Below are 144179 nucleotides of genomic sequence, written 5' to 3'. Positions count from 1 at the left end.
AGAGGAAGCATTGAGTGTATTTAGAAATTTGTGTAACTACTTTTGATCAGCTCAGAATCAGAGCTGCACAGGGCTGTAGGCAGAACCACCATTCAGCTTCCAAATGCCTGGAAGAACCTGACAAGAAAGGAGGACAAAGACCTGCAAAAAGCAGCAGAGGCAATGGTGGAAGGAAATGAAAAGAGGAGGCAAGGAATTTAGTGTGGTAGCTTTACTTTAAAGCTAAAATTACTTTCCACTGCACTCAAACTCTTTTTACCACACATAATGATCACTTGGCCACATCTCTAGATATTTCTATTCTGTTTCATAGACATTTCCTGCAGATGGGGATTAGGCCATTTCAATCATGACCTGTTCACATAACAATTACTCAGGCAAAAGAGCTATTAAAATCAATGGGAGAGTTTGGCCCATTTAGAGAATGCAGAATAAACTCTATTACTGCTGGCATTTACCTAAATCTATGTTGTTACGGGTACTGAAAGGCGTCTTTTACTGTGCAGGGTTTCATAGAGGATAATTTCATCTTTAAAAGACTGCTATGTTAGGAACAGATCAAAATTACTTTGGCAAAAGCAATGCCTAGAGCTCTCAGGGTGAGAGCATGGAGCTTGGTTTGGCTCCAGACTTTTTCAGATATCCTTGTGCCACCACTAACCTCTCTGCACCTGGATCCCCACCTGCCCTATACTGGGTTTGCTTACTTATTGGTCCTTCTTCAGAGAGGAAATGGTGTTCGTCTACACTACAAGCAGGTATGAGTTTGAAGCATGCATAGAAGTACCCAAGCTAACACCTACAGGAAAAACAGACCTAGTGGTAACAACAGTAGAAAAAAAGCCACAGACAAATGCAACAGCTAGAAATTAGTAAATCAGTTACTTCAGACTAGAACTAAGCCATATATTTTTAAATAGATAAGCTAATTAAGTCATTAGAAGACATTACCAGAGGAATGTTTTAGTTTCTCAGTCAGTTAAGTCTTTGAACTCTCTACATTTGAATATGTTTCCAGTACATTTCCCCATGTACAAATCTTTTCAGATGCAGTATCACTCAAACTGAAGTGGTAATCTTCATGCCAAAATTGCTAGTTTGGGTGCTCTGACCTACATCAGCACAATGCCAGGTACACATTAAAGAAGGTCTCCTCTTACTTCAGAAACTGGGAATTTCCTAATTAATTCCTGAGTGAAGTTCCAGAGACCAAGTAGGAAAACACGCTATCAAAAAAATTCCGGTCAGCTTTGTAGATTGACACTGCATCATATTTTGTATAACTGTCTGAATTCAGGGTGTTTACGCTAAACACCACCTTAGTAAACCTCCTTACCAGTCACTTACATCCATACAAGGAAATACCTCATTTAACTTTGCAAATAGATATATGCGAGACTGAAAAATCACATTAGAATTGATAGCAACAGGCCAAACAGAGAGATAGAGGGGGAGAGAGAACACAAGAATTGTCGCTCATTTGAGATAGGGCAAAAATGTCATCCTTTGCTGTAATAAATACTGCCTGTGTCAAAGCAATGCAATTATATACCTTGAGCAGAAATGTGAGTTATTACGAATCTGCCCCAGGCCAGTACGCTATGAACAGTGCATTGTCAGTGTGTGAGTGTAGTAGGAGCCGGTAATCTTCAGAGATTACAGGTGAGGGGGCAGGCCTGCCATCTTAAACTAACAAAATGCATGTTGTCTTTAGCTTACAGTTCCTCACAAACACTACCCTACATTCATTTTCAAGCCATTGTAAATTGGACCCTCAAAATCAGGTTTTCTTTGAGGTCTAGAAGTTGAGTTATTGACACTCCTTGGGGGAACAGGCTACTAAACTTTTGCATCAGAGTAATCTGGAATGTTTTGCGTGCTGTTTTCCGATCAGCTAGTTTGTCTAATGAATGAGATGTGAAATGAGTTCCTAGGGCTCAGGAGAAAGCTGAAGAAGGATTTCTCCATCTCTCTGAAACGCATAGCATTAACCCTGCATACGCTATTGCATGTCACTGTGTAACAAACACCTAGAGAAACCAATCCATCACCAAACCTTCTGCAAAGCATTAGCAGCCAAAAGCAATGGAAAGGGCAGGATGACCGAATTCCAAGAACTTTTAAAGAAAATAAAGTTTGACACACTAAGTTTTTGCCAGCATAACAGTGTCTGCTGGTGTTCTAAGGCTTTGTGCTGAAAAAAAAGTCCCATACAAACACAATGCAAGATATCCCTAGGGCTATAGGTTGTTTTCATCCCAGAACCATACACAAGATACTGGCGAATGCACTTTTTTGCTGGTATAAAGAGTCCACACTAGGTCTGTTTGCCTGTGCAGGCATGTCAGTATTGCTAAAAAACACTGAAGGTGCTTGAAACCACAGTCTGAACCTCTTCCACAGCTAAGTCATTGCAGGAACTGAATAAGGACTCAGATTAAAGAAAAGAAAAAAAAAAAAAAAAGTTTCTCAGTTGTAAACTGCAAATGCTTTGTCACGTATTTGCATACATAAATGTAGAGCAGAGCATGTGGGTGCCACCCTAATATAAATGTTTCTTATAAGCTATAATAACATCATATTTCCATATATAATGTCCCATATATAAGCACTGAAGGGTTTCTCCCCAAATTCCCAGGCCTGCCCCTACCAGCCAAGCTAGGCTCTTTCCTTCTCATGCAAATGTTGTATAAAAAGGGTGTGAGCAGAGCAGGGAGCCGTAGTAGAAAGATTCCCCAGGCCAAACTGGAACTTCACTAACATCCGTGACAACCCTTGGCGTTATGCCTGTAAAGCCAACCTCTCTGCTATGCAGCTGAAGGTGCATACTGAGTAAGAGAATGCAGGACCTGCTACTGGTTCTCTTCCTAGAGCCAATAAAATTGACAAGGGTGAAGAGTTTAGAGAATTCACGGACAACTCAAATGAGGGAAGCCATCAGATGTGGGAAAAGGCTTATTTTTCTAATTGAACAGGATGAAAGAAGGCTTCCAAAATGGCATAAGCTTTCGGAGAAAAGGGAGGAAGCCAAAGCTGGCATTACTGTTGCCTCAGGTATCGTCCTTCTCTCCAATTACCAAAGATACTGTTATCATCAAATGCCATCAGTCATATTTATGCACTGATATTTCTAGATGAGTAAGATGCCCCCCTTTCTGGGCTGTATAAAAATCAGATTATATCTGCACAACAGTATAAGCATCTAAAATGTTTCCCAAACAGCAGAGGGATGACTACTAAAATGTATCAAAATCATTTATTGAAACAAATCTCCATCAGAAGCATAGCATTCAGAGCCAACAGTGATCAGCACTTTAAACAAGTGTAAGCAACAATAACTGTAGCTGCTCAGTAGGTTCCCAGTATCTCAGCTTCACTCAAAGTTCGTATTAAGGATTCTCCTGTGGCTCACACAGTCTTAGTATTTAGCGAGCTGCATTCTGATACAGAGCTTAAGAAGAAACAAATCCCACCACTTTGTGAGCAACTCTGAAACCAAATCCTTCGAGTATTATCCACTGTTTGAACTCTCTCACCACATAGTTCTTCAGCAAATAGCCTTTGTTACTAAAGTCACAGTTAAACAGTGTTCCTGTTTGTCATTTACACTCCATAGATATAAAGAAGTATAGATAAAAATCTGTTAGTACTGTATGGCACCCAACCACCATTCACTGGCAGTAATTAAATCCTGCTGTAAAACTGCTACAAATATTTCTCAAAAGCAGGAACAGATGTTTTTTTGCAACCAAGCAATGACGAAAATCTGACAAGCTCCATAAACCAAAGATGTGGGCACTTCAGAGAAAACTTCCTCTATGATTTTGTTACCATGCTGTCTCAATTTGCCAGCAATATTACAGAGATAAAACACGACCATTTTCTGGTATTATTATTCTTGTCTTTAGTAACACAATAAGTGTCAGGGGAACTGTGGAGGAAAAAAATAATAATCACAATAATGAGGCACAAGGCTTACAAATTTACATTTCTGTTTCCAAACCATAATAAATTAGCACAATCACTCAGACATAGTTATGATTCACAAATCATAATCTCATATGGCTTTTATAAACTATGATTGTCTAATTAATATCGGTACTTACAAACATCTCCTGGCTACTCAGTGCTACATTTTTGGGGGGAGGTACTGAAATTCAATTACAGCACATGAGATGTTCTGAGCTGTGCCCAAGCTGTGAGACAGTTAAATGTATTTGAGATGCGGTGGGGCAGTACATACTGCATTTTACTGGTTTAGGTTTGCTGCAGAGAGAACCTTAGTCTTTCCTTCAAAACATGTCACTAAGCCACCCTGAAGAATTGCTTTACAATAAAGCAAACCTCCCCTCCAGTTCCAGAGTGTGTATGTTCACCATGGCGTTGTCATGATAGCTTGTCAGTAGGGTGAGATGAAGAGATCTATTTGATCTGCAGGGATGTAAATTAATAGCAGATACACCATGTTCAATCAAGAGTCACAGTAGTGACTGAAAAGCAAGATTCTCAACCAAGCTGGCTTTAATCCAGTGAAATGCAGTTTAAACAAAGAAGAGGAAGACACAGATCAGCTTTTCAAGAATGCTTAGCACCCGCAACTGAGGTAATATTTTTAAAGAAACAGCTCAGATGCAAGATAGGCACCTGCAAAAACAAATGCTTCTGCTCGGTGTCAAGAATTTATGAAAACTGGGTCATTTGGACTAAATGTCTTAACAGCAGCTGAGCCACTTAGAAAATCTGACATGTAAATTACGAGGAAAATATAGTGCCTGTATAGGCTCTTTACTGAAAAGCATGATGACACCAGCTATCATTTATTTAAACTAGTGCATTTCATTATGTCAGTGCGATTGCTACCCTGGTACATATCTTATTAGTGCTTATTTATTATCAATGTTAAGGAGGTTAACTGCACTGTTATTTCCTCTACTACTGGGTTTTATTACATGTCTGAGGCACAGAGTTTTGACTAAGCTCAGGCAGCAAAGGAAGTAACACAGGCTGTGGCTTAATAAAAAATATCCTCTAAAGGAATATAGCAATCAGGTAGGGAAAAACAAAGCAAATTTCTTTTGAGGAATATCAACAGAGGAAACCTAAAGCATCCGGTCTGATGAGAGCTAGATGAATAACCCATAAAGGTCATTTATCCAAGAAACTGAGTAATTTTTTTCTGTTGTGAAATATCTGTAGAGAATGTGATCTTTGTTTGCTTGGCAAATTCCCAGTGTTCTTTGATTTAACATTATGGGTTGATTCCTATCAGTTGCCGTGGAAAGTAGTTTCTCATTGTACAAGTAACATTAATTAGTTGCTGCCTGGTCAGAAAAGTTACCTTGTACTACTGCTGATCTATCATTGCATGACCTCAAAAGCACTTCCACTACTGATGCTCATAGTCAATTGGAACATACACATGTTTAAAAGCTTTCCCATCAGACCTTCAAACACTTGCCAATGTGATTTCAAAGGAAAATTATATCAATAGGAGTCCATCTCTCAGAAGAAAATCATGGAGGGGGAAAAAAGAAAAAAAAAGTGTTGCATTAGTAGTAGCATTTTTGTGTTATTCATCCACTAAACAGGAGCTCTGGTACAAGAAAACAGTATAACAGTTAAGCTGCCAGCACACAAGTAAAGATACATTAAATAGACCACAAAAATTTGAAAAAATTAAGGAGAATAGCTACAATGGTAATCAAGCTGTAAACCAACAGCTGCAATTTTCTGTGCCTTTCCTAACAGTTGATGGTGAGTGCTACATTTTAAATTCCTTTACATATTGTTAAAATTAGATTAACTCACATAGATTTTTGAAAAAAAAAAATATAGTCTTCTTAAACAGACAGGAAAGCATGGACTCATTTCACAAAATAAACCGCTTGTTTCTGACACAAAATTATGCTTATCCTCTTGTAATCTCAATTTACATGAGCAGGCTCATCTGTACACACAACAAAAACAGTCACTGGAGTTCCTGCAATATGCAAGCCAGGAGTTGGACCTGATGTTTCTTAAGGGAGAAAAATAAATCCTGGTTCTCAACAGGAAAAAAGGTTTGCTGCATGTTATGAGAGACATCTTGCAGCTTTCTGTGTTTGCTGAGACAGCAGCTAACATGTGACACACAGACGGGGAATCAGAGTAGCCACCTCAGCTGCTGCATGAGGCTTCTGGCTAAACAGACATTTTCCTTTACAATGATACTGGGAACACTGAAGCCTGGAGCGCATCTCAACCAGCGGTTGATACAATGGCTACTTCAGCTGTTGATTTTTACGTAACGTAACACTTGGGAATACATTTGTTGGACTTACTGTTGCACACTCAGAAAACACCTTTTATCTTCACTCCTCTCAGCTTGACTCCTTCAAATACGTGCATACCTATATCCATGGATACATTTTGTATGTATGTCTGTAAAATAGCTCTTACCTTTCAACATCGCTTTCATCAAGTCCTAGGAGGAATATAATCAGGATCAGCCCCCCCCCCCCCGGCCCCAGCCTGAGGAGAGGCACCGGCTGCTGGGAAAAACCCAGCACCCTGGCAGAGGCAGGCAGGCAGCCCCAGAGGGGCATGGGGGTCCAGTGCACCAACCCAGCAAAAATAGCTGAAACAGGGGAAAGAAATTATCCCCTTTGCCTTCAGTTAGTACCCAAGCACGTCGCTGAACACCATTTGCTCCTGAGTGCTGTGGTTCGTTTTGCTGTAGGACTGCTGTGTGATTTCCATGAGCTGGGTCAGTTCTGTGGCATTAATACAGCCTCACAAGCAGCTATTACTTTCAAAAAAATCATTACTAGGCTTAGGAAAAATGCCTTGTGCAGATGAACTCACTGCTTACCTTTCCTTTGTGTTTCACACCCTGCCGGCAGCGTGGATGGACCCTTCCAAAGGGCAGGCAGCGGGTTTTGGAGGGAAGCACCCTCCTGCCCCCCAACAGCTTTTTAACAAAAGCACTCACTGTGCTTGTTAACCCCAAACCAAATAAAATCACCCACTGGCAGTTAAAATACAGGTCACAAAAGACCACAGCACTGCAGGAGGCAGTGGGTCCCCTCACCCCTGAGCTGGGCCCGCAATGCTGTGGTGCCTCAGCGTGGGTCAGCAGCCACGGCCAGCCCTGTGCAGGGCACCCACTGCCACCTTTTGGGCTAGAAACTTTGTTCTCCTGGAGGATAAAAAAAATTCTCTCAATTGCCCCAAATTCTGCTTTTTCCTGTTAAATCAGCCTTTCCATCACCAGCCAGCCAGCGCTGCCCTGGCAGGGTGAGGTTCCTGTGAGGCCACTGGGCTCACGGGCGAGTGGCTGCCAGGCTTGGGCGAGCACCTCGGCCCCCCAGGATGGGACACCCCGGAGAGCCTGACCCCACCACCGCAGCCCTGCGGAAACTTTCTTGGCAATGCATTCCCAGGGAGAAAGCTTGACTACGAATAAAAAAGGGTCTCAGATCTGTGGTTTGCTCCTGCTGGAAGGGGTGGGCTGAGCAGGGAGCGGGCAGGGCCGGCAGCCATGGGGTGTGCGAGGGAGGGCTGGCGGCGGGGCTCAGTCCCCCACACCCGCTCCCAGGGGCTGCCAGGCAGCATCAGGCGCACACATTTTACTCCCAAGCAGGTTTCTGTCACTTTTCCTCTCGTTGCTCCTTCCCTTGTAAAAATTTCTGCTCCATTTTGCTCCTTTTGTCCTTGACGTACTGCTTAAGAGGGTGTTACGTTGTACCTTCTGCTCTTCTCCCCTCCACATGGCTCATTTCTTTGCCCTTTTCCATTTGGTGCCTGCAGGGCTGCCTGGCTCCATGTTTCACCAGTTGGAGACATGGCTACTGCTTTTGCTCCTTCGTCTGCAATAAGGCAGAGGTGTTAGAGACAAAAAATATTGCACAGGCCATTTGGGCAGTCCCTCCAGGAGAGATAAAAATGCTGCCTATTGCAGGTTTATTGGTTCTTTAATTAACACCTACAGGATCAATTTTCAAGAATCCCCCAAAACCTCACTTGGGATGTCATCTGAAAGGCTTAAAGGCACTCCAGAATATTTTCCCTAATATTCAAATTAGTTTTTCCTTTTTATGTTCATTCTACAGCTCCTAATTATATCATAACTTCTATGGTGTGACTGAATCCTTGTTTTTCTTCTACATACATCAATTACATTATTTTGCATTAGTTTGCTCCTTAGCTGGCATCCTGCTAAGCATGTAATATTTATCAGAACATTTTACATTTACCTCTATACAGCAGTCCTTCCAGTACACTTTATTTCTCTGTTATCAGTATTTTTCAGGTCACTGATATCTTTATAAGATATCCCAAACACAAGTATGTGAGGATGCATGCAAAGATGTCAAGGCCTCAAGATACCACTTTGAAAAACTGAGGGCATCTAATCTAGGGGAAAACAGATTGCCATTAAAAACTCAAGGAGTTAAAGCCAGACGCAATCTATGGTTTGTTTGCTCCAGGACACATTCCAACAAATGTAACCTCAAACTGTGCTAGCCTTTCTTCCTGTTATATCACATCACAGATCAAAGCTAATTTTATGAAAACAATCGATCCCAAGTCTTTTCTTGCTTTACTTAGTAAAGAAAAAAATCATTTCTTGCAATATACTTCCTAATTTGGAGCATGCCGTAGACAGGTTTTGTACTCCTCTATATAAGTTTGCATTTTTCCACTGTATATTTCATTTTATTTTCAGCTCAAGAGTCAAATCTACCTGTGGAATTAATAGTTTTCACTAGATAAATCAGTTTTTGTCTATAGGCAAAAGCAAAGGGGGGGGGGGGGGTGATGGAAAAAACAGAGAAATAAATCTCGTAAGAATATTCATTCAAATTTAAACACAAAGATGTTCCAGGTATATTAGCATCTATGATATCTTTGCTTTCTACCAATACCATTGAAACTGAGTTTTATGAATGCACGGGAAAGCAAATCTTAACTTTCTATACATGACCACTCACACAGGAATCTGATTAGGAGGGTTATGTTCATCTAGTTAAGTAAAAATAATACCATAGACTTTATGTCAATCAGTCCAATAGATTCACACAGAGCAGTGTGACAGTCAATTCCTTTCACTGCAGGACTGAATCCAAAATGAATAAACAGCCTGATAAGGACTGCTAAGTATGGAAATAGTTAACTACAGTGCAAGCAAAATCCATGAAACATTTAATCAAATCATTGTAAAATATGAATGAGCTTTAAAAGTAGTCAGAGACTGTACCCAAACACCATGAAAAGAAGAAAAAAGGAAAAAAAAAAAAAAAGACAACATTGGAAAGATACTATTCACAGAGATTTACGTACTTTCTTCCTTAGGAGGTTAAGTTGGGCTACACAGTGTTAGACAACAATCAGGTGAGAAGACTTGTGAGGTAAAAAAGAACAAGACTGGGGGATAATAATTTGATCTACTCAATTTTGATGAGAAGCATGAAAAGAAATAGATGGGAGGAAAATCCTACTGGAAATCTGGATAAGCAGGCCCACAGGGAGCTTTCTAACCCCAGGAGATGCCCAGCCAAGCGTCATCATACCAAGGAGCACAGAGATGCTCAGAGCAGCCAGTTTGACCTCGCTGGCATTGCAGGGATCCTGCAACTCCCTTCCTTTGACCTTGTTTACTGCCTGGGACACAGGACTAGGGGTGAACCCTGCTGTGGATGAAGGCAGCTCAAATTTATTTCTAGATGCAGAGCCCAGATTTCCAAATTTCTTCTCTTCAGGATGCCTGTGCTCTGCTTACCTCAGCAAGCTGGTGGACTTCACAGCTTGCTTGCTGCAGACAGCTGCTATGCAGCAGTTGAAATCCTGTTTTAAAGCAACAATTCTTTCTGGAATAATGCAATAGAAAAACAAATTTGGAAGCAAATTATTCTGTTGGATTCAAGTGTTTCTTTCAACAGAAGCAGCCCAGCTGTATTGTGAGTCCTACCATATGGATGGCGTGATCACATTACCATTGTTCTCCTTCCCTGATTAAAATGGACACTGGATATGGAGAATGTATCTCTCAAGCCATTATGGATACTATATGCTGTAACAGAGCCCTGTTCCTATAACATCTCAAAGGGGACATGAGAGATCACTTTCTTGCCATTCTTAGGTGACCATTGTTAAATAATCTATAGGCAAACAGGTGGTTTGTCATACAAGAGGGGGGGAAATATCTTTTTCTATGACTTCCAGTGTTACCTCAGTGAAACACTCAGAGACTTTATTTATTTAGATGCTTTTAGAAAGTGCCTGAGCCACCCAGGTGAGAAAAGAATGAACAAGTGTCCTCTGGAAAAGGAGATCCTGAACTAGGGTAATACTGGCCTTAACAGAGTTGTGCCTACGTTCAAGATGTGTCCCGCAATTTTCAGTCTTCCCAGCCTAGCAAAATGCTATGCATTGCCATACAGGTGATTCCAGGTTTGATTTTCATTTCCACTTCCCCTTTGTCTGATGAAGGTGCCAAATCTGCTTCAAGATAGTAATCGAAACCACATTCTCACTCCCAACCATGTTCTCAGCTCATTCAGTCTTCAAAGACAGAGTGTACCCCACTGTGAGGTCAAATTGGCAGGGGCTCTAGGAAAAGGCCTGGCAGGATGAGAAACACCCTGCTTTTAACAATCCAGAATTTGCCAGTTACCGTAGCAAAAAGAAAAGCCCAGGAAAAGCAAAGCACTTCTCAAGCCTTTTCAGGACCTGCCTTGCTCCATGCAGTGCAGAGCTGAGGAAATTCTTGCTTGGAAGCCCAGTTGATAGCACATAGATTAATCACATTGGTGTGCAAGAAAATAAGTAGGTGCATAAATTCCTTAGCTATGCTGTGCATTTCCCAATGCAGACTTCCTTCACTTTAATGCTGACAAGCTGTTGATTTTTTTATTTTAATTATGAACTGAAATTCCTTTTGCTGTCAGCTATAAATATAACAAACAGTCTGCTGTTTAACTTCAAATTCCATATCACTCATGCAAGTTGTAAGTTTAGTCAGCTTAGTATCTCTGAAATAAAATATTTGCCGGCAGGAAAATGAAAGGTTATCTCATATTAAATTAATACATAGTGATATGACTTGGTAGTGAAAATTCCAGCCGGATGACTACTGTTAATCTTGTAATACCATTAAACAAATCCACAGTCATAAAGGGTTTCTCAGCCCATTTCAAACAGTAAAAATGAAGGTGGAAAGATATTCTTGTGATTAAAGAACAGGTTTGTGAGCCTAACCATCTGACTTCTGTTCCTTGCCTTGTCACATACTGTCTGGGTAACATTTAATAAAATAACAACCTCTCAGTGTGCCTCAGTTCCTACTTTGTAAACTGGGGATAACCAAACATTCCCTTTTTTATGAATAGAAAAGAGTATCTTTGGTAGAGAAACTAACTGACGTCTTTAAATAACACAAGGGGAGCCTCAAAGACAGGGACCTTCTGACGTCTTAATAGAACTAACCTATAAAAATAGTAAGAAAATTACCACTGTTCTCATCTGGGGCAGAGGGGCTACTGACTGTGGAAATTAAGCTGCTAAATGACTTTATTATTATTATTATTATTTGATACATTCCCAAATGTCAGTGTCTCAGGCAGACTGATCCATTCTGCAGCTGCGGTGTTCGCTTCTGCCCTGCTCTGTGAACGAGCTCTCCTCCTCCTTTCCCTGCCCTCCCCTCAGGTCCTTTACCTCTGTCTCCTTCCTATGTCTCCTTCACTCTATTTTCAAGACTGTCAGGGCTACAAGAGGTTCATGTTCAGAGCCTCTGACGCACTCAGAAGTCATAAAAAGAGGATGTCTGCCTTCTGCAGAGAAGCAGATAATCCTTCATTTTTCTTAGGACAGCAGGTTTATAAGAACTTGCTTTAACACACCTTGTCAGCTACTGGGATCAACAAATCTGTGAGAAGGAAATGCTGTTACCAAAAATATCTTTGAAAATCTGACTGGCATCTTTTTTTTTTTTTTAATTTTATTTTATTTAAGAGGAGGAACAGAAAACCTAGCCAAACCCTTTGCTTACTTGACAGACATGCTATAGGGAAGAAAAAACGTCTCAAAAAATGAAGCTCTGTTGAAAGGCGGTACAACGCCTCACAACTCCAGTGAGTGGCAATAGGCAGCGTGGAAGAAAACAAGCTTGTCTTGAATTCATGAATCAACAAACTGGTTTCTTATAATAATTATGAATCATTATAAACTTTAAACTTCTAACTCATTATATATTATTAGCTGCTAATTCAGCCCTTCTCTTTCTTGTCTTTTGTCTCTTGGGAGAAATGGGAAGGTGTTTCAGAGCTGCCTTGGAACCTATCCCTCATGGTTGATTGCTTCAGTGCTATCCCCAGGACCATCTAGTTACCATCTCAAACATGGTTATTACTGTAATTTAGAATGGTATTAACAATTCTGTTAATCCATCTATGCTGGAAAAAAAAATGCGTCCAGATATAACCGCGCACACTGAGAAGGAAGTTTTTATAGCAAAACTATACTTTCATATCTATTATTCTGTTCTGAGCTTTTGAGGGTGGGATAAAACCCTGGCTTTGTTGTAGTCTTGCAATAGAAAATAAAGTGTTTACTAAGCAGAGGTAAGCCTTCCTGGGAATACACATTGCTAATCATCAGTCTTCACCCTTACTCCAGAGAATCAATGTCACAGACCGGGTGAAGCTCTTTCAGTGAAAGCAAGTTATTTTCAGGGTCATGAGGCCTCCTGTAGCCTCAGCAACGTCTACAGTCTGTAACGTCATTTAAGTAAAATGTACAAACACAAGTAAACAAAACCTATTATTTTTACTACAAGTGAATGTATTTCCTTTAGAGAATAACTACTTATAAGCTCAAGGTAGAGTCTGTAATTTTTGCATTTTAAAAAACCTGTCACAACAGGTACGCTTACAAAAGACCATTTCCTGCTGGTGAAGTCAAGCAAGTAAAGAATATTTTCCAGTAATTTCAGAGAAGGCAAGCAAGACCTAAGACCCAGCCCTTGTGTGAATTTAAGCATCTAACCCCAAAAAGTTTGAAATTCAAGTGAGGTTCCTAACAAACATAGATGCACCCAACCTGAAGTGTCATAGATCTAAAAAAAGCATGTTTCTGATGAGAGAAACCATCTAGATTCTCTCACTACCCATATTGCTTCATAATGCTTTGATAGCATTAATTGTCCTTGGTGCAGACCTGGTTGGAGATCACTCAAAGGAGCTGAAAAGAGCCTCATGTATTTGGTTTCTTTGGATCTTGAGTGAAAGAATACAAGTCTTGCAAACAGCCTATTTAGAAAAAGTTGTTAAACTTAATTACAAGCACTTATCCTGTCTTTTTAAAATGAGTGGCTGCATAAAGTACTCAGCCCCCGCAACCAAAAAAACAGAATCAAAAACACCACAGAACCTCTTTAGTTCCCAAAGGTCATTTTGCAAAGTAACACATGAAAATGCAAAGAATTATTTGGAGTAGGGTATATAAACTTTTAAATTACAACTAGGGCAGCATCTGGGCTAATGGCATGAGCATGGACATCTGTCTATGGACCAAGCAATGGAAAGCTGTTTTACAGGCCACTGGACAAGCAATTTCTGTTATGTCAAGGCAAATATCAACCTTTAACTTTCATATGATACTCATTAGTCTGTTCAGATAGTGCATAATACAGCCGAACCAGCAAAAAGATTAGCTGCAAAAAAGCATTATTACTTTAAAAGTGTTAACAAAATTAGTCAAACTTCTTCATTCCAACTGCTGTATCTATTTATCTGAATCTAAATATATTCCTGAGAAAGTAGCTCCAATGGTATGCAACAAAATGCTATGCTTCTATTAAAGCTAGGTGAAAACAGAGAGGAAATTAACCTAGTTTATCTCATTATCAGTGTGCGCTTCAACTGTATCAGGTCCCAGCCCTGCCCACCTGTACCAACACTTCTGTAATTGATTCCTACAAGTCCTCATATGCTCTGGCTCCCAGTTCCATTTAAATGCAGATGTGGACTAATGGAAGGGCTGCACATTTCTGAACAGAAACTCAGGGAAAATATTACTTGCCTATTCAGCGATCTGAAAGCTTTTATTCTTTCCCTTAACAGCCTTTATTTTGTTGTGTGTATTTTTTTTTTTTAATTTAAACAACATGGGGGTTTTTCCACACTCTGTTAAAGGAGGAAGGGGGAAAAGAGCTAATTATATCTGAACTGAAGTGTAACCATGGCCCTATTAAATAGGTAGCAGTTATGGGCTATTGATCGCAGTTCACAGGAAAAGCTTGTCATGTAGTGTCAAGAGGTTAATGTAATTACAAGAGCGGGCAGCAGGATCAGCTGTGTCCTCGAATAGGCGAATAACTAAAAGCTGCTTTAGAGACACATAATGTTGTCAAAGCATAAATAATTCATCCCAGCATTTGAGAAGAAATTACTGCTCCGTTCCAGCGTATTATTCAGCCATTAAAATCCTGCCCTTGTAAAGTCTTTTGATGTAGTCATATTTTCAGTTCTAAGAGCAGTTTTGGAGCATTCAGCTTTTATTAAGCCTTATATTGTGCAGTTTTCAAAGTATTAAAAAGGATATGAAGTAGACTTACAATTTGTTTAATAACTGCATTGCGATTCAGATAAGAGGGAGAGAGCTGTGTGGATTTATAGAGTGCCTGTCCAGCATGAAGAGGAAGCCATGGCGTGATGTGATGGAATTTTTAAGTCCCCTAAGCTGGCCAGAATTAAAAGGGCTTCAGCTACTTACGAGCATTGATAGCTGCTGCAGTCTTCACAGCATTTGGTGACCCATTTCCTCGAGAGCCAGCTAAGCAGTTCTCCTGTTACAGCCCCTTGACTCCAGCTCTTTGCTTGTCCTTCTCAAAGTCTGTGGCAATTTGATACTGAATGGCTCCCACTCTTTGTATTTGTAGCCTGAGCCGTATCTTGCTGTTGGCCGTGATGTGTACAGTTGCTCACATTTGCTGTCAGGGTGTATGGTGCTAATTTATGTTAAATTACAAGAAAAAGGCCCTAAGTAATTGCTTCTCTACCAGACTGCAGATAGCCCCATGCAGATAGGTAGTTTGGTGGAATGACAGAAGAGAGAGAGGAAGGACAGGGTGTTAAAAGGAACTGCTCTCTCATCAATCCTCCTGTCCCCCTACCAAGTTAATCTGATGCTCAGGCATTTCTGTTACACAGCCAAAGCGCACAAACTGCCCTTCTCTAATAACTCCTAAATGAAATTCCCAGTTCAAATTTGCAAATAAAAGAGAGCTTTAGGGAATCAGCCCATCTATTCACAAATTTAGGGTTGCTGTGACTTCGACCACACATGTGAAGGAAAAAAAACCCATGGAATATGAATATATAATTTTGTTGTCTGATGACTTTTTATTCTAATATTGAAACAGAAAAACAATTGCTTGCTTGAGAACAGGCTAAACAGTTTGAATCTTTAAGCAGAAGGGATGTGGCTTGACAGAGAAAACAGGCTTTCATTTCAAGCTGACCGAAAGGAAAGTCACCCTGCACACAACCCCGCGACTGAGCTCTCCCCACCATAATTATTCATCTTACTCTCCTGCCGGAGCCTAGTCCTTGTCCTTCCCCTGCCCACAAATGTGACCAGAGCTGGAAACCTACAGCTGGAGACACGAGCCTTACCCTCCCCTCTGCCAACACCACTTCTGCAAGAGCATTGCCAATATCATGAAGTCTATAGTGGGCTTTCAGATAACGATGGCTGGCTGTGAAACACTGTTCATTTCTTATTAAAACAGCAGCCTGTATTTGGTATACTAAAGAAAACAATCACAGAATGAAATATTGCAGCTCTCAGATACTACAGGGGATTGGCAGCAATCTGACACAAAAGAAAAAAAAAAGGAATAAAAATTTAGTAATGAAGTCAGTCCAACTGAAAAAAAAAAAAAAAAGCAAAATAGAAACTAAAGGCAAAACTGAGAAGACCACAGCTGCATGAAGTGGAAGCTTAGAAACAATTCTGGGGGAAAAGTTCAGCAACACAGGAAAACATACAGAGAAAACCTGAAGAAAGCAAAAACTTAGATTGCCCATTATTGTTTGCCTTATGAAAGCCCTTAAAACACCACTATTCTGGTGTAGCAGTTTCTCTTCTGGCTTATTTTCAAGAAATACAAAACAAGTGAAGTCTTGCCAAAAACTGCTATTCTAATTTTAAATCATCTTTTGAACAGGACATCCCTCAAAGTTAGACATTTTGACAACACTACCAAAAGAGACCACATTTCTATGGTAAGTAACAGCTAGGTTTTATCCAGACATTTCTTTTCAACAACAAAAAATAAACAAATTTTCAGGAAAAAAAAAAAAAAGCCTCAGGGCAAGCAAGTTGGTCCTCACCATGAACATCCTCATCTTTGAGCCATGTATATATTGTTTTTCCATGTCTGCTTCCAACGCGCTGGTGTACGGATGTTTGCTGTGTTATGAGGGGAGTTTGTCTTGGCTTTGTGTATATCTTATGGTGTTGACAGTGGGATTTTGATGTTTCTTGCACTATTTCATTCAAGGCCTGGAAAACAGAGCCAAGTTTATTCCTAAGGGATGCTGAATTAGTATCTTAAAGTCACCATACATGAGTAAGATAATTAGGAATGTGTCGATGTTCTGTATACACAGGTTACAACTCCACATAGATAAACAGAAGAAACGACCAAAACAAGCCTAAATAGCAAACTAAATGCAGCTTTCTTACGGTTCAAAAGTTATAACTCATGAAAAACAAAGATAAACAATGCAAAAATAGGAGCTTTATGCTGTTTCTCTGTCCCTTAGGGTTTGTGTGGCCTGTGGCAGCCCTAAAATCACACCAAGTGTGCATAGGGATAGCTAAAGGCTGATCCCACATTGACTCCATCAGGTGGAGATTTAGTCCAGCTGAAGATCATGCTTTTTGTCATTCCTGTCATTAAATCTCATCACCCCCAGTCAGCCGGCTTGGTTCCCACCTTACAGCAGCGTTTGGCTTCCTTGAACATATCCTGTGATAAGCAAGGATCAACACCTGCTTCCTGTGCATGTCACATAGTAAAAAAGAGATCTATGCATGTGCTCCTGTGTTTGGTTAACAGCAGCTCAGTTGCCTACCATGACTAGGTGAAAACACGTTATTCATTGCCACAGGTTGGACGTAAACCCAAACTCTTCTTAGGAAACAAGCCAAAACCTGAAGTTTTTTCCTAGTTTAGATTCGAAAATTTGGCTGTTCAGCAGTTTTGAATAGTATCTGTGAAAAAAACAAACCACTAAAATTAAACAAAGGCTTGTTCAGAAGGTTTTTGACAGTTTTTTCCCGAAAGCTAGTTCCATGTTTCTAGTTCATAAAGCAGCCTGAACACCATCCCTCCCACAGGGGAGCAGTGGCTGAGCTGAGGTTTTTTTACTGTTAAGAGATTCACTAGGTGGCTGAATAAAATAACTCACAGGTTAAAATATTTCTTCTTTTGAAGACAATGATACAACTCTCAGTGGGGCTGGGATTTAACTTGAGGATTACAGATGCTGTGAATCAATCCTCTACCAACTTTAGAGGAATTAGGCCAATTAACACCAGCCAAGGGCACAGCCCTTTCATTCTACCCAGAAAGCAATAATATCCATTATTGTTTTTCCCAGCCAGCACTCTGCCATTCTTCTTCACCACCATTTCCCCTCCATATCCCACCTTTTCTTGTTTCCCAGTTCTGACACTTGACTTGCAGAGCCCTCTGAACCCTTAAAAATATTTGCTTTCTAAAAGCTAATAGAAATGTTTAGATTTTTGCTTTGTCAGCAATCTGCTTTACTCATATCCAGTTAAAACAGCTAAAAAGTAATCTCCCCGTCTTCAGTGAGGAAGGAGCTGAGCTTTTCAAATATACAAATCAAGTGAAATAACAGCACAGGCTGCCAGCCCCAGATCAGATGGGCATGGAGGGACCTGTGCAATGCATCCACAACCCAGGCCACATCCAGGGACATCTCAGGTCCATTGCCCACATCCTGAACTCTGTAGCACACAACAGACTTTGCATTCTTAGAATATCTTTTGGTTTGATAATTAGGAAATATAGTTAGGTGGGTTTCATTCATCAGAGTGAACATTAACTTGTGACTTAACTTTTCATTATGACAACTCTAAAAATTAGCAAATTGTCCTCTTTGAAAAAAAAAAAACCACCACCTTTGTAACATGCCCTTTTCCATTATTTTTTTTTTTTGTTATAAGTTTTTCTTCTGCTCCTTTTCTCCTCTTTCCCAGCTTCCCTTTTGTTTCTCAGCCTGGCTGCAGCTGTGCCCCAGCCACCACCTTCTACTTTCAGACAAACTTTTCACAGCCCAGAGCCCAGACTGAAGCAAAAACAACCTCCTAACTCATCAGGGCTGCCCAGATTTATACCTGCTTGCAATGCTTGGTCTGAACTGAAGAGCTGCGAGACAAACTGCACTAGCTCTGTGCTGTTTCATGCTAGGAAAACCCCCGTTGACTTCTTAAGCCATCTTTAAGGTTCCACACTTCTAAAAAGCTGGGCCATAGAATATGAACAGGGTTTTTCAGTTTTGTGGGGTTTTCTTTCAAATTACAGTTTCTCACTGAGAAAGTGTGATTGATTCAGGCAGCATAAAAAAATCCCGTGCAACTCAGCTGGCCAGTCACTGAATTTCTAATAGCGATGCATCAGAGGACAGTTCACAAGCTGAATGCTTGTCTGTGCTCTTCAGCAGATCCATTAAAACAATCAGGTTTGTTTTACGAAGTGATAGATAAACAAAAAAAGCAATACTGCATATATCAAATATCATCTACAGATGAGCACACAGCTGAAATGCAGCTGCTTTGACTGGGTTCCACTTGAGCCAAAGCCCCAGAACCCAATACTGATGCTGAAGAGAAAAGAAAAAGCTGCAAAATTAATCAAATGAAGCAACACAGCTCCGATCCCACCAGTTCAATCATGCCTGAGTTAAATACTCAACTGCAGGTCATCTCATCTACAGGGATAACTGCTAGGTCATGCAGTCACGTATGGAAGAGGCATGCTTTTTTTGTGCAGACTCAGACTTTACAATGGACACAATTTGTTCACAAATAAGACCTCCAGCTGCGCAACTTAAGATTCCATATCCTGTTCCTGCTGAGATACATCAACAACATGAGATATTAGATATTAAAGATTATGAGATAAAGCAACATGGCATTCTGATCCAAAAAGGTAAGCTTGTAAGTCCATGAAAATCCCTTTCTAATACAAGCAGAAAGGGCTTAGCATTAGCATAAGTTTGTTTGACAGTCAATAAAAATTAGAACCATTAAGGATTTATATTCCAGCAAGAAAACAAAACTTAGTGTTACAAAAATCATCTGGTGACTTGTCCTGTGCTAGGAAGCTGTTTGGGTTATGTGAACACTTCGAATTGCCTGGGCAGCCCCATGGCTGTTGACAGTACCACATACAGCTTCCCAGCCACCCGTAAGGGGCAAATCCATCCTCAGAACACGAAGCACATCTATAGGAACGTGTGTGATGTTTAAGAGCTGCTTTCTTTGTGAACAAAGGGAGGAAGTGTTCCAGTACCCAACAGCACATTGTCTTTATTTCCTCAATGATTTAGATCGAGCTGCTTCTCATTTATTACTGAAATATGTTTGTATCTGCATTAGATACATAGATGTGCTCTCTGGACACGTGACAAGCATGAGCCTCTCTAGTCCTGTAATGGGAGTGGGGCTGCCAGGAAATCATAGCGCATCCAGGCCTTGGGAAAAATGGAAAATCCTCACCAGTGGCAATATAAGAGTGAGGGACAAGGGACATTTAATGGTGGAAAGGAAAAAACCTGACATAAGTGGGAATTGGACAATAGGAAATATGAATAATTTGGGATGGGGAAATGAAGGAAGCAATCAAAAATACAGCAAGCCAGGACTTCATCAGACAGACTTTGACCTGAGATTGTCTGCATCAAGAATGAGCACGCTAAGGGACTGAAGAACCAAGCAGAGGTCAAGAAACCCAGTTCTGGCACTGCTGATAATAGTGGGTGGTGTAATTACCAGTTAATGTGATTTTTCAAACAAAAACATCCAGCTTGCTTGAGAGAGAAGGAGAATTCCAGGTGAAACCTGCCAAGCATACCTAGTGATTTTCTAATGACAGTCCAGACTAGACCCTTGGTTTATTTATTGCTCTATCTGGTTTCTTTGATCAATACAAAACAAATCTGAGCTCAGGCCCAGAGCTGACCATATACACTTCTGGAACACAAACCAATTCCATTCAGCCTTTCTTCCTCTGCTGTGAATAACAAAAGCTTATTTCAGTTGGCTCAGTGTTTAACAACAATTAACTCTGGAAGGAGGGAACAGAGACCGTATCATTTTTCAACAAACTGCAAAACTATAACTTAAAAAAAAAAAAATCAAAAAAGCCCCTGCTTTCAGTTAAAATACATACACAAACAAACTTAGCATGATTTTGCAGGTGTTTCTGATTTAAGCCACATTTATTTGTAGTTTGCTACTTTCCCCCACACCTTTAAGTAAACAATCTAAAGGCTTGCTATGACACAAAGCATACCCACCACAAAAGCACCAGCCAAGGCATCAGATCTGCAGCTTCCCAGCCCAGAAACGCCATCCCTCAGGATGCCCCAAGATGCGCAGAGCTTGGGTGCATCCCTGGCTGAGCCTGTAAGCACGCTGTAGTCAGGAAGGGCTTAGGGCCACTTCCACAATTAATTCCCATAGAGACAGCATTTGCATCTCCTGATACTGTGACAACTCCCAGACATGCTACCTGGCCAAAAGAGGAAAAAATGACCTTGTATCCTCAGGCAACTGTCTCCTTGTGAGTTCTTCCTCCCCTTCCAAGCAGCGGCTGGCTAGCTAGTAGAGCCAAGAGCATGGGAGCACTGTAATTGTGGCTTGCAACTAAAAGAGATGCCCAGCAGCTGGGAAACACCACCTTGGATAATTTCCACAGCTGGCAAAGGCTAGATATACATTGACCACTGGAGGTTTTATACACCTTGCAAAGGTAATGTTGAAGAGAACCAGTTGCATTTACTGCAGATAGAAGCAATAATAACGTAGCTGAAGTCAAGGTAGCAAAAAGGTGCAATGTCAACAGTGTATTTGTTTTTTCTCCTTAACCACACTACCCCTATGCACAAGTAAAAAGTGGGCCCAGAGAAAGAATCTTACCAACCCAATCACTATCATTTTAATTTGTCATCATTCCCACCCAAACTCTTCAAGTCAAGCTCAGGGCCAGACTGGTGTGACTTACTTATGTTCTTCTATAAGACTGAAGACTTTGTGGTGTGGTTTGTTTTGTTGTGGGTTTTTTTCCTATTAAAATGTTTGCAACAAGATATTTCTTATTGTTATTAGAGAAAAGACGCTGAACAAGGAAGAAGCCTGCGCTTTACAGGGAAGGTGATTGCTCCCAGGGACTCTGATTGCTTGTGGCAAAAATCCCCACAGGTTCAGAAGCATTTTTTAAATGTTATCCATCAATCCCATGAGAGTCCTGGTCTCAGCCCATCACCAGATAGCTCTGAAAGCCAAGAGTGATGAATTAGTCCTGTCAAGTGAGGGCTTGTATCTTTGGATCCAACGGGTTGCTCTGTGTCAAACGAAGAGCATCCTTGTGTGTTATGCACAATCATTGCCAGCTGGAGTTGTCTTATTGTGTTGAAAATAAACAATAATGACTTTAATGATTTGCCCTAGAACACACACTGGCAGCAGCATTGCTGTGGAAATTGTACTTCAGTACTTGACAGGTTCATTTTCAGTTGTGCAAGTAAAAGTAGTTGTCAGTAAAGTGAAAATGCCAGTAAAAATCTGACACTGGTATTACAAAACCTGTCTGAATTGCCTCCTAAGGGTGGTCCTGCGACAGGCAGGTCCATGTGCACGGTGAGCTCATGGTCACATCCTCCAGAGCAAACTCTCGCTCAGCGTGTTGGTGCAAGGTCAGACACAACCTCAGCAGCTGCCTCCAGCAGCAGGTCTGCCAGAGGCAGGGGTGGACCAGTGGGGAGAGCAGAGGTGCAGCGCTCAGTGCTGCATCAGCCAGAACAACGCTCTTTTCATGCACATGTGTGTATACAGGGCAATTTCATAGACACATGGCTAGATAGAGACAGATTTTGGACTACTTTGTTGGGATCCAAGAAGTCTTTTTGCAAACTCCACTGCCAGATGCTACCAGGCAATATACCAGGAACTTTTTACTAGGAAAAACTTCTCAAACTCTTTTCAAAGGATCCAGAAACTTATTCCTCCCACCATATCACCTGTTACTCAGTAAGAGAAAAAAAACACCCACGCTTAATCCAGCACAGCTCCTGCACACCCGTCTCTGTATTTTGCTTATAATACTTGGTAGTGTTGAATTCAAGCACAGGTTTAACACGTAACTTACAAGTTATTCCCAGAATTGAGAGAGTTGTGTAGACTTCGTTGGTTTTCAGAACAGCTACCTCATAGAAATGCCACAGTCAATCAATTAAGAAAGCTAAAAGTAATCAGTCACCCACAGTTAATTGGATTTAGCAGTTGGTGAATGCTTTTGTTCTTGGATCAACTACACTCACTTTCAAAGCTGATTAAAAACTTTTGATGATCTCTTCCACCTGTTCAGGATGACAAACTGGCTCCAAAACCAATCACCTCCAAAACCCTGGGTAAACCAAAAGTAGCTCTTAGCAGGCTGCAGCCTGGTGTGAAGAGAAAAACAGGTGAAAAGTGAAGCAACACGTGTGTAAGAAAAGTCCCTAGACACCAGTTTTTGAAGGCAGCTAACGCTTAGGAAAGCAGAATCCTTGGGCACAGGAAGAGTGGAGATGCTGTCTGCAAATATTTGGTAACTGCCAGTGGCTTGTCTCCTCCCTGCCTCACCCAGTGCTGCAGGGAGCCCCCACACAGGTGCACGTGGTGTGGAACGGTGTCGAGGGTGAATCTTCAAAACTTGAAACAACAGAAACTGAAAAGAGCAATAGCCAGCTTATTAGGGTGCTTCCCCTCTGTGAGGGATCAGCAATGTCATCAAAAGATTCCCACAGCTCCTGCAGGCAAGGCTGAGCTGCTGCTGCCCCTTTGGACGGCTGGGTGACTAGGAGCAGGTTGTGCCCCTGTGCACCTGCCCAAGCCTGAAACTCATGCAATGGTATCAGGGGGGTCTTCAGTTTTCCATTTCTTTCCTCCATCTGTGGATACTAGAGGTCAAAAGTTGGTGAATGATACACAGATGTCCTGCCTCCTCAACAACCATAGTGGAGCACTTTGAAAGAGTCTGCAAAAATGACAGAAAAGGTCTCCGAGGACATCACGTTGCAATCCTAACCATTTGGCCAAACAAACCCAATCTGCTGTCATAATATGAACCTGAAAACAAAGCTGACAAAGAGAGGAGTTGCAGGACTCCACAGAAACCTTCCCGTCTGTTGTTGGATACCATTACTTTATATTCTTAAACATGTACTTCAAATATTTGCATGAATAATAAAAAAGACCAACCTGAATGTGCTATCACTACTTGAGTCATTGCCAAAACGCACTTCAAACTGTATTTCCTGGTGAAAAATATGCATAAAAATTACCTTAGTTTCCTGTAGCATGCAGCTAAGATCCTTAAGCTGATGCAAGTCAGGGCAGCCCAAGTTAAATCAGTTCATACCACGTGCAGGACCAGATCAATCCATTTATCCTCATTTTCTTACTATTGTCAGTGTCACCCTCCCTAGGACATCCACGTTACGCTGCTTCAATCAAACCAGCAGCCTCTTTAAGTGTGGAAGAACATCGTCATTCAATTTTAACCTCATTTTTTTCCAGAAGCATTTTTTTTCCCAAGGGAAGTTTATCCAATTTTTCAAAAAGGTGAAAGTAAATGCTCTTTAATACTTGTTGTATATTGTGAATCTGCTGGCTGGAAAGTCCCAGGTAAGTGCTAAGGCACAGATTAATGAGGTAAACAGATGAACTGGGCACTCCCTGGCTTGCCTGGGGATTCTCGTGCTGAATTTTTAAGTGTTTGAGTTTCCAGGGGATCCCATTGGCACATGGCAACACGATGGCTCCCAGCTCCATAGCTCTTCTGAAAATGTGAGGCCAGAGTGTTTAAGGGGCTTTTGGATTTAAGTCTACTGAAAGCTCTCTCTCTGATGCCTGCTCACCTCCCAGATGTTTGTATTTTCAAAGCATGTATGACTTGGTCAGCCATCTGCTGCACAGCCTAAATACTGATGCTGTCCCAGAGCCCATGACCTTCCCTCAGCCTCCAAATGAGCAGGAGCTCAGAGAGCATCTCCCAGGATAGGGGACACCCACTCATCCCCTCACTTGTCAAAGAACCCTCCTGTACCTTTGACCCTGCTCAGCCCAGGTGACAGGAGGTGCAGGACCTGGACCTGACAGGAGGTCAGACCACCATGGCTGATAAGGAGGTGGCAAGACAACACCTTTCATGAAAGTCAACATCCCAGTAACACTTCGATTGTGCGAGAAGGATTGGCTGTGAAGGCCACGAGAGGCAGGCAGGAAGAAGGTCCTAGACGGGCAGGACCTGCCTCAGGCAGCTCTCACCAAGACTGGCTCAGGGCAGGGTATGCAGCAGGCTCCAAGGCGTGAGAGGCACCAGAGCAGCATAGCAAGTCCCTCAGTAGCTTTCCAACCTCTCCAAACTCACATGGCCTCTTGCTGTGACGGTTAGCTTCTCAAAACCCCTCCCCCAGGTGATTATGATGGAGACACTTTGGGAGCTTCATCAGCAAGATACTTAATGCAAGGCGGAAATCCAGCTGGGAAGCAGGAGTGCATTACGTGAGCTGCTGCACCCCTCGGCTGAGCAGCTCCAAAGCATCATTAGAAGTTGGCAGTAGGCACCCACCTGCACCTGTAATTGCCTAACAGCCCCAGATTTTAGCTGTTGACCTCAGGGAAGGCAGGTTACCTTGGTAGAAATGGGAGAAGGGCAGGATTCCTGATGGTGGTTTTGTTCTGCTGACCAGCTCTTTTTTATTTATTTTAAATAAAAAAAATATGAATGCCAAAATGCCTCAGACCATTTAATTCCTGACAACATTTTATAGAACAGAATCATGAGTAAATTCAAGAGCACTATAAAGACAAGGATTTCATTATCTTTTGTTGGTCTGGTTACAGGCTAGTAATCCACGGCAGATTACTGGAATATAATTGCCCTGTATATATATATGTATGTATGTATGTATGTATGTAAAAAAGTAAGTTAGTGTAGCATATTCCTGTGACTACTCTCTCAATCCAGTCACAGAGAATACATTTTGCTAAGCTGATTGGAATGGAATGCTTTAGGTTTTAATTTTACTTTTTAAAGAAAATGTCTCCATATTCATGTAACTTTCTCGGAGGCTCCTGTAAACAAAGAATTCTGCTCAGGGCCGCTGCCAGAAATAAGATATGTCAGAGGTCTGTAACCCATTCAATAGAGAATCAGTCAATGGCCCAAGGGCACTTCCTTGCGAGGGAAAGGGTAAAATAACTGAGGTCAGGGCCTCAAATGCAGCTCTAGTTTTAACCGTATTGGTGACTTAAAGCATAACATGCTTTTTTTTTTTTTCCCCTTCCCAATTGTCAAAAAACATTTTGTTTCTCCTGACACATCTACAACGGTCCCAATGTCTCCAGATAAACCATGTCTGTTCTCCACGCTGCTCCACGCTCTGCCCATGGGCAGCTATGTACGTTGTCACTGAGATGCAAATATATAAGGCTTTAGAAGTAAATAGGTTTGCTTGCCTCATGCTACTGCATAAATAAATATGTGGAGAGAGTGAGGGGGCAGAGAGAGAACAAATGTCTTTTTGGTAAGGAAATAGTCCAGTAAAACCCATATAACTGGAAGAAAATGAAACCACTGCGGTAAAAAGTTGTGATAGGATGTTTTCTTAGATTGGGGAGCTAAAAGGAAAAAAGAGCAGAGACTCCGAAAGAGAAGGGACAGTCCCCAAACATTCAGTGCTCACTGCACATTTTCAAACAGTTGTTTCTTAAAAAGATGCAAAGTTTTTGCTTTCATTTAACAATAAAACTAAATAATTGTAAAATTTATTTGTGTGTGTGAAATGGGATCTGTATTTCAAGCCATGATACATTCTCTCTTAACAGACCAACTGGCTGAACAAAGGCATCAGAGACACACCCACTTGGCTGGCTTGCTCTCTCAGGTACAGAAGGACACAATGAACTTGCTTTTGAAATGCAATAACCTAGTCCCATCAGCGGGATTTTCTTGGGACCAGCACTGTACGATACAGTTCTGCTGGCATCACTGGAATCTTTCCCAAGAAGAATGTGGTTCAAAATATTTTCCAGAGAGACAAGTCAAAAGCTTAAGAAAATTCCTAGAAAAGCCGCCATCCTTTCTGCCATACCTGTGAACTGTGCACATGTATAATTCAGATAAAGTGCCAGAACGCCTGTATGTCCTAAAATAAGCAGCAGCATTGTAAAGTGACGGTTAAGGACACTACACCCTTGGCACTCAGGCTGCGCAGCACACGCCTGTACACGTTACCATTACACAGCAATATCCTTTACACAATATCCACTCTCAGTATCTGGCTTGGAGCCCTCGTCGCAGAAACTGCCCCTCTCCACCTTCTGCTGTTCTGGATGCTCTCACACCTCTGGTTTGCATTTTGCCCCTCCGCTTCTCCCTCCCCTCCCTCCTGCTCCTTTCACTTTCCCCGTCTCTGGCCACTAGTTTCCAACACCAGCCCACCAACCCGCACAGACGTAGCCCACAAGCAGAGCAACAAGTGCAGTAACTCAGCAGGGAGGTCGTGGTTCCCACATCGGAGGCGAAACCCTGGCCCAAAGGAAGCTGTGAAAACTGTAGGATTTCTGCCAAGGTGACATCTGGCCCCAGGCGAGATCCCGACAGGGGAGGGCGACTATTCCCAGCCGATCCCAGGCGTGCACATGAAACAACATTATGATCCTGCAGGTTTTTCTCAGGCACAGCGCCCACGGATACTACCTGGTCTCCAATGAAAAATCATTGAGATCATTAACACGGTCAGCCTGACTGCAGCATCCTTCACACACTACAAATATCCAGCACACCACACAATCCCGAACAGTAACAAGAAAAAGTAACTTGCTTTAAGGTACATGTAGGAGTTACACAGTTTAAATGAACTTCAGGAGTGCGTTCCTGCGAAATGTGCTGAAGAGAATTAACTTCTTTGGGGCAAACATCAGGATTATTATTCTGAGTTCTGTATTGATATCTGTTGTGGGTGAATCGCTACATTAAAAAAAATACAATAATTACAAATAGTCCGTTTCAGGTTTGTACAGCAACTACTTTATTATTTTCAAATGCAAATGTTTGCATTGTTTTCTATTTTACAATTTTACAAACTAGGTATAAAAGACCATAAATAAATGACATAAGTTATGTGTACCTAAAATTCATGGAGGGGGAAAAAAATTACAAATTAACACAAAATAGAAAAATCTATATATCTAACCCAGAGATCGTTCAAATGCACGAACCAAGAAATGCTGTTAGATTTTTTCAGTATGAACTAAATTATAATATGCCTCATACATTCTAATTTTAACCACAGTCCTTGCATATTCCAACACACTTGCAGTGATACAAAAAAATAAATGCACTCTCTTTTTATTTGTCTGATTAGTATTTCAGAATTTTTTTTTTTCTGGTTATGAAAATGTCACATAAAAGAAAAATACTGCTTTTTAAGTCCCATTTACTGGTTACTAACCAGTTTTTTGTATTTTATACATATATATTTTCAATACATAAGATCCATCACAAAATTAGTACAGCAAGAAACCCGGACAAACATCAACCAGTGGTGTGTGAGCAGGACAATTTCTTAACAAGTAGAGCCTTATCGTGCGAGACAGTCCTGGTGGCAACCTCGCCCCCAAGGGAAGCGGTGCCGGGGCACCCACTTTCCTTGCAGCACCCACTTTCCTTGCACCCCAGCTCTGCTCAGAGGCAGGCGGCGATGGCCCATGGTGGGTGGCGTGGCTGGCACCTCCCGGCGCCCTGACCATGCCTGGCTGCCACCGCCAGCGCGGGTGCCCTCGCTGGCCTTCCACAGACCTGCTGCTCCTCCTGCGCCAGAGCCGGCTGCACCGCGGTTAACGATGAGCGCAGAGGGTCGGTGAGGAGGGCAGAGCGGAGGAAGCAGGAGCAACCTGGGGACACCGCTTCACAGCTCCTGTGGGAGCGACCCCTGTCCCCCAGCAGTTTGCTGGGCTGCACTGGGCACCGCGGCAGACGCCAGCCCCCTGTGGCTAGGAAGCAATCGGGGAGCATCACCTGCCCCACTCTTAATACCCAGTGCGCCCTGGGCTCTAGCGCACAGCTCCGCTCAGACTCGCTTACACTAGGTTAACATTGAATTCCCCAAACACAGAAAGCTTCTCTAGGTAGTACCAGCAAATTGCAGCACTGTTCCTCAGGCCACGGAAGAAAGAGTGCCTTCCACTGCGCTTCACCAGCTCCTCATCACCCGCACGAGGAACAGGACACATTTCACAACTCTCGCTAACTACTGTAACCTTACAGGTCTTGTTGCATTTTTGTTCCTTAACTGTGCTGGGAGCAAATGAAGTGTTTCGATTATTACAAGTTTTCACAGCTTGCACACAGAGCAAGGTGCTTCTGTGAACGGAAGAATTGCATATATTTATTCGCATTCAACAAGTCTCTAAAATCCTCTTTTTGCAGGTAAAAAAGGCTACTTAAGAATTCCGTTCAGGGTTACCAGTGGATGGATAAGCAGGTGTTGCCTCCATCACCTTGCCATTGAGAAATTGGTCGGTCTTGATCATGAACAGGGTATTAGTACAAATAAATGACACTTAGGAAAATCTTTAGCACCCTTACAGATCCTGTAATCCACAACTCCAAAACTAACTTGAAATTGTCCCGTCTCAGGCTGCAGAACTACTCATTAAGGTTAGTGTGGCAGCTAAAAGATACACCTATAGATACAGAAATTTAAACATTTTTTAATGTGTGTGTTCTTGCTACCATTGCAGACACGAGCTACTGGCCTGCTCTCACATGGCAGGGAACTCCTGCGCTTCCAGAGGTGTTTTCGGCACATTCACAGGCGGTTCTACACACGAGGTGACTCACACACAAACACAGGCACACAAGCACACATACGCACCTTTCAGAGGAGATAATAATCCATTATCCATTCAAGGAAAAAAAATATATTCATATCACTGCAATGGCACGTTTTGTGTAAAATGTCACTTCAGCAATGTATATTGGCAGCTCACAGGAACTGGGTTCTTTGCTGCGGCACCGGGCCTGGTGTCCATGGTAGGATGGGTAGTGCTCCGTCATCTGCATTCGTCCAAGATGCAGCAGTGACAGCCAGGGGGATGAGGAGAGAAAATAACAAAATATATAAATAAAACTGAAGGTAGGAAGAGAAAGCAGAAGGGGAGAAAAAAAAAATATCCAGAAGTCTGCAGGGCTTTGACAGTACATTCCTCAAGTGACAACTGGGTGCTGAGTCTTAACGAGTTAGTTATCTCTCAAAGGAGAAAAAAAAATGGAGTGGGTGGCATGGAAAAAAAAAAAAAAAAAAAAAAAGAAGAAGAGAAAGTAAAAGTCACACTCTCTTCAGGGACTGATGGCTGTTCAGCGTGTGTTTTCCAGAATCAGTGCTATGGAAGACGCAACTGTGGATCCAGAAGGCTTCATGTCTAGTCTATGTTCCTCCCTGGTCAATATGATCAATAGGACGGGCTGTGAGGCCATGAAAAGCAAAATCTGATTTCCCTGCACAAAAAGAAAACACAAATATATTCAAAATCTCTTTTGATTCCCACAACAAGAGAGACACCCACAGCTGCCCAGCTGCCTCCTCTCCCATTCCCCAGCAGAAGTGCTGCTCCATGCAGCCAGCGCCTCCTTGGCTGGTGGAATCGCTGATTCACAGAACAGGCAAAGACCTGAACTCATCTCTGCCTCCATGAAGAGGGGACACGGCAGCAGGTTCATGGAATTACACCTCTCCCCAGTGAGGGGAGAAGGATTTTGAAAAGGACGCAGGAGAAAGTAGGAAGAGATGCAATTCTTGCACAAGCGGGCGGCTGAACATCAAAGGCAGGAGGCTGCAGCGCATCGCCGTGCTCCCACCAGCTGCTCCGGCCAGCGAGACAGATACAGCCAGCAGGTCTCAAAGGGTGAGAACCCTCCACCTTCCTTGTTCCTTTCCTTTCCCTCACACTATTTCAAAGCCTTGCTTCCATGACACAGCTTATAAACAGGTATGGGTTTTTTTTATATATATATATATATATACACACACACATTTCTGTGCCACCTATTTTTTTAAATCACTCTCCTCCAGCTAAAATCACATTCAAACGGATGCCCCCTCACTGGCCATATTTTATCACAGTGAACACAACCATCAATGGCAGTTCTGAAAACCTGGCATCTGAGCTGCCTTCACAGTTTTCACTCTACAGGGACACAGTTTTTCACTTTGTGTGGAAAATATTGGAGTGTTTTGAATTACCATTACTAGACTCCAAGAAAGCAATTTTACAAACAGGCCAGAAAATTGGGTATATTTTGGTTTTGTGCAAAAAGACAACCTCAACAGAATGCAACAGATTTACAGCAAGAGGAAACTTCAAGACTTTCTGCACTTAAGAAGCAAAATAACCTTTGCTGCTGAAAGTACACGAGTGTCAGGTCTTTAAAATGAGTAATCACTTCTTATGTTGCCTGGCAAAATGAATTTAAACATGCCGGTTTAAGTAGTTTTTTTAAAGAAATCTTAAATTTCTTGAAATGGAAAAGCTTTTACAAGTAATACCGCAAAACAATTTTTACTAAGCTGTCATGACTTGACAGGATCCACATTTAGCATCCCATATTCTGAACAAGTTGTTCTCTGAGAAAGTTGGGGGTGAGGGAGAGTTAAGTGGTTAAAATCAGCAAGTTATTGTTAAAAGTGACAAAAAGTGACGTGAGTGACAATATGGTAAGTGTGACTTGTCCAACTGAGTGAGCTCTTTTGGATTTAGAATAAAAGCAAATTATTAAAAAAATCTGACATATAAAGCCACTAAATAATTTTTGAATTTGCTGTCAGGTGTGGAGTGGGACCAAAATACTATAGACCAAAAAAACAGTCTTAGCACCACCTTTCTGACATTGTGCCTGGCACAGCTGAAACACGACATCTGTTCTAGAGGATGTGTCATGAAAACCTTTCTCATACCCAGCATGGCATAAGTGGGCCTGATCCTGTCTCTTTTCTAAGCTCCTCTCATAACTTTGGTCCTCGAAAGGACTTCAAAAGGAATCTAATTTGTACGCTCTGTTCAAAAAGAGTAATAAAAGTTTTAATATAAATAAAATTCAAGCCTAAATGTGTTCAGAGCTTTACCAGATAAAAGCTTTGTCCTGTGTGACCTTACTGAGGACAATCACATTCCTGTCGCAGTCCCCTCCACCTAGCAACCCAGGGGATGCTTTCACGCACTCAACTTTCCATCTGTTTCCTAAGAGGAGCTGAAGGGCAGCTCTTCAAGCAGCTCATGCTCCACCTTGTTTGCCATACTTGCAGAGGGGCACTTAGACCTTAGCCATGCCGCCCACACCTGGCACTCACACCCACAGCTGCCTTGATAATCCAGCCTACGGGGCTGGTTTCAAAAGTGAATTTGATTCCCACAGCCGCTAAGACTGGATCGCCGTGTCCAAAGTGAAACGTGTCCAAAGCTCCTAGCACTGAACCAAGTGCACCCCAAGACACACTCCTACACCTTGCCTGCACACAACATCCTGACAGCAAGACCAGGGTTTGAAACAGTGCAATTTTCAGTCATCAGATAGAGAAAACAATGAGAAACACTCAGCAATTAGTCTGGGAAACCAGCACAGGTTCATACAAACCAGCTGGGAACCCCAAATAATACATACCACAGCACTACTTTTTTTTTTTTTTTTTTCCCTCCAACAGCGATGAAATCCTAGCACAGTTTAAGAAATAAAGCACCATGAACATGTTGGACACCGTACATCCACTGACCTTCTCTCCATGTGGCAAAGAGAATCGCTTCTTGAAAGAGAAAAGAAGTCTGAAAGCTCCACAGCCACGATTGTCACGGCTGACTACCGGCAAGATGTTCACAAAATGTCTTTAAGTGGTAGGCTTCAGCACGGCACAACAACTGCCAATAATCTCCCCAGAAGTCCAGTTTTGCCCAGTAATCCACAAGGTGGGTCATTTCATGTCTCAAGCCCGTAAACGGGTAGATCACAAATCAGCAGGCACCGATTAGCCAACTGATATTCTCACTGAGGTTTCTGCAAGGTATCAGCGATGCATCAAGTCCACAAAAAATATCCTAGGGCAGATTCTTCATTCCAGTGAAAGATGCACAACGGTGGTTTCACCCACAAATAAAACACTATGGTTGTAATCCTACAGGTCACAGGGAGAAGGAAAGTAATTTTGTTTTTTAAGCACAGTATCTGGCAGCAAACATAGCATCAAAACTTGAATGTGACTTTATATTTATATAGATACATGTATTTTACATATCGTTGATCAACAGAGAAGTATGTTCCAAGAAACAATTTGTTCCAGGTCTGGTTTAAAATGACGACTTGTCATTTCTGGAGGCCCCCCTCCCAACACACACACTCGGTTTCCGCAATCTGTACATCAAGCAATGCTGCAGATCTTTATTTCGACGGGCGAGGAGACGAAGTAAAAAAAGTGCAGTTCTTCAATTAAAGTGCATGGATGAGGTAAACTAATTTCAAGAGTTTTGAGTTTATTTAGTACTGGCTCAGACGGGAACCATCCTGCCGTGCATCTGTTGCATTTGGGTGCGCATTGCTTGAACATTGCTCAAGATCTTGTTCTGGTGCACAATGGCAGTGATCCCAATCCTTGCCAGGTCACTGTGGAAAGCAAGAGAAGAAGCAGGGGGCTGAGAACCGTGGATCAGATGCCGGTGCAGAGAAAAATATTAAGCGTCAACCACAAGCAACACAGCAAAAGCAAGGCAGATGTACAGAAATGTTTAATTAAATAAGTGAAGGCATTGTGGAGGCATTTTAAAGTTATCCTCCATCCAAATGAAAGGCATTCCATTCCTTTAATGAGTGTAATGATATGCAGCATAAAGCAAAAGAGGATGATTAAATCCAGATTTACCAGTTTTTTTGCTCTATCGCTGAATACTTACTCCTGGTTCATATGCACCACAGCCTCTAGGGTGGTATAGCCGGCAGCTGTGAAGTTATCCTTGTATCGCTCCATTTTAATGGCTTGGAGCCAGTCACCGACAGAAACAACCGCCGAGAACTCGGGGGAGCTGGGATCCAGCAGGGCTGTGCTAGGTCTGGATGCCAAACAGTGAAAGGACAGAGAAATGGTGTCAGCTGCATCATGAATCGCAAACCAAATTATCCCCAACGATTAGGGAAAGCAGGGGCAAGACGTTGTGCCCAGCGAGACTGGTGGCTCTCTGCACAACAACATAGGTCAATGCAAGAACCTTAACAAAACACAAATAGGCCAATTTTTGCTAAGAATGAATCTGACCTTAGGTTTCCATTTTTGCTTTCAGATCTAATTCGAACCACAATGCTGCTTACAATTTCTACTTCAGATGCAACCAAGTTCATAGAAAATGCTTTTACGTCAAAAAACAAAGAAGATGGCAATGCTGGAAGGCATTCAGCCTACTGGGTCTGTATCTCAGAAGCAGCAATGCACAACTTTGCCAATCCTGCATGTGTCAGACCTCAGCTCCGCAACTATAGAAACACTGCTGAAGTATGTGCAAAGGAACTGGGAGCTCACAGCCTGCCAGACTGGTTTGGAGAGCAAAACTCAGGGCGGGTTCAGAAAAATCCCATTTCTAGCCAGGTTCACAGGCATGCTCAGTACATTCAATCAAACTCAGGACAGCAGGGAGTTAATCCCCTCTTTAATCAATCCATTCCTGACCAGTGCGTGTGCCAGGAGTGGCAGGAATCATGCAAGCTTTGATCTTTGTTTCCACGGTGGAATGTGCTTCTCATTTTCCCTTGCACAGATTTGTGAATAATTATTTTTACAAAATTTCCTTCTCTTATTAATCTCTCATTTATTATTTCATGTATACTGTAAATCACAGTTTCATTAAACCATTATAAATTACTATTATCTATCCAACCAAAACAATTATCATTCAGCAATTTATTTGAAAATGCAGAGCATCAAAGATTAGGTGTGCAATAGCATAGTTATGTCTTGCCTAAGGCACCGAGTACGTGCTGGTAATACTGGGTACAAATCTTTTGCTGTACTATCTAACACAAGACCAATGATGGCAACCTAATTATATATAATTATGCTTCACATATAATGTTGTATAATATATTAATAATATTATACACATATTTGGAAATCATATTCCAAAGAGAAGATAAATAAAGATCTCTAAATAGCCATGAACATGAAATGACCTTGAATAGGCTATTAACTTACACACACACACACACACACAAAATGACCTTGAACAGGCTATTAACTTTTGTAAAATCTATCCATTTTCAAAGAGCACCTGTACATTGGAAAGAAAGCAAAATGGAGGAGTTCATACTGTGATTCTCAAATCAAATTACCACAGCAGACCATATTGTGATTCTCACCATGTAAATTTTTTAAGCCTCAAGGGTGGATACATTTTTGCCAGGCTACCAATGCAATTAGGGAAATCCGGGAGATATGTGGTGATAGTGGCCTTACAGGGTTAATAATCCATCTTCTGATAATGCACATTGTAAGCAAGAGTCACAAAGGAACTTCCAGGTTTAAAAATGGAAAAAGCTTTTTTCCAGGATGCTGTTCTGTTGGAAGCTGAAACAGAACCTCTGTTACTCCTTCACTAATTCAAGAAACTTATTTTTGTATTGCCCGATGGATATTTGTGTACCTTCCCATCTACTGAAAAATATTTTCCCATTATCTTCCTCTTTTCTTTTAAGCTCCATCTTTGCTGTAAGCAAATTTACCTGACAAAGCAAAGACATTTGAAAAAAATAGAACAAACCCTGTGTAAAGTAGTAAAGCTCCTATTACTTCAGCAGCGCTTCACCAGCTTAAACAAACTGCTGATCTGTCCCAACAAAGATATTTTGGGCTTACCCTACAACTCTGGGAGTTTCCTTCCTACCATACTTCTTTTGCACGTACCAGGTATACCATGCTCAGCAAACGAAAAAAAACAGAAATGTAATGCAGGATCGGTGGAGACATGAAACTGGCTTTCCACAAAATTAAATTCAAATTCACATAAAAATTAATCCACACCTTCCTGATGTCTGCAAGGCGTTGGCTGTAATGCCGTCATACTCATTTGCAAATCCTACACAGATCTAGGGTTTATAAAACTTGGTGATGTATTTTTCCTGCAGAAAACCACATCACTCCTGTTAGCTACGCTGCATTAAGGCTACGCGTTCGAGCCCTTTCACTGGAGGGGAGAGGGAAAAGACGCAGCAAACTTTGAGCTTGCCAGCATCAGAACTTTTCCAGGACGGGCTTAAAGCTGTGCTCTAAACCTGGGTAGTGTTGGTGTGATACAACAGCTCTGCTCACTTGATTTCCTTCTCACAGAGCTAGGAGAGTCTGGGGTGCCTGGCAGGGTTCAGCAGTGTGCCAGCACGACCCCTCTGCTCTCTTGCAGGGTGCAACATCTGCTGTACAGTCTGGCGCTGCAGAGCTGCGGAGCGCGCCTCCAGCCCAGCGCAGAGGTTTAGGTGACTTGCAGGTTTGCCTGTCACCTCCACTGTGCTCCCTCGTACATCAGCATTACCAAAGCCCAGCTGACCTGGAGCTCTCGCTGCCTGTCCTCTTCAGGCTGTTGGGGTTGCGGATGAGTTTGTCCAGCATGTTGACGATCTGTCCGAATTTAGGTCTGTCACTGCGTTCCTTCTGCCAGCAGTCTAACATCAGCTGATGGAGAGCAATGGGGCAGTCCATCGGGGGTGGCAGCCGATACCCTTCTTCAATGGCTTTAATAACCTATAAATGGCACAATTAGGAAGACATTAGAGAACATCAGACACTACTCACATCTACCAGCTGAGCATCATTTATCCTAGGGCAATCCAAAGCACGGAAACAAATCCACAATTAAGTGAAACAACATGGAAAATTGCACTCAGACTCAGGCAGTTGGTGGTCTCAGAACTGTCATTGCTCTTCAGCAATTCAAAACTAAAAGGGTACAGCATCCAAAGTAGGCATCAGATACAGCAGGGTAATGTATCACAAAGAGCACGTGGGATACAGGGATAACAAAACAGCCCAGGTTAGAATTAAGCAACTATCCTTGTTGGACAGAGAATTGGAGAAGCAACCGCTCCACAGCAAGTCTTTAATATCTGTCACAGTTTTGGCTTCAATATGTTGAAGATGAAATTTTATCCATCATTTTTAGGATGCAGTAGATCACCCCCTTCTCCCTCTCCTCCTGGGATAGCTCATCTCTGTCAGTAATACAGGCCTTGTAGTGAACCTGTTCTCTCACCACTGCATGCTCTGAACCAAGAAATGCAGAGATGGGAATTCTTTGTGCAGCTTTATCAATAAAGTTACAGAAGTCCAATGCAGCAGCTTAAGTATGCGCTTCATATTTAACAGAAAACAGAAAAACTCACAAGCTAAAGTCATTTCAGGCCCTCCAAAAAGGGCTTCAGGGTTCAGGACTCTGACGGTTTCTTAGCACTCTCAGGAGAACACGATGTGGCCAGGACTCAATTCTGATACAACAGGGACATGACCCAGAAGCCTTCAGATCTTAATTAATTTATATGACTTTGCTGGCAGGATTCACCATGAGACTGGAGACCAGGAGTGCACAGAGACTGAACTGCACTAAATTCCATTCTGGGTTTGTCCAATTAGTGGCTAAAATCCACTGGGAGGACAGGGCGAGGGATACACTTGCACTATTAGCAGCTATTCAGTGACCTCAAACGAAGTGACACTCACTACTCCAGAAAGTACGTAGATCCTTTTGATTTCTCTTGATTCAACAGACGCTGAGAGTAATTTGAAATCCACTTCTGCTTTGTTGTGAAAAGCACTGCTCTCACCGTCGTTGAGGAGGAAAAAAAAAATGCTATGTCTATGCCACGTACTAAAAAAGAGAATGCAAAGACGGCACCAGTGGCTTTCAGTGTCCTGTTCAAGCCAGCTTCTTGACATGGTCTAGCACCACACAGTAGCAGAGTACACCAGCCTAACATGCTTGCTCTGCATTTGTTGCACTGAGTTCCACTGTGCTGTGTAAACATGCCTGATATAACCGAGACACATCTGGTGTTTTATTTTCTTGCTAAGTCTTGATGACTTCCTGTTAGCAAAGGAAGGCAAGACTGGGTGCCAGAAGAGACACTTCACATCAGAAGGAAATTAAAATTACATCCCCCGTTTAGATTAAATGCCATCCGCATCTAGACACTCTTTGAAAATGTTCAGCTCTACATAAGAAAGCAGATGACTTGTAAAATGACTTAACCACTCCCTTGACCATATATTCAGATTAACATTTTCTTCTTCCTTTTTATGTTTGTAAATCCCCTGGGAAAAGAATTATGGATAATCTATGCCTCATTTTCACTGGGATATTTTTTTTTTTCATTTAATAAAAATTCTATTAGCAAAAGCTCTTATTAGCATTATTATTAAATACTCTTCTGGAATAGCAGCCATTGTGCATGCTCCCTCTTGGAATACACTGAAGTAGTCCAGATGGTATGGTTAAACAGGACATGCATAATTTAAGAATGGTCATTTAGGAAAGCTGCTTTTTAATGTCCTCGGGGGGCAGCTATACAATTGTCACAAGGATGCTCTGACGGATAATCAGAAGGGGATTTCATATGTGTTCTTTTAGATATCCTACAAGAAATAAAATCATCTGGAAGAATTATAAGCATGCTGGGGCTTGAAGAATTAACTCCTAACAGGAAGCCCCATTAGATTCAAGTGTTTCCTCTTAAAGACTTTCAATAAAGTTGAGATTTAATATCAACATTCAAATCTGCCTCCTTTTGACAGTATTACCATCTGACAGTTTAAATATATTTGTTCTCTTTCCCCCATTCTTCTTTCTTACTTTAACTGCTCATAATATTTTTCCTAAAATTTAAAAAAAAGGAAAAAAATTACCTGCACAATTTATAGGCCCTACCTTGCGAATCCCCTATCCCCTGACCATAAACCAGGCTTCAAGATCCAAGGAAGTCTTAGTTCCAGAGAGGTTCCCTAAGAAAACAGGAATCTACCACCCATGATATCCTTTGAAAAACGTGGAGTAAATGTCTTGTAACCATATAGCAATTGACACAGAAACACATCAGCAGACATCTAAGGACAGAGATAAAGGTGCAGGGAGAGAGGGAGAAAAAAGGAAGAGGAAGCTCAGAAGACTCACATCTTGATTGGACATATCCCAGTAAGGTCTTTCTCCGTAGGACATCACTTCCCACATAACGATGCCATAGCTCCACACATCACTAGCTGATGTAAATTTACGGTAAGCAATTGCCTCTGGTGCAGTCCACCTGATGGGAATCTTGCCACCCTGTCACAAATAAAAGAAACCACAGGCTGAGTCACTGACCCAGTAATGTGCATGTCTGACACTGTTCTACGCTGCCATTAAAAATACAAAATGGTTCTCTGTAAGCAATTCCAGAATCCTTCTTAAAAAGGCATCCACTTTCTCTTTTGCTTGCCATAAAACTGTCAGATCCAACCAGGAGGCAATGCTGCCCATCTGTTTTCTTCAGTCACAAGGAGGCGAACCAGTAAATGGTTACATGTATTTTTATCAGCCCTCTAAGAGATCTCTGCTTAGGGCTATGCTGAAGCATGAGAACAAGCCAGGGGTTTTACAAAGTATATATTAGAGATTTAGTTGACAAAACAAATAAGTACATGCTGTTAATTACTATTTCCTTGCTTGCCTGTCTGACCTGTTTGGCCTGTTTCAGAAAAATGGGATTATAAATGTTTTGCTTTTCAAAAAGGTAAAATAAAGAGAGGATGAACTGGGAAGATTTATGAATACCGTGGTGTTTCCCATGGGCAATATCCCAACCCCTACCAGAGATGTGAGATGGCAAGCAAGCCTCTGGGCTCTCTCAGTCCCTGTGGGAGGAGCTCAACATCACTCCATGGTGCAAGGCTGCTTTTGATACCTGTTGGAGAGAGCTGCCTCTTGTTGCAATACCTCTTTTTAAACAAATAAAACAACCTGGGCATCTGATTTGGGCCACTGAGGTCCTGCACTGTTTTAAAAGGAACTCACACCATCCTGTTTATCTGATTTTTCCTTAGCTGAGTGATCCCAGGCCAGAGATTTCTTCTTTTGTTTATGCTAATATGCAAGGTGTTTTTAATTGAGCTTTTGGTTTCCTGCAGTTCCATCTGGGGAATGACTTAAGCTGAACAAAGGTTTTAGGGCTTTTTCATTTGCTTTTATGCTTTTTTGATTAAGTTTATTTTGGTAGGGTTTTTGTCAGCAATCTTCTAGATAGTTTTTATCCATAACTGAGGGCAGCATGTGCATGCTTAATGGTTTATTGTTCTAATATCTCTCGCAAGTGTTTAATACAGACTTGTTCCAAAGCCAAGTGAAATCAAAAGGGGTTCTCCTGGCTTCTTTGGGCTTTGCATCAGGCTTTTTTTCAATGCGGTTGTAGCAGTATGTGCCTTGTGTGGCTATAGGATGCTCTCACTTTAATGAGTTAACACTACTAATAGGGAGCAGTACACCTCATTCTCTTAAAAAATGATGCTTTAAAAATTGCATTCTATTGCACCGACTCTGGTTATGAAAGCCTTCTTTCAGACGCAGATGCATGGACATGGTTTGATACATGGTTGCTGTTCTAAAACTTGTCAACAAGGTCTTTTTACTTAGCTGCTTGAGTACAGTGGAGTTCATTCAAATTTTCCTGATCCTTCACTACCGATACCAAATGAAGACAATGCACTATAAAGCAAATGTCATCGATTCCCTGCAGTTCACTCTTGAGAGCAAACATAATACTACATCTCCACTCACTAAATTCAAAGGGAAGCTTTTCAATCATTTCTGTCTTGCCCTTGTGTGTTTGGATAAATTTTGATTTCCCTGAATACAGCTTTTCAGACCTCTGCTTCTGCTTCTTCAACTTGCCACCCTCATGAGTGAGAAATACCAAGGCTGGCCAGCATTTAATACTACATGTGTCTATCCTTCCCTGTAATGAACTGTGAATCCATTAAAGGATGAGTGTTGAGATTAAACCGCAAAATCTGAGTGCTGCAGACAAACTCTGCACTAGGGAGAACAGATGGAGAATGGCAGATATTTAAAAACAAAGAAAATAAGCAATTAAAAAAGGAGATTTTATAAACTCCGACTTTTTTTTCTTCGCACACATGTTAATTACAGAGGTATTGGTACAAAGGCTGGTAATGGTTGGGATGTTGTTTTGTGGCCAGAAGTACTTGCATTAGTACTGTTCCACATGCAGCATATTAAAATGGCTTTAGCAAAATTAGTTAACAGTGGGATGCTGAAATATAGATAAAATGAGAAAGAAACAAAAAACAGGAATGAAGGCCTCACACTTTTCCCAGTCCAAATTATTTAGGACAAATTTATGACCAGCTTTGCGATGTGCAAAAGTGGATTTATCTTTTTTTAATATTTTTTTGGTGGCATATCTAAACTTGCTGCATCAAACCTCAGTGGGACTAGCCACTTGGAAATCATTTTGCATGTCTCTAGAAGTCAGAAGGAATAGAAGCCCAAGCTCTAATTTCTGGCATCAGATTCCTGTCACGCACTCCAGCACACTGAAGGAACAAGAGGAATACATGGGTCACATCCTCAGAGAAGAAATACTGATGTAGCCACTGATGTAGCAGTAACAGTACATCAATTTACACTAGCTATGGAGTCTGGGCGAATGCTTATTTTTAGGTTGTGATATAGGTTTTCACTTGTGACTGAGATTATTTTAAAACAAACCATTGTCACCTCCCACATAGTCAGACAAACCCAAAATGTAGGAAAGAAAACCAGCCCACTGGACATTTTCTTTCCCTCCTTACCCGTGTGGTGTAAGCTGCTTCAGGGTCATCTTCCAGGACCCGGGACATGCCAAAATCAGACACTTTGCAGACCAGGTTGCTGTTGACTAGTATGTTTCGAGCAGCTAGATCCCGATGCACATAGCTCATGTCAGACAGATACTTCATCCCTGAGCCAATGCCACGAAGCATCCCCACCAACTGGATGACTGTAAATCTGCCATCATTCTTCTGCATATGGGGAAAGGAAGAAAATCACTGAGCATTAAGCTAAAAGCTACATTACTGCCATTGCTGAAATTGGCAAAGAGCATATCTCTGGATCCCCATCTTCTCTCAAATAAAATGCAATGCCGTTTCCTTGCTCTCCTGACTAGTGTCTATAATTCACCAGTAAAGTAAAAACGCAGAGGTTCTGTCACAGCTTCCAGTGATGCAGTATCCAGTTTGCAATGAATCTGGTTTTAATGAGTCTATAGCATTGCAATGCTTTCAAAAACGGAGCAAATCAGAACTCTTCCTGTTAAACATGGATTATTTAAGACCTTGCAATTTTAAACATTACATTGATTCTATATTCTTCCACTTTACATTCATTCTGTTTTTCGGTAGGAGCAACGCCAGAAAACAGAATTTCCCAAGTACAAACATAATTTCTTTACAAATGCTGAATTTTCAGTATCTTTCTGGAAAAAAAACACCAAAAACAAACAAAAAAACCCCAACAAAACAAAAAACAACAACAAAAAAAACCCACAAACAAACAAAAACCAAACCAAAATGAAAACCAGAAAATGTCTCCCTATATAAAATCTCCTTTGCTTATCATGAAAAAATCACCTACCCTGAGGAAGGCATCCAAGGAGCCATTCTCCATGTACTCAGTTATGATCATTACAGGTTTACCTAGAGTTCGCAGAAAGAAAAACACAATTCCTTGATGAACACCAATGTTAATGGGATAAAAATGGGTTGCACATGATTTTACTGCCAAGACACCTGGCTTACACAATCTAATTTAATTTTAAAAGCAGCAAGCTTATGCCTCAGCTGTAGGGAGCAAGAGAAGAAATATTATAGGACAGAAACATTTAAAGGGCCCCATCTGGAAGGTTAACCCTTTGGTTGACTCATTGACAAGGTCTTTAACTAAAGTGGCTACTGTTCTCTAAGGAATATAGGAACTGATAATTGAGAGCTAAGAACCAAAGATCTGTTCAAACTTGACAAAATCTTTAGTGTAATTAAATTGCTTGCAGACTAGAAAGCCTTCCTCTTTCAAGATGGAATTTGTGAATGTTTTGGTCTCTCTGCCTCTTTTGAAAGATCAACGCTTTAGGCGATTTAGAAGCTGTCAGAAGCTACAAGGTATTCCAAGACAACTGGATTCAAGAATGAAAAAAAAAAATACAAGCTGTTCCTCTCAACTTTCTCTGTCCCAAATTTGTATCCCATGTCTCTCGTTATTTATAAATGAGTCAAAGCCATTTGCTTCGCAAAGTCAACCACAGGATAAATGGTTCAATGAATTGTATCGCATGTGGGGCATCGTGCTTCAGCAGCACTCAGCTTTCCACACTGCAATACGGAGAGCCAAGCTGGGCAATCTGAAGAGAAATGTAATGTAATTTTACTGACACAGGGATGCTTTCTAAGCACTCTCCTGCCTAAAACAACAGCAAATACATAAATAATGCTTGATGTTGTCTTTAAGAGCTTTACAAAGCCATACAACACTGAAACTGAAAACATTTAGGTACATACAAGTAAAAGTATTATTTCACAGGGTTAAATCATGCTGGGTATTCAGCATCTAGACATTTGCAGAAACAAGTCCAATATCATCTCCATTCTACAAGTGAACAATGGTGGATGTAAAGAAGTGACTTATCAAAGGTTCAGTAGCAAAAGCCCATCCCCAGATAAGCACTGTCTAGCCCACCTGAAGCCAAGGGAGCGTCTGATGATCAGCGCCGGGCTGGCACGGCAACCCTTCCTCCACTTAGGCTTTAGCTACAGGAACTATAGTTTCTCCCTACATTAAAAACTGTGTCCCAGAGGAACTCTGCTTTTGTACTTCCTTGAGCAGGTCAAGGGAACACTATGGGGAAAGAAGGGTTCAATGGACCTGTCACCTAGACTGTAGATAGCTCAACTCTGTCTTGGCATCAGAGGTATCAGAACTACTCAGCTTTGTCTTGCTTCAGCCACCAGCAAGTATCTGCTCCAGAACAACCAGATGTGAAAATCACCCTACCATGAAATGTTACAGCATTGGAAGTTTCCTTAATCATTACTACCTCAGTGTGTTTTTCACCAAGATGTTTTTCTCTTCATTTCTCGGGGATTTCTGTTTTTGAAGTAACCTTCTTTTTTTTTTTATTAGAAAACAATATTCTATAAAGACTGACAGTATTGAAATTTTTCAGTTTTCAATCATTTATTTCACTTAGATCACCATCTATGTGCAATACATCATTTACTTCATTCACCATTACTTTTTTCACCTCTTCAGTCCCAAACCACCCTTTGCACACCTTTTACCATTTCTGCTTCTCCTTCCCTTCCCAACTGATATCAGAACTCTTATTATTGCTTTGGTCCCATGCGTATTGGCATGCCTGTGAAATGCCAGTCTGGCAGCTGAACCCCTTCTGATTTGCATGAATGCAGCAGAGAAGTGATGGTATTGCACAAAGCAAACTGGTCTAGATGAAGGGCTTAGTGACCTTGGCCGAGTACTTGCACTCTTAAAGGAAAGTGATGCAATAAAACATAATTCTCCCTCTAATTCACCTTTGCAGGCATTCCTTGGTAGAAAGAGAAAAACTCCAACCAAATCTGCATATGTCACTGTTTCATTTATCCTTTGCAACTGTGACCAGAACCCTTCCACTGAACAAATACAGCTAAATGAGTTTTAATTAACCTTCCTCAATCAAAAGATACTATGTCAACGTAGAAAGGAAGAAAGGGAGACTCTTTCAGTGCATTAACATGTAATTTCATTACTCAGGCACTTCTTTAGCAGGGGAGGGGGATAGAGAGAGGAGAAGTTACCATCAGTGACTCAATTATTAAAGTACTTGACTAGCAGCCAATAATTTATTCATGTTTTTCTGCTGCCTCTCTCAGCCCCCATCTACACCAGTATTTATCTCACATTTTAATTTTCAGTTTATTAAATGCATTCATTTATCACAGCATTCAGAAAACCTATGGAGAAATTGAGATAAATGTCTCCTTAAGTAGCCCTGTTTACCAAACACACCAGCTCCGAGGTAACCAAGCTGGCGTGCTGCAGAAACATCGCAAGCCAGGCAATGAAACGTTCTTGGGTCAGGTTACCACCTCCTCGGTGAAAATTTCAAATCATTTTAATTCAGTGACAACTGCATTATGCAAATGCACCCAGTCATTTATAACTGCTAGAGCTGTAATAGCTCAGGGGGTTCCAGCCTCGGTGGGATTTCAACACAAAGATTCCCCTGTTGCCTTTTACAGAGGTGCTAGAAAAATCACTGTCTGCAGCAAACACGGCGGCCTGACCGCAACCCTCCCTCTTTGTTATGACAAAAACAAAAGGAGAAAAAGAGATGCAGACCTTCAAAATCTAAAGAGAGTACTATCTTTTCATCTCAGTTTTGAGGGAGGCCCTCAGTAAACAATGGTCAAAATTAGTCCAAACCCCTGTTTTCCCCAACAGACTTTGTCTTGAAAAGCAAACAGCAACACGCTCTATGAGCCATTTTCAACAGCTGTGAGAGAAGGCAGACTAGGAGAGGGCAACACAGATGAGCAAGGGGAGGATTTCCAGAAACACAAGTGGCAGAGTAAGCATCCAGCTCCCACCGACAATTCAGGAGGGACAGGGTTTTTCAATGATATTGATGGCTTTGACAACCCTCTGTGGGAGATACTTCGTTCTTCTAGTAATATTTCTCCTCCATGTCTAATTTTCATTCCTTACACTATTAATATCCTGCATTCATGTTCATCATGCACACCATCAGCTGCAGAAAATAAGCTTCACAAATCCACCCTTTAACAGAGCTCACAAGATTACTGTCTGCTTGCTTTGCCACCCTGAGCACGAGCCCCTGCATCCAAAGGGTCTTTCAGGATCTGCGATCAGCGCCGGGCTTTGCCAACATGCTACCTAGGGCAGTCAGAGAAGGGGCAGTAACTCCATCATCGCAGCAGCACCTTATCAAGTCCAACCCAAGCACACCTGTCACACAGGTGTATTTTCAGTTCTAGTCTTGAAACAGCATCCAGCGAATGCTGTCATTCCTTTTTCTAAGGCAGGGTTCATGGCACAATGAACGCTAACAGACTTAAAAAAACCCCAAACCAAACAAACAAAAAGATCAGCCAGGTAAATTCTGCAGAGTGAAATTATCACACCTGTAAATCAGAGAAAACAAATAAGCAAGTTTCATGCTGAAATAGCTGACTTCATTTCAAAGGCTTGCTCCTTACATCTGTGCTTTACACCTTAAACATATGACTCCATAGTTTTGTTTTGGTATTTTTCCCCCAACCATTTTAAATTCTTTGCTCACCATCTGCTTTTGCCTATCCTGTAACAATCAGCTCGGTCTAGCAAAGATGTGAAAGATGCCTGTTTGGCATAGCAAGAAGGGAGAAAAAAAAAAGTTCACCCCTGCAGTATTAATTCCCCTTACAAAATCTTGTACAAGCTGCCTACAGATAGAGTATCAGTTGAAACCATAAACCCATTTATAGCTGACAACAAGATTAATGACTTGTCCTGCACTGATTTCCTCCTATTAGCTATCAGTGGATCTGTTCCATCTGTCATTTCACAGGAATGAGAGTAAAAAGGGGAGGAAATAAAAAACAAAAAACAACCAGCACACACCAGCACATACTTAATTTCTCAGTGACTTCCAAATTGGCCTTGTCATGAAAATGACCTACTTACATTTAGTAACTACACCTTCCAAGTGAATGATATTGGGGTGGTCAAATTGTCCCATGATGCTGGCCTCGCTCAGGAAGTCTCTCCTTTGTTTATCAGTGTAACCAGCTTTTAGAGTCTTGATAGCAACACAGATCTCTCTTTTTCCTGGTACTTTGAGGCGTCCACTGCATACTTCACCAAATTCCCCTTAAGGAAAAAGGCACAAGAATAAATAGTCATGAACATGAAGCACATGCTTATGTTGTCAAACTGTTATGTCAGTTCATTTGGGGGAACTGTCATGCAAAAATCATAGGATCCCATGTTTCCTAAAAGCAAATTTAGAACTATATTTACAGAAAAAAATGCAAAAGTTCTGGCACTTACCCACACCAATAACTTTTTCAATCTTTATGCAGGAGGCATCAATTTCTTTGGCAAATTCCCTCACAGCTTGGTTTGGATCCTCATATGTAAAAGGATCCACATATGTTCTAACACCTGCAAGGCAGAAATGTTTTATTTGAAGTCACTGATCTACATGCTGCTAAACACAGAACATATGAGACTGAAGCCTTAATGATCTACAACAGCAAAGAGAGTGTACAATAAAAATGTACTGTAAGCCAGGAATGACTGATGAAGGAAGGAAGGTCTTAATGTATTTTTCCCCCGATGCAATTTTTTTAATGTAAACATTTAATATTTCCCAACATTGATGTAAGGAATCAGGCTTTTGCCAATAAATGAACTTCACAAATCACCAACATCACTCAAAGGCCAGTAGCCTGTCTATGGACCTGTGAGACACATCCCATTTCCCTTCTGGGAGCCAAGAAATTCTGAGCTCAGGTCCTAGGTTTGGTACCTGGATGACTGAGATGGAACTAACAGTAGGATTCGGTCCTAGAAAAAAAGGCAGCAAAGTTCACATTCCCTTTCCTGCGGGATTGCCTCCAGCCCATCCAGCAACTGCTTTAGCAGAGTATTGTGGGGTAAAGTCACGCCTAGATACCGCTGTCCAAGGACAGATATCTTTCAGCAGAAAGGCACAACGGAAGAATTTGATGAACCTTTCTCCTGCCTGACCCCTCAAAACATTTTACCCCGATACTTCTATTTTGCCTGTTACTAAAGCACATAGTTTCAAAGAAAGATGTTTTCAAGAGAGGAAAGCAGAAACACATTCATCTCAAGAGGAATGTCATCCCTTATTTCCCAAGCATCAGAACACGGGACATGTTTTACGAACCACATCAAGAAACCGAAGCACCACTGCCTTTTACCTTGGTTCAAGTGTTTCTCCTCATCTGCCTCTTGCTTAGCCTTACTGTACTTGCTGCGTCTGTCAGAACAAAAAAAAGGCGTTACAGTTCAAAATAAATATCTTACTTTGAGACAAGCTCAGTCTTCTCGACCTGCTGAGACTTGAGCTGTTTGCACCTGCCACGACCTGTGCTCGGCAGCTCCCCTACAACAGCCCCTGACACAATATCCATTTACCAGCAGGGTAGGAGACTCCTCAAACTGCTTTAAGTGTTATTGGCATCAACAAAGCATCAAGAGAAACACCAATCTATTTGCATCTTGGCATTTAAAAAAAGAAAAGAAAGCTTGCGTTTTGGCTACTTTTTCTTCAATGTATATTTGCAATTCTGTGCAAAAAGGGGCCAAATTGCTTTTTAGCCCTATCATACAGGGATTTCAATGCTACAACAGAGTGTTTTGGTAGATTGATTTTCAAACATAATTAGGCCAATGCCAACACACTTATTTAACTGCAAGTTTAAAACTGGAAACAAGTCTATTAACACAGAAATCAGGATGGCAGCAAAAAAACCCCTATCAAACATGCAGATCCCAAAGATTTTGTTTATTATGTTAATCACTGTATAATTGAAGGGGTAAACAAATCCCAATGGCAGAAGTCCTCTACTAACCTTCTGAGTTAGATACAAGGTAGTATAGCATTTTAATTCTATAGATTACTACTTCTATGCCTATAGACATGATATTGTGTCCAGTTACGTATTTAATTAGTTCAGCTTTAAATGTCACTGGATAAGAAAAGTTAATGCAAAAGGTTAGCTTGTTAGGGAAGATACTAAGGATTCAGCTCAGCCAAACGCATACTGGGACTTGAAGTTCCCCAGCATCTAACAGTACGTAGATGCAGAGATTTGATTTGGGCTTTTAGCCATCATTCTTGAAAGTTCAGAACCAGGTGTAAGAACAGACACTGCCGAAGAGAAGGGCTTGGTTGCTTCCTCCTGGGTATGCCTGTTCTTACAGCAGTCCAAGTCTCCCAGGCTGTCAGACTCAGGTTAGCTAACTGGGATGGGCTTGGGCTGGAGTGAAGAAGAGGGAAGGCAGAAGGAGAAAGCAAGGCTGGAGAACAGGAGGTAAGATTGGCACTGCCTGCAGCGTGCAACCTGCTGCCTGGAGTGGGGCAGGAGATGACCAGGCCTGCCAGGGACACTGGGTTGAGACTAGGTTAGAAGTCTGGAAACGGTGAGCGGGTAGAGGAAGAAAACAGGAGTGGGTGAGAGAAAGACCTATCTGGAAATTTGAGTTAAAAGAGGTCAAAAACTCACAGATAACAAGAAGAAAACGTGGCTGCGAACCTTGCTTGCAGCAAGTCTTCCCGAGTCTCACCATTCCCCTCCCATCAGCAAAACTCATCGGCCCATTAGCACAAAGCACCTCACTTCCCACTCAGTGCCTGGCCTGTGGGGAACGGCAGCTTCCCATCCCGTCAGCGGAAAGGACATTTCCCAGCCTCTGTCTTTGCAGTCTCTTAACACTGGGTGTTAAACATGCTATGCCAATAACAAAAACTATAAATTAACCATGAAACAGAAGGAGAGGAATATGCCATTTGACATGTGAAGACTACCCGATCTTTGAACCGAGCCTCACGGCTTCCAACAACATCATCATGACTTGTGTTCAGACATAAAAAGCAGGTACACATCCAACCATAAACGGTTGGGAGCTTTTTTTCTTTACGAAAGTCAATTAAACGCAAATGGCTCCAAATCACAAGAGCATTATTAAAAACCACACTGGATCCAAACATCAATTTAAACCATTTATTTGCCCGAGGACTTCCAGCGCTGGTATAACAGAGCTGAGTTAAATAAAAGAACTATGCTCTGCTCGCAGTCACTGAACTGAGTAAGGAGGAGGCAGCACAAATCTCACCCAGTGCCATATGGGACCGAGTCAGCTAAGGGGATTGCAGAGATGATTTCAGGTATTATACAACATCTCTCAGAGGAAAGAAAAAAAAAGGAATTAAAAAAAAAAAAAAAAAGAAAAAGATTCTGCATTTTAAGCAGGACCCCTTCAAATTCATTTTATTAATGCTCAGGCACAGATGGGAAATATGAAACAAACAGGCTTTGCATGAAAGCATTTTGAGTACGAAAAAATGCTCTTTATCTTATTTTTAAGAGTACCAACACCCTAACAACAGACAAAAAATAACCTCCCCCCCCAAACCAAAAGACATACAAAAAGCAAAGGGAAACAAAGGGATTACTGTTCAAGCAATATAATTGTAGCTTATTAAGTTTAAATAATACCTTCCAAACTAACTACCTACTTCCACTTCTGCCTGTGTCACCCGTTGACCTCTCCCGCCTGGCTGGGGGCAGGCCAGTCCGGCCTGCCATTGTCCCCTGGCACGGGCACCCCTCGGGGGCGGCTCACCTGGGCGGCAGAAGGGAGCCTTTGTCGCAGGTTGGAGCCCCGTAATTACAGGGATTTTGGCGGTGGCGATTAAATAGCCGGCATTCAGGAAAAGAACACAGAAGCTTTCAGGAACCGTGGGGGTCAGAGGCACAGGCAGAGCTACAGGTGGGGGCTGGCGATGAAGAGGAGGTCACAACAGAGGGTATTAGCACGCACTGAGGTGAAACGGCACGGCCCCACCGCCCCCACCGCCTGCCCCCCAAGCAGAGGGGCTGGGCGGCCATGGCGCTCAGCACCAGGCTGGCAGGGCACCTGCTCCAATGCCACCGGCAGCTGGTGGCCAAAGGCATCCTGCTGTTGACGGAGCAGAAGACAATCCATCAATCAGAAGACTTTCTGACAGAAGCTTTCAGATGCCCAGAGGATTCTGCAGGGCCGCCTTACTCTACCCAAGCCCTCCTAGAATGTGGCTCTTTCTGTTTTACAGTCTCCTAAATCCTTTACAACTCCATTTGAGATATTGTAACTTCACTCGACGTTCCTGCAAGGCAGAGTTTAGAAACACGCTACCTACCGCACTCTGCTCTACAGATACGCTCACCTTAACCTCAGTAAGTTTAAACTAACGTGTAGGCAGACTAGTTCTCCCATTAACACAAATGCTGTGGTCACGGGATGGAACCAAACAGTCTGAGCTGCCTGCAGGCAAAGTCCTATGACAAATTCTGTTGTAAAGATGAATTTGGGGATTTGAGCAATGACTTGAAAAAACGTAATGCTAAATGAGTAGCAATAACTCGGGGTTCAAAAGTGGGCACCTACAGCATATGCCCGGTTCCCACGTTTGCCTCACAGATGCAGAGAAGCCACGTCTGCGGGCCAAAGCACGGGTCTGATAGGACAAATATGACTTTCAGGGTCATGGTTAGATTACAAAACCTCCACAGGGGAACTGTATGGACAGAAAAGCTTTTTCTCATCTGAAGTCATTTTGGAACAAAGTACAATTATTTTGCTATTAACTTCTGCCGGCATAGGAACATCATGAAATATCCCAAAAGCCTACACCTCTAAATGACATTGGTAAAGTGGTTAAAATTGTTAGAGTAATAGTGAATACTAAAGTAGATTCTGTTTATTGAGAGCTACTTCCAGCTGCTGGAGAGCTGTGTATTGAGGAAGGCTATTAATTAGCAAGGCACCATGCATTAGTATGCACAGAGCACTTTCGCTGTCCTAGTATTTCATTCATCTTGCCATGTCTTTCCCCTTCCACAGCCTCTCCGAGACCTAGTGGTGCAAAGCTACGGGACACATCTGTACTCACGGCCACCAGGATACTTTTATCTCCCTTCCCACCAGTCCTTGGACCAGCCTTTTTGTCCCTACCGCCCACCTGCTCTTTGTCCTGCCTTTGTCCAAGCTGAACACTTGTGGGCAGAGATAACTGCACAGGCGGCCCGAGCGGTGAGGAGCCCGGCCGAGCGCGCACCCGCATCAGCGCGTCCGTCAGCTACCTGGCTCCAGGCAGCCTTTCCTTTGACAGCTTTATGGCCGATACTAAAGAGAATCAATATGAGGGCAAGGGGTTGACATTTCATTTTCTAAAAAGTGATCCATTGAGGGCCAATCACCAAGCAGTGTTTATCAGCCTTGAGAAGCGACATTTTTTTATAGGGGGAGGAGAGGAAGGAATCATCTCAAAGCAGCCCGACAGGCTCAATTCTCCAAGGTGGCGACTCATAATTAGAAATCCAATGCATCCTGCTATCAATCCTGCCTTAAATAATAAAGTGATCAATAAAAGTGGAGAGGAGATTAAGTCATCAAGCTCAGTGATGCTATTTTCTGTTGCAATGGCTTTTAATAAACCTGTCTGTCCGCATTACATTTTCGTATGTTCTGCTCTTCTTTCTTCTTGCCAGCATGGAGGCTTCGAGTTGAACACCCACAGAAAGATATAGCAATGCATGCCTACTTTCCAGATATTACAATCATAGTGGCTTAACTGTTCTTTAAGACAATTTAAAGTAAGAGAGCAAATCAAAGAGGAAATTGTGCATATTTACGGCTGATGCCATTAAACTGATCAACAGAGACTGACAAAACGTGCACCCCTCAGATCTCAGGCTTCAGGTACAGTAATGACACATCCATTTTTGTCTCAGAATTACACTGAAGCAAAATCATGCTGATCTTTTTAAGTGAGAATGAACACAAAGATGAAGACAGAAACATTCACACTGTGTTTCTGTACACTGTTCTCCCATTTGCAGGACTGTTCCTGATGCCTGGGTTGAAACTGGGAGAATGAACAAGTACTTGGTAGAAGATTATGGTCTTGCTCTGATGAAATAACCATCGATCCAGTCTGCTGTGTTACTGCATATGATGCTGAATGACTGTGGCCTTCTGTTTTACAGTCATATCCACTCACACTGGAAGGACTAACCCAAAAGACTAATGCAGACTCATACAGACTTACACAAAAATCACAGCCATAGCAGCCTGATGGCTTAGCCCACAACAGTGCAGTTGTTTATTCCCTGCCTATGAGGAGTCAGTCCAAGAAAATCTACTGTACCCATACCCATTAAACTTAACTTCAAATTACACTAACCACAAATCTCTAGCTGGCATGCTTCTCAATGCCAGTTATTGGAATCAGCTTTGCATCTGAAGGGCAAATAGAGCTGGAACTATTGCCATTACATCACATGCTGCTTGGTACTAATGTTGAGAAGATCAAAGCTACATGGGAGAAGGCTTGTAATGCAAATTCACTGTTTATGATGCTAATCAAAGAATTTAGCTTTGTTTGGAGGAGACAAAAAGCTCCCTCATGAAAGAGAGAGAGGGAGAGAGAAGCTTAAGTTCTTACCTCCTGCTGATGACAAAGGCTGCAATGAGAATGACCACAAGAACAACACTGCCAGCCACTGAAACAAGAAGCACTGTGGGATTGGTACCATCGCCAATGATGGGGGAAGGAACTGGAAACAGAAAAGGGAGCATTAGTGTCAGACACCCTCAAAAAATCAACTTTGGTAACACTCAGTGAGGCTTTCTGGCTTGTGAAGGCAGTTTAGAGTAGCACTCAAATCTACTTTCAGGCCTTTACTATATAGTCATTTGACACAATTTTCCAACAGGGTGCTAATGAGCTGAAGACATGATGTTTGATAATGATTTGGGGAACTCCAGTTCACTGGGAACAAGGACTCCCTCTCCTTCTCCCCCCTTTCACTGTTGCTTACAGGGTGTAATGGCTATTTTTTGCCCGCCTTTCTAATTGCTTTCCACTCTTCTTTCCTCCTCTTTTTTCTCTTAGTGGGGCCAGATGATCACTCCCCAAATGATGCAAAGAGAATAAGTTATTTTAAAATGTCTACCCTCTTCCTGCTGGATTGATTATTTTCAGCTGTTAACATCCTGAAGAATGCTGCCACTAACTGGCACAACCTTAAATTGATTTAAGCAAACCTGTATGTCCAACATAGAACAGGCTTGGTCACATTGCCTTCCTGTCACAGAGAAGCAAACATTTTGGGGACTAAATCTGCACATTTCTTTGAGCGATGTGAAAAGCTCTACTGACAACGTAATTCGAACATTCTGTCTTTATATGACTGCCTAAGGAAAAGCGCAAATATGTGAGCTGATGTAGGACACCTAACTGATCTATGTCAATACCTTGCAAAGAGGAGTAAGAGGGTTCTATTCTCCTACAAACAAGATATCCCAAACACATGTGCAACACCAACATGTACAGTAAACAAAAAAGGTACATAAATCTATCAAGCACCAATGGCTTCCAAATGTTTATAGGCTGTGTGTCTCCTTATGCCACACCAAAGTACTTCCATTGCTAGAATCTAGAATGCAGCATATCCAAATAGATGCCTCAGGTCAGATTCACGACACCCCTAACAGTCACATGGCCATGGAAGAACATTTTCCCAGAACAGGCACACCACAGACCAAGCAATCGATGGCAAACCCCCAGCATGCAGCTCAGTTACATTTGCCCTCTTTGCTCAAGGAAAAGAAAAAGAAATCGGTGGGCATGTCATTACCTGTGTTCGTTGTGAACTCAAATGGTCCACTGAAGTCTCCATATCCCGCTGCTGTCCTGGCCCGCACGTGAAATACATATGAAGTGAGGGGGTTCAAGCCTTTGATGTCAGTATTCCTGGAGGCTGTCTTCACAATGCGATAGCTGCGCTCGTTTTGGTCCTAACAACAAAAGAACACAGTGGTTGATCAAGAAAAAATGCCTCACTGCACCATGAACCGTGGAACCTCACTTCCTTGCCAAAACTGTCATGATGAAAGAAGATGAGTAACAACGATGGAATTCGCAAAATATGTCCCGAGGGCCTTGCTCAATACCCCTAGCACTGTGTGCTGCACGAAGCTCTGAGCAAGCCAAAAAAGGATGATGAGGGCATAGGTATGATGCTTATATATCACTGATTATTTAAGAAATCACACAATTAAATCCTTTGGAAAACTGCCAAGCCTTCAAATAGGATCCTCTTGATGAACAAGCAACATTTTACTCATACGTGCTGGCACTTTATTTTTCTTCCTACCAGCCATGAGCCATATTAAAAAAGAAAAAAAAAATTAAGAAAGAAAAGACTTAGAAAATGTCTTCCAGAAAGTTCAATCTTAAAAAAATTCTATTTTTGGCTGGCAAATCCACCCGAAAATGTTAATAATCTAGCTTCCCTGCAAATCACATGCCTTTTTCTCTGTGCGCTAGGGAAGAAAATAAGTGATTATCTTTATAAAAAATATTAGAAGTACACATGTGCATGTCAGAGAGAGAGAGCTTGCACAAGAAGAACAGGTAATCATTCCTTTTTGCAGAGAACCTTCAAAGAAAATAGCTCTTTTCACAGTTCCATACTTGAGAAGTTACTTGTAGGAATAGCATCTCCACCTAACTTGGAAAGCAAGAAGAATCTAATTTTCTTTCTTTATTCTCTATTAAAAGCCATCTAGCCCACACTATCACTCTGAGCGGAAGCTATCGGCAAACAGATATTATTATTATTATTACTGTTATATACTTCATTATTATACTTCTGTCTGTGAAGTAAATCTAATGTCTCACTTCTGCCCAACATTATTGATTCTCATTATAAATACGCTTGCTACGAAAGCTCAGCTCCTAGGTAGGAAAAAATAACAAAATAAACTTATACCATACAGTTGGAACAGCCTATGAGTCTCATTCTTTCAAGCGACTATTCAAGTGCACGAAATCCTTAATTGCATTTTATTAAACTGAATCTACTTGGTTTCAAATGACGGAACCATAATGGAACGAAATAAAAAGCTCTCCCCAAACCCAAACAAAACTCCTTGCTTGTCCACCTCTGAACAGTACCTTTTCATAGTATTTGACTTCATACTCCAGGATGACTCCATTTGGCCTGTCAGGTTCCAGCCAAGCCAAGGCAACACTGTGCCTTGTTATCTCTTTAGCCTGGATCAAAGCAATTGGGGATGGAGCTGCCAGAAGAAAAAAAAAAAAAAAATTAGTTTGAATGAGGAACTTATATTTTTAATCATAGCTTTCACAACACAACCACTTGCAGAAATCGTGTTTTTCTTGCAGTGGAGGGAAGTTAGAAGCATTAAATGTTTTTCCTGTTTTCTCTTACAAAAATCACATTTAATCCTCTCTAATAAAGCTCATTCTTGGATTCTGGGCAATACTAGATAGGTGGGTTTTAAAGTAACAATACGGTTGTCTAAACACTGCAATGTTCATCACACCTAGGTATAAAACTCTGTAAGAAGCTAAGGTACTAAAAGATTCTGCCTTATTTTTATCCTTTTTTAGGCACAGTGCATAGACTTCTACTTCTGTTTTGGTTCACAGTGACTCTCTTCTTCCATCTCCTCAAATTAACTGATGTTACTTTATTAGCTATTTGCTTTACAGGAACTATGAAATTCCTAAGGGACCAATATGGCTTTCTCTAAAGCTGAGAAAATACTGCCACTGAATTAAGTAAGACCAGAATAAAGCTGAATACATATGAATTTGGACCCTCCCATGAAAACTAGGAAACTTGTATTTCAAGAGTCTGAGCCAATTTGTGCTTCGTAACTTGCCCTGCTTACGTCTGAGTCTGTGAGCAGCCACTGGAGAATGGGGAAGCTCAGCACCCAAGAGCCAGATTCTGGCTTTGATGGCTCTTTCTCAGCCAGAAGATATCAGAGATTGGTCCATTGTGTACCAAAATGGCATCATCTGACCCTGCCTCATGTGGCGCTGTACTGATGTGAGGAATGGAAAAAGCAGGATTACACTGCCAAGGGTAAGGGCTGAGCAATTTTTGGAAAAACTCTACCTAGCAACAAGCTAAACTCAAAGATCCTTTAAACTGTATCTGTGTGCAGTAATAAGGGCTGCAATGAAGAAGATAATGGAAAACATCTCATCGTGCACCCTATACTTTCAATAGAGCCCCCGCTAATGCTGAAGTTCAGGGTTTTGACTGGCTGGAGGACAATGCAGTCTCCCTTTGACTGTGACAGCAGCAGATTCGTGGCTGCGCTGGGGGAACGGGTTTTCTGAAGATTTATGAACCCGGCTGCCCCTTTCTTGCTGTTGTGTTGCTGTGTGGTCACGTCTCTAGCCAGCTGTTATCAAGCTCTTTTGACGGTGACAATAGCTGGTATAAATGGCGGAGTCTCCAGGGATAAAAAGGGACATTCGTGAAATTTTTAATCTTATCTAACAAAGCTGTCCTGTATAACCAGAGATTAGAGGTCTTCCTAAATTGAATATATTTCTTCTTTTGTCCCCTGAAGCTGTAGCCATGTTGCTCTTCCCCCCCCGCCCCCCCCCCCCCGCCCCCCTTTCCCTTTCTTCTTGTTTCTTTCCCTACCCTTAACTTTGGGATGACGATCCATGAAAATGCTGGAGAGTAAAAAGTATCCTTGAAACACATATCCTTGAAAACTACCAAGAAAGACAAATAAATAAAAGTCACAATAAATGAAAAGAAAATTGAATGTCGAAAGCCTCAAACCTACTTGACCATATCAGACAGTTCTGACGGAAGTGAAAATAACCAGCAGACACTGCACAGCCACAAAAGGGTGTCTTCTCTTGATGTGAAACCATCAGGGAGCTGCCTCCTGATTTACTATTTGACAGTTTGGCATCTCTGTTAGAAATGCCTCCAGAACCTTCATCTCTTTTTCCTTGTCTGTCTCTCACATGCAAAGGCAAATACTGGATGACAGAGGAGACTATAAACACAGCCAACAGGGAGGATCCAGGTGTGCTACATCAAGTTGTATCTGTGGCATGACTGAGAACCTGCTTAATAACCTCACAGTTCCTCAACTGAAAATCAGGCTTTTTTACTTCCCTTTTGCAGTAAGAATACTGCAAATTAGAAATCAGATTTCTTGCCCTAAAACACACACACATGTGACATTACTGATCAACCAACCACAAAGAAATCTGCTTGATCAGTGCCTCGTGCAAGGCAGGTAGGCAACGCTTTTTACTGAGAATCTGTCACTTATGCTGGTCTGACCTCAGGAATTGTAGAAAGAAAGTTCACTTTCTTCCCTTTATCCTCTTTTTAACTTCCTTGGTTTTCCAATTCATTTCTGCAGGCATTTATATTGGAATTTAGTGAATCCTTCAATATTGGGCCGGTAAGTGCTGTATGAAAATGCTTTTCTTCTCTGTTGTAAAATGGCTATTTGCAGCAGAAGAATATATATATTAACTACCCTTTCTTGTGAAAGATGCTTAGCTTTATATATAACAAGTGCTTTCTCATGTCTCTCAAAAAAGGACAGCTGATCTTAGGCACTACACCATACTGGAATAAACAACCTGCTCCCGGCCTCCAGGGCACAAAACAGACTTCTACATCAATTCCTTTGTTACTCCTTACAACTGTAAGAATGGCTCTATTTTTTTCCTTCCTGTCCTTTATATGCAAATTCATCCTACTTGACTTTTAATCTCTTCTTTTGTCCTGTATTCTGCAGATGAGCAATTTGTTTCTGAGGGTTTTTTTGTTTTGACTGTACATCCTGCCTCTGCATATGCCATACAGAAATGCTAAGAGTGCTGAAGTCCAGCGACAGGATGAAGTACCAGAACTGCAAGAAGCCGTCCAGGAGCTCTTTGACATCCCTGCAGCACAGACCAGTAACGGCCTATGCAATAGGATGGTGAGCTGCAACTCTGCAGACCTTAACAAACTGGGCTTGGTAAGCACAGGGAGTACTAACGGTTATCCCACTGCATGGATAAAGTCCTCCCTTGCCAATTCTCTCTTATTTCTGCAAATAGCCCGACCATCAGGTTTATTTGTTTCCTTGTTTTCCAGGATCCACCAGTTGACCTGAGTAGCTGAAGGACCGGGCTTCTGGAAGAACAACAGGTCTGGGTCCCCTTGGACATGTATTACCAAAGGGGCTTAAGAGTATGGTCAGTAGAGTCCAGGACAAAGAAGGCACCACCACTGCCAGCTCGTCATGGAAATGCGGGCAGCAGCCACAGCCTTCTGGGTGAGCTTCTGCAAAATATTTACTTTCATTGTTCTTCTCCCTTTTGCCTTTAAATTGCCTCTTAGGGATGATGTGAAGATAAACATGAAACAGGCTGTAAAATGATATTTTGATCATGAGTGGAATAAAAGACAGAATCTTCTCTTCTATGTGCGTGGGCTAACTGTTCATTATATACTTGCAGTCCTAGACAAAAAATGCTGAGGACAGCCTGACCAAAAAGAATACACAATTAAGATGTTCACAATAAGATCAAATAATGCTTTTGGAAGAAAGTGGGAGATCACTTTTTCTTTCTCTTTTTGCACTTTCCTCCTCCCTCCTCCCTGACATTTGGAAAGGAACAGTAAGCAAAAACTCGTTTCTCAATCATCATTGCTTACAACAGCAAGTTTTTCTCCCACGTGTGCACAGACTGTACACACCAAGCACCAGTTCTGCCAGAACAGCCCATTTCACAGGGAAGAATGACAAGGTATTTTGGTGCCTAAAAAGGGGTCCCCTTGAACAAAAGCACAAAGTGTAACTTTCCCTAGTTCAAAGCTCAGCAGTTCCTCTCCCTTAAAAAAACCCACTCCCTACTGATGTGAATGTTGCAATTTTCTTTTATCTACTTCCTCAATAACCTGCCATTAAACACCTACTACTAGTTTTATTACTGCGGTTCTAAGCTTGCGGCCTACAGAGAGAGAAAGAGCACAGATGTACTACAGAAACTTCACCCAAATGCCATAAAGCCATATCCCAAGGCTAGTAAGTGTTGAATTGTAACAGTTTTGAGGCACTTTAAAAGATGGCAGAAGCAGAGTGTCAGTTTTTCATTACTGGTTCAAATTAGAAGAGGAGGGAGAAGGGAAAAAAACCCAGGAAATAAATAGATGCAATAAAGTCTCTGGCATGTAGGCATCCATGAGTGAAAACAGCCCTTTATAAAACTACAACACGTGAGTGCTCAGATATCAAAGATACACAATGCCCAGTGTTTTATTGAAGATGCCTTCTTAACCACAGCAGGGTTTACTTTCCACTCCCCATGATTTGAATTTAAATGGATCATGTTTACTCAAGGGGTCTTTCACTGATTGAAAAATATACCCACAGTTTGTACATTATCTCAGCTAAATTCAAATAACATATTTAAATTTAATTACTTGAAGCTTAGGGGTTTTCATGCTTTTCTTTTTTCCCTCAATTGCACACAACAACACTTATTTGTTCTTATCAATGGCTATGTGCTTTGTCAAGCATCAAAATTAAATGCTTGAAAGCACTAATGATGTTACTGTGATTAAGGGTTTTTACCTTCCAGGGTAGATACTAAAAGCCTGCTCCATTATTAATTACATTTTAAAAAAAATAATAATAATAAAAAAAACCACCACCAAAAAAAACCCCAAACACAATACACCAAAAAACCAACACAAAGATTTCTGAGAATCTAACACTGAAAAAAAGTCCTTTTAGAAATCAAAACAAGGCAATAAAAGATCTTCTCTTAATTGGGACAAAACACATTTAAGGGAACCTGGCACATTTCAGGTTTTCTCTTTGAATATTTACCTTGTAATATTGTGGGGGCTTACACTGAATTTTGTAAATTATATTATCAAATAGTCTCACAGCAGGAAAAGGATGTACAACACAGAGAATCAAATATGGTTTTAATCACTTCTAAAGGCAACATTCTCCGGGCCCAATTCTGGTATTTTTACACATGTAAGAGAGCAACCTAACTCTACTACTTGATGACTTCACATCAAGTGAATGGAGAAGCTTCCAGCCGTATTTAGTCACATGGACCAGAATAAATTCAGAAGAAAGCCGTTCTGCTCTTTCCTAAAGCGTTCGTGTTCAGTTCTGCTTCCCGTTGGTCCCCTGACCCTTTTACCCACTCCTCTCTCCTGCCTGGGCAGAAATGCTCCTCTGAGTAACACCACCCCCATGCTCCAAGCACAGGTCGGAGTATATGCTCTATGCTATACACATGTGCTTAGCATATGCATAAGCCATGAATGTACCTAAGGGTAAGCACATGAAAGGCTTCTGCACACGTGAGCCGGTGTGTGCACAGATTAGATGTCTGTGCACGTCTGAAGACCTGAGCTAGAGTCTGGCATTCCCATTCCTCGCTGCCAGTATGACAGCTACACCTTTCTCCTAGGGACCGGCAATGGTCTGTGGGCAGATGTGCACTTTAAAAACTAACCACAGGTGTATTTTATTTTTTTTTCATTACTCCCTTTGTGTAAGTGGAGCAAACACTTGTACTAGTGATGACTGGGCCGGGTTAGGACTTGGACAAGGATCTAGAGGCCTGATTACTCAACCAAGCCACTGGAAGCCTCCCAAGACATTCCCGAGTCCTCTGTCTTCCCACCGTCTGCCTTTCCCTCCCCCAGGAATGACGACTGGTGAGGAACACCTCCCAGCTTGGAAACTGAGACACGCCAAGATTCAGGCCAGCATTTTCAAGCTTCAGCATTTAAAGCAAAGACTTTAAATCTACGCCACTAGAGTAAATTGCCCAAGGTTATCCACCCACACTTGAAAATCCTGGCCAATGTAACGTGGGAGCAGTGTGACAGCTGAGCCTGACCTCTTTCTCTCAATCCCTTCAGTCTGCCGTAATACTTCTGAACTAAACTCTCCCTCCTTGTTACTAGAAATTACGCTGCTCAGGAAAAGCATGAGCCCAGCCACAGGATACTCTCACAGGACACGTTCATCCCAAAATGACAGGCACAAGCGATCCTCCCTTTCTCTCCTGGCTCCGCAATCCAGTCACTGCCAAAGAGCTCTGAGAAAAACAAGGGACAAAGCTCTCCAACCCAGGGACCAGCTCACATCAGTTATGTTTGCAATGGTATGTTCATAAAGAAAGGGGCTAGAAAATGAGATTTTAAAGACTGTTAACACAGCATTATGATGTTTTAAACATTTCCTCCATTTTAAAGTTTTCATTTCTTGCCTCTCCCAAAAGAACCTGTGCCGCAGATCTTGCCAAACCACAAAAGCTGGCTCTGACTTGCATCAAATCAAAAGCTTGAAGGAAAACCCAGGCTGTTAGCAGCAACAAATAGTAGTAGTTGAGGGTTCTTAGAGTGCTATATTTTTACCACGCTATTCCAGCTTCAGTTCTCGGAGACAGTAGCTGTTGAGGCTCCCGAAAGAGCCTGTGTATTTTCTGGGTTGCATGTCCAATTCCGCATCAGTTTTAGCACAGACTACTTCAGCATACCAGAACTGCTCCAATTTAGATCAAACCAATTACAGGAGCTGAGGTCTGACCACAGTTCCCTGTGGTTTACATCAGGAACTGTAATGAGACAGGGGTGATGAAGAAGATTTTGCACACCCAGGAGACAGCTCGTTCTGGCTATTAATTTCTGAGGACCAGCTCTCGACAGCACCACATTATTTTCAGGTACTGGCCCTCCAATTCTGAAAGCCAAATAATGATGTCAGCTAATGCAATGCAGGTCTGGAGTAACTCCAAAGATCAGAATCTGCAACCTGCAATCCTAAAGATTGCCTTCAACCAAAAGGCTATAGAGTCTACATAGTATTTAGCAAGAGATCTGTATTACAATTCAAGCATGGGGTCTGTTTAGTCTGAAAACTGCTTTTTTTTTTTTCTTTCTGCTAGCTTGCTAAGAAATCCTGTTAGCATGTTCTGACAAGGATAACTTAATGGTTGCCAACAGAAACATGGCAGAATACTGTGTATTTCCTGTAAGTACGAAAGCCAGCTTAAAACAAACAGGAAAACAAGTCTTTTAGTTGGAAGGCAATTTATAAAAATCTGTCTGAACATTACAACCACTTCAAAAAAGCAGCACTCAAACATTTCTAAATGCTTAAACTAGAACGATTAACACAAGAAGGGTGAACATACTCAGCGCTGTGAATTGTTATAAGAAATTCTAGAGCTATAAGCAATTTGTTAAGATGGGGAATTAGTCAGCAGCTGTCTGACCTGAGCAGGTTTGGAGCCGCTGGTCACAAAGCAGGTCACATTGCAGTTACTCTTCCCTCTAGTTGAGGTTAGAATCTGACCCAATGTAAACAACAATAAATTTTGTAGCCTAAAGAAGCCAACACTGATGCTCTACTGCATTATACTGAATTGAGAGAAACAGAGAACATGGGCCACGGAGTCCGGACAAAGAGAGATTGCTGTAACTCTGAGAGTCCTCCTTTAGGGCCCGGAGCACTCATGCTTCCAAGCAGAAGCCACAACCCAAATTTGGGTTGAACACTTCTGGGAAGCACATGCTGTAATCATCCTCTTCCTTCCCAGGTGCCAGTGCAGCAAGCACAGACCGCCCAGGAACCACTGATGCTGGGACACCGCGTACAGCACCCCAGGGTACAGCGGCGCTGGGGGAGCCGGAATGAGAAATTAGAGACCATAACCTCTAGTTATTAAAACAGATAATAATGTTGGAAACAGGACATTCCCCAACCACTCAAAATATGTGGTCTGGAGCAATATGACCCACTTACCACCTTCTCCTCAGGGCAACTCTAGCTCACCCCCGCACCCTGCTGTTCCTCCTGGGAAGCCCGAGGTAGCCACCAGAGTTAATTCCTCCCCAGCAATAGCCTGTCCTTCACTTTTGTATTGCTGCACAGCAGGAGGATCTGCTGAGCTGCCTTTTCAAAACAAACTCCTCCACTCCCCCTCCAGCCCCTTCCACAAGGAAATCAAAGCAACCCTCACAGACACATCAGATGTCCCCAAATGAGACCCCTGTCCCATCCTCTAAGCCCTTCCTGAAGTCAAGCAACCGTCCAGCCGCTCCTCCTCCTATTTTCCCATCCTCCCGCCCACAGTCAGAGGAGTTAAGACATGTCTGCATAGATTGCATGAGTCAACAGACAAGGTGGGTAGAGCTGTTCTTAAATTGTACAGGACCAACAAAATAACTTACTGTATCTGTGCCCTGCAAACCACTTCTTGTGCGCAGCTGTCAAACCACTCACAGTAGCGTATCAACAATACATAAAACAATACTAAAAATAATGAGCCTACTCTATGAATAGCCTAAAGGGGCAACCCTTTGTCTCACATTGCAAAGGACAGCTCTCACCTGATGCCTCATGTCTGTATCTATTAACAGAAAGCCTTTTTTTCTGGTCCTTGGTCCTTTCTTATACTTGCCACCAAGTTACCCTAACAGTTATGGCATAAAACTTTACCCACTATGGGGCAAATATGTGATTTGGTACCAAACACATCTCCTAATGCTGTTCTTGGTTCTTGCACTTTACATTTTATTCATTGAAACATGGATATCTAGATGAGATATATATATATATATGCATATATGGACTAAATAACTTCCTTTGTCGCTTACTTTCAGCATTAAGAATATTAGATTTTGTAAAAAGAGCTGCTTAAAAGCCCTTATCCTATATGCCACTTAAGATTGAAAATACTGGAGTATCTTCTAAACAAAATAAATAAATGTTATGACTCACTTTGATATAGCAGTATTCACTGTTTTAATAAATAGATTTGGCCACATTGCCTCATCCTGGCTTCTGAACTGCTACAGTAATAGCACAGCGTTACACTTTGCTATTTGGGTTTCTCAGATCAATCAGCCAAAGTCAGAAATGGCAAGAATCTTTGAGGAAGAAAAGGTAACACCATTATAAACATTTTACTGCAACTGTGATGCACAGCTCCAACAGCAACTGCAGGCTGGGTCTCATACGTGCCCTCCTGAGCCTGCAGCACCTAGAAGAGTCAAAATCCAGAACTCACCCAACAATAAAAATCACAATTCCCATCTTAACACTTAGAGTAATAAATTGTTTCAGCATCACCAACGCTAAGGAACTTTATCTTTATTTACTTCAAGCTCCTTGACACAGAAAAGGCTGGTGCAGAAGGTTTGCATTTATATTGCAGCTGAACAACATATAAATTTTAATTATAGTTGATATTCAGAGCATTCAGCTGGAACTCCAGTAAAGCACCTTCTGTACAAAGGTTAGATGGATTTGACATGATATGATCTCTGCCTCCGGGCTCTTGAGATACCCTTGAGCTTGAACCAAGGTTTAGGTTTTGTGAGCTCATGTTAGCACTTTGTGAAGGACACTGGTCCGACAGCACTTGGAGATCCTCAGTTCTTCCAGGATGCTGCAAGACATCCTGCCATACTCCCCCATCCACGTTCCTCTTCTTCAGGGGAAAAAGATACTCTGTGCTTTTGGAAAAGCACCAAAGAGAATCGGACCCCAGCCCACCTAACTCTCACACTCTAAGCTCTTCTAACAGGTCCTCTCACTAGAACCGAATTAAGTCCCCTTTCTCTTACCTGCAACGGGCAGATTTCTTCAGGAAATGAAAAACCATTAATTTGCTCAATGACAGAGAAAATGATATTCTGCACACAGTGTTGCTGCAAAAAGCAAAGCTACCTGAAGTTTGCTGTTCCATACAAAAGAAGAAAAAAAATAAAAATCCCTGACGAAGGACAAACTGGGCAAGAGTCTTAAGCTTCCTGAAACACATAAACCTTAAAATTAAAATCTTAGTTCATGATGTCAGTTACCAGTTACATCATAGGTGGCACATAATTAAACTTACAAAGGGGTTTCATTATTTTGGTTTTATGCCGGATATGGAAAACCAGTGCATTATTCATTTAAAAATTGTGTCAATTAGAAAAACCCCAAATGGAATAAGCAATTAAATATTAAAGGTGGCTGCCTCAGTGGAAAACAATCAGCAAGATAATTGGTAAAGTTTCCTGTGCAATGCAAGTGCCATTACAAAGTCCGAACAACTTCAAATCTAAAAAAGTAAAGAAATAAATAAATAAAACCCCCAAAAATCAACCTCATGAGGTTATGAAGATTTGGAGCTGCACAAAGAAATCGGCCATGTTTATTTCCTGGAGGAGTCGTGAGCTACAGTTTGGGCACATAAAAGCCCGTGAAAACAATAACCCCTAATTAGCTCAGCAATCGCACAGATGGGTCTGCGCTCCATGTCTGGAGCTTCGTTTTCAGTCCCAGATTCCCAGCAGACAGGAGGACACCGAGAGCCCACCCCAGCTCCTGATGAGGAGATCTCTGCTCCCCTCCAAGGCCAGGGCCCTGGCAGGTACTGGCAGGGTGGAACGGAGAAGTGCCTGGGATGGGGACTGCAAGGAAAAATATAATCTTCAATCAAAGCCTGCAATTCAAAAATCATTTCTTCTTCCAACAGCATGCAAACCACTTTTCAATGTTATGTGTCTCCTCCTTGTAAGGTTCCTGGGTTGTGTCATCAACAAGTCCAAAAATTTTATTGTCTTCTCATTTGATCTAGGTGAAGCTGGTAACTTCCATCAGTCAGACTGAAAACAAGCTAGGAACCCCCTGTGCCACAGAGCCCCTCTAACCTAGGATGTTTGCAGCTTGTCAGTGTAACAAATACAAATAAAAAGATTCTCTGTTAATGAAAAATGCCACATCTGCAACCGGTGCCAAAGAAGTCTCCCTTTGAGCCCAGCCCACTCTCTTCAATCAGTTCTTCCCAGTACTTCCATAGTCGCAGTTTTAACGTTCAGCACAGGCAGCAGTGAAAGCAAACAGCTGAACCGCTCCTGGAAAGGCACCACTGGGTCTGCACATCATGTCTGAAGTACAACGGAGAGCCCACAAATCTCTGCAGCTCCTACAGGACTCCTCTTGCCCACTCTGTCCCAGAGCGCTTGGGGAGCTTGAAAAACACAGGATTTAACGCTCAGCCCCTTACACATTCCAGTCACTTTCTGTCTTATTTATGTGCATGCACAATATCCTGATAAACTAGAAGGGAGGCTGCAGCCATTCCATCTGCATTCCCTTTTATGCTAAGAAAGATAAATTGAGGCTGATTCAGAGGACAGATTTAAAGAACGCAGTATGTTACCAAGACAAGCGCAATCTTCCCAGGGAGCCGTTGTAGTGGCTTGTCTTGAGATCATGCCTTTATTTGTTTGCTAAAATAAATGGACACCACACAAAACTCAATTCATATACGAGACATTTCTTCCAGCCCACTGTACCTTCCTATTTTGCTTAGCCAGAACTGTCTTATTTTATTATTTATTGATGGGATCATTTAATGGCACATAGAAAATTAAAAATAATAAAAAGCTAATTAAAATCTTCAGTGCTTTCCTTTTAGTCTTCAGTAATCTATGGAACTGAGAGACATTTATATCCAAAGCACATTACAGTTTAAAGGTTTTTCTGTCTGTAATAATCTGTGGATACTTTCAATGGATTTTAATACAGACAAAACCAAAGAGATTTTATGGAACAGTAGAAGTATTTAATAAAAAAATCAGAATCAGTCAATTGTCGTTTTAAGACCAGGTGATAGAATTGGATAGCAGGGATAAAAACCCTAATAAATTCTGCAGGAACTGTTCAGAAGACTGAGAAAGAAGTCATCATTTCCCTTTAAATTAACAGTAGGACTTTTCCATAAGGGATGTTTTGAATTACAAATGACCAGAGGAATAAAATACAAACGCTTCATCTTCCTACACCTCTCTAGACTGTATTTAAAAAAAAACAAATCCAAAACCATGATCAACTTTTGTTATTATCAGTTTACAAATCACAGCTTTCAGAGACCCCGAATCCATTCTCGGAGGGCACTACTAGGAGTTCTGGGACTTCGGTTCTTGAATTTAGTAATGAAGGCAGATTATCTTAATCTAAGGAGATGCCATGAAATCCTTCAAGTAGATGCAGATAGAGGCTACGCATTTGCCTGCTTTGTTTGGGAGGGGAAGCCCACTGGAACCCTGCCATAATAATGAAGCGCTCCCTGCACACCAGTTCACATGTGGGGCTAAATCTGAAATGACATTTCTCAATGAAAGGAGCAGTATTCGCTCGTGTGCTCAGCATTTTGATGTCTGCCAAAATCTGGCAAACATGATTATAGCCATCCAGCAGGCATGCCACAGCTCTATTTAGTCCTCATGTTTTAACGCCACGTTATGCAAAAAATAAATAAAAAATAAAAGGCTGCTTTGCATTGGCATTCTGGGAGTATGACTGCATGCACAAGGATGGACTCAACACGTTTTGCAGTGCCTCATACAAGGATGGAACATCCGAACCCAAAGGGGGCTGCTTTACCACCCTTATGGGGTCAGTTCAGCATCCTGCCCTCCAAACTGTAAGCCAGGGCAGAAACTTTGGGCTTCAGGGACTAGCAATGTTTACTTGTGCTACCCTGCATGGCATTTTAATTAGTAACTGTGCGGATTTAAAACCTTTGAATGAACACACAGGGGCAGTTGTGCAGCCTAGCTTTTGTGTTTCCACTCTCTCAAAAAAATCCTGTTTGAGGACATCAGCAGGGGGTTAATGGAAGCTTTGATAAAGTTCTCCGAAGCCTTTTATTGTTGCTCAACTACAGACTGGACTCTGCTGTCTCTCTGGCTGCTTTCCAATTAATTTAGCTGCAAAACAACTAGAAAATTTAGAAGCCCACCTAAACATTTGGTAGCCACAAACATTCTTGGGTAAAAAGTCCTTCCACATTAAAATATCTTCTTGCCAATTGCTTATGGGAAGCGCTCAGACTGGACGACAAGCTCCACGAATGTGAAATATCAGCACACTGCCAGCGAAACAAAACACGTAGTTAAATAGTCCACAGCATATAAAAGCTGCAGCACCGTATCGTCATCTCTGTCAGTTTGGTAATATTCAACTGTACCAACATCACTGAGACCAGAATTTGATCCGATTTGACGTCTCCTAAAGGTAAATTTATATAATTTAAATATGGTCAACGCTATCCAGTCCTGAAATTAAATGCCTTTTACCCCAGGAGGATATGTAACTAACCTCCATTTCTCATAGCAGACCATGAGATCTTTTTTAAAATGTGACCAAACTTCTATTTAAATGCTGCAATTACTTCTTGGCATTATCTGACATGCAACTTGTCTAAGCTGTTCACTGAACCCTGAAGCTGGTTATTTACTAAGGATCTTTAGAAAGCACTTTTTTTTTTTTTTTCCTTCCGACCAAGACTTGTATCCCCCACCTTGAATACAAATTCATGGAAATGGGTGGTGCAGATGGCTTTGCCAGCAAGCAGGCAGTTGTTATTTTAATTATTATTTCTTTGTGGAAAGCTGTAGTTACCTTAAAATAATAATTTAATCCCCCTCAACAATAGTTTTCCCGGTTTTGTTTTTAAGACGGGAGCACGTATACTTATAACTACGCATTTATTACAGACCATCAGTTAAAGCCTGTGCAAGAACACAGAGTTGTTAATAAGAAACTCCCACTTGCATCTGCCAGCTTGGAGAAGCTCATTACTCAGACACATTATCTTACGCAGATAATTAAACGTGCAGTAGAAGAAATCTGAAGTGGTCAACACACTGTATCTCTGAGGCTCTGAGAAATCTCATGCTCAGCACTGAAATTTGCCCATTCAAAATTATTCCTCGCTGTTTGCTTCCATGCAATTCCCAAATTTCTTGCGCTGGGAGCACTTATCTTCTTTCTAGATCTCCCACCACATTTATATTTGAAAGGTCTGTGGTTTCCCAAAATACGTTGTTGGGTTTGCTTCAGAAGTCCTTACGGCAACTCCCTCCAACGTAAATCTTCAGACAGCAAAAGCCAAAACACAACTCCCTGGGAGAAACAAAGCAAGGGAAGAACGAGGCAGGTCGCTGTCCTGCACAACCCGGCAGGTCGCCTCACCGGTTATGGCAGGTGAAACCCTACAGCAGCTGGCACCTTGTCATAACCTCTCTGCTTGGAAATGTGTGTACAGGCAGGGATTGCCGCTCATGTCTAGCAGATAAATGTGAAGCCTTAGAAACCATACTGGTTTAGATTCACAATGAGAATGAGAAAGTTACGTACAATTAGCCTGGAATTCGGCAAGATGCTGCAACAAGTCACTCGGAGTGTCACACTCATACATTACCCCTTTTTCAAGTCCCTACCTACTAGTTTTGAATCTCTTTCCCTATTGAATTGACACTTGACACAGCTCTGTCTGAGGAACAAGGAGACTGCTGATCCACCATCCTTAGTACAAACACCTTTAAAGCAAAATAAAAACACCCCTTTGCAACAACTCCCCTTTTCCTTTGCCTTGAAATTTTGCAGAAAAAAAAGAATGTAGCAGCTAAAAGTATCACAGGCACATCCCATGCTCTGGACATCTGGCATGTTTCCAGATGTTTGCCAAGAGATTATTTTAAATCAGCTACGTGCCAAAGTTTCCTCCTGGGTTTGTGTGCCTGTAAAAGGACTCCTGGAACATGCTACTTGTATCCTGTGGCTGCAGGGAACAAGTAACTGGAAAGGGTGGGACCATACTGGTAGCAAGTGAGTAAAAAAAAAAAAAAAAAAAAAAAAAAAAATTGAATTCATTTGACTCCTGGATGTCCAGGAAGGCTGCAGCCAGGTAACTGCTGTGCCCAGTACCTGGAGTGCCACTCGTTCCCGTGGGCAGAGACACAAACTCGCCCACCTTCACAGCTTCCAGGCTGGGCCATCCAACTTGCTGCAAACCTCAACACTTCCCAAGTGGTCCAAAACACTCACATAGTAACAGCCTGTCTCAGCACCTTAATCCTGCCATCCACAGCACCCTAAACCTCACCAGCACTACCCTGTCCTCACACCACCCAAGGGAGCCAGGCGAGGAGCTGGGCTGGAAAACCCACCGGCCATGAAATGGGAGCTGACCTGCAAGAGCCTCCTGATACCCTCAGCAGGCACTGGGGAACGGTAATACCAGAACAGAAAATTACTGATTTTACCAGCTTATGCTATTTAGAGAGTCTGTGAAACTGTGACATGACAGTATGATGAATCTTGTCTTCAAGTTCACAGAGCTCCTTTCCCTGGCTATTTGAAGATGACGTCTTCCTTGGGGTTATACAGCCCTGCAAAATTATGTTTCAACACAACAATAAACAGTCCAGGACTACATTAAAAAAAAGGAAAATTTTTGCAGGAGTTCAGCATAAAGCTGTAACAGTCTGAACAACTAGAGACCTTGCTATTGTTTTAAGCGAAATTAACTTATTTTATCACCTCCCTATCAACAACATTCTCAGTATGCACATAAATATCACCACAGACAAAAATAAAAAAATAGTGTGTTCACTCTCAGCAAACAGAAAAGATTTACTATTTATACTGAAACCAGGACTACACTCAAAGAACTGTTCAGAGAAGTTTAGAGAATCGGATGGATTGATCAATCTTCAGAGTATCGGTTAATTGTATTTTCCAGTAGTAGTCTAAGGGTATTCATACAGTCACCTAAAGAAAGGTCTGCGACTGAGATCAGCTTAACAATGTCTTTTGATGTTTCACTACAGAGCAATTCTTCATAGATAAGTTACAAATATCCAGGAAAGTAGCACATTAAAAAGAAAATACTGAAAACCTGAGGTTTCCTGGCCTTGGCATGTGTTGCTTTTGATCGGCCCGAGCAACTATTACTTTGTCGATACGAGGAGTGCACGCTGACCAAGGGCAATGTATGTCCATGAATTTTTACTGACTGCAAATTCAGCTCTGCACAAGCTAAACCACACCGGCAGAATACAAGACCTTATATGCATTTTCTGTGCTGTTCTGCGTAACACGTGAGGAATGCTAATCAGCATTTGAAAGGAAACGTGGGCTTTCAAAGAAGGCCCACCAAAACACAAAATGGGAATATATATTCCCCTACCAAAAAGTCCAGTAGAACTCGTGAGTCATCTGGAAGCGAATGACTCCTACTTCTTTCCCTCCCCCCTGCCATTTCTAACTTAAAACTCAATCATCCTCAAAGGATCGGGATCTTTCAGATATTTTTTTTCCTTTTTAGTAATGGAATTAAGAACATAACCAACAAACCAACCTAAAAGCTAAATAAAGCTTAACAACAGCTGACATTTTCTCTTCCTAGAACTGAATGTATTTCAGGTTCATCACAGTCTGGTTACCACAACTGCAGCCTGTCCCAGAAGAATACTCTATTCACGCGGGTCTTCTCGGTGGTGCTCAAGTCACGGTGGCACCGTGACCCATTTTAGCTCCTGCCTGGAAATGGATAGTGAACAACCGCAGGGCTCTGAGTGACGGTGAGGGACCAGGGGAGCATACAAAAGAGGGGGGGGGGGGGGGGGGGGAAGGACTGCAGCACTGCCAGCCACATCGCTCTGCCTCTCTGAGATGAAGCAGCTTTGAGACAGGCGAACAGACAGCTAGACAGGCAAGGTGTGGGGGATCGCACAGACAAAGGAGCTGGGGAGAGGAGCAAGAACAGCAAGAGGAAAAAATGGGACAGAGAGCCTGATATATTCATAAGAAAGATCAATTCTTGATCCTGAGCACAGGCAGCTTGCAAACATTCAGTCTGATGCAATGGGAGAAAGAGTAAGTTTGTTTATTTATACTGTATTTTCATCCTAATTGGCACATCCTGCCTCCACCTAGCTGTGCTGGTCCACTTAAGGAAACACGGAGGCCAAGGTAACCTAACAAGGTAACAAATCACCAGGCAGTCTGTTTATTCAGAAATACCAGCCGTTTTGGCTCCAACAAGCAAAGGAGCAAGAAGGACACCCATCCCTCATAAAATGCAAACAAAAAGAAGGAAACAAAGCAAACAGCATAATGAGTTCAGCCTTTAAATCTCATTTTGAGCTTGTGGAGGCTCTCCCCCCTGCCTTATGAATGCCTTTAGCATCCATGCAAAACCTTGTCCTTGCAGTGCTGCCCCCTCGGACACGCACAGAGCCGAACTTAGCAGTGAGCCTGGCTGTCAGGCTGGGGACCGAAGCACCTCAGCTGTAATCTTTAATAAAAATATAAACTGTTCAGCGCCTCTTCAAAAAACCCAAAAGCTGCCTGCTTGCTGTGAACAAGGTCTCTTTATTGAGAGATTTACTTTTAATTTTGAACAGCTTCGCAGCATATCCTTAGCAGAAAAAAAGAGCGAGCCCAGAGATTTTTGAGCTATTCAGCCAACTGCCTGGTGGAGTTTCTCATTGAAATTAGCTTCTCCTAGCAGCATCGCATGAGAATTGCTGGTTTGCATCTCTTTCACAAGTCATTTCACATTTTTAAAAGATGGACAAAGTGATGATTTCATTTGATTGAAAACAGAAAGCCACAAAAATCACCACTGCTGGTGGAGACCCTTAATATCAGCATTTCCCAGTACCCACTGTGCTAAGGGCACCGGCTCCACATTTCAACAGCTCAGTGTTCCATACTTCGCTTTTTTAATTTCTTTTTAATCTTATATGGGAAAAGAGTGTCAGTTCCCATCTCAAAAAAAAAAAAAAAAAAACTATTCTAAACATGTAGAATAGCGAGCTGAATTCAACATTCAACATTCAGAATTCTTAAAATGTCACAACATTGAAGTATTTCACTAGGAGACAGAAATTTTAACTTGGTTCAAAGCCTGGAATTTCACTTCTCTCATTAAAAAGAGAAAAAAATAAAAGCTATAAAACCCAGGACCTTTTCAAAGGAAGCAGGCAAAATACTTTTTCAAATGCTTTTTGATCCTGCTTTGAATGGCAAAAGCTTATTTTCATTTAAGCATTTTTCTACAGTATTGGAAACTGAAAAGAGTTTCTAAACAAAGGGAGAAAGTAAACTGCCTCGTTTCATTATCTCCAGGAGTAAAATGGCAAAAGTAAACAAAAAAACACCTGTGCCTTCCAACAGCACCTTTCATGTCACTGCAACACATTTCTTCAATTTTGTGCTGAATATACCAGTAACTGATTTCTCATTGCTTTCTGTACGTCTCCAAATGCATACCTTCTATAGGGGCTGGCAGCAATGCAAGCAAACATACAAATATTTGGATTTCTGATTCAGACATGAAAAACTGCATTCTAGAATTTCTGTATATTTTCTTCAGATTACATGGTTGCATATTTGGAAAGTCAACTTGAAACTGCTGTTAAGTGGACGGATTTCCTCTTCCCTTGCATACTTATAACCCTTACTGAATTTAACTCTAAGATGCACCTCTCGCAAACAATGCCAGCAAATTCCCCAGAATACAACGCAAAAGCACTGCTCATACCTAAAGAACTAAAGAGCCACATTAATAACAAATTTTTTTTATCAAATGTTGGAAAGCACAAGCACAGATAGCAAAAACAATAAAGTCATTTACAGATTTTCAGTGTTCGCAGCTCATTTCTATTAGCAAAACAGGGAAAGAGTGTTATTAAAGGAGCTTGGCTCTAACCTGAATTTAGAAATTGCTGCAAGGAAACCAAGGTAGCTTTACATCAGTGTAAGAAAGGTGCAAGATCAAAACTAAGCCTGTGGCAGTGCTCTATCATGACATGATTTCTTTATAATGAAATATAGTGAAAGAAAATTAGTGGCACAAGAATTTTAATGCACCCCAGACACACATTTACAATGATTAAACAGATCAGTACTTGTAAAACCCAAGGGTCCAACTTTACAAACCTTTACTTAAGCAAACAGTTTCACTGAAATCAATGGGATTATTTGCATATGTAAGGACTGATTATCTCCGTTGAGATCTCTAGGTTTAGGCTACACATTTCTGTTTAGATCTTCTAAGCAGCAGAATATACAAAATTGTATGAAGAACTGGAGAACGCCAGTACCTTGGAATTAATTTTCATTTGTATCAGTACAGTTTTCTCCGGCCCTCTGAAGCATTTGATAGACTGGGCATGTTTCAAAATTGGAAGTGTTGGCAAAAATACAAATTTCCTGATGTGAAGAACTGCTACTCATGGATAATAAACAAAATCAATTCTTATTTGCATATTCAATCAGATTTTGGTTTGCATATTAAAGCGTAAGATGGTAGAATTTTCACACGGTAGACTGATCCCACTTACTTATTCATGCATATACGCATCCACTAATCCTTACACATGCCAAAATCAGTCAGAAATACTCTCTTTGCTAGGCATCCATAGCACAAAACACTGTCCCTGCCGCTGTTCTCAACCTTCTCTTTCCGTATAGTGTATGACAGCATTCTCCCACAGCTTTCTCCCAAGACTCTGTAACAGCCCCTGTTCTCTAGTAGTCTTCTTTTCACCAGGCAGAGCAATAGTTTGATTTTTTGAATCATAATTTAAAAGCCATGCTGTCAACTGTATGTGTAAAGAACAAAAACCACTGGACTAGGTTTTCAAAGGAGCTTCAGCATGGACTTGACAATTTTGCTTGTAACTGTCACTGCAAAACTGAACATATCTCCCACTGTTAATATTGAAGTGCTCTGGACTACAACTAAAATTTGTAGATTTAGACTATGCATACCTATTTTTCACCCACATCTAGTAAACAGAAATCACAATATTTACAGAGTCCAGTACTATCAAAATAGGCGATATTAATACTGTACCATACACGAGAAGTCTAACGATAAATGATAACCCTGTAAGCTAGCCTCCAAGGTGCTGAATGCCTGCAGCATCTGTGGGACTTGAAGGCAATCAGTGCTGTAAGCGATTAGATAACAGGTTTGACGGTCTTGTAGCCAGTCTGACAGTCTGGATAACTAATTTGCATACAGAAGAGTGCCATATTTAAATGTATGTAATTTTGTGCATTAAATTAAAAATTCAACTGGAAACCTGTGCTTGAAATCTTAGCTAGCTGCATACAAGAAATGTTTTCATGTAATTAAAGAAATAAAATCATACAAACGATCATCAAAATGAAACTGTGATCTGCTGCAGCAGCCTTTACTAGGGCAAGCACAGGGGGCAGAAAAAAGTAGAACTGCCTAGGGTACCTGAAATAATCAGGTATAAACAGAAATAGTATTTCACTCTCCCGGATGAATGAAAGGCAAAAATCAGCCAGCACGAAGATGAAAGCCCATATAGGATTTCTAAAGTAATGCCAGCTCTGATCAATTGAAACGTTGTTAGCAGCTGGTTAAGGAGGTATTTATTTAACAATGGGACAGAATCTAATTGACTTTGCAGGAGAGAAGGAGAGCAGGCAGGCGAGCAAGTGAGACTCATCTTTCTGAACCTCACAGAGCCCTTTTTGGAAGATGGCAGAAGCACAACCCTGCGCTTCCCAAGCACCTATTTCGCCCTCTGTAAACACCCAGGGCCCATTTGTGTCCATGTGCAGGGTCTCCCCTACAAAGGGCCGAGCTACTGGTGGCCCTGGCTCTGTCCCCTCGCAATGCCAGGGCAGCCGTGCTGTTCTGCTTCTGCAGAATGCCTCCCAGCGTCCTCGCAGCATGCTGCAGCACCGCTCTGCTCCCAGCTACCGCAGTCAAACCCTCCTCTGTTTTTCTAGATGTAAAGAATTTAAACTAGCCATATAAATAAGCAGGAAATAAGGGTTTGACCCAGTTATGCATCTTAGGGCTCCCTGCATTCATTTGCTAATGTTAAATGCAATGGAAATCACAGCTTTCCTAAAAAAACAGGCAGGAGAGAGAGGAAAAGAATTTGCATTCAGGCTCCTACCTGCTTGGTTAGTTGTCACAGTGACTGACACAGCTTGGTCCTGGCTTGGATTTTGTTTGGACACTCCATTCACCGCCCAGACTTCAAAGGTGTAGTTAGTGTGTGCCAGGAGGTCGGTAATGGAGACCTTGGTGGTTTTCAAGCCATTCTGCTGGGGGCTGAAGTGCACACCGCTGCCACAGGACCGGCAGCGGCTCAGGTCACCCGCACCGCACCGCTTGCAGACCACGTTGTAGGAGATGTCTTCCCGACCACCTCTGTTCTGGGGTGGGCTCCACTCCAAGTTCACAGACGTCTCATTGACATTGGAAATCAGGTTCTGGGGAGCAGACGGAGGGCCTAGAGAGAAGAAGCTCACATTTTTAGTAACTGCAAAAAGCTTACATAGCACCTTCAGACTGAAGGTCCCGGGTGATACTGAGCATGCACAACTCCCAATTATGTCAAGGACAACAGAGACCACACATAATTTTACTTCTGTGTGTTCTTAATAAAGATGAAAAATGAACTGGTAAGTCAAACTTTGATCCCTTCATCTGATGAATTAACAGTATTTTCCAGCTCTAAATGATCTGGAAAGCCCAATATTGTAAATAAACAGGAGTGGAGTTTTTTCCACTTTCACCATTTATACTTCTGATGAAAAACTTAAAAATTACATATTTTACATTCATTTTTCCATGATCCCCTAAGCAAACCATCAATCACACAAATTCCTGCTTCAGTTGAGATTTTCAAGGTCCCCCACTACCTACCGACAGACTCTCATTGAAATTGCTGATCTCCTGGTATTTTTTTCTTAAGAATATAAGTGCAATATTTTCCAGACAAGTTTATGTCAGATCACATTCAGGGAACACTGAAGCCCATCAAGCACAGAGCTGGACATGACACTTTGGGATGCAGGAAGGAGATCTGAGTAGAAAGCAAGGCACAGAACTAAGGCTCTGAAGGACAGAGAATAAGGGTTACAATAGGAGAATGCCAGAGAATGTGAAAGAATTGGGAAGGAAAATACTATGAAACAGCTGAAAGAAGAGCTGATACAAGAAAACTGGTCAGGAAACAAGAGACCATAGAGAAAGCTTGGAAATCAGGCTGAATCAGAGACACAAGGACAGCTGTTGCACCACGGGAACAGGAGACATTAAGACTCAAACACACTGCCAAACAGTTCCCAGCTGGTTCCAGCACAGGGACTATGGAATTTGGGGATGGAGCCAAAGGCAGGCTGGGGAGGACCTCCCTGAGCAGAAGGGCAGAGCTGGGCACAAGGAAGGGGTGGCAGCAGCAAAGCAGAGCCGAGCCCAAGGGACACAGCTCCTCCCGGCACCCTCAGCAACCCGCTGGGACCATAATGGTCAGTTCTGCCCCACTGGGCGAAGAGCCTCCAGCAGCGCCCTGCCTCGCACCGTAACCAACGCAACAGGCAGAAATCTTATTTATATGCTTAAATCTCCACAAGCCCAAAACCAACGAGCAAATTGAAAATGCAAAGAGCTAATCCTCTGACTCTTAATTTAATTTCAATACAGTTCAGGTGAGACACACTTTTCGTACCCTTAAATTTAATGAGGATGGTTCAGAGCAACCCCGTGAAACAGATGGGTATTTCATACATCACGAAAAGCTTCACTGACCAGATAAAGGCAGCCTCTTTGGGGCAGAGCACAAGGGTGCTCTGGCTACACACACACACAGATACTTTGGGACAGGATAGAAGGTCAATACTGTATCGAACAGAAATGAAACAGAGCGAGAACAAAGCTTGCAAAATATCATGATCCAAACCAGAATACAGTACAAATGGAAGTCCTTAATAATTACTCGTAGTTAGAGCTTTAAATACAAATATCATTCCTAGAAAAATACTGGACATTATTTTGTAGAAAGTCACAGATTCAATTTTTGTTCAAGACACAGGAGAGCTTCCGAAAGCTTAAATTCCATCGAAGTAGATTTTGATGGTTGGAAATTAAAATAAGTTCAACAAGATTTCCTGGTAGAAAAGGAAGGGAAAGAGAAAGTTCTGGCAAGTTTCCTTCCAGGTTTTCCATTTCTGTTATTTGTCAAACATTTTGAAACTGGAAAAAAAAAACCTCAACCAGCACCAACAGTTTCATTAACTGTACAAATAAATCAATCATAGGCTCTCATATTCCAAAGGTACAAACACAGTCATCAGGGTAAGATGGGAACCAAATAAATTATGGTGAAATTCTGCTGAAATTGCAAAGAGACTCAAGTGTAGCAGCAAAGAGGTTAAGCCGTTCAGAGGTGACTACGGTGAAGATTATTCTGGCTGCCTCGATTCATCAGGTGCATCTAAAAGCACCTGAGCACGCAGTGGAGGAAAAGGTTTTGAAGGCTAAATCACATCCTTCGGTCTGTGCTTGAAGCTGCCAGGATGTAATACATGTTTAACAGGAGACAGGACTTTTTATTTTAGGAGAGGCAGGTAGGTTAAGAAAAGAGTCTTAAATTACATAGAGGTCAAATGTATCTACTTATCTTCAGTATCTATATGAAAGGACTCTGCTGCAGGAGTAGCTGAGCAAGGTTGTTTCTCTGTGCTTGCTTCAGAAATAGGAAATTAATATACTCATTTTGAAAAGAGGGAAATCCTCCCTTCCTGCCAAACTCCTGAAATAGTCTCTGAGTTAATCAGGGCTGACAGGTAGAATTACTGCAAGAAGAGAGAACCTGGGCCAGCCTCTGCGATGGGGAGCCCTCCTGCCTGCTGCACCACCGGCTGCCATTCATGACTTTTATTTATACACTGGCAGTGTTTAGGAATCCTAAGGACAAAACCTTTTACTCAATGACCAGTTACCAAACACAGTAAGAGATGTTTCCTGCTCCAAAAATGCTTAGAAACTAACAGAGAAAGAAAAGGAAAATAAACTAGTTTTAATCTGTGTTCGTCATGTGGAAACTGAGATAGAGGGAGATGCAGTGAGACGACAAGGGCACACAAGACGTGTCCTGCACATCTGGGCATCAGTCACAACTCTTCCAAGTCTCAGCCCCGTGCCTCTGCCCCATAACCAGCTCTTCTTCCTTGCTTTTGCCAGGGAAAAAAAAGCTGGGTTTGCCGGCTCCCCTGAGCTGGAGAAAGCAGTTTCTGCTTAGCCTGCAAACACACAAACCTCCTTTTCAAAAATACACTCCGAGTGCAATGAGGTGGAAGAAACTCCTGAAATCATGCTCGAGTGGCAGCACGAGAACTGCTGAGCAGGAGCCGATCTAAACCCCTTCTACCCCAAAACTCCCCAAACTGCCCCACGCCAGGGTTCTCTCTTCAGGGCAGGCAGGTGCACAAGGTGACAACATTCAGGAGAGCAAACAAAAGCCTCTGGAGGAAACCAACAGCCTCAGCAGACTGCAAACCTAAGTCCATGCTGTGCAGCAAAGGTCTGACCTCATCAGAGCGGCTGCCGGAGCTGGTGGAAGCTGAGGACGTGTCCTCCCAGAAGCCACTCAGTACCTGGCAGCAGCAAGCCCTACACAGAAACTGCTCCTGTGGGAAATCACAAGAGCTCTACAGTGGAAAAAAAAGCAAAAGGTGTTTTCTTACAGAGCGATCACTTGCTGCAATCACCCAGGCGAGAGCATCGGCTCGGAGTGCAGCCAGGAGAGCCAAGATAAGGTGGTGCCAGTGCAAACACCTCCCCTCCCTGAGCAACGCCCGGCTCTGCCAGGTTGCCCTCATTTCAGGGGGATATTCGCAAAGGAAAGTACTCCCCGCGAGGAAGGTTCATACTGCCATAGTTACAGTCTGAAAGATGTGCCTTTTAGCTCAGATATAGCAGCCAGTTTGGGGTTAAACTCTGACTTACTCTGATGTCCATTAAGATATTTTCCAAGGCTCTAGGTCCAGTTTCACATGGGAAAATATGCCAGAATGAATCAAGCTCCTCAGAAGCAAAAAGTCAGTAATTAGTATGTGGGACAGGGCATTGCAGTGTCTAAACAGAGACGCAGTGAAGCGGAAAACCTGGGAAGCAGATGCTTGCAGGTCACAGAGATGAGTGCACCACCTCCAGAATGAAAAGGAAGATGCGGGGGAGTCTCCAAATGGTGGGCTGACATTACAGTGAGGGGAAAAGCAATTTCTTTTCTTTCTGGAGCCTAATCATCAATGGAGCTGTTGGCACTGGGAGTGGGGAATAGTTTCAGATTGATGGGCCTGGTTTCAGATGTTGAAACACAGGGCGTATCTGCTCCTTCAATGGTGATCAGGATTTGCTTTGTTTCTGACAACAGAGCCACTGCCGCTAGATAAGATGAAAACCCTTTCAGGGCCCTGGCAGGCTGAAAGTGCCAGCACAGTTCCCACACAAACTCAGCTAGAAGGATCCCGCAGGAACAGCGTCCTGCCAGCCAGACCACTACCCTGACATAAACCCTCTGGCAGAAAAAACTAGCTATGGGGCAGATGAGAGGGGAGACAGGCAGCTATGCCTCAAACTGATGCCAGCGCCTGCGATTTTGTCCTAAGTCCCATAATTTACAGCACTTTTCCTAAAACTGCTGCTGATGGAAGCATGCCATAGCATGAGCCATTTGGCATTCTGGAAGCACGGAGTTAAGACTGCCACACTGCCCAGAAGGTCTTAAAAAAAGCGACAGTTCCTACAGGGGAAAAAAAAAATATATTAGAGACTTTTTATTTTGACAAACAACTAATTTTAAAATTCATTTGATGATGTTAGGAAGGCAGGTGCTCTCACTTTCCGTGCCCAAGCCAACAGAACCTGAGGCATGGATCCACAGAGCTGCTCCCACTTTTCCCATCAGGGACTGCAAAGAGGGCACGGTTTGTTCATGGGGCCTCGAAGCCGGATCCCCCACCCAGCCCATTTACCAGCACCGTGAGCAGACACAGGGGGAGCTCCTCCATGGGAGCGCAGGGAACGGAAGTTTTTAATTTTATTCCTTCCTGGGGCTCCATAAATCTTGCTTCACAATAAACCCATCAAAATCAACTGAGCCATGAAACAAATGGAAAGGCCCTGGGTGGAGCAGTTCATGGTGTGTGTCAGGGCTCCGGGAAACACCGAAGAGTCTGTTTAGCAACAAATAATCTTTGTCAAGCTAATCTTGCTATCTTCCTCAACCCTCCTATTAGATTTACTTAAATTATTGGGCAATGCCGATTGTTTGGCTTTCTCTTGCTGCAATAAGCTATAGCCATTATATCTACCCGTTTCTTACCCCCACAGACAGACAGATCCGTCTGTCTTGAGGACAATGTTGTATCCCACATCCAATGACTATTCAGAAAAACAGAGCTTTTAAGGGGTTAAAAGGACGAGTATTACCCGTACTAAAAGGAGTGATGTATTTTAGCACTCTCACTACAACCTCATGCTGCATTTTAACTTTTCATCCATCAATACTTCTGTCTCTGCCTTCCCACAGAACACTCTGGTTCCTCTCCAGTCAGCTCCTGCACATGCCACTGCAAGACTTGAAAAAGCCTGATAAAAGCCATGACGAGCACATGTATCAACACCTGAGGAGCTCCCTCCTACCTTCCAGACCACAGGACAACTCCGTGTGCTACATGACCTGTGTGCCACATTAATACATGTGCCAGCTCCCTGTGGATTCCAGGTCTCCGTGAGCATAGTTAGGGAGCCTCTGTGATTCATACCAGGGATGGAGCCTGGTCCAAGCACAGAAGTGACTCACAGCTTCCACAGCGAAGACCCAGTAATGAACTTGCTATCCAGGATGGAACTAGCACCAGTGGGGTGCACATGGCACGGGGTCAGGGCTGTGAAGCGAAGCAGGCTGCAGACCAGCACCGGGCATAATGACATTTCAGTAAACTGTTTATTTGCAAGGTATGTACTTTGCATTTAAATCAGCTGCCCTACGCGCTGAGGGACCATCAGAGGTTGTTGGCTCAACCATCAACAGGTTATTTGCCTGTTTTTTGGGTACCATCCTGCTGAGGAAGTTATCCCAAAGCCCCTTTCTTCCTGCCATCAAAGGATAACAGTACAAGTGCAGGAGGTTCAACCTAGTGGGGCACTGGTAATAATCATTCAGCCAAGGAAAAAGAAAGTCTGCCTTTAACTCTGAATGATTTCAAAGGCAAATAGCATAAAGACAATTAGCTGCAACTGAGTGAATATTCCTACTGCCCTCAGGGATCGGTCTTGCCCAGCCCTTCATGCACGCCAAGGGGAAAGCACAGGCGCCAGGACCCTCGGTGTGCCCACGACGGGGTCTAACCGGGGTGCGCCAAGACGGTGCGCCAGGACTGCGAGTTCAGCACCACCACAAAGCCACGAGTCCAAAGGAGAGAGCCTCTTCCCTCACAAATTCCGTATACCACAAACCCATCTCAAAGAACGTGCTGGAGCTGGGCTCCTGGAGCTGGAGGGACTCGAGCCAGACAGGCAGACAGGCACGGTTTGTCAGGCGTGCAGACAGATTCCAACCCAGTCAGCCGACCCTTTCTCCCTACAGCTGTAAACCTGACCGATCTACGCAACTGAAAAATACCTGTGGAAACTAACCCTGGGATCTGAAGGTAGAACTGCAAGTGCACCATGCTGAAGAACCGTATTTAAATGGTTATGACAAAGGTTTTAATAAGCCTGGTTTTACATCTTCCTTTTTTATTCCTGATCTGCCCAGCAAGGTGCTTCTCTAAAAGTCTCTGTGGGTGTACGCAGTCAATTCAATTACAGTTCTCTACAACTGGACCAGACAGACTTGTTTGACATAAAGAATACTGTCTTCACTAAACCAGTTAATTTAGTTCAGCAACAGTGCATGGTTAGGAGGCGTGGATTAAAGGGCAGTGAAAGGAGAAGAGAAAGAAATGTTTCCCAGCAAAACAGCTCCTGAGTGACTCTGCTGTCCCATAAAATGACAAGAAATAAGGAGGAACTTGCAGCTTGGCTCTGTGCTGCCCCAGAATGATAGGATGCCAAAATCCCACTTTTAGACAACTAGCAGCTCCAAACTTTAGGCAAACAGCTTTTATTCACCAAAACTACAGGCAAGTAAAAAAAAAATAAAATCCTTTTTTCTTTTTTTCAGAGGTCCCATGGAAAAAAGCACCAAAGCTAAAGTTGTGGGCTTTGGTTTGGCCAATTTTATCAGACCCAAGTAGCCACAAGATACTGTTTTCTTCAACAGAAAAGCAAAACCACCACAAAGCAAACCAAAAAGCACCTCAGCACAGGGTTCTGACACTTAATGCCTTTAAAGTTAATTTAGCACTTACAAGAAACCCACTCTGATGGCACCCAAAATAAAGCTCTTAAGCCACGAACAGCCATCTGCCCGCAATCTGCCACAGCCTGTCCCCTGGCAGAGGGCTCCCTACCAGCAGCCTCTTTCTTTGTGCCAGCTTCGTTCTCGACCAACACTGGTAGTGGATTATTTTGGCAGCAACATTACCCATGAAGGACTAAACTGATATTATCAGTATCTGGACTGTAACCACATCTGTTTACTACTAACCTATGGTACGGTTAATATTTATTACCATGCAAGATCTACCTGCGGGAGGAGATCTATTAAAAATGCAAGCTGAAACCCACACTCTCCATGGAAGTGCTAATGGAGATATTCCAAACATACAACCTCAAGAAGGCAAGCCTTCGTTAGGAGCACCCAGCCAGTCACCAGATCAGTGCATCTGAAATGCACCTTCCTTTAAAAGCAATATGCTTTCAAAAGGTATGTACGTGACTAAGTAACAAGCACGATGAAGCTTTTGAGCCCTGGAAGGAGAAAATTATTTAAAAAATAATATACTCAATCTGTGTGTGCACGTGTGTAAAAGCACATTTCTCTATCAGGTAACAGATGTGTCTGCAGCCAGGGCAATGGATAATTATTTTCAAGTGGGTTGTCACCCTGCATTCAGTCTGTGTTCGCCTGACAGTGTGAAATCGGAAGGAAGCTTCATTGGCAATTCCCACCAGGCATCAGGAAACCTCAAGCATGTAGGAAAGACTTTAATCTTCTTTAACGATTCCTGCACTCTCCTCGAGGAAAATATCACCTCTCTTTGAGGCAGAAAAAGTAGACCTTAGCTTAATAAGGATTAAAAATTATTCCAACAAACAGCAAAAATTACACAAGAACCTGCTGCAGTTTGAAGCTTTCTAACTTAACCCCTGAACTGAGAAAATCCTATAAACATACTGCTAAATGCAGCGGAGCACCAGCTTTGCTAATCAAAGTCAATCAGGGAGACCAGCAGGCTTCAATGGGCTTTGGACCAGGACTGACAAAAGGATCCTCTTTATGAGCCTGCTCCGGAGACACTGACCCTCTTCATCTCTGGTGATTTCAAAGGGAACTCAGGGTATTCAGAAATCTTGAACTAATTTGCTACATAATAAACAAGATTCATGCAACAGGGAAGGTTGCTATGACTCACCGTCATTTAAAAAGAGCCTAGTACGAACCAGCCTGTTTTGAATCGGCAACTTGGCCTTGGCCATACTACAGAGGAGCATTTAAGTCTTTGATAAGTTACAGGAGCAGCAGGCACCTGGAAGTAAGCATCCAACGGTCTAATAGCAAGAAAACCTAACTAGAAATGCACTATCAGGAGCTGTGAAAAGTTTACCACACCTGCTATCCAAGATCTGAAAGCCAGGTTTTGTGCACAACGCAGCAAGAATACAGCGAACAAATAAAGAGGTTTAAAACAAGAAAAGATCCATGCAATGAAAAACTCCAAATATCTTTGGAGCATACCTACAAAGCGCCATGGAATGTCTTTCAAGTACATCGAGCACCTTTGAGGGGCTAGCTCAGGCACGAAGAGGCAGTACGACTCTGCTAAGGCTCTTAAGTTGCGTTGCCAGCATCCCCACCATGACCGTGCCGCTGCTCTCTCAACAAAGCCTCCCGATGCCGTCATGGTACAAATAGCCTTTAACAATTCTAATCAATACTCTTTAACTTGATCATGATCCTAAAATTCATCTCCCTGGAGGCAGGGCTGAGTGTGAAACAGAGTTTGCTATTTTCAGAGCGGATGCAAAGAAAGTAATTATTAAATAATCAATGTCTATAAACTCTTTAAGTTCCCTCACTAAAATGCCTGGCAAAGCAGTGCCATGCACAGCCTTCAAGAAGAAGTACTTTGGGCCCCTCTCCATCTCATAAAGCTTCATTAAACCTGTACAACTGTGGAGCTGTCAATAATGTTTCGGCACGTGAGCTGCGAAGCCCTTCAGATAAGCTTTTGTTGTTGATCTTTAACCATCTGAAAGACAAGTTATAATGCAGAGTAAACACCTGGGCTGTGTAAGTTTAGGCTTAGAAATAAAGCCCACACTTCCCTGTGACAGTTGTATATGTTGCTGCCACTAATTGCCTCTTTCAGCAGTTGTGGACAGGTCTCCTGTTGCTGTGGGCTAATTTACACAAACACTGACAGTTCGGACAACCCTCACTTCTTGTCTGCCTGGCTATTCCTGACCATTTATCATTATAGATTATGTGTTTGTACAACTGGTGAGACCAAAGTCAACAGCCTGCAAGATGCGGCAGCCACTTGAAATATCAGTCATCTGCTCTGCTTTCACCACCCTTCTTTACGTGCACGGTTAGCACTACAACTGGGTTTTAATAAGGCAACTGATTTGGTAAACAATTCTTAATTTATTTACTCAGGCAAGACTCCTTTGACTTGAGTGGGAGTTCTGCCAAGCTAGGGATCCTGGACCAGCGCCAATGATACAATGCCCATTTTACTGGCACGTACAGTTTCCTATTTACTTGCCAAAAGAACCCTGGTTACCAGCTTCACAAAAGGCTTTGTTCCTTTCACCTGGCAAACAATCCAATCAATATTTCCTCTTCCCTCCAAGGCTAAGGGAGTGAAGCGAAGAGGTGCAGTTACCACTGGCAGAGGTGGGGGAAAACTGATGCTTGCAGGTGCCACCCCTGTGGGCTCTGGGTTTCTCTTCCAAAAACCACCGTGTAAGAACATTTCACATTGCCACCTATGCTAAGACACATTATTGCATCTACTCTAACACACTGCGCTGCGGACAACACCACCTGTGTTCACTCACTCTTTCAAGATAAAAAGAATTCCACTGTGGATTCCAGAAAAGTTATCTGACAGTCTGACAGGAAAGAAATCCAACCAAAAAATAATTTGTTCTGTCATTGGCCCAACTGCTGAATTTCTTACTCTGTTAGCCCTCTAATTTACTTCAACAACTCTACAGAACTGGGTCCTGACTAACCAAATCAAAGCCCCTCTTAATTGAGTAGATGACTCTGTTAATTTAAAGCTCTGGCCAGAAAATCAGAAGACAGCTAATAAACGTTCTGCTGTATTTAAAGGAGCGATGATTTTAAGTCTACTGATTATAAACACACATTGTCAAATTACTCCCTTCTCTTCAAGCCATAACCACTCCCCTTCTTATTCGATGTTTTCTCAATTCATTCAGCCCGTCACCGCAGACAAGGGGAGACAGCCTTCTCCTTTGAGATTCCCATCACTCACAATCCCTTTCTCTCGGTCTGGCAGCAATGCAGCAATGGATGGTCTATTTTCCCAGCCTACGTGGAGAAGAAAAATCACTCTCTCCATACTGCCTGCCCACTGTTCCCTCTGCTCTTGCAACTGCCATACTGCACCTTAAAAGACATTTTGATGTACTGTGTACATAATGAACCTTATATGATGTTTTAAGAACAAAATTTCCTTAAGGTACGGACATATATAAAGAAGTGGAAGAATTATTATGTCGTAAATTTAACTTCTGAAGATCAGAGGCTGTATTGGCACATACTTCTTATTATACAGAATGGGCTCCAAGAGCAGAGGTTAGACTGAAGCAGTGCCAGGACAAGTGTGCAAACCCTGGGAAGGAAGCATGGCGAAGCCGCCCATGACACACTAGCCAGCACGACTGCGCATCGTACCCTACTTTCTTGTTCTTCTAAAAGCTAGAACAGTGATAATCGGCGTCTGTCTGGAAATTTGGAAGAGACACAAGTTAAGTTGAAGGAAAAAGAGCACATTTGTTTATTTAGAAGTCTAAACAATCATAATAAACATATGCTCAAATAATCAGCTCCTGTGTAATTACTCATTTGCAAGAACAGTTATTAGGTAGGTAAATTCACTCTTTTTTGAAAATGCAGGTCAAATATTTATCTCTGAGATATATTAAATGCAACACAAGATTCCGTTAAGGGCTTATATTAGACTGCAACATTTACAAAATTGAAGTGTTCAGACCTTTCAGACCTTTTTTAAAGCCCTGACCTTGGAAACAAATAAGGACAGTGTTATTTTAATGTGCATTCAAATTTTAACACCACAGTCACACAGCTCTAGTGGAATCCACACTGAGTTTCCACTGTAGATTGCTCATCATTTCATTATGGTTCATTATGCTGATAACTGTCAGAAAGCATTAGAAGCAGGAGACTTGAGTAATAGCACTGAAATGGTAATTTAAAAACAATATACTTTCTGGAGGAAATACAGCAGTGCGCTAAATTCAATTAGAAGAGGCAAATGTAAAGACAAGTAAGTGATGTTTGCTGTTTGAAGTCAGGCTCTTCGATTTCTTGATAACCTAAACTGGAGAAAGCCCTTTTAAAGCAGGCACTTTTCTCTTGCATCTCACTAAATTTGCTCTCATTATCTCCAAGCTTCTCCGGTATAAACTGCCTTAAATGCAACCGTTTTAGAAATATTTCAGGCCACGCCAAAATATCAATCAATCAGTCACTGTTTGGGTGGCACAACAGACTAAATTATTCAGGGTCATTTACCAAGACAGGTTTCAGGCCGGACACTCTATGCCGGTAATCTCTCTTTTGTAATGGGCTCCCAATTAAAAATCATTAATAATCTGAATCAAACAGACAATATAAACAATACAAAACCGTCCCGTTCTCATTCATAATGTGAGCATTGTTTGTTAAGAAACAGTTAGAGAACTCAACTCATTAACAGTGGGGACACAAGACCAATGCCCATTAACTTGGGTGAGAACTGCACCTGCCTGCACCAGGCTGCAATCCAGAGAGTATCTGCTTATGCAGAAGGAAATTCACGGATGAGGACCATGATTGAGACTGATTGCTTTCCAGCCTCAAGGATTTGTGTGCTGGTACGGCAATTTATTCTCCATTAGATTTCTAACCTTATGAAAATCCCACCCTCTTAGCAAGAGCTGAAATGTAATGAGGGTCTGAATAGCTGCCTTAACATTATTTTTGCAATACTTCCAAAAGGGAAAGGCATCCGTGTTTACCACAGTTTGTGCTCAAGCTTATTACAGGTCAATCATATCATCTCCAGCCAAAGCACACGGCTGACAAGCCCACCATGCTTCAGAGCTGAAAGTCTAAATTCCCAAATCAGGTCAAAGCAGCAGATCCAGGGCGGCTCTGCTCCTCAGTGGTGACAGACACACTGATGATTATCCCCATGAGACAAGCTGGAGGGAACAGATGCATCAGTAAACATGTGTATGTCAGGGTGTCTATGCCTGGCCTTCCAACACAGCCCAGCCCACCCCACCACCTCCCACGCTCATGGCCCACCACATTCTGCTCCTACTTGTACAAGCTTCAAGCCAGATGTAACAACTCACTCTAGCAGAGCTAAAACAGCAGAATGCTAAAACCGGAGTTTGAGTTACTTGTTTAGATAGGATGCCTGGCTTACCTGAAGGCTAGGCACAGTTTTTACAACTCAGCAATGGATGGAGATGTCAGAGTGGTGTCATGGAATGAGAAAACTCTCAAGACCCACTCCTGAGCAGTGCATCAGGAAGCAGGTATTTCTTTTATTACTTACCACAGGAATTGTGAGAAAGGAAAAGGAAGAGGAATTCTCTAATTCCCTTTCATCCACTAGCATCATCAGGCTAATGGAAGGTTGTAACAGGCTTCCTCTCTCAGCCTAAAAGGTGAGATAAGTGACGAGACCAGCCAGTTTATTACTGAGGAAAATCAATAGCCAAGGGTGAAAGCTTTACAAAAACACATCCTAAGAAGGCTGAAGTTCTTCATCTTAAAAAGTGTTTAGAAATAATAAAGAAAGGATCAATCCACAGTCCATTCCAGGTGTTCTCTCCAAATTACCCAACGTTACTTTTATTCACCTGGTCTAATAGTTCTCCAAGTGAACAGAAACCTGATTTTACAAGCCAGTGGAGCAGAGTCTACCTTTTTGCTAGAAGAAGAGATCTCATATACTGTGTTTTATTTCTTCATTAGTGCCCCGTCACACTGAGCGATTACTAAATGCAGGCCTGAATAAGAATACCAGGGTTAAAGAGAGCATAATGAACAAAGAAGGTGCCTGATTATTATGGCTGTCAACACAAGGGAATTGGGTTTGTCACCTGGTTTAACCAACTGGTAAGAACTGATTAGAGCCTGAATCCATCTGAAAGAACCTTTGATGTTTACGGTCCCCTCTGTCTCCACATCTTGTCAGGAAAGGCAGGCAAACAGGGAGCTTCCCCCGGAGGGGCTGCCTTCAGCCGGGGCCTCTGAACACCTCCTGGCGCTTTCCACCAGTGCGTGGGCAGGTGGCTACCCGGGGTGGGGGGCACAGCAAATGGATGAACCCCCCCCGCAAGCCCCTTGCACCCCACTCCTTGTGCAGCACAGAGGTGCACCAGGCACGCAGGGCTGCTCTTTGTGCCCGTGCAGGGACGGCCACCGCAGCACCGCTCAAACACCGCTAACGTGGACCTCGCAGAGGGGGTGCCAGCCAGCACAGCAGTCAGCGCGGGAGCAACGCCGCCCCACAAACCAGCTCAGAAATAACCTCTGCATCTTCCTTCACCTTGGGTCACATAAAAAGAAGCTCTTAAGCTACAGGAAAATACAAAGCTATGAAATGGGACCTCCAGAGACAGGCCTGTTTTCCAAGACCAGCTGTCCATGGGATTGCGGCGTTGGCTTGCGTTTGCATGCCGAGTCCCCCTCGTCTGCTGTAGAGATGAAGGCCGAGGCCAGCACCATGGCCCTTGCCTTCCCTTCTTCCCTTTTCATATTTTCAGGGTAAAAGACCAAGATGAGGGACTTCAACTTTGACTGACCTCCAAAGACAGCAATGGGGACGGGTGCCAGAAGCAGGCCCAAGCCTTGACAAAAAAGGGCTAAGCTTGCAGGGGTACGTTTTGCAATACAAGCAAACATAATTTGCTTACAATTCCCCCATCTGGAAGTGTTTTGCTCTCTCCTCATACTTCGCTCACTGCACGTGCCTATTTAAATTCAACCAGTTGATTACTAATTTGATTTCAATTTGGTCAGGATATCATTCACTAGGAACAGGGCTTTATGAGAAACTTTTGCTGGTATAATGTTATTTAGGGTGTTCCTTCAGAACAATAGTTTTATTGTTGCATAAAGATATTTTTCCTATCAAAATGCTCAAGCTTTATGTCTCCTAGTATAGATTATATTATAAAAAGCATGTTCCTACCCACTTCAGCAAGGTTTCACAATACAGTTAGACCTCCATCCCCAGTCAGTGTTTAGCAAGGAATATACAGACCTCTCTGCTTTCCTACTAAGCAAAAGCAGCTGCTCCCGGCTATGCCCAGACCTGCCTAACCACCACCCAGCAAAACTCGCAGCTGAAAAGGAGTACATGACTGAAGAACAGCTGGAATGAAGAGGGAGTGGGGAAGGGATGAGTGCTGGCTTAGTTATGGACATATTTTGTTTCTGCCTTGTAAGGGAGAAATTAAGATTTAAATAAATGTGAGTCATCTCTCCAAAATGAATTTAGAATATATTAAAACATTACAAAAGAAATATCTCAGCCTTCCCTCACTCACAGACACAAACACACTCTATACCTCAATATACAGCTGAACTCCAAAAATCTGGAAGCATTTCCAATAGCTTTCAAGGAAAGCCACACATTGATATCCCCTGGTAAAAGACATCCCTTTCACTTATTCTTTCAAACTGCTCTGCTCCTATAGAAGTGAAAAATTAAGAACTAGATGACCACAATTCAACACCAGGGCATTCCTGGAATCCCAGGCATTCAACTGTGTGAGCCATTAACCAACACACAGGACAAGGAGCCGCTCCAGTGGCCTCACGGGTGTGCTCTGTGTGCTGCACCTCTTGTTCTCCCTGCTGAAGGCATTCTGGTGGAATTAAAGCAAATTCCACTTACTGTATATGATCTATTCATCTACAAAGGATAAAACAAACCATACTTTGGGTGTTTGTTTCATTAAGGTTTAAGATTCATTATTACCACCCCTTCCAGGGCAGCACTTTTATGTTCCTAGGGGTCACCAGCTGTATTTTGAGCAAATTAGATATATAATGAAATATATTACCTATTTACCCTAGGTCATACAATTTGAGAAAAGCTTTCACAATTTCTACAAATATCAAAATTTAAAGAGATGAAAGGTGATGTGATCTACTGGACAGGTCCTCAGACTAGAACTTAGACCTGTATTTTATTTTCAGCTCTGTTACTGAGGTGTGCGAGTCACTCCTCTTTTGCAGCTTTGTCTCCTCCCAATCTCCTGCTTTATTTAGTCTGTAAGCTCTTAAGGGTCAGTGCAACCATGTCACCATTAGGAATTCAGGGCTGAGAACTAACACTTTATCTCCCAGAAGCGTGAGCCAAAATGCAAACTGCATCCACAAAGGGCTGTAAGAGCTACTGAATGCTGTGCTGTGGACGACACTTCTTACGGACACAGATCTCCGGGCAATATTTCCTACATACACAATGAAAGAAGATAGGAGAAGAAATGGATGATAAAAGGGGAGGAGACTGTTCAAAGACCAACTTACGAGTGCAGGGCATGGAGGCAGCATCATTTTCAGCTCGGAAAAAGCCCCGATCGCAGGTGCAGGAGGTAGAGCCTTCCCAGATGGAGTAGCTGTGAGGCGGGCATTTGGCACAAGCAACATCTGTCGAGAGAGCCTTGTAGTATCCAATTTTGCAAGCTAGATGGAGGAACAGAAAGGGAGAGTATTACTTGCCCAGGCTGTGATCATAAATTGCTAGCTTACTTATTCAAAATCAAGGCAGGAGACATTTCAAAGAGATCTAATGATGTCCTCTTAGCCCCAGGTGAAGAATTAACAATCATCACACTCTTAATGAGTAATCCCATGTCAGGGGACACTGATTTCTAATTCCAACAAGAGCCATTTTAAAAGCTGGCTTGGAGATGGTAACAAAAAAATAAAATAAAATTATACTCGTCTATTGACACTGCCAGAAAATCAGCTGCCTCTTTGTGCCTGCTGTGGAGTTGCATGTTGCTTAACCCATGTCCACCTGCACCCACACACACAGACACAGAGCATGACAAAAGGGGTGCAATTGGTTTATTCTATGACCGCTTAAGGAATGGCAGCTGACAGTCAGACACTGCCAATTTTTAAGAGGCAGTGGGACAGGAACCCACTGCGATTGGCATGCCTCACATGCCCGGAAATGGCACGTCTCCCTCCTGGCAAGGCAGCATCCATGTGGCTCCTTCTCCCCAAGGGAGGAAATCAGCAATGCTCTCCACTCCTCAAAGGCAGCGCATAGCAGGAGCTGCACCACTGCCACCAGGTCCCGTGGGCAGTTGGCAAGTTTTTGGTGACATCATCTTCATAAATGCAAGACTTACTCAAATGGCTACTTTTACATCACTTGGAAAAAACTCATTAGCATCATTAATAACACATTTTCATACTGGCTAACATGTATGTCATCCTAGAAATTTCTCCCTTGGCTACAGATAAAAGCCCACCTTCACCACTGGCTTTCAGTGCTACAGAGAACAGAGAAAATACCCAGGCATGCAAACATGTAAAAAGGAAAGGTTGTTCTCAGTATTTACTGTGTGACTCACTCTCACATCTTGTCATTTATCACCTACGTTACCTTTAGGGTTCCCCTGCTACACACAGGCTCCAGTATGCAGGGCACAGGCCCCCGCACAGCCGGGGCTTGCTGTTTCTGTTTTACCCTTCCCTTGGTCCCCCTCGCTCTTTCCCTCCTTCTCTTACAAAGCCCTCCAATGGGAAATGGAGAGGGATTTTAGTGACACATTTATAAAATGGCAAGCCGCTTCACTCTTATTAACCAAAGCCATTTATGGAATTTCCTTAACGACTCCTAACTTTATGACGTGCCCTGTGCCATCTGTAAGAGTGCTGGGAGATCAGCCCGCTTCCGCTCGCCGTGGCTGTCACCGGACCAGAGGACCTTATAAAAACACATCGCCCAAGTGACGAAGATTTATGCTTCCAGAGTTTACATGCATCACATTATTAGATAAGGTTCAACTTGCAAGGTGCTTTTTTGGCCATGCTTCAAACGGCCTTGGGGTTTCAATTAAAATCAGAAACCACAGCTTTGGCAGGGAAGAATCACAGGGGTCAAACCCAGCCTCCCCACATCAGAGACAATTAGTCCCTGAACACAAATACAAACCCACTAGGTACCGCCGATCAGCTAGGCAGTTGCAGTACACAAAGGCAGCTCATGTAAAACAGCTTATTCTGCTTGTGATGTGAATTGCTCAGGGGAAGGAAGAAAAAAAAATCCAACCAAAAAAAAAAAAAAGGAAAATTACCTTTCATTTTTTGATATGATTTGCAATATCTGGTGAGTGAGTTGTACTATCGCTACACATCCTCTTGTGCCTGGTTTAACAGCAGCAGCAGTCAAGTGGCAGATGCTGATCTGAGATATTCCTGGTTTTCACTGTCACGGCTCAGATCAGAAATACACCTAAGCCTGTATATGACCAGGACAGACACCGACAGGCAGAATCTTGCTGCCATGTATAAAGGCAAGGCATGGAAAAACAGAATACAAGACCAGACTGACTGCTCTTATCCACAGAATTCTTTCTATTAGTCAAGGTTTTTAAAATAAAACATGTAAACTCTAAGATTACTGTTAATATGAACATCATTGTTCACAGACTTTATTAAGCAAAGAGCCAACCTCAGCACCTTCCTAGTATTGAAATACTTAGATGATAAACAGTCAAGTACAAGGCTGAAGATCCTGCTCGGGCTGTAATATGCTGTTGGAAAGGTAGGAAAACGTGATGGGTAAAGATTTTTGCGACGATTCCGCTTCCTCACTGTCTTCTCAGATCAGTGGTTTTAAAGGGAATAGATGGATACAGTCGGTACTGCAAGGTCAACAGTCTGTAACGGAAGGATTTTTTTCCCCCTCGTTTCATGCACCATATTTTGTTTTCTACTATATTAAGCCAAGATCATTAATATTTCAAGACCTGAAGAAAGCTCTCCAAACACAGTGGCTGCTCCTAAAAAGCACACACAGCCATTTTGCTTTAAAAATCACCTACTCCTGAACACTTAGTTTTCTTCATTTTACTGTGCTCATCAGAGTTTCACCACGTCTCAGCACATGACATAAAAGGACATTAGAGCATGTGTTGCATTAAACCAGTAGTTCTTTGCCCCTAAGAGCTCCATGATACCATCACTTAAAAACTCGAATCTAATCCTGTAAAAGCTGGAAGTACTGCTGACACACCTATTACAACCAGCTCCTGTTAAGGCTAAGGATGGGCTTTTTTTGAAGGTTAATGATTTAGTAGGCAAACAAGAAGCCTGTACAGAACCTATTCCCTGAAAGTCTTTATTGCTTGCTCATGACAATTCTTCATGCAGCTGCTTTTCTAGGAAGGATTTGCTGGGCGAGACCCAGGATGAATGGAGTTCTTACACAGTTTTCGAAAGATACCATTGTAAAAAGATTAGTTCACATGTGCAATGCAAACTTTGAATTCAATTCCTTAGCTTTGCCTTAATTAGTTCTTTCTGTTAGGTTTTGGGTGGGTTTTTTAAGGAAAAAAAAAAAAAGAGAGAAAAATCTTTTCTCGTATTCAGATCACCCACAAGCATAGCAAGGTTGCAATCATCTGCACTAGATCTAAGGAAAATTGTCAAAATCATTTGCAGCATGAAAAAGCTCAGTTTTTTCCTCAGAACAAATCACATTGATTTTAAATGGACATCAACCTGAAACACTTATGTTGATATCTTTGAGTTCTAATGTTAAAACCTATTTGATTTCTATTTCTCTTAAAGCGAGAGAGGATTTGGCAAACATTGTGGGTCATTATTATATGCCTTTATGCTTTTTTTTTTTTTAATTACCAGTGTGATACATGCTAAACCACAAAGCCTACTCTGAAGAATTATGGAACTTTAGTAAATCTGGATGTAAATTTTCTTAAGCTGTTTTTCAAACTCCATTTTCTCATTAAAACCTGAATTTCAGATTCATGACTTTCTCACTAAAAAAAAAAGTGAAAAAAACAGAATTTACGAACTCATCCCATAGTGAATGGGATTCTAGTCACATTCTTTTTAGTCACAGCTAAAACAAAATATATGTATTAAATTGTTTTTAATGATTTTTAAAAAAGCTATGTTTTTTTCTGATTTGGGAGGGGGGGGATCTTTAAAAATATTACGCTTGCAAATTTAAAGTTGTTAAAAAAAAATCCCCCGGCGCTTGCTCTGAAATTGTTCCCTTATCCTTGCTGAAATGGCAATGAATCTTTCCATCATAGCTTGGAAAAGGTTTGACATGCTTAAGAGTTCTCTAGGAAAAAAAGAAAAAAAAAAAAAAAAAGAAAAATATTAATGTCTTGCAAAGGCTTTTCTGAAGAAACCATCCCAATCTCTTTGTTGACAAGTTCCTGAATCATTAAAAATGCAGTACATATATATATATAAAAATTCAGTGCCTGCTCCTCACCCAGGAGGAGGCTGAGTGGGACTCTGAGCGGGTGAGGGACAGGACCCTGGGGCCGGCAGGGCTGGGCACTGTGGGCAGCAGGTGGGATGGGGAAGGTCCAAGCGCTGACGGCCGCTGGGCAGGGGCTCCGGCAGCAGCCCGGGCACCCAGGGCAGCAGAAACAGTCTCTACCTCCTGCCTCAGCCTCTGCCGAAGGGGAGAACTCACAACAGAGAAAAACTCTGTTTTCCCGATTGGGAGCTAATAAAGAGAACAGGGTGGCTAAACAAGCACAGAAACAGAGTTTTGCTCAAGTAAACGTCAGTGAACTTAGAAGAAAATCTGACAGGGATGTTCTGAAGTGCTGATTTGCAGCAGCAGCTAAACAGACTGGCGGGATGACAGTCCTGTGCAGGGGAACATGCACAGCAAGGCTGGACTACAGAGCTGTCGCCTGTACATCGCTGTGCTGAAGGCTGAGCCCTCCAAACGACTTCTGCTTCAGGAACGGGCCCTCAACCAGGACAGCGTCAGCAGCCAAACACAAACCGTGCTCCTGCTGCACCCCTCCTTCCCCAAAGGGACTAGCGCACCACTGATAACATTTACTAGCACATGCAAGTGAACAGTATAGCTAGAAGTCTGTGGAGTTGGCTGAAATTTCAGAAACTATGCATTTAATAGTTACTATTTGCTGAAGCAGAAAAGTGTATCAGCTACATACTCATGAAAATTTCAAATTTCCTTGAGATTCAATTTTGAATCAAATCTCCTTCCACACACAACAGAAAAGGGGAAAACTTTTTAAGTCAACAATTGTAGCCAACTTTAACAAAAAAACCTGAAATAGTATTCTTGATGAAATGAAGGACAAAGCAAAACATTTCAGAACAAATATTTCAGTATCAGGCTTATAAATTTCAGTGACAAAACAAATTTGTGTTTAAAGACTTGAAAAAATACTTTGGTAGCATATTTCATGTCTTTCATCGCTGGTTACTTTTTCTACAGCTCTTCCCTGTCTGGAAATATTTTAAGCTCATGTTTTAACTACACCCTTAGGAACAAAAGTTACTTTTATTTTTTCCCCTCTAATGTTGTTCTTATTCTTTCAGAGGACGGATTTTCTCTCTCGAATTGTAACAAAACCACATCTGCCACATAAGTAGGCTGCATCTTCTCAGCTCTCTTTTACTGTTATTACCATTTCTGAACAGATTTTTGTGTGTTAATTATAGAACTCAATTGTTTGGATAGTCTCTTTTGATGAGCTTTCTGCCCCGCACCATGAACCCCTCCGTTATTGTACAGCTGTTTTACTTCCAAATGCTCATCGGGGTTTTCTAATTGTCAAGCTGTCCCAGCGACTAGTTCTTTTGACCTAAAAGTCAAAGAAAGGGAGTCACCCTTGTCTCCCCGACATGAATACCACAGGAGTCCCAGTGGCCCCCCTAATACCTACGAGACAATGCCTTTCCAGATCATTGCCACTACAAGCATAATTGGGTTTTGGGTGAAATGAGAAGATTTTAAATAGGATGAATTAATGAGTTTCTTGTAAAATTAAGTCGTTCTCCTGGTCCAATCTAATTACTCACTGTAATGCCCCGGAGGGTGATAAATAAAGATCCTTAGAAGCCAGGATAAAAAAAAGAAGCAGCTTTCTCTGGAGCCTTTCTTAAAAGTCAAGTTGCAGAATTCGATGTGACGTACCAAATGCTGTTTCCAAATAACTTCAGATTCCTTTGATGTTCACATCATAAGATCTTTGCCTCCTGTTAATGACTGTACAATTGCTACAAATTAAAAAGAGTTCCCCATATTTAACGCATATCTTTTATGAGAAAACCAGTATTTCTAAACATGAAGTGCATATTTCTGCTGCACAAATGACACTAGGAAATACACGCACTATCCCACTAGGGAAAGAGCCTAGACTGACATCAGAGCACTTTTATTCTGTGACTGGGGACAAACCTGGGAAATTCAAAACAGAAATAAAGGGACCTTGAAGCACAAATATACTACGATGTGAAATCCAAACTGTTTAAGCCACTGAAACTGTGCACGCAGGTATACTTGCAGGTACACATGCAGACCTCCTGTGCAAAGCCACAGCATAAACTGAGTGGCGGAGCTTTTCACACAGCCGGTCTAAACAACCTAAAAAAAAAAAATAAATCTTTGGATTTTTTTTCCCCAGTGTAGCAACCTTGGCTACAAGTCTGCAGCTTGTGCTGCGGTTTGATGGTTTTGTTTTGGTTTGTTTGTTGTTTTGTTTTTTTTTTTTAAATGCTGAGGACTGACCCCGCGATGATGGGAGTGCGGGAGCCCTGGCAGGAGCGGAGGAAAGCACTGGCGCTCCGGACACCCACAGGGATGCTCCTCCGCTGGGGTGAACCCGGCTTCCTCCAGCAGCTCCTGCAGTGGGAACGGCAGTCTGGCAGCCACTCACCGCAGGTGATGTGACCCTGCTGCTGCCGCTCACCTCGCACCCACATCCCTCCCAGAGCAAGCTGCAAGCAGAATGTGACCCCTCTCCCCACACTGCCCCAGGGGAGCCCAGCCTGTGCGCCATGCAGCTTCCACTGGGCTAGGAGAGGCTCACCTTCCTCTCCACCAGCCGCTCCACCGGGCTAGTGCTGCCGGAGGTAGCAGCTGTGCGGTCCTGCACCACACTGTCCCCTCCCAACCTGTGCAGAATGTGACCCTTCCAAGGCTGAAGTCCACATCCTCCAAGGGAGACCCTTATCTGGCTGGATTTTCCCCTAATGTAATAACTAAACGTTAGAAGACAGACACTGGCATGTGGCCTCCAGCCGCACACCACCACAGAGGCAACTCTCCATCAGCCACCTGCACCTGCCCCAGCCACTGCAGGAGGACTCAGCCATGCTGGACCAAGTGGTGGCGGCTCTGCTGCAGATGACTGCTACAGCCCTTTGGGCCACCAGGAAAGGCTTCACCGCAGACAGCAGGACAAGGAAGAGGAGGGCAGCATTCCAATGCAGCAGCTGTAGGTATTCACAGCAGGACTCAAACCTTTGGCAATCCAGTGGTGCACTGGCTGATTGCATCCACGCTGAGGTAACGATCACCTCATTGAAAGGTGGCCAGATTTTCTTCTCTGGTTGGTTTGGTGGGGTTTTTTGGCTCCTGAGAGACAAGAAATTCAACTGCCTACTTCAGTTTCAGAAGTTAAAAGTAGTGAGGAGCAAGGAACTTGAGAGATCTTTGGTGTGGAAGTGAATCACAATCACCACCCAAGGTCTCTTCTTGAATCCTCAGGAGAAAAAAGGATGAGGCATGCACTGCAGAGTGCAAGGCACCCATCACCACAACTGGTCAAAGACAGCAGGGACCAGCTGTGCACTGACTATGGCCAAAACCCTCTGCACTCTCAGGTACATCCCATCAGGTCCCATAGACTCATACATGTCCACTTAAGTGCCCCTTAACACAGTCCTCTCCTGTACCACCACTTCCACAGACTCCTCTGGACCTGGAAGGCCAGGTGGCCAACCTTACCAATGAAACACAAGGCAAAAAAGCCTTTAGTACCTTAGCGTGTTCCATGTCCTTGGTCACTAGGTCTCCTCCCGCACTAAGCGGTGGGAGCACATTGTCCTCAGCCTTCCTTTTGGCGCAGGCAGAAGCATTGTCCTTTGTGTCCTTCATATCCCTCACTAGGTCCAACTCCAGCCAAGCCTTGGCTTTCCTAACTCCTCCCCTGCATCCTCAGGCAATGGCTGGATTCTACAGTCCTCCTGGGCACTTCTCTTCGGTCTGAGCTGTGCCAGGGGCTCCCTGCCCATCCACCCTGGCCTTCTGCTATACCTACTCTGCCCTCTGCAGCTGCAATGGCACGGCCATGTGCTTTCAGCAGCTTGTCCTTCACAACCCACCAGCTCATGTGGGTTTCTTCACTGCCCTCCTGACAAGTACATTCCTGAACAAGCCAACATCTGCTCTCCTGAAGTCGAGGTCTTAAATTTTTTTTTTAATATACGTGAAGTCCAGTGAAAGAAAACAGAAATGAAGAAGTCACTAGCTCAGCAAAGGGCACGCACAACAGGATGGGACATCTGATACAGCAATCTGTTCAAGGCAGCGCTACAGGCACAAACAGAACTGCCAGGTGTATGGTACAAGAACTGGAATGGGCTATTAATTCCAGCCAAGGAAGCCTTGTTTGCCCGAGTATCATTTTCTTCATACAGCCTTCAGAGTCAATTGCCAGACTTTATCATGCAGCCCTGCACTTGGACACCGCACACTGTGGGCACAGCCCTACGGCACCGCTGCCATCATTACACTTCCAAATCCTCCCTGGAGGGACAGAGTTCGTATTTTTGAAGCACTACGCCTAAGCAGTATCAGTTCTCCTGGGTTTTACACAGAGAAATGCTATGCTTGTCTTCTATAGAAACTTTCCAAACCAACTTGTACCTCATACAAAAGAAATATAAATATGCTGATAACCCAATCATTTTAAAAGCTGAAACCTACTTTATCAGGTACCCTTTTCTAAGGAAACCAGACAGTCAAAAGCATAGAAGAAAAAAATACATGTACAATTGACATGTTAAATAAGCTCAATAGACACACACAGAAAAGCCCCAAAATGAAAAATTAGCTTTTATTCTTAAAAATTACTACAAATTATTCTGAACTGTGCTACACAGCTTATAGATCACAACTGTTAAAAAACCTCCCAAAAAATATAGAAACTTGAAAATCTTATATTTCTGTGAATTGATTATAATAGCTTATATGCAACACCCACTTTTGCTATAGCTGTAGTATTGGGGGGTAAACAGCTGGGGTTAGTTTGACATTTTCCACATCACAATTGCTACTGAATGTCAGCAGTGCCCTGATCTTGCACCAGCACTGCCAACTCCGCCTGCATACGCAGCTTCCAGACCCATGCTAGAAGGGTCAGCTGAAAAGTCTCGTTGAGACATCGTAAAAGGAGAATCAGCCCCCCGACAGTATTTGCTGCATTGGGTTTTTGTCTGAGATTTAAACAAAACCTAAAAACCTAAAAAAATCAGGGTCTAGGTGAAACAATTGCTGGCTGAAAAAAAAAAAAAAAACCCCCACCAAAACCCCTTTCTCAGGAAGAAGGCAGCACTTTCCACAAGGAATGAAAATCCCAACCTGCTCTGCTCTCTACAGGAAGATATTTGCTAGGACTGGCAATCGCAAGTGAAGCGGCCGGCACTCCACCACGGGAAACAAAGGACCGTTTGTCCTTGCCATGTCTTCAGGAGGCATCCCGTCCTTTCCAGGCAGCTGTAGCATCCAATTCAGCAGAGTATTACAACTTCACATTTATGTGCTTTAATGAAGAGGGATGTACTGCTGAACTGAGGACTCGGCACCTCAACGGTTTGCATTTTTATTTTTATTCTTTTAAATATTTAAACAATAAACAGATGCCCTGTATACGATAAAGGCCCCTCTTCTCAGACACTGCAGTTGAGTGGCTGTGCACTTTTCAGGTGCAGAGAGCACTAACGCTGCTAGCACACTTGTGCAAGGGTGCTGAGAGCATCTTTAAAATATTACTGTCCAACTCAAGTGTTCAGACATTCTCGATTTCAGAGTGCTCAAGCTGTCACTGTGCTCTGTCACAGACTTCATCTAACTTTGAAAGTTTAATCACCTTTATACAAGCTGTGAGATTTAAGAGATGAGTCAACTAATCAGTTTCAAATAATTACTCAATTAGAAAAACAAGTTGATGGTTTCCCTTGAACAGAAGCAGCATGAGGAGAATCAGAAAACTAACAGGTTTTTAAGCAAACCTAAGAAGGGGGTTTTAAAATTAAAAAAAAACCAACACAAAACCCCCAAAAAAACACAACCTAGAAAACTGTGATTTTTGTTCTTTAGGCAACTAAATTTTACGGGGCAGGGGTGGGGGGCAGCCGGGGTGGGGGGGCGGGAATCACTATTAAAGTTTTACAATATACTCCAGTGAAAGCTGATTAATTGGCCTGAATCTCCACATTAACAAGCCCTAATCCTCTTGTCAGGAGACCTGCCTACAAGCTGCTCTCCCCAGCAGTGTAAAAGCACTGATGGGAACAGAGATCTGTATCTCAAAGCACTGTCCAGCCAGCCTGGGATTATCTCTCATCTCCTAAATCTTAACAGCTCCGTAGAAAGGCAATTAAAACTTCCAAAGTTAGATGAAGTCTGTGATAGAGCACAGTAGCAGCTTGAGCAGTTTGACATGGAAAGGTCTAACACATAGCTCCAACAACATTACAGTTTAAAACCACTATTTGCTCCTAACACAAGCATCAGCTGGCACCAGTTGAGGGTCTTCTACTTACAAAGAAAAGTGTATTCTTAAGGTATTAAAGGTATTTTCAGTTATTTTAAAAGTGCTTGTATTTTATACAGCCTAATGAGACATTGCAAGTTGGCCGAAATAATTATTACATTAATACCCTTTAACGAATTGCCTATTGTCAAGAATTTGTGGATTGATCCTGCGCATAAATCCTTTAATGCCGTCTCCTTTGTGCAAGTGGAATTTCACTCTGCAGCAGAACTCGGCATAGCTATAATTTTTTCTGCTACTGTTTGAACTTGTATCATGACTATGATGGAGCCACGTCATGCCAGCAAACTAAAAACTACAGTGGTTTTTCTGGGCGTTTTTATTCTTGGGTTAACTGTGAACAGACCGGAAAGGAGTTCGAGCTCATATCTCCAGAGCTATAGCAAGATGCCTTAATATGGTTTAATCATCATATTCTCTCTAAATGGCTGTATGGCATTATTTAAAAAAAAAAAAAAGCGCTATTTTGGTCTCCCCAGAGAATTGCTTCACACAAAGGTTTTGGAAGATGCCTAAATATAGACAGTTCTGGTGAGATCCGGGTCTATGCAAGATAACAACTCTGCACTATTTTTGACCATTTAACAAAGATGCTGGGAACACAATGGCTTCAAACACACACTGCTTTGGCTCTCCTCACCACTATAGAAAATAGGCAGAGGTGCTTATAGAATCATAGAATCCTTTAGGTTGAAAAAGACTTTTAAGATCATCAAGTCCAACCATTAACCCAGCACTGCCGTGTCCACCACCAAACCATGTTGCTCAGCACCACATCAACACGTCTTTTAAATGCCTCTGCTTCTGAGAGACTCCCATCAACATCACTGTAAAAAACTATCAATCCTCTACTAAGTAGTACATCAATCAAAATAGTGGCGTGCAAATCATGATCCATTAAGCACTTCACACTTGATTACCCATGACATTTTAGAGAGGGTCATACATTGATGAGTTGCTTCTCTCTTCTTTGCCCTTTGCTGTTTGGAGTGCATGACCACTTTTAGTTCATTACCAATGCAAAGTTTAGCACAAAGCTTAATTTCAACAAGAGGAAAACAGCAGCTCAATTGTTTAGCCTTTTCTCCTTACATTTGCTCAAGTCTTATGTTTCTCTATCCTACATGGCTCACACATTTTCAGAAGAAGTGTCAGACATGGGGCACATGTGGGTGGACCCTTGTTTAAACATGGTGTTCACTACCAAAGACATTCTGAAAGTGGAAGAGGAAGATTCAAACCACTCAGGATTTCTCTAAATATCTTTCTTCCTCCATTTATCCTAGATGTGAAAATCAGGCTGAAGATTTGCTTCTCGTTGGGCTAACTCAGAAAACCCCAAACACGCAGTGAGGCATCTGGAAGCCATCCTTCTACATTTGTTCTCACTGATGGCTTGATGCTTCACAACGAGGTGCAATCTCATTGTTACAGCGGACACTGAGACAGTCACCCAGGTCTAATTCCTGGCTTTGACACAGATGCTGAGGACAGCTTGCCTGACCTTCCTCTGGCACTCACCAACAGTGTGTATCACAGTATTAGGAGGAAAAAAAATCATTCACCTCCTTGCCAGCTGGTCTGGCCTCACCCTCTGCTCAGTAACTTCCAGCTCATCTTCCTGTGGATCATGGGAGGTTCCTGGACGCAGATAACCCTTTCTCACAGGACTTAATAGCAAGAAAGCAGCAGGGAGCAGCGGAGCAGGGCTGTTCCTTTGGGGCCCCTAATTTGAAGGGTGTAACTACACAGACACCCAGAGCATAAACTTCAGTATCCCTGCCTCAGTTTATCCACTTACAAAGTGGCAATAAAATTCACAATAGATACATCTAAAAACTGCTGTGAGGTTTAATTAAGCAATAAGTGCCTATAGAACTCTTGGAGATCTCCAGATAACAAGGCACCAGTACAAGAAAGGAGATGATTACTTCTGATGAAACAAAAATCTCATGGCAACAACCTGGCACACTCAGTAGGGAATATCCAGGGCTCTCTCAACTCTCCCTTTGCAGCCTCGGTAGAGAAAGCTTGTGGAGATTGTTTACCTGTTCTTTTGCATCACAGGCTTTGGCAGGATGTTTGAGAGAATGCAGAGAAATGCCTGCATGGGCCAAGTGCTCAGAGCTGTGAAACGCAGTCCCTGTTTAAAAATCAAAGAGCCAGGAATCTGCTCCTGTCAACAAGCCTTTCAATGGAGAAGAATAATTTAGCAAGAATAGATGAAATCTCCCACCTTAGGCTGATCTGGGTGGCTGTGAGGAGAAACGCGTTTTGGCAGTTCCCACATTCTTTTGTCAAGCTTCTGTTGTCTGGGAAAGTGTGGAGCGCCAGAAGCCCTTGCAGGTGAATACCTTGGCTGTTTCAAGCTTACTTGATTCAGAGCAATAGCATGTTTATCTAGGATGTTTGGAAAGTTATTAATGAGATCAGCAAATCCTTTCCATGTATAAATTATAAATCACCTTCAGCAATGCCATGTAAATTACCAAGTCAAGTGAGAACGTGCTTATTTATCTGTGACAGTCTTTTATCACTAATAAATAAAAGCAAGAGGGAATTATCTGGGGAGAAGCACATTGCTCATAGCACTGAAGCACAACCTGTTAGGTCACGAACAGAAACACCAGTGCAGCAGAACCCCTGTTAAGTTGCTTATCACAACATCCTGAAGGAGATGCCAGCAGTGGCACTACTGCAACCTAGGAGCAGTAAAACAGCGCGTTTGCTGTCCAGGCTTGCTGTCCAGGCTGCGCTGCTGACCCTGTCCAGGTGCACTCCTAACAGTTCCCACCACACTGGTGCATCAACACTTGCTCTGCAGAGAGCAGATGTCTTCCCCTCACCTGCACTCAGTGCCTCTTCCCATCATCACACCTCCCTGCAGAGTGAAGGAAAGGCACTGGATGTACAGAGGCTGTTTTGGGGGACCTGTTTTCACAGCCCCAGCAAGCAAGAGGTTCAGAAAAAGAATAGCCAGAGAGATACCAGTTTTATGACTGGCTGCTGTGAGTTCTGGATAAGAAGAATTACAATCTGAGCTGGACTTAGCTTTTAAATCCTCTCCTATCCTGAATTCACAGGACACATCATGCACTAATTCCTTTTAGCTGATGTATGGTATCTTTACATCACAGCTCTGCCCATCCATCTTCTAGGTCCAGATAACCCACTGATTTACAACACAGCTGCTGCTCTAAAGAGTACAGGATTTGGCCCAGTTATGCAATGGGTCTATCACCTGGTAGAATTTAAAAGTAGGTTCGTTTATGAAGACAGCCATTTGATGAATGCTTTAAGACAAGCTTTTCCTCAAGAGTTCTGCAGAAACTCTCCCTTTGTATAAGAAGGTACATTTAAAAATTAAATAAAACCCTGAGGAAAAGAATTGCAGAAACAAAAATGGTTGTGATAGATCTCTTCTTCCCCAGCTTAGCCTTTGCCACGCACCTCCAAGGAAGGCTCTTGAGCAGACACCAGTGGAAATGATGAGTTAGGAGAGGGGTGGCAGGGACCCTGTGGATCCCTCCCAGTGAAGCATCCAGAGTATGAAGCCATCAGTACCAGAGCAAAATCGCAGTGGCTGAAGGGTTACACAGTGGAGGTGCCTATTGCTCCTGCAGGAGATGGAGCTCACACCCTGGGCGCTGTAGGAAGCACACACACTGAGGCACGATAACGCAGTTTCAAGATAAGACTGGCTGCAGCACAAGGAATGAACCCACAACTGACCCAGTCACTAAAACAAATGAAGACTGCTCAGGTGGCTGGGTGAATGCTAGCCAGCACTGACGAACGAATGACGTGTTCCTTCCCGCTCTCCACGCAGACCCAGGCAGTCCCATCCCCGGCAGGGGCACTGACGAGCTGTCCTCAGTGGGGCTTTGCCACATGGCCCTGAGCCTCCTGTGCCCCCGGCCGCCAGAGCGGGCACCCACAAGGCACAGCCCACGGGCTGGGATACACAGCCCAGCCTGCCGAGCCCCCACCCCAGCAATGGTGATGCACAAGAAAAGCTTCCTTTCAAATTCCTGGTGGATGTTGCACAGCTGCCAATTAGGAGAAAGTGACAAAACAAACACAATTTTGCTTCTAATCTGGAAAAGCATCCGTCTCCAACAAAATATTGGCAAATAGACCTAACAATAACATCCCATTTTGGCTCGGAGGCCCTCATGGCTGACATGATAGAGGTATTTATTCAAATATCTACGTGATATGTAGATTAGTTCAAGATAACTAACAAAGAAACTAATTGTGGTAACCATGGAGCTATTTAGAAATGGCCAAAAGCACCACTGACTTCAGTCCAGGCCACAAAAATTCACTCGAGCAAAGAAACCTGGCGGTGAGTCTCACACAGGCTGCGCAGGCTCCAGAGCCGGCGCGTGACTCGCGTCCGCCCTGATCACCCCACGCTCTTCCTGATGCGATACGTTATCAGCACCTAGCTCTTATGAGTGCTACTTTTATCTGCTCTCACTAAACCATATCGAGATTTAATTTTGCCTCAACAATTAACAGAATGCAATCCGCGGCATCCAAATGGCACCTAAGATAACTCAGGAAAGTGAGGTTTTAAAATATTTTTTGGTGATCTTACACCAGTTAAGCAAATAGATGGTTTGCATACCCAAGTATATTTTCAGTACCTATCTTTCACATTCCAAGAGATCCCGAATTCACACAGAGTAATCTCCACTTCCAAACTTCAGCCAAACAGACCTGAGGCAGAAATGTTCTCTTTTTTCTCTTCCTTTGTCAACTATCAGTGGATTCGTGCCAAATTAAAGTGAATCACCCTGCAAAACTTCACTGCCCTCCCGGTGTGCCCGTGACTGTCAAGTTTCATACAGTAAGGCACCATACAACTGCAGATGGATGATCCTCAGGAGCAGCCCCAGCAGCCATCTGTGGCCACCAGAGCTCTCCCCTGTGCTCACCTCACAGAAGGGTGACCTGCACCCTGCTTTGACCACCAAAACCCAGTCCACTGTGGATCTGTTAGGTTGCCCCAGCCACAAGTCCCTCAAGGACCACCGTTTGCTTGAATTTTCAAGCGCTTCAACACTTCAGTACCAAATTCTTTACTAGCCTATCAAAAAAAAAACCACAGGAGAACCTGTTCTTTCAAAAACTAATGCTCAGGATCAGCATATTAGTTTTCCGTGTTCCTTACCTGCAATTACTTAACACTTTTTCTTGCCTGCATTCGTTCCTTAAGAAACATACACTCAAATAAACAAACCCAGGACTTTCTAACAGAACCAAACCACAAAATTTGTACATGATCAAAACTTGAGGCAGTTAAGAAGAGCAGGAGGAGAAGTTCTTGCTGCGAGGAATTAGTTATGGTGCATCCAACGTGTCAAGTTTATTTGCTAGATGTATTTTTCCTTTGTGAAGGTGCAGCCGAACAGTGGCCACTAATGGGTCAGTAAATTTGCACTGTGCCAGGCAAAGCCCTGAACACAGAGATCAGCAACCACCTGGGGAAGGAGGGGAGATGGTTATTTCACTGTTTTTTTCTTATGCATCTGCTCACATTTTGTGAATGTGCCACTCGGAGCTACCATTTCAGTTGTGCCCAACACAACATGGGACATAAGCAATCTTCTGAAAGACCCGTATGAATCACCTTTGGCAACATTAAGTGGGTTTTGATGTTGCAAATGCTTAGTGACTTTACTCTGAAATACACAAACAGAACTGTTCCTCCGCACAGCAATTTTAGGGATTCAGAGGAATACGGGGTTTAAATTTTTAACTGAAGGAGAGTGATTTTTAAGCCTAAAGCAGATGCCCCCTAATCAGACTGGCTTAAAGCAATAAGGCAAGAAGGAAAGTTGCTCCTGCACAGTAACAGTTGCACCAGACTCATCCATGACCTTAAAAACTAGCTCACCAAGACCCCTGGCTGAAGGTCTCCGGGGTCCACAGAGGTGAAACAGGAGCCCCCCTGCCCAGGCTGTGCCCTGCACCAGGCTTGCAGTGGGCAGGGGCACCCCGCAGGCTCCCTCCCTGCCAGGAACATGACCCCCAACACAGGGACCGACAAAGCCAAGTCCCAGTATATGAAAAAGTTTCCCAAAACTGCTGTTAAGGAGCAGCAGCCTCAGCATCCAAATACTTTAATAGTTACCTGAACACTTGCAGAGCTGCCGCTGACTCGTATGCCAACTGCACTCGAAATTCTGCAACTGGGGATTAAACGTGCAGTCTCAGAGCTCATCTGCCTTGTTACACACACATAGCCCATGACAAAAAGCTTTTGCAATTCAAAGCACTCATGGATTCAAGGTCAGAGTTTTCCAGTTTCAAGAGTTCTTCATATGTGCAAAGTCTAAAGCACTGATACCAACAGATTGAGTTTTAGCATCTACCTCAAGAAAGCAAAGATGAAGGCTGTCATTATTTCAGCTTCTTGAGGGGGACTTCCCTGCCACTGTGTGTTAGTGACTTGTTGAACAAAATGTTTTGCAGTAAATCACATGGAAACGTGAACTCAGCAAATGCCAGAGGCAATGACAGGCGGATATAAATGACAATTAGAAAGGTGTGTCCAGATGCTTGAGGTATGAGCCATGATAAAGCGCCTGTGAAATTTCACCTGCCCAGATTGGGACAGAGGTTGTGACCTTTGGAAAAAAAATTTTTAAAAAAAATCAGATGTGCTAATTAGAAAGAAAACTATAGGTCTGAACAGACATCCAAGTATTCCAGCCTCAGCATGGAATAAAACCTACAGATTGTGGGAATTAGTCTGAAACAGACCTCATTAAATGGTCACAGCAAGGTTGGAGAAAGACAGTACAAGCCAATGGTTACTGCAAGCACCTCTTCAGCCAGTGGGAAGACCGAATTCTTTTCACATAATCACTCACTTGCACTCAGGAGCTTCTAAAATGGATTTACCAGATTTCTGTTCACCTTCTCTGAGCTGCTTTTGACTTTTTAGAAAAAACATGGAACTGATAACAATCCCTGCAAATTTGAAGAAAGAAAAGCAGACAGACATATACTTTAGCTGATTAAATGTTTAACATTAACAACATCCATTACCATCACCAGCAGCTAGAGATGACTTACAAAAAGGAACATGAAATTGCATTACTGCATTCAGCAAACCTCCAGTAAATGCTACTTTTCACAGTCAAAAATAGTATACCTTACCAGGCCAGATTTCATCAGCCCATTCTGTCAGCAGTAAAAGCTGTTTTCTAGGCCACGGCATTTTCCATTAATGCAATCTGCCACTGCATTTTTAGAAAGCTAAGGTGAATGTGTGATACTGAGAGAGGGCAGTTGGTAATCCAGAAATGAAGGTCTAAAACTCCTCATATAGGGCAAGGTCAAAGAACAGCTGCCTATGGAAAACCCCACGCAGAGGGACCTGCATGCCACGTTCTAGTTGTGTATTCCCAGGAGCTTTATACAAAGGATATTTCAACTAAGCAGTAATATACTTCTCAACAGACGATTTAAAAATGTGGAGATAATGACTTCTCACATGGCTTTATTACTGCTTGCGCTTATAAATACATCACCTGGGTAGTTTTATCTCTCCCATTAGTTGATCTTTAAAAAGTTCTGATTATTAGTCACACTGTTCTGAGTGTTACATCTGGTCCTAGGTAACAGAAGAAAACAAGCCAAAATAAAACATTGTGGTATTTTTGAAGCACAAAAGTATTTTTGTAACAGTCACCTAGGATAAAATCCTGCCTGCACGTGTCTAAGAACTTTGGTACTATACAGTAGTGACAAAAGAGCTGGTGACGGGTTTTGATAGACACAACTATTATAAGCTACAGGCAAACTAAACAAAAATTAACAAGCTCCATAAAGCAATTAAAATCCAAAGCGTAAAGTAGATGTAATGACTCAACAGCCTGATCACTGCTCTCATAAAACCAGCCTAATAACACATGGTCAGAGTCTCCTCGCATTGACATCAACATAAATTTAAGTAGCAAATTGAAATTCTCATCGTTAGTGGAGTTCCACTGACATGAAAGTTGTACAGCAGAAGATGACAGCTCCAAGGGCTGTATGATGGGAAGACTCACAGGAAACTGGGTTTGTGCAGCACACCAAATCTCAGTGTGGTTATGTTCGGTGTCCCTTCGCAGGCCAGAGGCCAGCTATCAGCAGTTTGCTGCACGATCGGGGCAGTACGGGTTGTTTTATCACAATCTCACTCTCTAAAGACAATTAAGTGGGCACTGTCACTCACCTGAAAGTCAAAGCACATCCTGGCAGTGAACAAAGCCTGGAACGATGACCTAAATATTCTCCAGTGGGTTTAAAAAACAAACAAACTAGCAAACACCACCCCACCCCCCAAACTACAGAAGGGAAAGAACAGCATGTAAACTGCCAAACTCCACATTTTAAACCAGTCTCACTAGTGGGAGGACAGCCCCCCTCCCTCCACCCCCCCTCCTGCATTGGCAATAGTAACACTGCTTACACCTTCTATGCGATTCATTATCGTCATCTTCATGCTAGACTTGTACCCTGCTGAAAAGTTTCAAAGATGTTGTAAGACTCAATACAATAAAACAACTGTCCTTGGTCTCCCAGATAACGAGCAAGGCTTTTTTTTTTAGTGTGTAAAATAATCAATATGCATTCTATGCATAAGACATCTTCGTATCGTTTCTTTATGAAGGCAACTTCAGCCCTCACAAAAGAGGCTGTTCATAGTCTTAGGTAATGCAGAGTATATTAATTGGGCAATACCTCACACATATTTTGGAATGCTAATTCAGACGGACCCTAGTTCCACTGGGCTGGCTGGTCACTCGCTGACTATCTAGAGGGGTGGCAGTGCATTGGGAACACAACAGCACACTTGGAGGTGAGTTTCAAGAACACTCGTATGTCACAATCTGGCTCAAGCGGTGCCCCCAAACCACAAAATCAGATGGGTTGAGTTTTAACGATCTAGTTCATGCACCAGATGCCATTGATAGTTTGGGATCAGCTTTTAACTTTGGATGGAGGACGAGAGTTCAAAAATTAACTAGACAGTCCCTGCCAATATCGGTCACCAAGCCTCTGCCAGGAATGAAGCAGCTATTATTCACTGCTTATGCAGCTCATATCAAAGTTAGCCCTCAAACTCATGATATTAAAGAGTCCACGCTACATAGTAATTTGGGACACCACCTGCCTTCAGCAAATGCAAGCAGGATGTTTAGGCAAATGCAACAGCCCATGAATCAGAAACCTCCACAGCTTGGGTTTGAACAGAGGAGCTCAAAGCAGCTGAGGATTTGCATGAATGCCACTGCACCCTTCCTCCCACACACCTGAAGCCCTCCCTGCGGCTGTACCCTCAGCAATGCCTGCAGAAAGGCTGAGGAGGGAAAGTCAGGTGTGGCTCAGGCACCACCCTGCGATACAAACCGCTGAAGGGTGCAGAGCAGTGCCCCTCTGAAGTCACTCGAGGAGCCCACAGCTCCAGGATTAGAGGCAGCCTCGGGTTTCTTCTGATCTGTGCCCATTAGCACCGGCTTCTCAGGACCGTAAGGCCTGCTGAGGCCCTCCGCCTCCTTCTTCCCTCTTGGGACTGCAGGTGTTGACTCAGCAAGGCTTGGGGCGCTCCAGGCTGGGGACAGCCTCGTGGGAAGAGGCAGGTTTTTACAGTGCTTACCAAAGTCACTTTTTAGCAAAGCCCAGTCCACAGCCCCGCTCCTTTCCTTCCCTATTTTCCAGACCAGCGTTAGTCAAACACCTTTGCTATCCTAAACAATTTAAGTACCTCAATTTGCCCAGCTTATTTTGTCCCACTAGAGCCAGCAGCTACATAACATGGCTTGCCACCATATTCCCCCTCATATATTCACCCTTACATTGTCTTTCCTCTTTCTCAAAATGCAGCTTTGTTAAACCGCCAAAAAAAAAATGCAGATAACCAGAAAGACACTTCTTTCCTTTAAACACTTTCCACTGCCAACAGACAAACTTTTGGCGACTTCCGTTTTGAAGGGTTGAGCGATCATGTGTCAATCTAAAAAAGCCCACTTTCAAGTTCTGATTTACTTGCTTCTTCCTTATGCACACAAGCCAGATGCACAGACATTCTGACAGAAGCCCCCACTCGATCAAAGCTGCCCCCTCGCCGCGCCGCCGGCTCCGTGCTTGCCTGGCACTCACCCAGGGGTGACACCGCTGCCGTGGCTCAGGTGAGGGCTTTTGGCACCGGCACCTCGCTCCGCTGACACATCCTTCCTCACTGCCTGGCACGGTCACCGTTGACCCCAGCCCTTATTTCCTGCTACTCCCTCCCTGTCGCAACGCCATTCCCAGCAAGAGCTTTAAGTAACAGCCTGGGGTTCAAAAAGAGTGACTAATTCTTTACATTTAGGCCATACATGGTGATCTCTTCACAGGCAACGGCACTGACAAGCCCTTCCTGCAATACTCCAGCAGATGTTTTTCTGTGGAAAGGTGTTCCTAATCATATCTTAGGGCGATTAGAAACCCAAACTGTTTTTCCCTTTCTCCTCCTAGTCACCCAACGGCTGTGCCCTTGAAGTAAAGCCACCCCAGCCACCATGCAGCAGGACCAGTATGGCCAGCTGCCCTGGGGAGTAAGGAAGCAGGAAGGGCTGAAGGATCTCAGCACAGGTGCCCAGAGAATGGGACTTCAGCTGAACCTGCTGGGATTCAGCAGGGTTCCCCTGAAAATGAGGGCTCAGGCAGAAATGGATGGGTCAGAAAAGGACAAAACTAAACAGATGAGCAAGAAAGACTGACTCCTGAATGGGGAAGAGCATCCCAGTGGTCAGGGCAGATGACAACTGGAGATGTCAACATGCTGCCCCCATAAGTGTTCAGCCTTATTCAGACAGGGTTAACTGGAGAGGCACTACAGAACAAAACACCTTCAACCCCCTCGCATAACAGAGTGAGGTCCTAATATCAGGTAAACAGGGTCACTGTAAACTTGTATTTTATTGCTGTATTTTATCACTCTGGTATTGCAGAACAACACATTCAGACTCCCGTGAGAGCACTACAATAGTCTTCATGAGTTAAGAAACTCTAAAATGTTAATACTAAAGTCAGTAGGATCTCTCAGCTAAAAAAAATATACTTGCTGTTTATTAAAAACTAAAATGCTGCGATTTGCTAGCAGTCACGGAATTCAAAGGGATAATCGTGCTCTGGCACTTCACTAAACTCACGAGTTTACACTAGCAAACAAAATGAGCGGCGTAGGTTGAAGTTACTCTTTGATCTGGTAAAGAAATCCATAGTGATGCAGGTTCAATTACAGCATTTAAATTTATGACATCTACAGCGCTGTAACAAGTTGGTGACAAATGCCAATTTCATCTAGGAAACATGCATTAACATGCACAAGCTACAAAGGTAAAAAATCAATTGGCTCTGCAGATACATCAAAAGATATACTTCGGCAGTTTATACAGTCTATGTGTATTTGTCAATAGATTTGATTGCAGTTCTAGTTACTATAAAAACCCAAGTATTACAAAGAAATTTCTAGTTTGGTATACTGAAAAGTAGAATTTGTTTCACTGATAGTTGTGTGTGCGCACTTACATGCATATTCACAAATGCAGTCATTGTTACTGCCGAAGTTTCATTTGCATGCAAAATACCTCTGGTGCAAATTACCAATAACATAAGGGAGCCCATGAAATGTTAAAAGACTTCAAAGGATGAGAGAAAAACTATTTGCATTTTGGGCCTGATCCAAAGCACATTAAAGTCAAGGGGAGTCTTTCCATTGGCCGCAACAGATGTTCTGACTCGAGGAAGTTTTGATGCAGGTTATTGACATAACAGTAGACCAGCAAGACCACAAAACCCACTTTCTGAAGAAACCGAAAGTTAACTTTGCTAAATACTGATTTACTGCTTTTCGTCATGGCAGTTGTCTCTCAGCTTCTCCTGGGACAGTCTCTGCTGCCACTCCCACCGTCTGCAGCACATCTTTCTGTTCAACACCCCACATTCCAGTTTTTACACCTACACATTCTTCTCTCCTGTTGATAGCTTTTTTTAACTCTTTCTCACTCTGTAGTTACTTAATTTCCTAATAGTGTTACTTAATTCTACAAAAGTGACTTATGAGACAAGTACCTATATAGGACAATATAAAATCTGCCAAAATATGTTTTGATAGATTGCTACCTATAAAGCATATAGATATCAACTGCTTTCAGTCTTTGAAAGACTGCTAGTGGTTCTCATAACAGAACTACTAGCTGCTCTCATCTATTTGAGAATAATCAGCTTAATCAATATTCAGCTTCAGCAATCTCTGTTCTAGTCCATCAATGTTTTAGTGCAGCTTTTCATTTGGCCTAAACATAATAATGCCTTCTACACCAGGGCAGAAAAAAAACCCTGTTCATTAAGAGGACAGAAAGCACAATGCAGTAAAAGAAAGCAAGTGACTGGACTTGCAACAGTGTGGGTACCAGGCAGAGAAATAACAGCAAGTTTAGTTAAATAAGCTTGAATAATTTGTTCCTTTCAGAACAGAACATTTTTCCTGGCATGACACAAGAAGAAATGAACTAGTAAAAGGAGCATCTCTAGCACAAACGTTATTAACAAATGCCATATCTATTCTGTATGTCACCAGTAAGCAAAATCAAACAACCACAATAGAACAAAAAAAATGTGCTAGGACATAGCATACATTTTTCTTCCTCTCCATACTTCAAAGTCATAAGCACTCCTCATATTTCATGGTAAAAGGTTTTATTTCTTGGTTCCCGCAGCTCAGGTAATGATATCGTAACTCAATGGTGGTGCAAAGCTCACTACAGCTCTGACCTCGTAAACAATTTTAATATCCCTTCTCCGCATCCCAACAGATACAGGACTGCACCCGAGCAGCCAGTATCTCCTCCGTAGGTACTTCCTTATTCAACACGTAAGCGAGCACATGCGCTGCACATTAAAACCAACCTGGATGCAAAGTGAAGGTTTCCGTCTGCGTGAGGGAGGCCATCTTTCAACAGGCAGGGATAAATTTGCCAAATACCTGAGGTGCGTGGGAGGGAATGCAAAATTAAGCCAAAACACAACACAGACTCAAAGCAAGGCGCACGACACTGCATCTGCTACACACATCTACCCTGGGCTGCTTGAAGTGTTAGAAGCGGCGTGTTGTTTCAGAGCGATGAAAGCGGTACTGCTGCAGACGTGGGCGGAGGAGAGACCCAAAGAGAAGCAGCTTTTCTGCTTACCTTTCCGGGTGAGCCAGTAACAACAGGCAGAGCTCCTCATGGCTGTATCGTTACCATGGGCTCAGATAAGGAGGGGACACAAAAGCCAGTGAAAGGAAGCTACAAACCTCATACGTAGAGCCGTGACCTTCTGGAAAAGCCAGGGCCTGTTCAGTGTCACTCTGGCTCTGTGACAGACAGAAATAATCTGACAGAGGGTATCCAAGATGCCTGAAGAGGGTTCTGGTTAGTTAACTAGAATACTGAAATGCAGGGCAAGAGCTCTAGCAGCCGAGAGACCTCTTCACACTGAAGAAGCTTCTCATGGAGGAAAAGTCAAGATACACCATGATCAAGTCTCTATTTCTAGGTCAGACCTTGAGAGCTACCTTTCAGCTCTGAGATGATGGTGATCCCATGGCAACTGTGTAAGGGCATTTACCACAAGAGATGAGGCTGGACCCGACCCCAGTTAGTCTGTTCCCCTGCCCCACAAGAGGATAACCTGTACTTAAACCATGCTACCAGAAGTTTAGCTGACTAATTCTGAAAATCCTCCAATGCAGAGATTCCTCTGCATCCCCAGGCAATCTGCACTGGTACTACAGATCTGATTATGATATTTTTATTTTATTTTATTTTTAAGTCTGGCCTAACCTTCTCTTTTTGCAATTTAAGCCCATTATTTCCTGCCCTTTTACCAGCTCCATCTTTATAGCCAACTTCTAGGCACCTCTGACTAAAGAAGAAAGGTGAGAGACATTTCAAGATATCTTCCGCTCTAAGCAAGTCCAAACTTTGAACTCAAAGCAAGTCGGGCACTAAGTGCTAACAAAGGCAGAAGGGATGCCTTAGTCTCTTAAGCCTGCATGAGGACTACAAATCCATCAGTCAAGGTCTGGACTAGCTAAAAAGACACCACCTAGTATGTCAGTTATTTCCTTCTGGAATAAGGCCAAAATACACTAGTTGACGTGAATAGGCAAAACAGATTCCACTGCTTCCTGAAAAATCTCTTTGAGAAACAAATTGAAAAGTACTCCCAAAGAAAATCTATTTCCCCTTATCACGTGTACTTGTTGTCGAAGGCCTGCCTGCAATATTAACAATGCTGAGATCAGGGCAATAAATTTATTTTGAGAAATCAAATACAGAGTGAATGAAGATACAGGAATTAGAAGCTAATACAGAAAGAAGAGGCAGGTCAAATCAGCACCGGGCTATCTTGGCAATTTTTCTGTAGAACATCTGTAATACTTAATAAAATTAATTTTATAACAAGCTTCTGGTTCTTCAGGTGGTCTTTACAACTACAAAAAAAACCCAACACCCCAACAAAAAAGCATCTGGAAAGGACAGGGGTTATTCTCCAAAAACAGCTGCGAGGTCTGATCTATTTCTTTGGCACGACTCATCCATAGCCTCACCGCTGTGGCTTTCAACTTCCCTGTACGGAATCAATCAGAGCAGTGGCACCAACCAGGTCTAAGTCTCCAGACTGTGGAAAAACTCCTGGGAAACATTAAGAACCTTTTCCCGATACCTGCCAACACTATGGCAGGGGAGAGGAATAGCTTTCATCTTTTTCAGCATAGAAGCACTAGGTAAGTTGCCAGAGTATCACATTTCCATATTCATTTCAGATTATAATGAGCTAGTTCTGCCCTCTGATACACTTCAACAACCCCTACCAACCCTGTCCGAGTGACACAGGTATATTTGACATAATTGCATTTTAAAGCCCAAGGAAGGTCCTTGCACTCTGAGACAGGCAACTTTTTTCCTTGCCCTACCCGCAAGTCCCTGTGACACAATCCTTCTGACATATTGCAAATCCCTGAAGAGTTATTCCTTCCAAACAAGTATCTTCCTTGTTATTTAGCTGGGCTGAAGGGCAGTTCACCGTCATTTATGACAGAGGCACAAAGACAAGTGAATAGCAATTACTCAGCATTTGTTAAAACGAAGGCCTCACCTTTAATAATTGCACAGTCACATTTCTTTGCGCAGGGTCAACCAGAACTCCGGAAGGGAGGCTTGCTGATTGACACAAATATGTTTGTATTTCAAAGGGCAAACTACAAAGTCAAATAAAAGGCAGTGTTTGCACAAGAGTTAACTTAGCCATTTGGCATTCTCAAAGAGCTCAACAATCCCATGGAAAAGCATCTCTCCTTCGCTCGGCTACAGTACATTTTTAACTCCAGCTTTAATACAGGTGTACAGAGAGGTCGAATTACCACGATCCCTGCAGAAGGCTTAGCTAAACGCACAGCCGCAAGAGAGGAGTTAATGGTGACCTTCCAAGAAGCACAGCAATGTGGTAGGCAGAGCCCCTTCCCCCCCAGCATCCCCCGGTGAGCTGGCAGCTTCTAACACAGTGCGAGTTAGAGCTATGGGGGTCCTCCGGCTGCACGGAGAGACAAGCCAACACCCAACAAAGCAGGGAAGCCAGAGAGGAGACCTCCTTTCTCACACCCTGATGACAGTTTGTCTTGAAGTGTAAGGACCAGCTCTGCACAGTCACTGTTCCAGCACAGCCTAACGAGAAGGAGATGCGATACTAAGGCCACATACTGCTCTCGGGGCTGCACCACTCCTGTCAAGACAAGGGTGGTCCCCTGCAGTACTGGATCAGACCCACGGAGGGTCTCCTTCAGCCTCTGTCAGAGCCAGCGCTGTTCCTTCACAGTGGCCAAGGTCTCCTGCCCCTTTCTGGAGCTGCCCAGCTGCCCTCCTCGGCAAAGCTGCAGCCCAGCACCTTCCCCTTCTGCTGCCGCTCCACACTCTACCGCAACTGACTGTAGGTGGATTCTGTTCTCTTTCTCTCACAAATTAAAACGCTCTATCTATCCTAAAGCTATAAATGGGTGCTTTCACAGTGCCCACAACCCTTTGAGCTCACTTTCCCAAGCTACTGGGCGTGTTGAATTCAAGGTTACCAAGTACATTAATTCTAAGTACGTTAAAACTGGGCACTGAGTGCACGTCTTCAAAGAGCCACCAAGAACTTTAAGGTGAATCAACTAAATGGATAAAGGATCTGCACACAGGTAGATTCAGCCAAAAAGAATGGAAATAGTCCTGCAGGTGATTAGCAATGAACCTTAAGTTACACACACTGACTTCACCTCTTTAGTCGATTCCTTTTAACTTTCCTCCACACATAGACAGGTCTTTGAACCTCAAAGCATTACAAAACAGTGTACATTATCAGCTGTGCCTATAGGTATGCTTGTGTACCCCGCAGGCACTAAAGTGTCATGTCCAGCCTAAAATACTGAATCCGGCATTTTAATCTTGTACGGGTTTTTTTTGAAGTAGCCCAAATCTGGGCCAGCCTGACAGAACTGTCTGGGATTAGCACAAGAGGACAGCTACTGCTTGTGCCATGGGAATGACTTTAGCAACAAACTGCAAAAAAGTTCTTTCACATTAAGTGTAACTATTGCTACTCTGAGATTAAATATTACCTGGAAATTACACTCATTAACTGCAGAGTCCTTGATTAATGAGCAGGTGGAGTGCGTATAGGGACCTGGTCCTGATTTCAGCAGTCTTATTAGCTCTACCCTGGACACTTCTGATCACCACAAAAATAAATGAGGAAACCCAAGAACTAATTATTAGCGGACAAAATGTGTCAACCTAATAATTGTGTTATGGTACTTCAGAGATTAAGGGGAGGTTGGCAGATGTGCAAGATGCAAACACCAAAGCCACTAAAAAGAAACAGCAATAGAATTCAGCTATCTTCTAGCATCTCTGGTGCGTGATACCACAGGAAGCCTCTCAAGAAACAGCCTCCGTTTCAGAATGGGTCCAGTGCAGTTTTGACTACTGTAATCATTTGTTCATTGTTTTAACATTGATGGACGCAGGAGGAACTTTCAGTGCCCACTCCACTCCCAAGGAGAGGCGGAGGGGCAGCCTCTCCCACCAGGGCACAGACGCTGAGCAGTGCCCAAAGGCCCCAGGGAGGTGTTTATCAGAGCACAGAAGCCTGGCAACCAGAAAGGCAGGGGCGAGCAGCCCCCCCAGAGTTGCTGGAGGGTGCTGCTGCACCTTTGGAGCCGCATAGGCTGGGGCTGCAGACAGCACACCAGGGAAACCAGAACCATCTTCTCCAGTTTGTTGGCAAACAGTGGTATCTAAGCATCTCCTGCTATACTTATCCAGCAGCCACTGCCCCCAAGCATTTCTGTGAAACAGTAGGGACTACCCACACACCCTCTTTTTAATTTGTGTTTACTTCTCTTGAAAAAAAAAATGAAGAAATCTTTCATGCACAACATAGCTAAGTACAATAAAACCGAATACTCCAGCATCTGAAGAGGAGTTCAGGCAACTTGTGCCCTGTGACTGATCTCCTGTTTCTCCCTACACCTTCCTTCTAATCCTCTCCATAATTACACAAGCTGCCTGATCTTCTCAAAGCTACCAATTCCCCCAAGTCCATCTTCAAGTTGCTATCCTTGAAAGAGCCCAGGCACTGGATCAAGCTGTCTCAGCTTGATGCAACCCACAACGCTATTGATGGCTGCCCTGAAATACATGGATGCAGCTGGCCAGACCCAGAGCAAGGGTTGCCCAGACCCAGACCCAGCAAACAACAGGCAAGGGGAAGGTATTGATCCGATCCTTTTAACATGCTAATTTGCCTAGTGGCTGCTTCAGTCATTACCAGACTGGACACTTCAAAAAAAACTGTTTTCAAAGCAGTGATGTGTTTTTCAACTGCGGAAAACACTTAAAACTGAAAACAAATGAATTCAAGCACCAAGTTCACAGAAGCGCTGGTTGGTATTCTTCAGCTCCCCAGACAGGGATGTTTGATGTATGGAAAGACAGACTTGTTAATTAATGCTATTAAAATGTGGCCTGGCAAAAAGCCTCTGGGATTTAAAATAAGAAAGTCCACACCCTTTAAGTGCACACTTTTATATAAAGATAGCCTGTATTAGTATAAAAAAAAAAATAAGCCATAAACTCTTGAAGTGTTCCACTGATTTTCCACCACCACTTCTCAAAGTAAAATGCAGTTAAAAATTAAATTACCATAATTTAATTTTCATAATTCAGCATCAACACTAGAGCACATTTTGGCCTTTCTTAGCACTGATCATAGGGAAAATAGTTCAATCCCTTCACACTGCTGAGGACACACAGCAAAGGCCAGACAAAACCCGTGGTGTGACAGAGGCATTATTAAAATATTTCAGAAAGCAGCAGCGTTACTGACTAACATCTTTGCTACCAACACACAGTCTTCAATTACTGGTTAAATACAACATGAGGAATGGATACAACAGGATTTAATTAACGGTCTATGGAAGTACTGAAATATGTTATATACACAAGATTTGCAGACAGAACAGAAATCCATCGAGTGTTTTGCATCCGTGTTTGTGGCTCACATCATGCTTCTAGTAAAATCAGGGACGAGCTGTGAAAGCCAGGAGTGCTCTCAAAGCTAAGGGAGATAATGAGTTGTAACTGGGACCCACAGCATGTTATCCTGCTTTCAAAGATTAAAGAGAAGAAAACTTGAATTTCCCTTCAAGTATGTCTCTACTTACAATGCTAAAGTCAGCAATGGCCAGCAAGCTAGAAGAACTGAACCCCGATGAAGGATGAGCCTCAGCGATGGAGCTCAGCCTGCTCCTCTGGACCCAAGCCCAGGGCAACCACAACCTGCTGAGCTGAGCCCTGGCAGCACCTGCAGCACCAGCCGCCCCCTCCATACCCACCTGCCCCCCAGCAGGAGGCAATTTGGGATGCCACCGACCTCTAACCCCTGGCCACAGGGGACAAAAAGCCCATGGGAAGCCACAGAAGAGTGCAGGCAAACGGGGGGAGCAGATTATCAACCTGACACTGGCTCTGGAGCAGGCAGCGTCATCAGAGCATACTTATTCACAGAACAAGGCATGAAGAGATAACACCAGAAAATATGAACAAAATGGAACTTGTTTCCTTGCCACTAAATTGTTAGCTTTATGGGACTTCATGCTGAACAGTATGAAAAAAATCCAATTTGCTTTGAAGCGCATTAGTCTAACATCCTAATTATTGTTTACATTGCCATTTGCCTTCTATTAAGAATTGAATAATTATCCAGCGCTCCATAGTTTAAAAATACAAGCAAACAGGATTATCTGGGTAATTAAGACACTGTACGGCAGCTTTGTACTGTGGCTGCACAAAGTATTCACATACACAAGCATAAGCAATGGTTATCGATCGCCTTAGCTCAAATGATGTTTAGGGAGTTCCAGCATGCAAGACTGGTAACTCGTTAGAGAAAGGTGACCGATGCCTTTTGATGAGCGTGGAGGGGGGGAAGCTATCTCACAGCTAGGACACTAGACCAAGTTCTTCCTTTTTGTCTTAGCCACAGGCATACTGTATGCCTCTGGGAAAGTTACCTAGCCTTCCTCCATCCTCTGCAGCACCAAGAGCATCCCACCTCCTCCTGCCCGGGAGCCTCAGTTTTCCCCAGCCTGCTGAACCCACAGCCCCTCTGCAGCCCCTGCTGCACTGCACTGAATTTTGCAGATTCCTGGAGTGATATTTAAACCCACCCACTTAAAAAAAAACAAAACCGAAAAACAAGTAGACCAGCAAACTGAGTTTTCTCTAGGCATCCATGACTAAATGAGCCAAAGCAAACACCAACCATACAGTATAGCTCCCCCCGCCCCCCAAACCTTAATAGCCCATCCATATTGTACTTTAACCAGCATGACCTCCCCTTCTGGGTTACTATTAGGACAAAAGCAAAGTTTTTGCACATCCCTTTGTTGTTTTAAAGGGCCTTTACTCCATTTAATTGCACCACCAGGTTTCACACTGCAGAGTTTACTACCCCTGTGAAATTACCTTCAAGTTAAACGCTAATTGGACATCCAACAAAAACTAAACCACCACCCCAACCTTGTTTTTCCCTCTGGTTTCTTACAGGATGTAGCCCAAACACCATCAGGGTCCCAATTTCATACCACTGATTTATAAAGACACAAAATGAAAAACAGTTCTTTAAAGAAATATAGTACGTTCATGCAGCATGTGTTCTAACTTATATCAATAAACCTTTCAACAAATCCGTTCTGAACAAGCCTGCGTTTTGGGAGCATTTAATGAGCCTCAGCTTTATTTCAAGCCAAAGGCAAATTTAACTAAAGTTGAAATAAAGAAAAGTTAAAAAGAAAAGAAAGCCACTAAAACCAAAAATAAAACAAAATATGGGTTCTTGTGTAATCATGAGGCTTAAGAAAGCAGAACTTTTCTCACAGACTATTTTCTTTTGATAAATAAAGACAGCAGTTCATTTGTGCATGTTTACCCAAGTGCTACCAGCCCCTTTTCTCCTTCACACCAAACTGTAAATGTGGACCAAGCCATTTCTGCAGCCAGGCCAGCAAAGTGAAGGGCATGACACCAGGGCTGAGCAGGTCCTCAACTCAACACATCGAAAACGCTGTTAAATGTAATGCCTTCTCACACGTGTGAGAGCGTGTGCACTTACAGCACAGGTGGGATCCCGCCTCCTGAAACTGGTTATCCCCCCAGCAGAGGATGTAGCTAGCAAGAGGGGCTTCATGGTCACCAGCAAACATCTAAAGAAGATGACAACCAAGGGCCTGCAGCCCCAGCAGCCACGAGAAATGGTGCTCCCTGTGCCTCCAGCCACCGTTTTGCAAAGGTGGCCAGGGTTTCAGTGCACAGTGCTTTCCCATGTGCCAGCTGGAAGCCAGCAAGTGGGCTGCAAAGACCGGGGAAGGAGTGATGATCATAGCCAAGAGGAGACCTCAAGACATGAGGAGCACACTGTGCAAACATTACACTCTCTCAAACAAAGAGATCAAAAAAAAGCAAAACGTAATCCATTTGCATAAAATCCAAATCTGAGCTCTGCATAAACAGAAGGAGATTTTGGCTGGTGTTTCCAAAGGAAGCTCTTATCTCCTTTGTGAAATGGGGAAATGGGTGTGCTACTTTGCATGAGGGTGTATACAAAAGATGTAAATGAAGAATTTGCTGCATGCAAAAGGCAAAGCAGTCGACAGCTGCCAATCGCCATTCACAGGGAGAGCTTCCTTAGTCTCCAGCAGGAGGAAAGAGAAGCAAACCAAGATGTTTGCTTCCCAGGGAGGTGAAGCAGTCTCTGAATATTCATAAAATGGCCATTTAGTCATGGGAGTGTTAATTGTCTCTGATTCACAAAACTGTGTGACCTCACCTGCTCCTCGAAACATATCAAAAGGATGTGGCATAATGGAATGAAACCAGATAAGATATTTATCTCAAAAGTGGGGGGGGGGGGGGGGGGCGGGGCTTTTTGATGCAGTCTCAAAAGACTGAAGTGTACTGCTGAGCATTTCTTTAATCACTTCTCACAAGTGCAATAAAGACCAGGCTCAGTGAGGCATATTATTAGACAGATAAATAACCCCTACCCAGCCAAGATCTAAATACTGAAGTCATCACACACAAGATGAGTTGTATGAAAAGTTTTGGTTTGCCCCTTTTAAAAAAAAAACTCAACAAAACACACACCACACACACACACAAACCAGAAGTTTTATATGCTCCACAAAAGGCTACCCAGACCTGCCATGAAATTCATACTACGACAACAGCTCATCTGGCCTTGATTCTGAGGACCGTGCTTTTTACTAGTCACATGCAGAATGAGGACAGACTCCTCTGTTTACCAGCAGAAATTCTGTAAGGAATTCAGGAGGAAGCAATCACAGTCTTTCTCCAAGGGATACATGAAGGGACAACTGCTTGACAACTGTAGCTTGACTTCTGATGGGGTCAGAGAGGAGAAAAGCAACACAGAGCCTGCAATAACATTTAAATGGAGATTTTGAAATGCACCAGGTGGTACAAAAAAGTTACAGAGCAATCAAGCCTCGGAAGATCTATTGAGCTACATGAGAACACAACACAACCAAATCATTCCTTCAGTGGAGAACCACCTAAATTTGGTTCAGACAGACTGTGTTTCAGTATCGCTCCCATGTCCCTCCTGGTAGCTTCCGTCTTCTCAGCTCCTTTAAAAACCTAACATGTTGAGTCTGTGCATTTTTTCTTTCCCTGCCAAATATAATCAACCTGAAAAAATCCTTCTGAAATCTCAAATCTGTGCAGACTTAGTCACCCTTCTGATTACCCTTTTGTGCAGCCAGACTGTTCATCAGTGTTATTCTGACAAAAAAGTTGTCTATAACTAAAATGGGAAAGTACACACAAATTACTTCACTTCCCCACCCCTACAAAACCCACCATCCAAAAATCATATCGCAGAAAAAAATATAATTAGACTGTACCCTGCTGGCGTAAACTGAACTGCTGCTCTCAATCACAGCCACTCTTCAAAGCCTCAGAGATAAAAAGAATCTTCTCATTCAAATTATTACTTCTTAGGAATGCTCTTATCAAAGTTTGAAGGAAAATTCTAAATACAGCAGTGATATGAAACCAGGACCGAGCCATATTTTAAATGACACTGGATTTTCTGCCAATTGGCCGATTCACAACTCAAAAAAGCAAGTGTGGATGAAGACAAAGCTGTTGGCTCTCATAACCTTTACAATATCACAGTAAAAATCTCAACTGTCTCACATATTTATACTAAATGGCAGGTCTAAAATTGAGATTTTTAATTTCACAGCATCAAAATCATCACAGATGGCTACAGTCTATTGCTTCTTTAATCTGTCTTTTCTCTCTTCCTGCTTGTTTCCCCCCCTCCTGCTTTGAGTTAAAAGGATATGTGTTTTATCATAAGGAAATCATAACTAAATCCAAACCACATTATATGAATGTGTAACAAAACAATTTACATAACAATGATGCATACAAGTGAAGTTTAAAATTACTTTATGTCTCAACTTTGCCCTAAAGCGCTAATTACCTTAGCCTTGAGATGTGCCACTACTTGAGATAGTCATGTTCCATCAACAATATTCCATGTTTATGCTCTCCTAAAGGGATAGCCAATAACACAGGAAGACTGGGGGAGAATAAATCCTAATAAGGAAAAAAAAACCCCACACCAAAACAGCAGCAAGTTGGGGGTTTTTTTAGCATCAAGTTCACAGCTACAAGTGCAGCTGTAAGCAAAGAATCAGCACTCACCCGATTTCTACAGATCAGGACCAATTTTGCAAAACTACTCCTGTGTCACACCTGTGAAGCTTCCCAAATAAATATGGATTAATTAATCTGCTCCTTTCCCTTTCTGCCCTGGCTTTTTGCATATACATATACACACGGATATTCAGCAAGACAATTATCATCAATAACATCAGTTGGGAGAAAGCAAAATAGCAGTCAGAGGAAGGACAGTTTTTTGTCACCATATTCAAACACCTCCATTCCACTGACAGAATTTATTTTAAAGTCCTGTTCAAGGTCAGAGAGTCATTAACTCCCACTACAGGAACCACCTTAGATGTGAAGTGACTTCCCATTACACTTCCCACACACCAGAAATTAAGAAAAAGCAGCTCAAGGAAGATGTATTATTTAAAAATCAAAATGTTGAATGAACTTAAAGCAATTTTTAGGGTAACCCAAGCGCCAGCTGCTCCATCGCAGCACTGTGCAGCAGGAGGCAGGTCCCAGGAGAGGACAGGGAGCTCCGAATTCTCCCAGGAATCTCCCCAACAAGTGCAAAGCCCCGATCCACTGGCCTAAATTATTTCTGCCCACCGAGCTTTTGTCAAACATTGAAGATCTTAATCAATCCTAACTCTGACCCTAGGATCACAGGGGAAGATGGATGAGGGAACGGACAAACTCTGACCTTTCCTTGTATTTGTCCTGCCACAGTCAACCTACTGAAAAACAATTGAGGTGGAACCTGCTCACCAGCCCCAGTCCCAACCCCCAAGTCTCTCCCCCCACCCCCAACCCTCTGTACCAAACCCACAGGAATCCTCCTCACTTCATCCTCCTCCTCCTCCTCCCTGCCAAAAACCTGCCAGAGCAGAACATTTGCTGAACTACGAAGTTAAGTGGGGAAAGAAAAGGGGAAGCCTCATTCAACAGTGTCAAAGGCCAAACTGCTTTAACAGCCTCGCTGGAAACCAGAGAGCAAGCCACAGAGCTCTGGTAAACTTCACAAATTCGTGAAGAAGAGCTTCCCAGTAAACTGTTGTGGATGAAGAATGGCAAACGTGAGGAAAAGGAAACCACAAATAAATGCTGATGAAATGGGTTTAGCGCTTTCAAATTACGTGCTGGCTCAAATCCTCTCAAAATGACTAACACAGGCCAGCTTTGCTCTGGAGAGCCCAACAGACTGAACATTTCTACTTCCTTTGTAAATATGGCATCACCTGATCCTTCTTTTATTTGGGAAACAAAGAATTAGGTTTCCTGAGCCCAAGCTTCCCCAGGTGCAGCCAGTAGGAAAGCTGATATTCATCCCCAAGGTCTAGTCCAGCACCATAAAAATAAATTAAAAAAAAAGCATCCTACTACCACCACTGCCCACCAGCAAAACCTCAAGAGATTTCCCTTGAACAACACAGGATTTGTTAGGCATTAGCTCATCACGTCTGGGCCCACTGACGCCGAAAAATGGTAGATCTGTGTCAGAGTGACTCACTACTGACCCAATAGGCCTTCAGGAGAAGGCGGAATAATCTCTGTGCAATAAACCAAGATGCTCTCCCCACCACCATTCACCTCTTCATCTCACAACCCAGGCTGTAAAGGTATCAAGAAGCTTTGCCCAGAAGCTACCCAGCCATTAGAAAGCAACAGTACGTCCCCAGCCAGCAGTACCACAGCCGCAGGTTTGCATGTTCAATGATACACAGGTTTTCAAGTTTCCATTCAGGGGATTAAAAAAACAACAAAAAATCCCACCCACAAACCAAAAGCACACCAAAAAATCCCCAACAACCAACCAGAGTAATTTACCCCAGACAGGATGCTCTGTTACCAGCTCATCTTTCAGCTCTCTCTACAGCCTGTGGTAATTTTGTTGCTGATCTGACACACTTGGGCATCTTCCATACAGCAAAACCACCAGAATTAAAGGCTGAAGCTTATACTCGATGTTTCTTTCTTACCAAAGCTTAACTTCCATGCATCATAAATGAACTTCATATTGACTGTAAATCATCATTTAAAAAAAAAAATCAAATAGGACATTCAAAAGACACTGTTCTCTTAGGAGCGCAGCACAAAAGCAGGCAGTTACTTGCTCTACTATCTTGTTCTCAGTCTCAAGATGAAAAAAAGTGACCTACTGAAAAACACACCAAGGAGATGTGAAGCAAAGTCATCTGGCACTAAAGAGCCTTTTCCAAAATCATGGTTCCAAATCCACCAAGGAATTGAGCACCATCAATTCAGCACCCAGTAAAATCAAGCCCACTGACCTGTGCAAGAATCCATTCAAGTTTGATCTTAATTTATGCTTACAAGAGCACGAGTTTAGAAGCTGAAGTTAAAGATATTTTATTTATAAACTCCCTTCTCCCCTAACCTTTTATGACTTCTTTTTACAGAAAGGGGAGGTGAAGAGAACACATAGGTATTGAGGTTTTTCTTCTTTTTAGGCTAATCTGTCTTTTATACAAACTTTAATCCCCAATTCTGCAGCACACAGGATGGTGTGTGTGGGAGGGTGGGGTGAAGACTTTTAGCATTTCTAAGAGTATCCTAGCACCTCTATTATTAAGCTGACAATAGAGACCCTCTAAGAAATTAAAATATTTAACAAAGGCAGCAGTGTCAAATATCAAAGGGTTTTTAGTGCTAAAAATCTGCAACAAGTAAAACACCAAAGACTTCCCCTTCCCAAGGTGGGAAAGGGATCTGGCTAAAACTCCTGCTTCCCCCCCCCCCCTCCCTGACTGGTTCTTACCCCACTGCATTATCCGAAGGAGACTTTGCCAGAATTTCCTGTGCTTAAGTTCACTTCAGATAAAATGTGAAAGATTTGTCTTTTTAATTGACTGCAGCTCAACTACACTGTCTTCCAGTCATTCACATTTTGGTGACTACTGTGAGCCAATTCAAATTTAAGCGCCTGCTAGAAAATGTGTTTCACCTTCTGCCCATTGTGCCATTTGCACTACGTAATTCTTAGCCTTGCCACCTGGAGCTATTGGACTTCTTCATTAAACCCCTCTGTCCCACTACATCCCACAGGGGCTGCTAATTACTGGCATTACTCCATTTACTCTCATCTCCGATTCAATTATGCATTCAACTAAGCCCCAATGAAGAGTACAATATGGCTCACCCTACCTTGGCATTCACCATTGCGTTCTTCGTAGCCAGCATTGCACAGACAGTTGCCAATGGGCACCAGCCATTCACCATCTGCCCCACAGTACATTTTTGGCACATCCTTCTCTTCCGAGTTATTGACGCAGGAGCCGCGAACCTCCACCAGAGAGGATGTATCAGCCCCAGTAATGGTGTCTGGAAACTGTGCCAGGTTTCGAACTGTCAATGGGCACTTCTTATAGAAGACACGAACAGACACCAAAGCAATGCAGGCACCGACATCCTGAAAAGCCAAGTAAAACCCCTTCTTGCTGAGCGGTCCCACATCCCTTATCTCTGTATTCAGCTTCATGATCCTATCGCCAATGTCCACCTGGGTGAAGCTCTCATCAGCAGCAATGGTGTCAATCTTGGCAAACTGGCTCTCTCGAATAAAACGCTCCTTATCATTGTTTGATTCATAGTAATAAAGGTTGAAAGTCTCTTTGCAAGTTCCCATGACACCTGGCAGGCTGTTGCAGTCTCTTAGCGTGAACTTGATTTCAATATATACCCTCTGAGCCCCCTCACGGGGAATCCAATCAGTTCGTAACCAATTATTCTGACTGGGCTCCATCACATTGCAGACTTGATAGGTGCGGATCGGAGTATTCTTCTCATCCATAATGCTTACTTCCTCCCACTGTGAAGAGGGAAAGGGGAAGAAAAATAGATCAGCATTAAAAGGAACAACAGAGCTTCACAGCAAACAATCTGCATTTCCACAACTAACACAGAAATTGTTTTCCTCCAACAGAAAAAGTACAAACAAACAAAAAATAACAAACCCACCAGCTGACCAGGCCATAGCCAGGAACTCGGCTACCTGAACATTAGAAGAACCACCTGTTCAGGAGAAACAAGCTCCAAATCAAGGAACACTGAGGAGCAGCCATGTGTTTTCAAGGCCCTCTGAACCAATCCAAGAATGCTCCATCGACTGACTGCGTGTATTTGCACTGCAGTTCTGTCCACAGGCCCCTGCCAGGGTCAGGGCCACACACGGTACCTGCAGCTGCACAGCACTGACACTGCGGCGCGTCCTCTGCAGCAGGTAATGCACAGACCCCACCTTATACATGAGAACATCACACAGTGAGATCGCACGACTTAGTTACACAAAAAGCACAGGGCAGAGAGAGTAACATCCACATTTCTGGCATCACTACCATGTATTTTAAACTCTTAAGCCACCCCTTATTATTTCTCTAAGCTGCCAACTTCCCTGAGCTAGCAATATTCCAGACACACTCAGCAAACAGTCTTTACTTTGGAGCTGCGCAGGAATAGCTGTCTACAGAGAACAGAGTCCTTGACTCACATGGCACTTATAGATCGAGACAGGTAAGGAGAGATCATCGTCAGTCTACCAGCAACACTGCCATAACTTCGCTATCCAAACAATGTTTCTTGTTAGCAGGAAGGTGGGAAAAGAAGGAATATTATACATTTCGTCCTAGAGGAAATGTGTGATTCACATTCTCAAAAACCCAAAAGGTTAGCAGAGAGGGTAAGTGCTGAAAGATCAGAGTAGCAACATGCTTCACAACTACACCCCTCAAAAATCCAGTTCAGGCATCTTCAGAAGTGCCAAACTAACAGGCATAATTATGAAACAACAACAATAGGTGCAATCCAGGGAAGGTACTGAAAGAAGCTATCAGTCCCTAATTCAGTAGTTCAACATGATAAACTTAGAAAAGGAAAGCAGGCATAACCAGCCATTCTGAAAAAAATTGTTTTATGGATTATCATAGACAGAAGAAAGTTTATCACAGTGCTGTCCTGGTAGGGAGAGATATCTTTCCAGAAAAAAAAAACCCAACCATAAAGCTTCGGTATTAGAAAAATCCTTCTTAAAAAAAATAATGTATTCGATAACTATTGTCTGGGTTGCAGGCAATACAGTGAGGTATATAAAGTTTTCCAAGGATAACAGTAGTAACTTTAAAGAGACTTCCCAGAAGCGCTTTTCAGAACTATTGAAGCAGTGGCTTTGATAAACAGAAGCCTTCTTAACATTAAAGGGCTTCTTGTATAATATCCTACATTCTTCTCACAAGAATTGCTCTTATGCAAGTGATTTTTACTTAAAAAAATTCCAGCTTAGCTAAATCCCTTTATAGAATGACAGTAGTTAGCACCATGAGTCACTAGAAGCAGAAAAAATAATATTTTATTTGCTGCCTAGAGATAACTGCAAATTAAAATGAAGGGGGGGAGGGATCAATACTCAGCATGTCACTCCTTTTCACAGAAAAGGAAAAAATAAACCTTAAAAAGTCATCTATCAATGTAAAGTGTAACATGGTGTTAGTAAGAAGACAGTTGTTTAATTTACGGCTGCCACAGAGTTAGTTTACTGTTACAATATTGTCTTTATGATCCATCACTTTCCCTTCTGCTTATCTTCAGACTGTCTATGCTACCTATTGCGTGTGGCACATCAGAAAGGAAGAAGCAGAGGGAAACAATACTTGTTGAAGGGATTTCCTTTAGTGCATTTACACAAAGGAGGATGCTGCTAGAGGATTCAATGAAGAGACCACTGAGGTCAACGGACTGACTGCAACTAAATTCAGCAAGTTTCGGATCAGGTTCTCAACACGCCCTTGTCTCCTGACAAACATGCAAATATGCAGAACTGAGTTTCTTATTTCATAAACACATGAACACAAGACAAACCTAAGCGCATCTTACTGCCAGAGCTGAAAAGAACTACAGACAGCCCCAAATTTCCAGCCACCGTAAATGATTTGTAGCTCTAAGTATGTGGTCAAAGCTGTAACTTTTTGCTTTGAAGCTGACATTAACTTTCATAATTCAACTCTTCCCACAGCTTAATGATGCAGAGTAAAACATTCTAGACACAAAACCTGCTTTTCAACTGTGAAATGCAAGAGTAAATCATTAATTACATTTATAACACAATTCATTAATTCCTCCAGGGCTACTATATATTTGATTACTGCCAGTCACTGCTGAATGACTATGTTTATCTCCAGCCCTTCTTATCCACACAACCCTCACACTTCAGGAGCTGCGTGGTATCGCTGTAGAAAAACACCTTTTTTAAACAGACAATAAGGTACACACAGTTAGAAGAAAAACCAGCACTGAAGGAAAGAATATTCCCAGGAAGATAAAGGAGTTCACTTATGCTGCTTGCAATAAATCTGCAGCATATGAAGTTAAAATAAATGCTTTCCAAGCACTGTATCCCAGAGACAGACCATGTACTCTTAAATTTTTCACTACTGGCTTAAAAATAGAACACACGTGTGCAGGTTTAGTGAAACGAGTCACGTCCACAATAAGAACACACATTTCTTTCTCAAGCTTGCCTGGCGCTTTCAGAGAAAACGTGGGGGGAAAGGGAGAATCCAACAGCCATTAATAATATACAGCTGTCCTCTGATCATCAATTCTACTACTGACTTATTAAAACTTGTACTTTAGGTCCTGTTCTAATATACAGCGTAGATATCCCTTGGAGAGCCATGTGAAAGACCCTGTCTCATTAACTGACCTTTCCAAGGAACAGGCTTAACAAGGAAGCCCGACTCTCCCTGAGATAGAGCTGTACCTTTCCACACTGTCAAAAGATGAGGGCAATTGCCTGCAATCAGCAGTGAATGTGCACCACTGGCGCTGCCAGAGGCCTGCCAATCACCTCCCCACTCTTTGAAAAACCGAGAAAAGAGAGAAAAAAAAATGAGTTTCAGGGACAGCACAGCGTGCTTAGGCAGAGCACAAGCCAGGTCTGTAGTCAAGTTCACCCAGAACAACAATAGGGGAGCAAAACAATCCCCCATTCTCCCATGTTATGGTTATTCAGGGCTTATGCATAATGCATCACCAGCCAAGGCAACCTCAGATTCCTTCCACTCACTGCTGTTTCCTTAGCTCTGCTTCTTCCAATTACGAGTGGGAACGCACACAAAAAAGTAAATTTGTAGTTTTCCTGAAGAATCCAGTGCTTTTCTGTGCACAGGCCCTGATCTTTCAGTACTTTTATTTTTCAGTCGGTTTGATTTAGTTACTTCTGCTTAAGCATACTAAGCCGCTTTACTCATTCCATAGTAAAAGGATTTGAGGTGGGTTTTCTTATATTAATGTTTAGTGTGCATTGCTGGCATTTTTCTTAAATTGTTCACTTTAAGAAAGAAAAGGCCTTTCTAATTGCTTATTAAAAAAATAAATCCCTCGAGATCCCATGAAGTACAGTCTCCACCAGATCCCCGCAACTCCGAAGTCCAGCCTTCTCAACAGTTTCCCACAGAGGCCCTGGGCACCCTGCAGGATGGGGCACAGCTGGGGGAGCACAAGGGGCCCATCCGCTAATCTAAAGCTAAGTTAGCTGAGATACCATGCCTGCAGCTCACTAAGCAAAGGGGCTCTAAGCCCCGGCAATGGGTGTGCGAATCTCTTAATGTCATCACATCACCACCGCAAAAGAAAAAAAAAAACCCTCCAAGGAATCACCATTAAGCACCAGGTCCTTCAGTTTATCTGTTCAGAGACCAAAACACATGATGTTTACAACCCTGAAATAGGACAACTGTCCCGCCACGCCAAGAGGTCTGTCTTGTATATTGATTCCCTACTCCTTCGTCCAGGAATAGAACAGCAATTGCCCTGAACATCTCCCAGCCGAGACGGCCCACAGATATAATAATTACCATCAAGAATGCCAGTACAGTCGCCAGATCACATTTCTTGTTGGTATTTGTTTTAAATAGGCATCTAAGCCCATGCCTCAACCAATCTCCCAATTCTGAAACCTCTTTTCTGCCCTTTTGGTTTCCACTTCTTCCATGACAGAACTATCCAAAGGGAGTATAGAGTTTCTCCAACAAAGAGTAATTCACTCGGTAAGCCAGGGAGGAAACCCGACCTCCTCACCACAATCAACAATAATCGAGCCATTAGGACTCTCTGAAAGTTACTAATCACCCCCTTTACCCTTTTGATCAGATAGCGCTTTAAAACTTACCCCTCCTTCCAGGGGACTTGCTATCCACCCCAGCTCGCCCTGAACCGATCTGGAATCCAGCAAGGTAACTGCAGAAAGGTACAAATAACACAGGTTAGATCCCAGCCGCCGAAAGGCAGTCGGTGTTAGAGCAAACCGTTCACCTGAGCGCTTCCAGATGCTGGAGCACGATCGCACCCACCTCCGACGGGAAACGTTCTTTCCGACTGCGCCGAGGCCCCAGGACCGCGCAGCGCGGGCCGGGTCAGACCCGCGGAGCCGCCCGGCCCGGCCCCGGCGGGCAGCGGCAGCGGGCACGGTGCGGACCCGCAGCGCCACGCTCCCCGGGCACGGTGCGGGCGCGGCGGCACGCCAGCGATGAGCGGGGAATTGTTACTTGCCGGGAGCTCGTCCCGCAGCGCGGCCGGGCACCGGCGGACCCGGCGGGGAGTCTCCGACGGGGACGGCGCCCCCCGCCCAGCCCAGCCCAGCCAAGCTTCCCCCGCGGAGCCGCCGCCGAACCGTCCCGCGGGACGGGCTACGGCACGGCCCCGGGGAACGGCGCGGAGCCGCCGAGAGCTGCCGGGAAAACCGGTTGAATGAGCCACCCTGCCGGCGCGGGGCCGCCCCGGCGCCACTCGCGGGAGCGCTGCACCCCCGCGGCCCGGCCCGGCACAGGGGACCGGCGGCGGCGCGGGGGGACGCGCGGGGGGACACCTGTGCCGCCGCCGCAGGCGGGCCCCCGGAGCGCCGCTCGGGCCGGTCACCGGCCGCACGGCTACCGGCCGGCGCAGCGCGGCGCGGGCGGCGGGGAGCGGTGCGTCGCCCACCGCCCGCCCGGAGGGACGCCGAACTTTCCCCGCGGCGCCCCGCCGGGGGAGCGCGGAGCCCGGCCGCGGGACGCGCGCGGCGCCTCACCTTCGTTGGCGGGATAGACCCGGGAGCCGGTGACGGCCCCGCACACGCCGACGAGGAGCGGGAGGAGGGCGCAGAACGGGACCCCGGCCATGCCGCCGCCGCTCCGGCCGCTCTATCCCAGCGGAATAACTGCCTACATGGGGCGCGCGGCGGGCGATAGACATTGCCAAGGGGGCGGGGCGCAGCCTGCCTGTCAGGCCTCACCACCAATCGATGCGCGCCCCGCGCCGGCCGCCCCGCCTCGCCCCGCCTCGCCCCGGCCCCCCGCTCGCCGGCGCGGAGCTGGCTGCGGGGCCGAGGGGCGCGCTGCCCCGAGCCGGCGGAGCGCAGGGGTCCCGCCGGCAGGGGGGCGCTCCGCGGGGGTCTGTAGCATTAACAGTGTCCGAGCACAGAAAAATGACAAAAGAAGGGGAAAAAACCAAAAATAAAACAGTTCGGGGCAGCGATCGCTCTCTGCCCCGGTGCGGCGGACCGCTGCGGACGGCCACAGGCACGCCGCGCGCGCGCCCCCTCCGCGCGCCCAGCCCGGGGCGGCCCCGGGCCCCGCGAGCTCCCGCCGCCCCGCCCCGCCCGTCGCGGCGCCACCGTTGAGCAACAGCGCCACCTGGCGGGGGCGGTGCGCCCCTGGGCGGCCGGTGCCCCGGTGACGGGGGGGCGGGAGGGCGCGGGGCTCGGCGGGCACCGCCGGGAAGCGTTTTTCCCACCGAGGCCGGGGAGAAGCGGGCAGCGGGGGCGGACCCGCAGCAGCTCCCGGCGGAGCTCCCCCTGCCACGCGAATCGCTGAAGCTTTTGTGCACAAGGGCAGCGACCGTGCGGGCGGCTCCGAACAGGCCGGGGCCAGGAGCGCTCCCCGCCGAGCGCCCGGGGCTGCGGGGCCGCGCACGCCCCGCACACGCCCCGTTCCACAGCTGCGCACGGGACCCGCACGCAAATCCCCCCGTGACTCCCAGCCGCTCCGCGGCCGGTGCCACCTGCGTCGGCCGGTGCCGGTGAGGCAGCGCGGAGGGTGTGCCCTCAGCCAGGGGCGGGCAGCTGCACCCCGGCTTTGCTCCGGACGCTTCGACCGTGCGACTTTTTCGAAAATACTCCCGAAACGCGCATTCACAACAAATATGGAGTTTTTAAAAGTCGGCGGAGCCCTCGGTACACCACGCAGCCCGAGCGGCAACCGCTGCCGAGGCCCAGGGGCCAGCGGCCGCCCCCCAGAGCAGCCCCGCGCGGTTCGGGGGCTACCGGGGCGGGCCGGGCTGCAGCCGCCGCTGGCTCCCGGGGCTCCGCCCGAGCCGCTGCCGTTACCGGTAGGGCTGCCAGGGGCGGCCGGCGCCGCTGCTGCTTCGGGAAGCTCCGCAAACGGCAGCGGGTGCGGAGCCGGCACCACCCTCGGTCTTCACCTGAGGCACTGGGCGGGGGCGCTGCCTCAGTTTCCCCCAGGTTAGCGCGGCAGTAACAGCCCCCTTCACCGAGGGGGGCAGCCCCCTGCGCCTGGCCGCGCTGTCCCCTCGGCTGGGGACAAAACCCTGCTGGAGTCAGCCGGGAGCGGTGCGTGGGCAGCCCCGGGACCCCCCGGCACCGCCCTGGGCCCCCGGCATCGCCCCCCGGTCCCCGGCATCGCTCCCCGGTCCCCGGCATCGCCCCGGCCCCGCAGGCGGAGCGGGCTCCCGCCGCCCCGCGCAGGACACGGACCCGTCCCGTCCCGTCCCGTCCCATCGCAGCGCCCCGGCCTCGGGAGCGGCCCCCTGACTCTATAAAGACGTTTCTTCTGCCGGCGGTGAAACGAATTACTGCCGCCGTTAAGTTTAGTTTAAGCACGGAACCCCTGCAGAAGCGCGATGAGTTAAAAATTATTTCGAATACATCCTCAGGTTCGAGTAACAATTTTGTGCAACAGCAAACAAGCCTGTTGTGAACCAGCCGTTTTCTCTTTAAACCACTCTGCGTTTTCCCAAATTCAAATATCCGTAAAATACAAGACTTTTAAACACTCTTACTCCTACCTTTTACTTCAAAATATAGAGTATCTTTCACCTCTTTTTAATTTTAAGGCAAGAGCTAGGTAGGAACGCAATTTTTTGTTTTTAAAACTTTTTAAAAGGGCTTATTAACGCAGTATTTACAATGAGGTTTCTATAGTCTGAGGCTTGGATTGTTTTCTTTTGCCTTATACATTTATTTTGGAGTACCCACTAGCAGAACTGTAAAGACAACCCTGCAAAGATAGCTGGTGTATTTTTCTGTAGAAAATAAATCTTTAAAGCAGCTGCTCGGATAATGGGAGTTAGAAAACAGTGCGGCACAGTCACTGCAACTGTTAAAAGTTACACTTCCTGACTTTAATTATCTACAAGAATTCTTGGCCTAATGAGGAGGAAGAAAAGGATTAGTTCCTTTTTTATTATTTACACAAAAATATAGGCAGTCCTCAATTAAAGCAATCTGAGTGTTCTTGTTTTCACATCTTTGATGTGTCTGACAGATCTACTACAAGTCAGGATAAACTTAATGGGAATGGTGGAGCATCAAAACATCTTCTTTTTTTAATTGAAGTTATTCTTGTTGCAATGCCAGAAAAGTCAGTTGTCATTAAAAAATGTTAAATACTTTGAAACCTTAAAAGTATTTCTATTATATTAATGCAACTTTAATTTGATAAAAAAATGCCCATAAAATAAACACAGACAAAGTAAAAACGGCCTGCAAATGTCATAAACTAAAATGTTCACAATTCTACCAAATCCACTTTATTTTGGCTCCAAGAAAAGGGTGGGTTTTTTTAAGAAACCTTGCCAAAATAATCACAATTTCCTTACTTTGTGTCATTTCAACGAATCGTAAAAGCCCAGCTTGGTTTTAACAGATGTCATTGATACTTGGACTAAACTCTGTTCTCAGCTTCAGCAAGTAACACCACCTTACAACAAAGTACCTGACATCAAAATTTATTCCTTAAAATTTTGTTACAGCCATTAGATCTGTTACATTTTTCTTAACTGCCTATTAACTGGGCAGCCTGCACTGCTGCCAACCTGCCGGCTCACATTATTGTAACTCACTATCAGGAGTGATTCGGCTTTGATGGGATCTAATCATGTTTGCACCATAATCAAGTTTACACCATTTAAACGGTCAATTTAATGCAGCTCGAAAAAGCTCAGCCAGCCTCTCTGATATTCGTCTCAGATCTTATATTTGTCTCAGCTCCTTAGTGAAACTACATTCATTTGCAGCACACACTGTAATAATTATGACAATGTGTTAAATGTTTGATCCTGGCTGCTTCATAGAGGTCAACCCCAGCTGAATTACTTAGAAATCTGTTCATAGGACTTGAATGGTACAAACAGGCACACGAACACACAAACATGGAGTTTTTGAGAAACCATAAGTCATCTTGAAATGTAAGGGCTGGAAGTTTGCTGTATTTCCTACTCATTCACAGTTTGTTTTCCTTTTCTTTTAGAACACCAAGGGGATATATTAGTATACAAGTAGCTGGGCACTGACACACGTGGTTTGTCTTGGATATATTTCTGTAGTTAATATCATTTCTAATAGAGCGTTCCGAATGGATATCAAGTGTCTCTTTCACACACATACATACAGTCGCTTTACATTTTTCCCAATCATAAACACAACATTCGGAAGTTAAACACATTACAGCCCCTGAAAGGGCTGTGGTTTTGGGTGAACGTTCTGTTCTGTTTTCACTTTATCTTTTCATTCTACATTTTTCTACGTCCACCTACTCATGCTCGTCCATCTCCCCAGAAGCTTTCTGCTGTCAGTCAAGTGACAGCCTCAGTAGGAAGCTCGATGTGTTCATGGGCCTCCTGAGGCCCAGCACTACATCTAGTTGGGGGAGCAGGGGGGGGAGAGGAAAAAGAAGAAAGGGGGGGGGAAGAAGCACAAGCTCTTCCTTTAGTATGCAATTCCACAGCCTGCAGTAAAAAAAAAATCACCCCTCTGAAAAGCCTTTTCCTACAGAAATGCAAACCCACTTACTCCACTCCCACACAACTTCCACACTACTCGGCTATTTGCAAAAGAGTGTAAAATTCCACCAGGAAGTGAACACACACCCACAGAGTCTCATTCTTCAAGGGAACAATGCCCCAAGGGCGCACCTTTATCAGGTTTGGCACCAGAGGGTGACTGCCGGCTCCTTCCCGGTGGAAGTGCTCGGATGTGCCTAGCCTTTCCCTCCCCGGATTTACTGATTCTTAAGGGACCTGTGAGTATTAAACATTTGCCGATAAATTACTTGACAAAAGTTACCGGTAACTATTTGAGAATAGCAGCTTTTTGTTAGATACTGAGTAAGAACTCATTCCTTAGGTCACGTTTACTTTAGATGAAGTTGCAGTCTGTAATACGAAAAGCCATAGGGGGAGAACATCTACGTGAAGGTAATATGCATTTCTATAAACATCAAGCTGGCAGAATGATTTTGTTTCAACTGGGATTAGCAGGAGTTTTGCTGCTGACCTCAATAAGAAAAGGATCAGGTTTATAGCTTATTTGCAAATCCACTCTGCAAAAAAGTGAGCTTTAGGCACTGCAGATTATTTACACTTCCTTTTCTTAATCACAATCATCATTGCAAGAGTTTCCTATTTATTAAAGCCTTGATGCTGATTACAGGACCTGTGATAGTGACTTTATTCAGACTAGGCACACATGGCAGCTTAACGGTAGACAGACAGATGCACAGACGTTTTGCCTTTTCTAACCAACAACGTTAAGCAAAACTAGAAAATCGTGAGTTAAATGTAACAGGATTTTAATGACAATTGAAGTAATATCATTTATTACATTGCTACTGATGACACAACTCAAATCTCATAGTTATTCTAAAATTTGTAAAATGCCATTATTAAGCTCCCGAGAGGAAATCCTATTACAAAAACTATTTACGAAGCTAGGAGTGTTTACGGTGCAGTTTATGCTTCCTAAAATAAACAGACATCAAAGGGCACTGGCGAAAGGTAAAATCCGAAAAGCCGTACAGACGGAGCGAAGAAAAGAGAAATAAATGCCCCAGGATGTCAGACCAGGCATTACCGCTTTTCACCTAATAAGCAGAACAAATGTCATAAATACGAGTGCCCACCCCTGCAAGGTAGGTGTCAGCTTAGCGCGCTGCAGCTCTCGCCCTCGTTAAGACCAGGGGCAAGCAGCAACCCGCAGGTTTTGTCATGTGAAAGTGTGACCAATAAACCAGTGCAAATAACTGGATGAGGCTGCAGGTTGTTTGCAGCGCTAGCACAGATGCTCGGCAACCCAGAGAGGAATGTGCCTGCCTACCTTTCATGGAAAGGTTATTTAAAGCTGCGGAGGTTAACAGACACCTTAATTATTACAAACTGCTTTCGAGTATTGCTGGCTTTGTACTGCCATTCCTTAGCAGCTGTGCTGCTTACTCATTCAGCATCATTTGGGAGTAGCGTCAGCTACCAGAAAATAAAAGTTACTGGGATGAAGATGTAGGACTGGCGCGCGCTGGCCTTGTGTGCTGGCAAGCGGCGTTGGTGGGAGGAGAGGTGCTGGCAGCGGCCAGGGCCACCAGCCAGAGGGAAGGCTGCACAGGCAGGCTCCTCACCACGCTCCTTGGAGTGCCTGCAAGAGACAGCCAGCTCGATGCGTGATGGGACCAATGCCAGCGAAATAGCCTCTGCCAAAAAATTGTAGGGAATCCGTTTGTAGCAATTTCAGAGGAGCCTTAGTCGAATTGGAAGGCTAACATCTAAGCACAGAGCATTGCAAACTGCATCCAGACTTCTTTAAAAGCACACGACCATATTTTTGCAGTGAGAAAAAACATTTAGTCAGATTTAGTTTTTCTCTTTCAAGAATAGGGTCACAGTTTAAAATTTCTGAACTAGATTCCGTCCTGTGCTAAGGTAAAGTTGAATTTTGGTAGCAGCTTAGTTACTAAGCTTTAATAGGTAGGCAGAATTGGACCCTGTATGTGGAACAGAATAAATCTAAATTTAATATCAATGAAAAAATAATGTCTCCCAGATTTGTTTTCATAGTGGATTTTTAGGTTTTCTGCCATAATTTACTGCAGGCATTACTTTAAAAAAAAAAAAAAAGATACAGGATTACTTTCTTTGCACCACTAAATGTTCTGTATAAATACAGATAATTTTTGTGCAAAGTCTCTGAATTGTCTTTTTGGTAAAATAATTGAAAGAACAGATTGTCAGAGCTCTAATTCATTTTTATCCTGTGTGTTGAGAGACAGCGATCTTTTCAGAGATTATTTATGCAATGATGGTACCAATCAAACTGCACCAGAGACAGCTTCCCTACAGAGCACTGAAGATTTCTGGCACTTCTAATAGCATGTAAATCCTAATTAACTCAGATTAAACCATCTTATCTGAAATAGTCCACCCATTATTATGAACAAAATGATTGCAACCATATAGAAGAAAACTATTTGCGTTTAAAGTAAGAAACCAAACCAACCTATCCTTCTTTTCAAATGTGTGCTATTTTTTTAACAGTAGGGCAGAGAAAAACTCTTTAGAATTAAATATAAAATCCTTCCTTTTTGTTCTTAAAAGTGGAAAGCATTTGTGCATTTTTTTCTATGCACACAGGCATGACTGATACATTCGCAGGACAGCAGAAAGGTTAAGATTGGGAATTTACATCTGGGAGAAGGACTCTGCTCCGAGTTTTGCACAGACTTCTTTAAACACCTACTGCAGCAAAACTTTTGAAGTTGGAGATAAGTGATTACCTCAAATGCCCACCTTAAAACAGTGATACTAAATAAATATCAGGTCAGAGAGAACTGTAGGTGTCCCGTGGCTGTTGCTCCAATATTGCAAAGAATATGGAGATGCACAGTTTTGTTTGGTAACATCTATAAGGCAGTGTGGGACTTGTGGTCTATAGGTTGGCCAGCCTTAAAGTAATAATGACGAGCTTACCTCAGAACCTGAAGCGTTGGCTGTGCTTCTCTGCCCTGATTTCAGAGAGGCTACAGATACCAAAGAATGGTGGTTTGTTATCTAAGAAATTATTTTTCTATTTTAGGGGAACCACTAATGGGAAAAGTGAGTATATGCATATGCGTATGCATGTGTTCTAGCTCAGTATTTGCACACTGATTTTATAGCAGAATATTGCAAATTCTTATTAACTGCATATAAACAAAATAGTAGGCAAAGAAATTAAACCTGCAAGAAAGACAATGGAAAAAACCCACTCCTTGCTTTTCTCTTATCAAAGCAGCAGCCATTATTTTCCTCAGTACTGTCACTGATCTTGGAAGAGTTCGGGGAATAAGGTAGTTTGTTGTGCTGGGTAACGCTGCCACTGTATTTTCTTGTTCTCTTTTTATTTATACCCATCTGCTGGGTCTTGTCATATACTGAGATATTCTTGTATAGCTTCTAGCACAACCAGATCTCAAATCCACTCTCAGGGATCTGAGCGTCACTGCAGCATTAGAACAAAAAATGTGCGCAGGTCTGTACCTGCATTATGCAGGCATGAACCTCATTTTAAGAATTTTTTTCATTTATGACATACAAATTAGTTCCTCTTCTTTCACACACTGATGGCACCAACAAACAATTTCCCTTCGTTTGCAACCACTCTTTGTCAAGTCCCATTCCCCTCTGACTTTTCCTTCAGCACTAACCACCTTATCCCTTTAATGCAAGTCTGCCCCAAACCCTGAATGAATTTTCTTGTACACAGGTCTGTAACAACAGTAAAGAGCTCTGAATTTTCTGAATTCTACCTTAAGGCAAGGTTTCCACTAGAAATGACTTTATTGCTTTACTGAGACAGTCAATTGTAAGACTTTCTTAACACGTATGCAGCTGATATTTCCAGCAATATGCTTTTCCCCAACATTTCCTCTTGCAGTATCCTGAGGTAAACAGCAAAAATATTATGTTTGGGGAGAAATGTGCAACCACTTCAGCTTTTACAGGCACAAGAATGCCACCCTTCCCCTCAGCTGTCTCCCCTGCCCATTCTTCCTTACTAATCCTCATTCACATTACCACATTGGTCATAGTGTCTAACGCAGACTAAAATTAGTAGTGCAAAACTTGCTTACCCTACATGAACAATGGGCTCAATTCTAAGGAAGAGCGTGACTATCTATTTGCTTTGACCCGTTGCGATCCCTTGTCCCCCATTTCAAGGGCTTGCACAGCACCAGGAAAACAAAACCCAGCCATTTGCAGTGTGTTGGAAACAAAAGGAAAGGATTGCTGGTCATTTTTTTGTGTCCACTCCCTTCCGCACAAAAGGAACAAGCATAGTAAAATTAATGTTTTTCTCCTCCCTTGGTTACTATCTGAAACTTTCATCAAAATATATCTTTGGGAGGGATCAAAGTAAGAGACAATGTAGATTTGTTTGAGTTTCCCCCACCATTCCAAAATATTCAAAAATGCCAGCAGGTTACTCAAATAAAGAGCTGTAAAAGTAAAACAGATTCCCAGTGGTGACATCTGTTAGCATAAGGATTATTCAAACATCTCTAGAGTTTTCCAAAGAAATGCCAGGATGGCTTCCTACCAAAAGGCAGCTCAGTCTAATATCCTCCTTGGCTAAATCTACATACAAACCGTGTTTCTATATTTTGTTGGCACTAAGACACCCACATGCTTGTCTTGACATGAAAATAAGAAGAGATTTAAAGGGAATCTGAAAATGTGTATACTGGGAAACCAGTTTAAACTGACCTTGGGCTTAGGGAAACATCTTTCTGTGAAGCTGAACACAATTGTCGATGTAAGGTTTGGTAAAGAATACATTTCTGCTGAAAGCAACTTTACCCTTTGGTACAAGACAGTTTCCATTTAAGAGGATACCAGCGTGATCAGGTGGTCTATAAAGGAATCATTTCTGTCTCTTTTGGATAAAATTACTTGTTTTGCCTGTGAACACAAACACACATGCAAATATGTACGAAACCTGAATAAACACACTGTCAGGCACATGGGTGGAAAAAAAACTGAGAAGGACCCACTACAAGTCGTGCTGTAAACAGAAACAGAGGCCATAAAGCGACTCCAAAGTTGTTCCCAGCCACGTCATGCTCCATTTTCCTCATACCTCTGAGGTGGCCTATGCAGACCACCTACAAACAGCCTTGTGGAGAGTGTTACGTACAAGACATGGGTATTATTCCATTTGTATTAGTTTAAGAAGCCAGCTAATGCCAGTGGAATTGCACCAGTAACGATGTGAGGTTTAACACCAGCAGCTCCACACCCCATGTGGAAATACCACGATGGTTTCATTACACTGGGAATTTCCTAGAGCCCATAAACTGATGAATAAACTTTACCTGAGGATTGCAACAATATTTATAGCATCAAGAATGAATCCATTAGAACTCAATGTTTCTGAAGCCTGAGCGTAGTTACTAAGAAACTTAATTTGAGAGACATTTGCCAATACATCAATGAAATTAAATATAAGAAGACAGCATTTACCCTGATTCCGATGCATGTTTGTGATTTCTCCTAGATATAAATAAAGTTTCCTCCTTCAATTAAAATTTACTTTAAAGTGTTCTTTAAGAAAACATCTCTGAAACGTGATGTCTCCTTAAGAGTCTATCACTCACATGAAGCTTTCAGAAATAATCATTGCAACTTAAAAGGCACTATAGGATATTTAGACTAGAGTTATCTCACAACATGTTAGCTGGCTGCTTTGTTATTTGAGCTCTAAATGTTAAACACGTGGAAGCAACATAAAAGGATCTTCCCTGAAAAGCGCATTTTCCAAATTCTCTCTATCTGTT

The 144179-nt window shown here is 43.1% G+C and overlaps 1 protein-coding gene and 1 long non-coding RNA gene across 2 annotated transcripts; one reads left to right on the top strand and one right to left on the bottom strand.

Moving 5' to 3' along the window:
• Positions 1-27353: 27353 nt before the first annotated feature.
• EPHA4 (EPH receptor A4) lies at positions 27354-134524 on the bottom strand. The gene is made up of 18 exons (XM_056358949.1): positions 134393-134524; positions 133496-133563; positions 128479-129142; positions 91686-91841; positions 75870-76208; positions 55208-55332; positions 53886-54045; positions 52691-52802; positions 47400-47458; positions 46501-46614; positions 46135-46320; positions 42031-42092; positions 41208-41417; positions 38533-38682; positions 35920-36113; positions 33286-33441; positions 32118-32998; positions 27354-29848 (listed from the first exon to the last, which is right to left on the bottom strand). Exons 1-17 carry the CDS (start codon positions 134481-134483, stop codon positions 32884-32886), a joined length of 2961 nt encoding a protein of 986 aa, XP_056214924.1. The 5' UTR covers positions 134484-134524; the 3' UTR covers positions 27354-29848; positions 32118-32883.
• On the top strand, positions 57335-58520 carry LOC130158304 (uncharacterized). Its single transcript, XR_008825239.1, has 4 exons — positions 57335-57504; positions 57647-57753; positions 57847-58071; positions 58191-58520. It is a non-coding gene; the product is annotated as an uncharacterized LOC130158304 (long non-coding RNA).
• Positions 134525-144179: the final 9655 nt, after the last annotated feature.

Source organism: Falco biarmicus, chromosome 13 (assembly GCF_023638135.1).
Source record: "Falco biarmicus isolate bFalBia1 chromosome 13, bFalBia1.pri, whole genome shotgun sequence".
Classification (NCBI taxonomy): Eukaryota; Metazoa; Chordata; class Aves; order Falconiformes; family Falconidae; genus Falco; species Falco biarmicus.
This window is presented reverse-complemented; position numbering and strand designations above follow the sequence as displayed.

Excerpts from the sequence above, each read along its gene's own strand:
- EPHA4 (XM_056358949.1), bottom strand. The coding sequence starts at position 134,483 with ATGGCCGGGGTCCCGTTCTGCGCCCTCCTCCCGCTCCTCGTCGGCGTG. Across the intron at positions 91,842-128,478 it reads ACGCAATGGTGAATGCCAAG|CTTGCAAAATTGGATACTAC; the intron begins GTAGGGTGAGCC and ends TCCTCCATCTAG. Across the intron at positions 36,114-38,532 it reads GGGATATGTCCAATCAAGAT|GTTATTAAAGCCATTGAAGA; the intron begins GTGAGTCTTCTG and ends TGCCATTTATAG.